The following is a 121,396-nucleotide window of genomic DNA, read 5'->3' on the forward strand; positions in this document are numbered from 1 at the left end:
CAGCTCTGCAACGCGTGCAGTTTCGGTTTTGAAATGATTAGGAATTTCAAAGACTGCTTTAAATTTTCTGAGCAACTTGATATATTTTTTGGTATACAGATCAGAAAAATTGTGCATACAGACCAGAATGAGAAATGGTCAGCTTCAATTGCAGAAGCTAATTTACATTTTTAGCCCTTTCAGGAGGATGAAAATGGAATTGCAAGCAACCATGGTGGTCCTGGTTTTGACCATTACTTTACTCTTTTGCTAATACCACCTTGACCAATATGTTTAGACAAATCCACAAAAATTTAAAAGAGAAATATTTTTTAAATTATTTATGATTTGTTATTTTTAAATTTTATTTACATATATATCATCTTAAAAAATATATTTATGAACTAACAATCAAGTAAGAAATTATTAAAGTATAGATATTATAAAAACATGGTATTTAAGTAAAAGTTGTAAAGTGATTTTAAGAAGATAGTGTGACTTAATGGAATGTGTAAATATAATTTAAGACTTCATGTGAAGATGATATCAAAAAACAAAAAGAAAAAATAATAAAGGGAAACTTTTTATAAACTAAAATAGTTTATTGAGAAATGAAAAATAAAATAAGTTAGATAAATTATATAAAAAAGTTGTATATATGGTATTATTATAGGCAGACTAATTTTAGTTTCGGTTGAATGTCATTTTTTTTTCTTTTTTCAAAAAAGAAAAAGTTTGGCTGAATATGTACATATCCATGTTGTGGTCTTTTTGCAATTTTACACTGTGTTCATCATATTCTTGTTCCCTTTCCTTTTCACACCTTTTGTTTAAGACTTTGGACCAAGTTTTAACGTTCGAATTCCCTCTGCAAAGTGACTCGGTCTTTGAGAGTGTTTTTCTGATTCAGTCTTTGAGAGTGATTTTTTGAGGTCAAAGTCGGTGAAAATGTTCTTCTTTCCTCCAATCAAAACGGATTATAATCAGAAGCAGTTTCTTTATGTAGCTTAAATTTAAACTATTTTCTTTATGACGTTTTAGTTACATAAATTATTTTTTATTATTTTTATTATCGTTACATTAAATCATAATTACATATTGAATGGGAAACTGATTATATTGTATTTATCTCTAATAAAGTCGTGTATATTTTAATAAATTAACTGAATTAGTGTATCCGATTAAAATTAAATTAATTAATATTTTTATGAGTTTCAATAACGCATTGATACATTTTCATTTTTGTATGATTATATTAAAATAAGTTTTAAGGTTTTTTTACATGTATATTAGTGTCTTGGTTGATTTGATTTGTCTAATTAAATTTTAGTGGAATGATTAGTATTTGTGTTTATTGTTAAGGTTGAATATGAAAAATTGATTTTATTTTGTTCCAATTGTAAAATGATTTCTCTAGTTATAGATTGTTACAACAAGATGTCAATGTTATTTTTGGTGGAAAGAAAATACTTTACGTAAAAATACAACATTATCATCCTAAGGTGGTTGATGTATAGGACGGGGTTAAGAGTTCTTTAGCTAAGTGGTGGAGCTTGTGATAGAGCTTGAGATTCAGTCTTTTAGTGCAACTTGTTGTACAACATGTTGTTCAGTCATTACATGAGCCAATGGTGGATAATCATGATAATATTTGTGTTGTGAATGGATCTTCTCTTGTTAAGAATCTTAATGTTGTTGTGCTAGTGAAATATGATTCCTTGGACGGTATGCCTCCTTTGAAGAATTTCACTCTCATTGTCAATAATTTGCAAAGTTTACAACAATTATATTCAACTCATAGTACTTTAACTGCATATCCTAATCATTTGGCTTCTAAATGGGCTAATATGAGGAAAGATTCTAATACTGAAAGGGAGTAATGAGCCAATTCAAACTACAAGGAAACCTAGTAGGGTCAAGCCAAAGTAATACCAAATCATCCAAAACAAAAACTTCTAAAAATTAAAGGTCTTTTCTGAAATATGAGAGGAATGACTAATGATAAATTTTTTTAATGTGTTAAAGAATTTGTCATTTTCTATAGTATTTGGAGTTCAAAGTCTCGACTAATTTTTTTGAAGGAAATCCATGAGTCTTTTTTAATAAAATTTTCATATAATGACAATGAGGTCTATCATAAACTTATTTGAAAACTTTATCCAACTTGATTACATAATAAAGATATAATAAAAATTTTATTTATCCAATACTTTATTATAAAAAAAATATTCTATTATGTATATTATTATTATTTAATAAATATTGAACATACTATTTTGAAATACTTTTATTAATAAATTCTTATATTTAAAAAATTATTTAATTTAATGATTTACTCAAGTTCACTTAATTACAATTAATTAGTTTATTTAGAATGAGATTTTTAATAAAAATAAGAGTATATTTGATATACCTACAAGGCTACATAACCAAAGAAATGTAATTTTTTATTATAACACAAGGACCGGATACCAATATCAAAACTAGTAAGATGAGTACTCAAGACGGATTACTAACAACCGACACCCCAAAACTCTTTGCAAGTATTTAACATAGAGCATGTTAAGCATGGGCGACTAGTATAATGTATACATTCAAGGTCCCCTAAGCCATAGTAGCTATAAGACCAAGGAAAATGAAATATTAAGAAAGGTGGTGGGTATGGATGTCATTAATTAAAATAAGAAACGATAAGTTATATAGAGGTGAAGTGTATCATAGATGGTTAAAGCTCTTTGTTATGGGTTGGAGGTCTTATGTTCTACTCTTGTTGTGTGCATAATCTATATTTTATTTCTTTTATTAATTTATGTTATGTGAACGTTTGTCCAGTCAATTCCATGATGTATGATTACGTTATTTTCAAATATTATGTAGTTTGTTAAATTTGTCGTGCACATGTTGATCTTCTTCCTACAACTACTATATTGTCCAATATTCTCTTTGAAAGTGCATGATTAGTCCCACGTTGGTTTTCCTTTTGTGTTTACTATGCGATCTAAGAATTTGTATGATGTATATTAATTTCTTTTTGTTTCACGTTGATCATTCTTTATTGTTGAGTGTGTTGTTCTTTTCTTCAAAATTGGGCTATTATGGTTTGTGACAAGGTGTTCAGGTATGTGTCAAGTATTTTTCATTTGATATATGCTAATTGCTTACGAACTGTGTTGTTTAATGATTTGGTTGTGTTGTGTGCATTAAGTTGTGCTATTTTTCACTGGAAACTAAGCTATTCTTACTCAGACTACATTGATTTTTCCTTGGCCATGTTGTTTGCATTAAAATTGTGATGTTTATTTCATTGGTCATATTGTTCTATCTTTGTTGAGTTGTTTTTACATTATTCTGGATTGTCTAATTTGTTGTCATGTTGTCTTATTATTTGCCGAGTTGTTTAAATGTGTGGCCATGATGTTTCAATGCTTTGTCGAGTTGTTTTACTTGATTCTTGGTTGCTTAATATGTTGACATGTTGTTTTAAGTGCTTTGTCGAGTTATATTATATGTTGTAGAGTTGTGCTTGAATCATTGTCATGCTAGGTAAGTTGGTCGGGTTAGGGTCACTTCACGTTAGGCTAGGTTGCTTAGTGTCGAGTTGGGTTTACTTATGTTGAGTTGTGCAAGTGTGTGTTGATTTATGCTTGTTTGTGCCGAGTTGGGTTGTTTGAGTGATCTGTTTGACCGAGCTATGTGGGACCTTGGTTTCAAGGTTCTGAAACTCGGCCTGTATGTTTTGAAGGTTAGTTAGGAAGGTTTTTACCATGGTTGAGCAATTTAAGATGATTGTCGAGTTGTACATGTTGTTAGTCATGTTGTTTTGTTTTGTTGTCAAATTGTATGATTGATTGATGAGTCATGTTTGAACATGGCTACGCTGTTGGTTGAACTATTGGTGTGGTATGGTGATTGTTTGTTTAGTATGAAGTTGAAAGACACGTTTGGTTGCTTGTCTTCTTTCTATAACTTATAAAGTCAGTTTTTATTACTTTTCACTTGAGGTTGTGATGGTAGGGGAAAAGGAGAGGTTTGAGTGTTGCACCTTCTCGTTTGTGTGAAGTAGTGGGGAAGGCAAGGATGTTTCACCCATAGGTTTCTGGCTTGTTTCTTAATATAGTGCACGGTGTGTGACACATCAAACTTTTTACTCATAAGTTCTTGAGGAGCAAGGGAGACAGATCCTTGTTGTGATGACAGGATGACATGAACCACTTTGTTTTGATAAGTAGGTTTGTGTGACGCTAGGTTACATTAGAATAACATATTGTTGGTAATACTTGATGGTAATGAGTTTTTTTGTGATGTGAATGTGGTTGACTTCCTGTATTGGAATGAATGTTTTGAGCGTTGTGGCTCAGTATGGTTATTTTTTATTATCTTGTATTGTTTTCTTGTTAGTTCACCCTTACTTATTTGTATTTGTGCGATGACCATATAACTTGTGGTGTTAAGGAGCAGATGATATTACATATGATGTTGGTGATGTCTAAAGCGAGGAGACATGTGAAGAAATCTTATGGGAGTTTTCGAAATACAATTACGATAATAACTTATTTTAATTTGTAATTTTTGAACAATATTTTATGTTTTGGAATTGAAATAATGTTTGTTTTCACATCGTTTTAAATTTGATATAATAATTAATAAAGTTTTTTTGTTCACTATTTTGTGATGGTATCAAAGGTTTTATATATTAAGTTAATGAATATTTTATAAACTATATGTTGCATCCTAAAACATCATTAGTTTTTCTAAAGACGAGTTCTTATTTTTCTTTAGATGAGTTTTTTCCTTACTTGGCTCTTGTTTCTTTTTCCCTTAATGAAGCTTCTATGTTAATTTTGTCACACAAAAAAATATTTCTACTGCTCTAAAGGCTACATCACAAAATTTCTCACATTCCTTCTTATGTTTAAGCTATCTTAGTTTAAAAAAATCCTATAGCTGACACACCACCTTTGCTCTCACTTTTACATTAGCTTTTTGTTGGCTTGCACGTTTAGTTTTCTTACCCCGTTTGTAGTCTTATGTTACAATTCAGTAACTCGAGTGCCTTGTTCGAGGGCTTTAGTACCACGTTCATGGACTTTTGTTCATGTTACAATCTAGTAATTTGGATGTGCTGAGACATAATCAAAATGTCTAGCAACCTAGGTTTTGAAGCTTATCAAACAACACTCAACGAAATATTGCTTATAGAAAAAAACGTCTAAGGAAAGAACATGTTTTTCAAATACCATACCTAATGGTCCTTGCCTTGGGCCTTTTTAAAAAAAATACAAAACAAAATATAAATAATAAAAACTTATTTTTAATGTTTTAACCCCTTGCCACAATTTTTAAAAGGAGAAATCAATTCCCTAGTGTTGGACCAGTGCTCCTACCATTAGGCCAACGTACCCCAACTAAAATATAGCGCAAAATCTAATATATAATCTCTTTTTAAGTCTTTTGGTAGCTATCCCAAATCATAAACATTAACAATCACTTATATAGTTATTATATGCATTCACCTAACACCTTTAACTATAGTAAATTCATACAAATTTTATTTATAATTATTCCTAATTTTCCCAGGTCTTACACCACCGAGCTATTTGATGTTTTGATGCACCATACAAACTCTAAGGAAGTCTTATCGAGCTATCTAGCTTCTCACTAAACTATATAGATGTCTTACCAACCTGGTGATACAGTACACGTGTCTTGTTAACCTTATCGGGTTAGGGATGTGGCACACTCTTTGTCACTAAGCTATCTTGCCAACCTTGGGACATAATACAAGTGTCTTAAAATGTGGCACATTGTTTGCAACATAAAAAAAAACTAATGATGTTGGTCATAAATGACTAAATGAGTGACTTTCTAAAAGAAGAGGACACATATAGGTCAGAGTTCGGAAAAGGAATGAAAACCAGATATGCATGAAAGTTTAGGGACCAAAAACATTTAAAATATATATATATATATATATATATATATATATATATATATATATATATATATATATATATATATAGTGAGTATGTGATTATTAAATGAGTATTCCTTAGTAAATACTAGTTGTATTTTATAAGATCCACATGGATCGCTAATGTATGTTTATCATTGGAATAATACTTATCTCAAGTATAATAACATAGTAATTAATAATAAAAAAATGATACCTCATCATAAATAATAACCATAATACCAAACGACTAAGATTAATTATGATATGTAAATATTACCTTAATAAAACATAGATTTAGATTGTTCCATAATAAAGAAACTTAATAGATATAATAATATTTATATTGAATATCAAATAAGAACATAAGTAAAATAAAGACTTAATAGTCTATTTTGTCCTCAATTTTGCTGGATTGTGTCAATTAGGTTCTTTGTTTTAAAAAAATGTCCACTTGATCCTTACTTAATAAATTTTGCATCAACTCGTCCCTTCCGTTAAAAAAAACAAACGGGGTTATTTGTATACACATTTTTTTTTCTAATTTTATTTTTTAATTAATTTTTATTTAAATTTAATTATTTTTAAATTAAAATAATTATTTTATTATTATATTTTTTTAATAATTATCTATATTTATGTATGAAAGGATTTTTCTACAGAATTTTCAATTTTACATTTTATATCACCATTATTTTAAACTAAGCAATTACATTTTTTTTATTTTCGTCATTTAAATAATTGTTAATTTAAATATAATAACTTTTTAAATTAAAATAACCATGTTATATTTATTCTTTTAAATGACTATTTATTTAAATTCAATGTATTCCCACTAATTAATTTAAATTCATTTCATTTTTTAATGAAATTAATTATTAAAAAATATATCTCCTATATTTTTACTAGTGATATTCTGACTCTTTTGCAGCACGTGAAAAAAAAAAGTAAAATTTTGTCTGAGAATCTCTTCCATATTGCATAGGTGATTGATCATTTTCACATACTTTCAACTTCAAATCTTGACAAAAAAAAAAAAAAAACAACCCGTTGAAAATCGAATCAGCTTCCAAACTGAATTGAAACGTGAAATTTGGCCGAAAGTGTTGAAAAAATAGTGAAAAAGGAAAGTGACAAGAAAATGACTCAAAATAAGGATAAGAAAGAGATGATGAAAGAAGACTTGGTCCTGCCCATGTTACTAAAAGACAATTTCATCCCTACAGTTATCAAACCTATTGTTTTGGCCTGCAAGTCAAATCAGACAAATTAGTTTTTTTTTTTTTTTAATTTGTGTGATGATATTCATGTCACCAGTGAATCAAAACCGTGTTACTCTCAGAGACCCTAGGACTAAAATCAGAGATTTGTGATATTTAAAAAAATTAATTACTACAACTAAAACCTTATTTTAATATATAGAACAATCAAAGTTTTAGAAAATTAAAAGTATATATTTACTTCATTTTCTACTAGGTTCCTCCATGTCACTCGAACATTTTTTTCAATTTATACTTTTTAATATATTTTTAATTTTTACTTTTTAATTGTAGATCTCTCTTTAAGATTTTAAATAACATTTTTTTAGATTTTGTAGTGATTTATGTTCCTAGTAAGAAAAAATTTTTATTTTATTATTGTAGGGATCTTCAAGAAATTACTCTAATTAGTATAAATCTTATTTTTCCTTCAATACAAATTTATGCATATATTTTATATTTAAGATCTTTTTTGAAAATCTAGATTATTAAGAATAAAAATTTTGTAAGCGATCAAAATTTGTTCCAGACAAAGTTTTTCCATTTTCTTTTATGTTTTAGTTTTATTTATGAATATTTAACCATTTTACTGGTTAGTTGGTATTTGATTTACCAGAGATTGCTATTTGAAATATTTTGAATTGGTTTGTTGCTTGTATTTCTTTTTATATTTTGAATTTGATATTTAATTTGGATAGTCAAACTGAGTTATATTAGTTATAGGTTTCAAACTGTGTTGAAAAACTGCATTTCAAACTTACTTATGTTGATGGACTAATATATTATGTTTATATGTGTAAAAAGGTTGATAATATAAAATTTAAGATTCTTAAGTTTTTATTTGAATAATTATATGAAAATATTTTGGATTAAGCTTGTTATGCTGAACTCAATGATTTGAGTTTCAAATTGGTTCAATCTCCTAACATATATCAAATATAAGGTTTTTTTTCTAACTAACTTGGTCTCTTTTAAATTCTAAAAAACTATTTGATGTAAGTTCTAAAAATGTAGTTATTGTAAAACTATTTCTGACCGTTGAGTAATTTAAGTTCTTTTTGAATGTCTCTTCTTTCGTGATAAGTTTGGTATTGAAAGAAGTATTAAATGTAGTCCATGCAAAATGTTTTTCATCTTCTTTATGTGATTTTCTAATAGTTATATGTACTTAAGTAATGTGTCTTTTTCTTTGAATTTGTTTAAAGTGTAGAGCCATAATAAATAAACCGTTCTTCTAAACTTAATATATAATGTATGGCTTAGAAAAATATTAAAAAAATAACTTTATTTCTTTACCTAAAAGGTCTTCTTATGTGACTTACCCTTTGCTAATGGATCTTTTTGACAAATAGAAGCAATAGACATTTCTTATAACATAGAGTAAGCATTTATATGTTTACATGCAATACGAGGTTAAATAAAGCATTTGTATCTTATGATATGTTCTTAAACTAAGTTTATTGTCTTTGAGACAAAACATGATCATGTTTTATATTTGTTGGAGCTAGACTAAGTGTTATATGAAACAGATAAAATAGATTTTGAGAAAATTTTGGTCAAACTGTTGCAGATTGTTTTAGGTAAAGATTTTTTATAGGTCTAGTGAATCATTTCTTAGGTAGAGTTCTTCTTTAACACTATCTTGTTAAGTTCTTGATTATATGGTAGATTTAGAAAGGTGTCCAATAGGATTTTGCACGTTTGTGTAGACTTCTTGTAGGGTTCAAGAAGTTTGATTGTGGTATTGTCTTGTTTGTATCATAACTTTGTAATATCTTGAAATTTGGTGGAACACTTTGGTCAAGTTGCAAAGTAGGCTAGATATAACTCTTAAAAATGAACCAATATAAATCTTGTTCTTGCTATCTTTCTTTAAAGTTTAATGCAATTCAATGTTTTGTAAAATCAATCATAATTGATCTCTAATTTTATATTTAAATTATTTCACTGAAACTAAAACAAAGTGTAACATTTAACAATATAAGTAAGAATGATAACTTGATTTATATGTGATATCAGTTTAAGATTAATATATTGTTCAGTCAGATTATCAATAAGCTAAAAAGGAATTTCAAGCTGCCTTAATAAGTGATATGCTTATGTTTTATCTCATATACTTGGTCAAAATGAAATCAATAAAGATTGGTTTTGAAAAATCTTTTTAAAAACAAAATTTGGAGTGAGTTCAATTCATCCCCTCTTGAATTTAGTCAAATATCTTTTACAATTGGTATTTAGAGATAGTTCTTGTAAAATATTCAAGGATTAGTTTTTAGTATTTTTTTAAAAATGACCTAGAACAAGTTGTCTTTTAATGAATGAGCCATATTTCATAAACCTCTTATGTTTATCGGTGTTAATTATCAATTTTGGAAAGTTAGAATGTGAATCTTTATTAAGTCTATTGACTAAGGTATATGAGATGCAACTATAAATGGTCCATTTATTCCAAAAATGTGGCTAACAATGTGTAGATAAAAAGGTCTTGAAACATTTGGTCTAAAGAAGAAAAGAAGAAAGCTTAGTATGACCATGCAAAAAAAATATAAAAACTTCAATCTTAAATTTGGATGAATTTTTTAGGATATCACAATGCATATATGCTAATATGCTAAGGAGATATGGGATGCTCTTGAGGTTACTTCTGAAGGAATAAGTGATGTGAAGATGATGCTCCTCTTGAGTGGGTTTTGTTGTGGGAAATGGAGAAGAAGGTGATGATGTGCTGTTGGACCACAAGCCCAGGATGGAGGAGAGATGTAAAAATAGAATAGGTGGTGTAGCAAGCAAAGCTTAATTGGACTCTAACAGAAAGTTTAAAAAAGGAAAATAAAATAGTAAAAATGGATTGAGTTCTATATTTTTCTCTTTTGTTTATTTTTTTTGTTTTCTTGTATATTTTTTAAACAAGGTTTTCTAATTTTCTGATTAATTAATTAATTTTTTTTTATTTTATGAAGAAAAAAGAACTTTTATTTCATCCAGTTTTTATTTTCCTTTTCTATTTTAAAATTTTTGAAAATAAATTTTATCCACCAGAGGAAGTTGAGTATTGAGAGTAAACTGAAGATCTACATATAGAAGAATACCACTACACAACACCTTAGTTATCCTAAGCTGCATTCAGGTTCAGGATTAGGACCCACTCAGAAGTATGTAATATAATATAATAACAAAACATATTATAATATAATAGACAATTATCTATAGCAAGGTTCAATAAGAAATAAATATATCTACACGTAATTTATTTAAGCAAAGCAATAATGCATAAAAAAAACAAGTTAAAAAAAATAAAAGATATGAGATAAATAAATTAAAATATGAATAATTTGTATAATTAGTTGTTAGGTTTAACTCTCAAAAGCAAATCCCTGATAAATTCACCATTTGTTACAACTGGAATAGCAATGAGGTGATTAAAATAAGTCATAACTAATATCTACTAAAGAAATTGAAAAAATCATTTAAACAAAGTTAACATGCAAAAATAATTTTTAAGGCAGCAAGTTGATTTATTTAAAGAAGCTGTTAAAACCATTCAATGTCTATCATAAAGAAGGAAAAAGACTCTAACAAAAATAGTTTTTAAAGAAATAATGTGTTTTAAAATAATAAAATTTTTTTTAAACAAAATTATTTATATCAAAAAACCATTTAATATTAAATTAATAGAATATCACTATTTTTAAACTGCTATTATTTTAAAAAAAATTATTTTTTATGTCTTTACATTTATAATTAATTATTTTTATAATTAAAATTTTTTTCCACAGGTTTTCTAACTCAGTAAACCAAATATTAATTTCATTATTATGATGAGTTTTTGTACATTGCAAAAATCGAACAGATTGTATCTACTTATTATTTCAACCTATCATATTTATTTTATAGAAATATACCTTGAAATTTGTAAGAAAATTTATATCAATGCAAAAAAGTTAACATGGAACCTAAAATTTAAATGGGTTTATTTAGTCACATTATTTACTTTAAATTTCTCAAAAGAATTATAACCATTCAAAGTTTCAGAAAGGTTTGTATGGTGAATGAGAATCTTATCAAATTTTCTCCAATGAGTTATATATAGTATACAATACTCTTTTATGTGGTTCTAGCAATATAAATTTTAACACTGTCATCTAATTTTAATTTTAATGCAAAACTTTAATGACAAACATTTTAATAACTTCTTTTATTTTAATTTAAATTTTTCAAAAACTTACATAAAAAAATTTTAGTTTTGTAGATCATTTTAAATCTCGAATTTTGTATATCAACGTATTTTAATGTCGTAGAGAAGCCGAATGAAACAAAAGTTTCACGTTCGGTTTTGAATTAGAGACGTTAAATCAAAATCATGAATCAACGTCGACTATAACCCTTAGCCTTCCAAGCTAACGATGCGGGTTCGATTCCCGCTACCCGCTATTTCAATCTATCTTTTTTCTTCTAGAATGAATTTATAATTTTTAAAGAATTTGTCAATTCTTCATTTTCATTTTTTAATTTAGTTTTAGTTAGGAATTATATTCAATTAATTTATCTTTTTTCTTTTATTCTAATTATTTTATTTGATTTATTTTTATAATTTCTAGAATTCTTTGTTTATATTTGATTCTTTAATCTTTTTTAGTTAATAAGGTTTATATTTTTATAATTTTTATAATAAATGTTTTACAATAATAATATTTTAGGTAATTTGATTGAAGAAAACAGTTTTGTTTGTTGAATGAATGAATGGAAAGAGGATGTCGGCATAAACCAAATATAATTTCACTATTGTTTGGATGTCAACATGTGATGCTGCCATTATGTTTCGTGGTGCTCCTTATGTACCCATATCTACATGCACAAATAAAGGAAATGCTTTTCCAACACTGTTTTTTTTACAATATCTTTCTTTAGTCATAGTGTTCGTGATTCTGAAGACAATTTTATCTCTATCAAACAAAAGTTTTAGATATATTTTTCTGAAGATTGTAGAAGCCTTAAATATTTAAAAATTTGAATATTTTTAATTAAGTTTTTATTTAATTTTTTAATTATATCACATGTCTAAAATATTTTTTATCTTTTGTTTTAAATATTTTATCATTTGATTTTTCTATAAATGAGATTATGTGACTGTGTCTTTTTATTTTTAGCTCATCCATTAACTTGTTCATTTTTTTTTCATTTTATGGTTGATATTTTTTTAATTAAATATATTTTTATTCTTAAATTATCATGTGTTTTTTGTTTTTAATTTTCTTCTAAATTTTGTTCTATTTAGGACCTTCTTCTCTTATAAAGTTATGGATTTAGTTATTCATGACTAAAGTTATTAGTTTTTTTTTTCACGTAACAAACGACGTGCCACCTTTTAAGACATGTGTAATGTGTTCCAAGACCAGTAAGATAGCTCGGTGAAAAATGGTGTTACACATCCCTAACCCAATAAAGTCAACAAAATGAGTGTATTGTGTTTCCAGATTGACAAGACATCTAGATAGTTCAGTGGGATAAGGTGAATGGAAAACTCAGATAGGTCGATGGAAAGTTCAAATAGGCTAGTAAGGTTCATTGAGAACTTAGATAGCTCAATGAGAAATTTAGATAACTTGGTAAAGTGTATTGAGAACTTAAATAGCTCAGTGGTCAGATAGCTCAGGTAGCACAATACTAAACACTCTAAAATTTCGAACTTGGGAAAACAATACATGTGTCTTATCGACCTTACCGAGTTGGGAACGTGGCACAGTATTTGTCATTGAGTTGTCTTGCCGACCTTACCAGGCTAAGGATGTGACGCAACGTTTCTCATTGTGTAATCTTTTCAACCTAGGTCACAATACACGTATCTTAAAAGGATTCAAGATATGACACATTGTTTGCCGCATCAGAAAAAAAAAACTAATGGTGTTGATCGCGTATAACTAAATAAGTGTCTTTCTAAAACGAAAAGGACGAAAAGAGAATAAAATTTGGAAAAGAAACAAAAAAAAAAAAAGTATAATAGTTTAAGGACAAAAACACATTCAACTCTTTTTTTTAGGATTAAAGAATTCATAAATTAAAAATGATTGAAAAAAAAAAGTTAATTGATGAATTTGAGATAAAAAAAACCAAAGTAACAATTATATAATCTATTGACCGTTTGTAAAATAAAATAACAAATACTTATAAAGAAAATAAAAAAGATTAAGTATTCTAAAACCAAATTTTGTAATAGAAACTAAATTTAAAAATACTTAACTTTATTTATCATATTTTAACACTAACTCAAACCTAGAATTCTTTTTTTTAATATTTAACATAATACACTTTTTTTTCCTAAAAAGAATTATCCTTAAGATACACCTTGTACTTTTTTCTATAAATATGTCATTTAGGGCCATGGATTATTTTCTATGACAAAAGTTTCAAATGCCTACTCAATTATTTTGTTGGTCAAGAGCCAAGTGGGTATCCTTTAAGCTAAAAAGAAGAAGAGAGAAATGGTGTGTTACATATGACAACTTGATGGTTTGGTCATTTTTTATTTTTATCAAATGCATTTTCTACGATAAAATAATGTTTTCAATTTGTTCTTCAACCAATGATTATTTGACAAAAATGATGTGATCTGCTATGAGACTTTGTTTTCTTGAATTATTTTTTAAAATTATAATCAGTGTTGACTGCCGTTTTTTTTAAAATATTTCTTTTGGTCTACACATTTGAAAAATGAATTTTAGTTGTCATCCGTACTTACATATGTGGCAAATTGTGAGACGTGATTCTATAAAATATGTCTTTATAAAGTTATATCTTTTTGTTATTTTATTCTTTGAAAGGTTTCATCCCTTCTGCAACTTAAATTCTTGAAGGATAATACAGTTTACGACAAAATTTTCTTAAATATTAAATTATATAGACATGCACATTCTAAAATCCAGAATTATCCAACTCAACTTGGATAAAAATCAAATATATTAAAGGAGAGTTTCATGCATTGAGATTCATGATTCTTGACTCTCATACACCGAAAAGTTCTGAAAAATTATCATAGTTTTTGAGTAAATCCGATGTAACATTTCTCCTCTGACCTACCAAACCTCTACCAAAGAAACATTGAAATCAAATTCAACAATACGGTAACTACAAAACCATGGTTCAAGCAAAAAGCTATAAACGAAGGACATGTTTTTCCAAAACTAAATTCTTAACAGAAGTACAAACACAAATTGACATTTGAACCCATGGAGCATGGTGAAGTAGCTACAAAAACATCAACAACAGTGCAAAGAAAAAGCTTGATAATGGAAATTGAAATAAGCTAAAATAAGCCATTGGAAATGCAGGTCTCACTGTACAGTAGTACAATTACCATAAATTCTCTAGTCTGAAGAGAATGGAACTAAACATGAAAAAGCTTAAAAAGCTTTACAGTGAGAACATCATGAGGAGGCTTGTACACACATGTTACGTGTTTGGATTCAATGAGGATGAAAAATCTCAGAGCCTCAGAGTGAGATCAGGAGTTGCAGATGTTTGTGCCGGAGGTGCAGTTTCTACAAACCTAGTACTTGAATTGAAAGCATGTGCATCATGGCTCAGATTAACACCAAAACCAACCCTTCCTTCTCTCTTTCTGAAGCTGCCAGGCCAAAACAGACCAGCATCATCATCTTCCACGAAGATCGGTGTCCGAAAATAGTCTTTTTCGAATTTTGCAGCAAGTCCTATTTCAGGAACCCTCAGTGACTGCACTTGTTCTTGGTGGATTGCAGCATGAGCTTCAAGGCCAAGTGACCGAAAAGAAGAACCATGCAGAGGCAGAGATGCTAAGCTTGTGTACCTTTCAGTGAGAATCCCCATTCTCAATGCACGCTTTGCCATTGTCCTCTCCCTTTTGTGAGCATTCTGATGGCCACCTAATGCCTGCGAGCTGAAGAATTTCCTCCGGCAATAGTTACAGGAGAAAACTCTGGGAATTGCTAGTGCTGAGGGATGAGTTTCACCTCCTACTTCACAGTTGGTGTGACTTTCATCTTTGAACTCTTCATCACTGTGATTGAATTTGAGGGTCAAGTCAAGGGACAGAGAACCTGAATCAGGATCAGTCTTTGTAAGACAGGAGGAGCTGGTGTTGTCCATAAAATCTTGTGGTGTTTCTTGCAGAAATTCATTTGATCCAACTTGGCTGCAGATTTTGAAATCTTCTTCAGGTTCCAGGTTCAAGTTTGGTGTCATCATCATCATCATCATCTGGTATGAGCTAACTTCTTTCACAGTAAGCAATTGGAATGAATAGAACAGACTTTTGCTTCAGTCAGCCTACCATCTGCATTGATGATGAAGCACATTATTTGTTATGACAAAGTAAAAGCTGAGAACATACAAAACTCTGGTGTTAATGCAAGTCATACAAACAAAGAAAGCATGGCTGAGAAACTCTTTCACATATAAGAAAACATGCAACCTGCTTCAGAAAGTAAATCAGAAATCAACTTTGCAGAAAAAGCATAAAGACTTTGTGAGAATATCCTTCCATAAGATAATATTCAAAAAGCAAAAAATATAAGAACTTGACAAATGTGAGCTCCATTTCCTTTTACTGAAAGTGGAATCACAGATCAAAATCTTGAGAACAAGTCACAACTGCAAAATAAATTTCATCTAGGTGCTGGCTCATCTGATGAAATTTAAAAATAATGCATGCAGATTTTCTGATAGAGAAACTGTCTCATTTTTCTTTTCTTTAGACTGAGAAGTGATACACTGCAAAGGAGAAAAACATCAGAACAGAAAAATGGAAACAAAAAAATTTCCCTTACCTTTGCTCCCGTAATACCTAAATCTCAAAGCTGTTAAATTAATGTCTGGAAACTCTTATGTTTAAGTATTATTTAAATAACAGGTCATGCAAACACCAAAACAAATTTTCCAGTTTAGCCATGCAGGGTATAAACATGTACTAAAAGGAGGAGAGTCCAAAAGTAAAGATGAAAGAATAATAAAATATGTAAAAGAAATAGGAGAAGAATTAGAAGTAGAGAAGATAAAAAAGTAAATATAAAAACTTTTTTTTTCTCTTGTAGCTGACTCAAATCTTCTGTGACAAAGGTTTGATGTCTTGTTTGCTAGACCAGCTCTCAGCAAGTTAAAACAGTGTTCTTATAACAGATGCAGAGTGTGTCACAATGGATGATATGCATGCATGTATCATGAGCTTCCAATACGACTGTGTTCCTTTCTCCAAATGCATTTCAACATATTTTTATAAAAATACAAGAAGCAATTAAGTTTCAATCACTGAAAAGAAATTAACAGAGTTGACATCATAGAGTATGAGTGAAAACATAGACATAGATGGAAAATCTTGATTGTTGTCTTGGGTGACTAGCAAGATTTTCATCATTTTTCAGTACCCTTATGTGCCATAATTGATTTTCACCCATCAACATTAAGACACACTATTGGACACATCTGAAATACACCCACCAGCCTTAGGCATTATTACAGCCCTACCAAAAGTATACGTTACACACCATTTTGGGAAAAAGGATAAAAAGATAAAATGGAAAAAAAGTTCCACATTTCAGCCAACAAATATTGGAACCGAAAACCAAAAGCTATCTGAAGATGTCGACCAACAGATTCCCACATTACTCGTCAAATCGTTTGAAAATCTTTCTCATAAAAAACATCCTTTGCAATGGACCAAACCACCCAAGGCTTCTTCAAAACAATAAAAAGTTGAAAAATTGCACAAGCTCAATGGAACGAAGATAAATACCCCCACCCCAGCTCAATCCACCAAGTTTGTGGTTGAGTGTAGGAAAGCAAACTTTGAGAGAAACTGAAATAAATATTTCCCCTTTAGATCTAATTTTTACAGTAAAAAATAGCAGGCACAATGCATCCAAAACAGAGGTGAACACAGATTCCTGAAATGAACAGGCAAAAGTTTATACTTGCACAAGGTAGAGAGAGCCTTAACTGAACACGGCAACACCAGAGAATCAAAACCAGACCCCAGAAAAAGTGATAAAACAATGATTAAAGCGGGACAAGGCTTAAAAATGCATGTAAGAAATGGAAGAAAGGGTGAAAGGAAATGCAAGTGTTTGGGTGGAAAGAGGCACTTACATAGTACTGTACTATAAAAGAAAAGGGAGAGAATCTGTAGTGAGAAGCTACTTTGGACTTTGGAGAATATGAACTATACAAGAGGGGGGGCGCAGGTATAAATATTATACTATTGTTGGGACTACTTTTTTTAAAAATTAACCACTGTGAAGTGGTGAAGAGAGAAACCAAAAGGAGATAAGATTACAGAGAGAGAGAGAAAGTAAAAATTATGGAAAAGCTGAGGAAAGAGAAACGAGAATGATGAAGGGAAGTCAGAGAAGTCAGATAACATGCATAAACACTAGAAACCACTTCTTTTGTCCAATTTTGAAGTTGCTATTGCAGCTCCATTTTCCTGTGCTTTTAGGTCTTAATTAAGAATCAGTGATACGAAAAATATGGACAACCAGAAAGACAAGGGAAATTAATTTGGGTGCTTTGTGTGATACCCCACACAACCAACCAACACAACAAGACATGGCCATATCATATCATAATATAGTGTGCTTCTTCGGCTTCCACTAAGAACATAAAGGAACGGTCCATTATGTTCAATAATAATACTAACAACACACCATTTCAATTCCCTTAGGCCACATAATAATAATAATATACTATTAAATTTTCTATTGTTTATGTAGTTGGAACATCTTTCTTCATGTTATCATTAACCTAGCTCCCCTTGTCCTACTCAGATATCTTATACATGATGGACCCCATTACTCCTTTCACCCTTTTCCCATTTATCTCTTTTCTTTTCATCACAGTCACTCAATTAATTCATGTGCAATTCTTTTTCAATCACTAGTTTTTGGTTTATAACAATTTCAACTAATTTCTGCAGAACTGTCTGCTGTAAAAAAGTACTTGCAGTGTACAGAAACTTTTTTTTATGCAGAATATGCAGAAACTTTTTTTTCCCAATATTTGACAGAATGCAGAAGATTTTAATTCAGTGGTTAGGATGAAAACAATTTCATTCTGAATCTGTCGTAATCGGTTTTACTCAACTTATTAATTAATATATACTGTGTTTGTTTTGAAAATTTGTACTGGTTGATGTAATAATTTTACATTTTACATTAATTAACTGTTGTAGATTATCAGAGAATCTATACTAAATGAAGTGAATTTGGAGAAAGAAAGTGTGATAAGTAGAATGCATGCTGAACGTTGATGTGCACAATAAAAGAGACACGCCTGTTCTCCTGCAGAGGAGTGACACAAATTGGTGAACAGTAAACAACTTTTAGGGTTTGTCGTTTTGGTAATGTTGTTTTTTTATACGTCTAATCTAAAGTACAGATTCAATTGACTTGCACAGTTAGAAAAAACCTCAGTCGAATCAACACTAGTGATGTGTTGGGATTACAAATTGGTGAACCTATTATGTGGTTTTATTTTACTTTTTCACATGTACTACATTATTTTCTGCTTTCTGTAATTTATTTCTAATTAAGTTATTTCTTAAGATGGAATAAAACTAAAAGGATTGGAGAAGTTTGCTATAACAAAATAGGAGGGTTTGATTTGAACTCTTGAATATGAATAAATATACTTTCTATGTTGAACTTAATACACTTAATAATATTCAATAACAAATTTAATTTTAATTAAAATATTTTTAATGGACCAAATTGCCTTTGCCTCGCTTGATCCTAACTTCGTTGCTTCATTTAATATATAACATATTAGAAAGGAGAGTTGAAGGAAAAAGAATTTATGGTCGAAATATATTATAAAATTAACATAGTTAAAAAAAACGTATGTATAAATGTATTCATATGGTTTTAGCAAATTTTTTTGCTTTAATTGAAATAAGATTTTTATAGAAACTACAAATGATAAGAAGGAGTACGTTTTATTTTTTAAAGAAAAAAAAATATTTTAATCTTAAACAATTTTTAGTTTATAAAGTAAGTGGATTTTAATTTTTTGTAAAATATTTCCCTTTTCTTTTTATCATGCCAAGGTTTAAAATCACTATTTTTTATCATCTCCAAAAAAAAATAAGAATAAAAGATATGATAGAAAAGAAAGGTATGCTTTAATATAAAATATGTAACAAATGCAATACTTAAACATTTTTCTGAAAAAACAGTGTAATTTACTCAATAAATAACTACTCTACATGTTAATAAATTCTATAATCCGTATTTGAACTTGCATAAACTATTTTAATGTATATTATTTTGTATGTTACATTTTTTGTCTTTAATAATCGTGTTTTCTAAATAACCCATATTACTATACTCTCTTTCTTTTCATTAATTATATATAAACATATGGTATTCATAGAAAGAATTCATCTAAGAATAATAATACATAAGTTTAACTCACAAAATATTAAAACTAATATTTGAATTTCTAACCAAACCAAATAGATTATATCATTTTCATTCATCACACATAATCTTAATTATTTATGCATTCCAAAACATTTAAATCCTCTAATAGAAAAATACAGTCAAAAATCACCTACACTTGTGATGTATTTTTTATCACTAGTTCTTTAGTATAGAGACATTATTTGCCTTCTTTTCTCTGTTATGAAAAGAAAAGATCTGATGAAACCACTACAATCCTTTCCTTTTTCTGCACAAACTGCAATCTTAACCCTGTTGGACCACCAAACAGATACGAGGCTTTAAAAAAGCAAACAACTTTAGCACTTGTTTTCTTTTCAAGTTACAAGGATTAAGAGAGGAAAGGGACCAATTTATAAAGACAAAAAGAAGGACCACAATCTAGTTGCTGCATTTAGTTCATGTTACACATCCCCATATGTTTTTCTTACATGGTAATGGGGATTTTGATAGAGTAAATGCATAACAATTTACTTTTTGAAAAAAAAAATAATTGTTTTAATCCTTGAATAAGTAAACTGTATAAATCATGAACAGATTTCATGTGTACTTGGTATATCTCACCTTTCACACTTATTAACTACGTTTTGTAGAACTCTTTGTATGATGAGTTTGCATGTTTTGTCCTTATTGAAGGTCACTATCACTCACCAAAAGTCTTTTTCACCACTTGAATCCTTCAAACCATAACCCTTCCAAACAAAACTTGTTAAAAAAGTTCTAGTGTTGTAAAATAGCTTATGGCAAATACTTAACCACTAATCTCTAGCTCTAAACATTGATTATGATGGTTCTTGGCTAATGTATATATAATTTCATATATGGTTGTATAGAAAATTTTAAAACCCTAATCAAACAAAAAAGCATTCAAAATGGTTGTTAAACTAAACTAGTTTATTGTTTTCCTTTTTGATTTGTTTTTGCACTAATAAGTTATAAAGTGTCCTTTTTAAACACACACCTTTTTTTTTATATTTTTGATAGACAATAAACAATTTCTTGTAGCTTTTGTGATGATACTTCTTACACGTACAAATTATTATGACCATAGTGATCGAATTCTGAGAGATATTTTACTTTGGCCTTTAGTGCCTACTTGTGATCTTTGTTTCGGTTGAAAAAAGAGAAAGAATTTGTTTTATTTAACCATCTTTTTCAAGTGATGCAAAACTATATAATTAAATAAGAGAACAGAGAGTTTATTGTGTTTTTATGTGTGGCTCAAATAGTCATTTTACTATTATAAATTGAAGAATATTTTAAATGTAAAGTTTTGAGTAACATGGTTAAAAACAAATATATTGATATTGAAGAGTGAAAAGATTCTAATATACTAAATATATTGATACTAAAAACAAAAACTTTTAAGTATATAATTAAACTGAAAGAATCAGTTAAAGAATACAAGTGGTGTAACATATAGTTGAATATTAAGATAAATTTTAAATAAATAAATAAAAGAAAATTTATATATTTAAATATTTTACTTTAATTTTCTTTCTATATCATCTCTAAGATAAAAAAAAACTAAACTCTGATTGATAGTATGTTATCAAATTATCTAATTAGAAACTGAAGATATATATGTTTTTGAGTTTACATAAGTAAATCATTCTCAATCTTTTTCTTTTCTAAGAGATGATGTTTTAAAGTTTGATTTGAGATGTTGAAGTACCACAGAAGAGTTTTTCAAATTTGGAAAACTTCATTTTAGTTAAAAGAAATTAAGAAATTTTATATATCTTCTAGGTTCATTGTTAGAGATATGGGAAATATATGTGACAAGATAAGTTATGTATATAGAAGTGAAAATATACATTGCATTTATGAAATTGAAGATAGGTTAATTATATTAAACATTATTATTCTTTTTAAAGCATTATATAAAAATGAGGTTTAGAATGAGTTGGTATGTTTCTTAAATTTTTTTTCCATTGGATCAAACAACAATATGTGTAATAATTGCATGTAGTTCAGGTAGCTCAAAGTCAAGTGACATATGTATCTTCAAACTCAATGAAGTGTGTTTTTAAATGAAAAGATTAATTTATTTTCAATTTGGTCATCCTAACCCACCCTATTGTGATATAGAGAAAAAAGAAAAAAAAATACAATAACTTTCTATTACTAGATTTGTGAAAAAACTAGGATTCTATTCCTAATGGATAATGCATATTGATGAAAGTTGACTATGTCTTAATAATGTCGTGTTCAGCATGGTCCCGATCATCTATATATCATTAATCGGTCAGATATAATTTATTTGTCATTATATTAAATAGGTTGAAAATTTATATAGCCGTGGACCATGTAACAGTTAAATGGCAGTGTGTCGATATGCATGCTATCTTTGGTCATTTCTATGGAAGATACAACCATTTATAAGAAAAAGACTTCGCTTTATTTTTCGAGTATACATCTAAGATATAACTCGAGATCACTCTGGTGCCAAACAGTAAACTTTGGAAAATGTGGATATTCAAAATATTGAAACAATCATTTTCGAAAGATGATAAGAGTAAGGATTAATCGTTTTGGTGATTTAAATAAAAAAAAGTTATGAAATCCAAATATCTATGATAGATTAAGTGATGATTTGAATTGAGTATTTAATTCTCTTTCAAATTGCATTTTTTAATTAATACCTTTCAATCAGTAAAAATAAATAAATTTTAAAGACTAAGTAAAGACAGGTAAATTTTCAATTAAATAGTAATTTATTCAAAATTTAATTGAAAATATAAGAGATAAAAAAATATAATTAAAATATTGCAAGAAAATAATTATAAGTGACCACTATAAATAACAATTAACATTCAAGAAACAAAAACTAATGTTTCTCGCTGAAACAATATTGTCATATATTCTGGCTATCTCAATCTATACATTGATTTATAAATGATATAAATCTATAAATTTTTTTTATTTATCCCAAAGTTAAATAGTTGTTTTGATTTATGATAGAAGGGAACAATGCATTAGTTATTTTAAATTATACATGAAAGTTGAGTTCTCATTTAATCAGCAGCGATCTTAAAAAAGAAATCTTTTTTAATTATTATTATTAAATGATTATAATTATTCTAAAATATATGAACAAAAATGTACTACATCTGTGACATATAATGCTAATAATAATATTTATACTTAATTATAAAAACTATATAAAAATAATATTATAGTCAAAATCATTTAAGTATTACTTTTAATTCCAACCGAAACTAAAAATATTAAAGAAATAATATTTTAATCACATTAGTTTAGAATAAAAGAAATATGTGACTTACTAATAATATATGTTAGAAGAAATTAATCTTAAAGCACTTTTTTACAATTTTTTTATACAATATAATTCAATAAGAGATGTTTACAAATTGGTTTTCCAAAAACACATGTTTACGTTTTATTTTTAATATTTTAAATGAGTTTGACCTTTGCATATACGCCAATAACTCTTTATAGTTTACTCTCGTTCGTCACACGTTTCAAGAACACACAGTGAAACGTCTAGTTATCGCTTCAAGAAATTGATAATTCCCAGAGATAAAGATATAGATGAGAAGTATGAAATAAAGATGTATTAAAGTGAAAGGTGGCAGTGCTGCCGAGTGAAACAAAAATAACCTAAATGTTTGTGAAGACGATGAATGGCGCAGTTACCATTTTCTCAGTATCAGAAGAAATCCAAAGTTTGGCACAGCTTTCATGCGACTGCATGCATGAATGCTTCAACGTCACGATCGTCTCCAATTTTAAGAAATGCTCAGTGTGTTGATCAGAGAAAACAACACTCCTACATTAATTCCTATAATAATTTTTTTGGACATTTCGATAAGAGTAAATGATGAAATCGGGGAGGATAAGTAAACACTGCTACTTTTTTTCTTTTCATTTTTATTTAGTTCTATATTTCATTTCTAATGAAAAATTAACTTCTTCTTCTTTGTCTTATTGACTGACACTGTATATCCAAATTACAAATTTGGCTTGTCGGCGTGTGGTATCTGCGAGTTAGAGTGAAAGAGTTACTTATAATATTAACATAATTTTGAATGACTATTTCTTAATATATTTCTGTACTGACTTAAAAGTAGTCTACTTCTTTCATTTCAACACTATATATATATATATATATATATATATATGAAAAAACTCATTAAGTTAAAGTTATATATAAACTTGTATTTTTAAGAATAACATGATCTAAAAAATTATATATCATGAGTTTTTTATTTTTTTTATTAAGTCAAATATAATTATAGTTATATGTAATATTTCATTTTAGTAGAATATATCTACTAAAATAAAACATTACATAGATGATAATTTATCAGAAACTACATACTATCGATGAAGAAGATCTTACACTTAAAAAATAAAACTCTATCTATGTTGATGTTTCCCTCTCAACTTCATACTAAAACGACTGAAAAGACGTCCTCCCTGAACTCACATCATTTTAAAGTGATCATTGCAAAAGAGAAAACACACAAACAAACAAAGACAAAAGTAAGGGTAAGCTAGATATAAGTCATACAACATTTATAACATAGCATACATGAATCATATATATATATATATATAATATATATATATATATATATATATATATATATATAACATACATCAACCCAAACATCTTAACATGCAAGGACCTAGACTGACTATTTGGATATAGTATGAATGTCGAATTATGGTGGTTCATGCACTTGTAGTGGTCTTTACTGCTCTGTAGAACCATTGTTAATGAGTTTCACCCTACCACACTCATAAGATTAGTCCTCAAACGTCATTTTGCCAAATGAAGAAAGGCCCCTCAGGTTAAGACCTTTTGCTACTCTCCACGACATAATCATCAGTCTCTACTTGGATTTATTGAGAGCTTCAGGATAAACCTCCAATACTTAACTCCAATCATTCATACAAACAATAATACAGGGCACCACCATGTAAGCTCTCCACGAGAATCATGAAATTACGTCCATCAATATCATTCACATAATCAATCACATATATCTATCATCATCATATCCCTCTCATAATCATATATATATATATATATATATATATATATATATATATATATATATATATATATATATATATATATACATATACTTCATACCAACATTACATAATATCACATGAAACCTCAAAACCTTCATCACATAATCATAAACAATCCCATCAAGTATCATAAAATAGTTAATAAAATTGATTCTCTATTGTAAAATAAAAATTGATAATAAGATTTCTTAGGATCATAAGAGAACAATGAACTACCTAGATCATATGTGTACAAGTGAATTTAGTTTAGATTAGTCAAAATTTTACATTACTGATAGTAATAATCGATTAAATTGGTAATATAATCTATTAAGGCAAGCCAGAACTCAGATAAAGCAAAACATAACAAAACTACCTATTTTAATCTATTATGTCAGTAACATGATCGATTAGACTAAAGTGTTTGTTTTAATCGATTAAGTTAGTTCAATTAGGCTAAATTGTCTATTTTAATCGATTAAGTTAGTGTCATAATTGATTAAAACAGAAAATATGGCTAAAACAATTTTTATGACTTTGGACACTTTCCTCACAACTTTAATTTATCCATAGGACCCTCCAGAACTGAGAAACCTCAGAAAATATATACCACTATAACTCAAATTGACTATTCCAAACCCAAATTCACCTTTTTAAGCTACCTAAAACCACTTTTGCGCTTTCTAACACTCATATCAGTCAACCAATTGCATGAACAAGACTTAATACACTATATAGCACACCCCAACACCTTAAATTACTCTCAACCTTTCTATTTCAAGTTCTCACTAAACCTCAAAATTTATCTAAAAAGAATAAAAGGACTTACCCTATCATACAATTAACACTTCTACACCAGATTTTACTAATTTAAATGTCTAGACAAGTCATAATAGGTCTCATAACATACTTCTAACTTCCCAAAACAGTTTCCACCCCTTACCTCACAATCTCACTACTCAAAACTCCAATTTTACACTAAAAACACCCCCAAAACCCCAATAATGAACTACCTCTAATTCCATATCAGATTTCAATTGAATAATCACTCTAGCAAGTTTCAAATGATTATGATAATATCTTTTTGCTTTATTGATTTGCACGAATACCAAGAACAAAATATACAAGCATCGAAGTACTTTTTCGTACATGCATTAAATGTTTTGAACATTGATAAACGTTAAATAGTGTAGCGCTTTCAAAACATTTCATCATTTGTCATTTCATTCATAAATGAATTGTTTGGTTAGATATACAACATGCATAATCATCATATGGTATAAACATGTGATGCTTTTTCAAAGGTTATAGCATTTAGTGGTCATTTAGACGTTGTTTTCTTTTAGAAAGATTTGCTTTATATAACACTTGTATTAAATAAATATTTCTTTTAACTTTAATGTTATATAAGTATATAAGACGCTAACTTATTTTGTTCATATAATATATTAGATAAATTCAATGAGAGATACTTTCTTTCATACGCTGTTTATGATTTTCTAATTCATTTAAACAGTTTTGTCTAAAAACATTATTTATAATATTGGCTTCAAACGTTATATAATTTCTTCATTAGACTCTACTATTTTAAACAACTTTTCATATACAACAATATTTCGTTTAATATTTTTTGTTAAACTTCAAAACTTGGGTTTATTAGACAGTCTATTCTCTAGATGATATTTTGTCTTAATGAAGAGTGGTCTTGAGATGCATCTTGAAGAAGGTGAGGCCAACCAACAAGTCTAAACGTAAGGAGAAGTCTTAGTAGAAGACAATCCTAATGAACCTAAAAGAAGAGGTAATGCAATTTAGCATAAATTCTCTAATGTATTTTCCAAGTTGTTTTCACAAATGGTAGAGCACTCCTTTTATATGATGTAGAGTGACTCTTAAGAAGGAACTAGAGTACATGAACCTAGATACATTGAACGAAAAAAGGTTCTTGAAGCTTTTAATGTCCAAGTGCAATGAATAAGAACCTTTTCCCTTGAATCTTCTTCCAAGTACATGCATGGGAGCCTTCTCCGTCCTTCTAGAAGGTAAGCAAGCCAAAAGAGGCGTTGTTGCACTCCAAAGGCCCAAATTGACACTACAAGCGCAAGAACTAGCCCAATTCACAACATTCTGGCAATTATGACCTTTGCTAACTGTTTTACTCATAACTTTCTCTACAAAACTCTAAATGAGATGATTGTTTTTTGTTGGAAACTAAACTCATAGGGCTTTCAGCTGACTATAAACACGTATTTTTTGAACCTATAAGCTAAATGCAGTTAAATGTGCAAAATCGTCGATGTTTACTAAGCTCTCTGGATGGGTAGGTCCTTAGCCCAAATATAAGGCCTAAAGAAGACATATGTACAATTTTACAAAGCTTAAGAGAATGGTAAAACCAAGCTTGAAACACCATCTTCCACAAGATTAGAAGTCATTGAAGTCCTTCTTCTTCTTCCATTCTCTTAGCCTTGGTTTAAGCTATAACTACTTAGATGGATCTTCGTCAAGCTCCCTAGATAGCTTTTCTTCACTGCATCCCCAATTTCTACCTTCATCTATACTAAACATTTACTAATTGAAGAAATATAAACGAAAATGAAAGTACCTTTGACGATTAAAGTTGATTGTTGAGGAAGATAGTTATGGAAGAGAGGAAGATAGAAACTATGTTGGTGCAAGGGTAGGGTGGAGACAAAAGCAAGATGAAGGAGGAAGGGTTGCAACTAGGTTTAGGTTAAAAAAGGTGTAAGAGTAGAAGTGGGTGAGTGAGGTAATTAAAGGAGAGAAAAAACAAAATTTTACCTTATGAGAAGGGTAATTTAAGTATTTACAAAACTTTGGAAATGTATGAAGAAAACTTGAAAGTGCAAGAAGAAGCCTCCTAACATATCATTGTTATATCATTGTTGATAAGTACATACACAAGGGTCTTTATTAGGCTACATTTCGCCTGATCTAATATAATTGAATTTAATTTATAATTGGGTTAAACTCCACACATTCAAAATTAATCATTTTAGTAAGAATTAAATTATGAATTTAGTATGTGTGATCCAAGATTCCACCTGAAATTATTCAAATTGTGCTTTTTTTTTCTTAAATTTGTTTATATAAATTTATTATGAGTTGATTTACTATATTAATTAAAGTTTTCAATTAAATTTTGATAAATATTGTCCTATTTTTTTAATTAAGCTGATACTTAAAACATAACAATTTTTAACATAAAAGTTTTTCAAAATCTTAAATCAATCCAGTTCAACATGCTTAAGTAAGAGTAATTTGAGTTAAATTAAGTTTAATATAAAAAATGCAGAAACTACAAGGTATCCCATATTTATTTTACGGAATCAGATAATATTTTTTTTAAAAATAAAATTAGACAACCCAACCCAAGAACCCCACTGAGATAGAATTAGTGGGCCTCATATATATACACCTACTTGAAGGCTATGGAAAAGAAAATCAAATTTCAAAAGAATTTATTCCCATGCTTTACCGTTCCTTTATCTATGATAGAGTCAATTTAATCATCAATTTTATATTTAATAGAACATTTGCCAAATACAACGTTGCTCATAAATGCCTAAAATGTATATTTTCTTTTATTCTTTCATTCTTAGCTTGTCAATGTCATGTTTTCTACAATTATACAGTTCTGTTATTTGTACTTTCTTTTTATTTCAATGTAGGAAAATGATTTTTTTTTTAACGTACTTAATCACTTGACCATTCACTTTTATAGGTAAAATAATTATTAAAAAAATAAATTTTTGTATTTATAAAAAAATTAAAAAGCAAAAAATAGGATGGAAATATTTCTATGATTGTCAAAATAACAGGGTCGTTCAATGTAATCTGTGCCTCTCGTTTCGCTCTTTCATTATCAAAGTCCACTCGCGCCACCATTCAAACTCAGTTCCATCCATCACATACAAAATCTACTGTTCTCTGTTTTTTTTTTTTTTCGTTTCATTCTGCCTTCGGTCCCAACAACTTGCGGATAATGTTTACCTATTTCATTCTACATCTTATGATGTGATCATCAAATAACCAACAAAGCAGTGATTTGTTTAAAACTGATGAAGGGCACATACGTTTCACTTCTCAAAAGCTGCAAATCCATGTTCCAATTGAAGCAAATTCAGGCCCACATATTCAGTGTTGGCCTTCAACAAGATAGAGACACCCTTAACAAGCTCATGGCCTTTTCCATGGACTCATCACTAGGGGATTTTAACCATGCAAACAGAATCTTCAAATACATTCATACCCCCTCTTTGTTTATCTATAACCTCATGATCAAGGCCTTTGTGAAAAGGGGTAGTTTTAGGAGTGCCCTTTCTCTGTTTCAGCAACTTAGGGAACATGGTGTGTGGCCTGATAACTACACCTACCCTTATGTCTTGAAGGGTATTGGTTGCATTGGGGAGGTTGGGGAAGGAAAAAAGGTTCATGCTTTTGTGGTTAAGACTGGCCTTGAGTTTGACGCTTATGTGGGTAACTCGTTGATGGACATGTATGCAGAGTTGGGCCTGGTTGACGGCTTCACGCAGGTGTTTGAGGAAATGCCTGAGAGGGATACGGTTTCTTGGAACATCATGATTTCGGGTTATGTCAGGTGCAAGAAGTTCCAGGAGGCAGTGGATGTTTACCGGCGAATGCGAAAGGAGAGCAATGAAAAGCCTAATGAAGCCACGGTTGTGAGCAGTCTGTCCGCGTGTACGGTGTTGAGAAATTTGGAGCTTGGTAAGGAAATTCACTATTACATTGTGAATGAACTGGATTTTACTACTGTAATGGGGAATGCTTTGTTAGACATGTATTGTAAGTGTGGGCATGTGAGCGTGGCCCAGCAGATTTTCGATGCAATGACCGTTAAGAATGTGAATTGTTGGACCAGCATGGTAAACGGGTATGTGACCTGTGGTTTGTTGGATCGAGCTCGAGATTATTTTGAGAGGAGTCCAAGTAGGGATATTGTTCTTTGGACAGCTATGATTAATGGGTATGTGCAGTTTAATCGTTTTGAAGAGGCAATTGCATTGTTTGGGGAGATGCAGATGAGAGGTGTGAGACCGGATAACTTCATTGTGGTTACTCTTCTTACGGGTTGTGCTGAATCGGGAGCTCTAGAGCAAGGCAAGTGGATTCATAATTACATAGATGAAAACAGAATCCTAGTGGATGTTGTGGTTGGTACTGCCCTTATTGAAATGTATGCTAAATGCGGTTGCATAGATGTAGCTTTGGAGATTTTTTATGGATTGAAGGAAAAGGACACTGCCTCATGGACTGCAATTATATGTGGGCTGGCCATGAATGGTAAAACAAGTAAAGCACTTGAGTTATTTGAAGCAATGCAAGTGTGTGGGTTTAAACCTGATAATGTTACCTTCATTGCTGTTTTAAGTGCTTGTACACATGCAGGATTGGTTGAAGAAGGCAGAAAGTTATTTCATTCCATGTCAAGTGTGTATCACATTGAGCCAAATTTAGAGCACTATGGGTGTTTCATTGACCTTCTTGGTCGAGCCGGACTGTTACAAGAGGCAGAAGAGTTGGTAAGGATGTTACCAGATGAAAACAATGAAATAATAGTTCCACTCTATGGAGCTTTGCTAAGTGCCTGCAGAACTTATAGTAACATTGATATGGGTGAAAGGCTTGCTACAGCACTGGCGAAAGTTAAATCAAGCGATTCAACTCCTCACACACTTCTTGCTAGCATTTATGCCTCTGCTGACAGATGGGAAGATGTGAGAAAGGTGAGAAGTAAGATGAAAGATATGGGAATCAAAAAGGTACCAGGATATAGTGCCATTGAGGTGGATGGAATGTGGCAACAGAGGTTGAGTCATGAGTGAGGCCCTTTCCCATATCTGGACCAAAATTGGTCTTGCGAAAGTAGAGACGTAATCAACAATTGATTTACAATCTTTTAGTTTGAATCGTGATTTCTTAAAATGTAAAAGCAATATGGAAGTTTCACATTCAAATGTTTTATTTTTACCATGGAACTCTTCAGTTCAGTGAATTTTGCATACAATCGCAGAATACACAATGTTTCATGTTTATGGACTATGGAGGAAAATGAATGGCTACTATCTTTTTGGCTGGTTGGAGAACTAAAACGAATGACTTCCTGTCTTACTCGTAAGAGAATCTGATGTATAAGGCAAAAGTGGTGGGTTTGAACATCGGTTGCTATTGATTTATATGTCACTCTTCTTGCTTGGAGTAAGACTATGTCCTAATGTTAGCTTGTATACTCGGCAATACCATCCTCAGTTCCACATTGGCATTGTAACACAGGTCTCTCTTTATATGATTCAGAATTACAGTTTATTTCAACAGCGCCAAGTATCGTTTCTTCATCCTCTGTTCTCAAGAACGGCTCCAACATAAACCTCACAAATCTTTAGTTTGAACAACATTTTCTATTTTAATTTTTAACTATAACATTGTCACGAAGGTTTTAAACAGTGCACTATTGTTGCGTAGCCACAACGGAGCCCAAAGCTGCTAAATGGGCCATCATAAATAGTCTTATAATTTAAGGTAGAATCATTTTTAATATATTATGCTGTAAGGCTAGAAAGCTAGAAAGTATAATAATAACACGTAGAGAACCGAATTCCTATGATTAAGGAATATCCTCATCATATACTCTAATTATAATATGCTAAATAAGGAAACAATAAAACACAAACTTGACCGAAATAATACAGCTAATAAAACATATTCTAACATTCCTCTCGTGAGCATGTATTTTCCATTTCGCATAAAGCTAAAGAGACGAAGTTTTGATAATGTCTCAAAGTTAAGTCTTAAGTGTTCTTATTACAAGAAGATCTTCATGAAGACTTGTCTTGGATTAAAGTTTTTGTAATTTAGTAGATTTATGTATATGATGTAGTTTATCTTTGATGATTCTATGTATTCTTTGTCTTAGATTGTGTTAAAATGCGTTTTGAATTAGAAAAATTAAGCAAGTTTTTTTTTAACATTGTACATTCATTAAATGCATAATCAATTACCATAAGTGGATAATTGATTTTGACAGGTTAATTACTTGAGAACGAATTTTTGGAGGTATGCATAATCAATTACCATAAGTGGATAATTGAGTTTGACAAGTTAATTAGTTGACAACGGATTTTTGTTGGAAGTATCATTGGGTGAGATCTCTTAGATTCATACTTATTCTAAAGTACAACATACGAAATACATTTATTTCGAAATTCTTATTCTTATGTGTTACATGTGATGATTAGTGTTCTAAGGTTTGTGTAACCTTTGTGTTGTGGCGTTAAGAACTTGGCGTGTTGGCATAGAGCGAGAACTTTCACTGAGAGTGTGATTTAATGTTGTTGTTGTTGAAAGTCTATCATCCTTTGTGAAGATTCAAAGGAGGTGTTCATCTTTGGTGAAGCATTCAGAGAAGATGTTCATCCCTTGTGGGTTTTAGGGGAAGTGAGTTTCATTTCTTGGGGTAACAAGATATATATTCTAACCTTCAACTTCTTCTTTGTGATTGTAACAGTTTGTTGGTTTTCTTTGTGATTGTAACAATTTGTTGGTTGTGATCCAAACCAATATAAAAATTATCTAAACAATTTTCTCTCTTCCTTACTCTTTAAATTTGTTTAAATTATTTTAAGAAAAGTTTATATTTACAAGAAAATTATTAAAAGAATGATTGTTGATGGCTAAATTGTATTAAACTTTTAAAGCACGTGAGTTCAAAGATTTGACGTTTAGGAAAGAAATTGAATATACTAATAAGTTTAGGAAAGAAATTGAATATACTAATAATGTTACTATTAGTAGGATTAAGAACAGTAAAGTATAACCCTAATGTTTGTTTCTTCCTTAATTTTATATATGTTTTTAGGGACGTTGCATATGTTTGATAATACTAGTTAAGATATTTACTTAATTAGGATTCCAGATAATATAATGATGTTTTAACATTCTTATTCTTGATTAAACAAAACTTTTGAATTAATGGAAACTTACATAATTTTTTCTTACAGATCAAATCTAACGCTTCCAAAGCTTGCAAATCCAACCTTCAAGAGTGTTGCTCAAACTTATTTCCAAGTTGAAGAGGAGAAACCAATTTCTAGTTTCGCACATAACCTTACAATGTTTAGATAACACGAGATGTGAATTAAGCACAGCTTGATACTCAATTTCTGTACATAACATAACATTACACAATAGCAAAGTCTCTTATCTCACCAAATGAGAGAGGGCCAATGGGCAACTCTAAGGCAAACCCAAAGTAAAAATCATACAACTTCAGAGCTAATGTGCTAATTGTCTACTTTTATAGAACCATGTATAAACCAAATTATATTTGAGTAAACAAAAACAGAATATGGAAATTTCCTTTCGAAACTCATACACAGTAAAACAATAGGCACAACACTTTGCTCGTACGAACGATCAAGAATGAACTCAACCTGTACCCATGATTTTCTCCAAGATCACCATGACATCTAGCATGGTTTTGTTACTTTGCAGAACAGCTTTGGCATTTCACATACAGCATAGCAGAGTGTGGCAAAGAAGGGATACTTCAACATCGAATCTATGCCAGATTCACCTTTTATGACTAACTTTGAGAATTAGATGCACTTGCCTTTTGAAAATGGACCTTAGCTCTTCATTGGCTTCAATTCCTATTCTCCTGTAATAAACAAGCGTATATAAACAAAAGTTTCCTTACCTCAACATAATGAAAACCCAAATACCTGTTCATCTGAAGGATGCAGGGGTGAAAAAGTTAATGCAAAAAGCATACACTGCCTTACAGGAGATGGATGAGGGCATGAGGAAGGTAGATTCAGACAACAAAGTGAAATAAAATAAGACCTAAGATTAAAACGGAACAATCTACAGAAAATGGAAAATTTCCAGCATAAGACGTTTATCGCTTCTATTCCTGAGTTCAGAAAACCATCATGATTAACCAATCCAACTACACAACTTCAGCAGATGGAAAGTGCACAACTTTTTGAAAATCTCAAAGATATAGCACAAAACAAGATGGAGACACCCTTGTTTTTCGCATATATTTTGATTGAACTTAAACCAAAGCATTCCAATCATGTCATATAATATTCAAAACAGGAGAAACTGATAAAATTAATAATAGCAAACTCTGTTAAGCTACATAAAGGAAAGGCTAAAATACACGTTACCCAATTTTTGAGCCATTCTTCCCCACAATAATCTTGCGTTGGCTTAATTTGTTAGTGATGAAGTGCTGCTCGATCCTAAGAGAACCATCTCGTAACTCTTTCCAGTCAATCAATCGATGTTCAATATCATACGGAATTTCCTGAATTGATAAATTTGCTGGTCAATATATATAATATTGTTACACAATTAGCCAAATCATACCATATATTTCTCACAAATTTTAGCTACATATTACAAGAATGAATGGATTGGATTCAACAACTACCTGATGTACGTGGTCCAATAACCTTTCACGCACGACTTCTACTGCTATCATCTTCATAACTTCCTCACTCATGCTAAGGGGATCCTCTTCCCAGGGTCGTTGAACGGCCTATGCATAAGAAACAATAAAAAACCAAAATTAAGCGAGGATTATCAAGCCAAAGATATCGACAACTGCAAGAACTATAAAAAATGTAATTGCAAAATAACAAAAGAACACATTGCTATTTTTTTAGAAGAACTATTGAATTATTTGTTTACACCAACAAGACAGTAGAAATAGAAAGATCCATGCCTGCTCCATCAAGTACTGAGTCAAATCTTTTACACCAGCCCCCTTCAATCCTGATATCATGAAATGCCTAAATAATATTTTAAAAAAACAAGGTATTAGAAGCTAGCTTAAGAACTAGAGTCAATCCACACAAAAGTTGCCATCATACTGCAGACCATTCTCTATCCTAGTCTTTCCACGACAAAACCTTACCTTTCATATCCAGGAAGATCTTTGAACTCTTCAGCAACCTTCAACAAGTCTTTCTTTTTCTCTACTAAATCAATCTTATTCATACACAAAATTCGCCTTTGATTTAGAACCGATCGAGTTCCCATTCGTTTAATTAATTGTATCACTCTTTGATCAGGCCTGTATTAATCAAATTTTTAATAGGATGTGGTCACAATAACAATACAAAGAAAATGTGCCATCAAAACATAAAACTATAGTAAGGGAAAAAGATTAAGAGGCAAAAATATTGTGATAACAGGTTGCAATTGATTTGGCCTATTGCTAATCAAAATAATAATCTCAACAAAACAAGATCACACATTGCCTCTAATCCTCTCTTTCATGAGAGGACCAAAATTATTGTGGCAGATTGTTATTTTTTACAGGAAAAATTAAAATATAAAGTTATCACAACTAGATTTGTCAACTCTAGTAAACAATTGACTAAAATATTCACCAAGGATTGGTTATATACGACCTATAAGCTCAAGCTTGAGGAAGGTTGTTATAACTATTGAAATAAGGAATTGATCCACTTGAGATTGAAACTGTAAAATAATTCTAGAGGGCTTGAAAGATCCCTCTCACTCTCATTCTATATGTAAGAAAGTTCTGATACAAAATAGGTAGTTCTAATACAATAATGATAAATAGGGTAAATACTCTAACAATGATAAATAGGGTAAATACTCTAACAATAATAAATAGGGTAAATACTCTAACAATAATAAATAGGGTAAATATTCTAACACTCCCCCTTAAACTAGAGTATACAAATTGTATGTACCAAGCTTGGAACAAATAAACTCAATCCAAGCATACAAATTTCTCTCTTTCCTAGTGTTTAGCGCATAAATATTTTAAAAAATTCAAAGGTATACAGAATATCCCAAAGGATTGTCCATAGATTAAGTTAAGTAGCTATATAATCTGACTAACTGAGAGAGATAAGGTAAATACTAATATTAATTGTATAGATTATTTTTTTCTCAATATAAATAAAGCACCCATGTTTTCATTGAAATACACGGTTTCAGCTCAATGTTTCTCTCTTTCCTAGAGTTTTACGCATAAATATTTTTAAAAGTTCAAAGGTATACAGAATATCCCAAAGGTATACTGAGAGATAAGGTAAATACTAATAGAAGGGTAGACATTATTCATATCACATTTTCAGAAAACTCAAAGGCACGTCTTATAGGGAAAAACAACCAAAGCCATATATACTAGGATAAATAAAATAGAAAAATTGGGCACGTCTAAAATATGAATGAACTCTTGCTAAAGTAGTACTTAAAATAAATGAACACTTAATTAAAAGACATTTTAAACGGTGCCCCCACCATTTTATTTCAACATACACAATTTTAACATGGGTTTGTTATTTGCAATTCCTCCAAAAACCTATGGCCTCTATTTGGATAAACTTCTTCACAAAACCTTATAGGAAAAAAACAAAAAAGTAAAATGAATTGAGCTTCTCCTATAAGTTATAAAACACATATACACTTAATCTTTTTTTAAAAAAAATCTCTTTTTAAGTTCTCCAAAATCTGAGAAGATTTTAACTTGTAACTGAATTCAATACATTTTACCTAGGTATCTTCTTTTATAAACACCTATAGAAAAGGTTATCAAAACAGAGACTTAATATAGAAAGCAATAGGTAGAAACACAAGACTAAGACAACTCCATAATTTATTTAATAAACCTTGACCTGGTAATATGTCTATGAACATCAAAAATGACTATGAGCACTTCATAGAGATTGACAGAACTCCAAGCACTTTCAACACGGACTTTGACATCCCTATAAGGAAATCCAGCAATATTCAACATGAGCCCTGGTGTATCAAAAAAACACTGCAAAAAGAATATTACACCACTGAGAATATGTAGATAAGTAAAATGTATTAATAAAAATCAAATTTTAGGCCTATAAAAACAAGAATAAAATAGCAAGATCGTGGATAACTAAATCTTCAATTCAAAGTTCTTAATAAATATAATTCAGCAAATCATAAACAAATGACAAAAGGCAAGGCTTACATGTGGTAGGTTGAGAACAACATAAAGCATTGGAAGTAGTAAAGATGTAAAGGTAGAGTAGAATATATCAAAATGCTTGCACATAGTTTAGTTGGATTTTTAGTCATAAGCTGTATAACAGTTCAAGGAAATCTGCAGCAATGGGTACTTTAATTCTAAGCTAAAACCTCCTGAGAACACCTTTTCATGTCACTTGTCACCATCACAGTCAACATCCACTTTTTTCTAGGCCTCAACATGGTCTCCAAACTCATTCAAGTAAAATGGTATCGTTGAGAAACGTACAGCAAAAGCTACTATGTTTAATATAAGGAAAAGAAAATTCTTTAACTGGATTCTTCACTTCCCTCCCATGATCATTGAATTACATTTCGCAAATTGAAATACAATGTACATAAGGGTCTACTAGCGTTAGACTTGAAAAGATATCCTACCTGCTAAAGTGAAAAAATATCCTCATTTCACAATGAGATAATCTCTTCAATTTTCAGAATGAATCACATAAAGAATATCAAGGTTCATTGATTAGTGATCATGCATATACCAATAATAGAAATGGACTAGCTAGTCTATTACTGTTATTATTTGAATATAGAATATTTTACCAGATGCAACAATTCTACAGGTTAAGTATATCATTCTCAGACGAACTGACACCTGTTTAATCAAGCATTTCAAAAACCACATTTTGGAACAAATGAGAACCATATATCCATAAACAAAAGTCTCCTAATTTATTGAAGGTAATATGTTATAAATCATAATAGTACAACCACCTAGCTCCAATGGAAGAGGTCTACTCGTTCTGTCAGTGTTCCTTTTTACCCACAAAGAAGTAACACAAGCAAACCAGTCACTCACAATTTGGGTGTCTCCTTTTGTCAATACTCCCACAATTTCATGAGTTGTGGTATTTGTCTTCCGTGAAACTGCTGCTACCTTTGTCCCAACCTAAGACAAATCAGAAAATGCATACATCACATTCAGAAGAAAAAAAATGATGAGATCATCCACCACCGAAGATGCTAGGTAGGAAGCACAAATTCTGAAAATATACAGTTAGGCATCACCTACTACTTCTTAAAAGATCAATGTCACCTAAAAACTCGTTAATCGATTATTTATTCTTCCTCAATGATCAACAGAATCAAGCAATCAATGTTTTAAAAACGTTAATTTAGTCCCATAACCTCTTTGCAAAGATATGCGGAGAATATAATCAAATCACACAAGATATTAAGAAACAGTCAGCAACCGCAATTTCAGCCAGAACATAGAGGATTTTGTGATCTCCACAACCATAATCGTGGCCATATGAACCACATTTGTCCACAATGTGTCATATTTTCAAAAAAATTTATTTTGTTAAAAATGTTGGCAACCACATTTCTTCCACAACATTAAGGCTTTTGCGATCTGCACCACTGAAATTGAGGAACAATGAGCTGCATTTGTCTGCAATTCTCCATATTTATGTGCAATTTTTCATCAGAAGTGGTCGACAATTGCAACTCTGGCACAATGCTCAACTACATCTTCGCATTAAAGTTTGTAAACTTTACGTTTTATTTCAAAATTAAGTTTAACTCATGACTTGCTTATATAAACTGAGTTTCCGGACAAAAATTAACGTGCAAGCAAACCTTTTGAAGGTAACCAAACATTTCATGAAACTGAGTTTACGAGTTTACTTTCCACTACTTTGAAGCATCCTAAACTAAAAACCGAACAAGTCATGAAACTAAATATTGCTCAGCAAGTGCCATTTCGACCTCAACACCTAAGCTTTTTGGATCTCCATGACCGTAATTGAGGTTTTCAATTTTGGTTCTCCATTTTTTTTTCGTATTTTTCTAAAATTATTGTTTTTGGTCATAACAAGAAGGAACGCAACAAAAACTGCAACCGTGACAGCAATTTAGAACGTTGAAGAATACCAGGGAGATCAATAACGATACTGGAAATGAACTTGAGAATTTGCGAATGATACGATTATTACTTGGAACGAACCATAAAATTAGTTAGCGCAGACTTGCCAGCGTTGGGGGCGCCAATGATTCCCACGGACAACGATTTTTGCTCTTCCTCCTTCACCATGCCTTTCGCTCCTTCTACTTCCTCATCTTCCTCCTCGTTTTCCACCGCGGCTTCGAGCAAGGCCTTGGCTAGAATCCTTCTCCTCATCTCATCTTGCTCCTCCTTCAGCCGCAGTTTCCCCTTCGGGCCCTCTTCTCCGAACACCACCCGGTCCGCGCGGGCCCGGTACTTGTCGTCCCACGTGGGCCCGAGCTTGGGCCCGGGGTCCGTGTCGAGGGCATAGTGGGAGCTGTCGAAGACGGAGTCGGAGTCCGCGGAGGTGGTGGGGTCGTCGGGGCGAGGCTGAGGCTGCGGCTGGGCGGAGAAGAAAAGAGGGGTGGGAGCGTGAGAGGCGGGGAAATAGAGGGTCCTTCTTAGGGTTCTCAAGGCTTTCATTGTCGTGATTCGACGACCATGGAATGGGAACTCTGTTGCTTTTCGCCTTTGGGGTTTAAGGGGATGCTTGCCTCAGGGTTTTCATTCTTCGTAAAATCTCACTATTTTTCTCACCTAATTAGCCGTGTAAACATTATAATTTTAAGAAAATAAAATATAAATATTTTTTTATAAAAAAAAAATTATGTCAACACTTGTCAATTATTCCATACCAAGTATTATGTGTTCAGGGATGTCAAATTACTATCACAGGAGATAATTCTAAATCTTAAAAAATGTGTATTTAAATTAGTTTACGTATAAAATGTTTTGGGTATATGAAAAAAAATATATTATAACACTCCAAAATTTCAGTGCTACAAGCATTTACTTTTAATCATAATTCAGAAAAAAAAAATTGGATCATTTACCAAATTTACTCAAATTTTACTTATAACATGAATTACTCAGTTTACATAAAATTTTATTGTAGTAGAATATAATATACCATCTAAAAGAAAATTCTTATGTTATATTCTTTTTATTTTTCACTCTTCACAATTATGCATATTCTTTTTATTTTTCCATTCTTCACAATTATGTATTTCCACCTCAATTTGCATGATAAATCATGGTTGTCACACTTAAACATAAATACACACAAGGATGAGTTAACATAAAAATAAGATTTAATATATATTTTGGTTTTTATTTTTGTTAATTTTGTTTAAAGTTATTATCGACTTTTTAAGACGTTTAAAATCGTCTCAATTTTTGTAATTTTTTTTCAATTTGGTCTTTGCTTCTAAATCGTTAAAAGCATTGTGTCCACATGAGCTTTTATTGAATGACGTGATTCTCGCATCATCTCATCTTTTTCCTAACATCCTCGACTTCATCACCAATGCATCATCAGTCACCAAACTCTCCCTCTCCTTTATTACACCGCCACAATGCACCGCCATCTTCTTTCTCGTACCACCAACCTACAAATAAAAATCCAAATCGCGAACCTTAATCTGTGAACAGAAACAAAAATCACAAACCATAATCTGTAAACAAGAACTCAAATCGTGAATCCTAATTTGCAAAGCAAAACCCAAATCGCAAAAACCTAAATCTCCACCACAGATCTCGCACTTTCATCACCAAAAACCTACAGAAGAACCAAGAGAAGTCATCGTGCAACCGCGAGATACCCAAGTTCGTTGATCTTCGTGAATCACCTTTCATCGCACAAAGAAACGTATAACGAAATAGAACCACGACATCACGAAACAAAGAAAACCCTAAATCGCGAACCACAATCTGCAAACCAAAACCCAAATCGCAAAAGCCTAAATCTCCACCACAAATCTCACATCTTCATCACTAAAAACCCGTAGAAAAACTAAGAGAAACCTATAATAAGAAAACCCCTAAATCGCGAGCACTTCACGAGCATTTTATCTTCGCACCACTGCGAAAGTCACCACGAACTAGAAATGTGAAAACATTCCATTGTGGAGTCGAGGATGTTAGTGGCAGCCACGTAAAAAAAATTGAACATGTCATTCACTGATGGCTCACGTGGACACTACTCACGTGGGCACTATGTCGTTAACAATTTAGACGTCGTTAGGAAAAATAACCAAATTGAACAAAAATTACAAAAATTAGGACCACTTTGAAGAAAAAGTCGAGGACCACTTTGAAAAAAAAGTCGATGACCACTTTAAACAAAACTAAAAGGACCAAATTATGTATTAAACCTAAAAAAAAATCAACATGTCATATTTTCTTGCAATATTCATTTAATAGTATTATGTCACCCACATTAAACCAAATATTAGTCCCTAGAGCTCTCTATTTAGAAACATTCGTCTTCTAAACTCGACAATCTAAAAATCAAACATCAAATACCAATCCATAAAGTTCTTTATTCAGAAACATTCATATTTTAAACTCGATACTCTAAAGACACTTTACAATCAAGCAAGCCCAAACACAATTCTTAGAGATTTTTATGCATAGACATTTGTCCTCTGAACTCAATACAATGAGAACCCTCCACTCAACCAAGCTACCTACCAAGAAGGATTTGGTTAACAGCTCAAAGAGCCACTTTGAACACAGTCTAAATAACACTCAAAAGAGCCTAGTCCTAACATGCATAACTCTAATTATAACTTATACAACACTCACATGTAGACAAATATATTCATCAGGAAATTAAGCTAACCATTGCACATACAAATTTATTCGTCGATAAATTAAATATGTACGTTCGTCAATAATTATAACTTATCGACAAACATTTCTATTAACAAATCAAATAAAGTATTTGTCGGTAATTAAAATTTATCATCGAATCCTATGTCATCAATAAAATTCCGTCAATAATGTGTTTTTGCACTTTGCACAATATTATAACGTGAGTGTTAAAGATGTTAACCTTCTATTTGTTTGGGTGATATTTTGTCATTTTAGTTCTATTGTAAGGATTGTTTTGCCTTTGATCATTACGTATCATTCAGCAAGAAAATACCAATTCGTTTATACATTCATGAACCTTTCATATAGAAACTTCAATTATAATTCATTGTTTAGTATAAACACATGGAATAAATTAAGAAAAAAACAGAGAAATAGGTTATGAAAATTCGAAAATACTTTATTTTTTTATTAGTAAAATAGTTATTTGAAGGAATTTATATTTCATTTATGCATAATGCAATATAAGAAAATTATTTAATAGAAACTAAGTTTAGAGACTCAAAACAATTAGTCATTATATTTACAAAAACATCATGTTATAAACTAAAAATTATTAATATTTAAAATATAATTGATTGAGATTTAGAATTTAAATTGATCTCTATTACTAACTATCATAGTTACTTATTATTATTGATTTTGAATTAATCTTTATTTTAAACTTATCATATAACACATATCATATATTTTTTTGTCCTAATTTTTTTATTTACAATTTTTTCTGTTATATTATTATGTAGGAAATGAATTAAATTAAATACTTATAAAAATTATAAATTTTTTAGGTTTCATTGTTTTTTCTTCCACATATTATCTATAAAATGCTAATTCTTTATCTATTAATTTGTTAAGTTGCAAATTTAGTAATTTATACTAAGTTTTCGCATATATGGTAGGCCTAACAAAACGAGAATTCAAGAATTAATTTTATTTAATTTTTGTCATAAACATTATCCAATACATTATAATTCTACTCCTGACATTGACAATCTCCTTTTACACATATTCCACCCTGGTTTCCTTGTCTCATGCAACAAATATTACAAAGTTCTTCACCTATAAGGCATGTTGATGAGTTACAATTTGGTCCTAGTTCACCCTCTCTTGTTATTGGTTCTCCAATGACTGCTTCTGCAACAAATGGTCCTGTAATGGAAAAGTGTTTACAAATTTTACAAACAATTTCTTTTAATATTTTGTAACAAATAAATATACTTTCAAATAAGAATGACAACGAATCAGGTCGGACATGGATAATACTTACCCGTAACTTGACCCGCAATCTGCTCGCTACCTGCACGGGTACTCATTTAAAAAATATCCGCGAGTATTTTAAAGTCTGCAGATACCGCAAAAAATTTAAAAAAATATATTTTATACATTTTTTAAATAAAATTACAAAAAATATATATAATATAATATAAAGTAAATTAAATATAAATTAATATTTAATTTTAATTCAATTTAATCTAATAAAATATAAATTAATTTTATTTTTAATTAAATTTAATTTTAAAAAGTAAAAATTAATATTGTTTTATTATCTTTTGCGGGTAATTGGTACCTGCGGGCAGATATTATAATATCTACATCCGACCCGTTTAGAAGCGGATATTAAAATACCCGCTATCTGTTATTCGCGGATAATAAATATCTGAGAATAGTAACTATCTGTCACAGATTTTATCCGCGAATATTTGTACTCGCAAATTTTTTTTCTATCCTTACTTCCTAGATAGTGTGTGGACATAGACATACATATTACAATTGAACTATGATAGTTCTCTTTTCTCTCCTTTGTTATCTTGTTCCTATGTTATCTTAATTCTAAACATAAAATAAATACAAAATTATCAATTATTTTCACATTGCCTTCCATTAACAAAAACAAATGTAATAACATGTCTTTTCATGAGAGTTATATGTCGTAAACAAGTTAAAGTAGAGAAATGAAACATTTTACCAATTACCTTGAGGTAGAATCATAGCAACAATTACAATTCCAATGAACAAAGTTTGATAGAAATGAAAAGTCATTGGAAAAATGTTTTTAGAAGAAAGGTGCTTGACTTTGTATTTAGATAGGAATACTTTATTACAGTATTCAAATATAAGAGTATGAATGTTTAAATTCTAAGCCAAGATATGCTTTTTATAGTGGTTTTTAGATGTGAGTAAATATAATATCAATGAAATTTAACTTATTGAATGGTCTTTTAATTTATTAATGTTGACATTAAAAGTTTTAAACATATTCTAATTAAACCATTTGATTCTTAAAAGATTTTTTGCATTGTTAACTACATATATGTTTAGTTTGTTTTGGTTTTGGTTTGGTCAAAATAACATCATGTTATTGCAAAATTATTAATTATTATAATTAATTTTGAATTTAATATTATTAAAAACAATAAATAATAAATCTATATAATTAAGAAATATATTTTTCGCTATTAATCATAGTTTTTTATGGTTTTTAAATATTCTTACACTGTTATTTTTGAAAATTTGCTTTTTATCTTTCCAGAATTAAAAAGTTAATATTTTAACATGGGTATTATAAGACTCATTTGCTGTAATTTCATTTATACTTTAATATTTTATAACTTAAAAATTTAGTATAGTTATTTTAATAATATTTTAAATTATTATGTAACTTTACAAAAAAAAAAATTAATATTATAATTAAATAAAAACAACATAATATTATTATAACATATTAATATATTATAATTAAATTTTCATTTAAGATTTGTTAAGGAAAAATTTTAATTCAAAATTTTAGCTTTTTTAGATGTGAATAAATATTATATTAATGAAAATTTAACTTCATAGTTGCATTATTTAATGGTATTTTATTTTATTAATGTTTCCATTAAAAGTTTTAAAAATATTAAAATTCAACCATTTGATTCTTAAAAGGTTTTGTCAAATTTTTTACTGCATAGGTTTAGTTTGTTTTGGTTTCATCAAAATAGAATCTTGTTATTGCAAAATTATTAATTATTATAATTAAAATTGAATTTAATATTAATAAAACCATTAAGTAGTAATTTTATATAATTAAGGAATATAATTTATTTTCTATTAATCATAATTTATTAGGGTTTTTAAATAAAGTGATGTTAGGTATCAGTAGGAGCTTAACATCTTCGCTGTGCTGACATTCCAAAATTCATCAATAGTTTACCATCGAATGAAAGTTAATTAAAAATTACAAAGCATAGGGAACCACACAAAATCCACGACAATGCTGATTGGAAATAAAATGGGTCGCCGCTGAGTCTACTGTTTTGCACTACACTGTTGCTTAGCTGATGCAATTAGATTGGGCTGCTGCTGCTGCAAATGCTGGCTGGACCTTGGGCTTAAGTGAAATGCTGTTTTGGGCTGCTGCACATGGGATTGGCTGCTGCATTGGATCATTGTGGCCAACTAAAACAATTTTTGGAGCGTTACTCCCTCCACCACCACATGTTTTGCTGCCTGCACCTTCTTATTCTCATTTTCCCTTGGAGAACACTTAAATGATGGTGGTTAAAAAGATTTACTTTTTACCAACCTTCACATGCGGTCCCCACATATATATGCACCCCCACACCCCACCACGGCACCACAATTTCTTCTTCTTCTTTATGTTCAGTTTGAGAATGTGTTGGTGTGGTTGTGAGTGGAGGTGATGTGCTTCTGCTTGTGTTGTGCTTGCTTGGAAGTGGCAGAGCTTGGTGGTGGTGCAACAAGGTGGTCCGATGGTGGTGGCTACAGGTGCGGTGGAGGTCGACTTAGGTGCGCTGAATACCCTAAAACGAATGTCAATATCCGTTTAAGTCTTAAACGGATATTGAAATCTGTCGACGGATATCAACATCCATTGAAGGGTGAACGGATTTCGATATTTGTTTACTCTTCAACGGACATCGATATCCGTCGATGAATTTTTATATTCGTTTAAGACTTAAACGGATATCGACGTTCGTTTAAGGGTTTTTAATTATTTTCTTAATATATTTCGAATGTTTTATTTTAATTTTTTATTATATATTGTTTATTTAAATTGTTTATTATATATAGTTTTAGTTGAAGGCTCAACGAATTTCTCACATTCGTTCAAGCCTTCACGATTCTCTTCTTCTTCCTCTTACACAGCAAACATCAAAGCACATATTTATACACAACACATTCACAACACATTCACACCACATACAAAGCATAACACAATATATACATTCAAAATCAACAACTAATCTGGATGGGAAACCAAACCAAACACCAAACTCCACAACGCGATCTACAACACGGACAACAGCACGAACCAAGCACCAAGCACTGACAAAAGAAGAAACAAAGAGAAACAGGGAGCGGGTGGGGGTTGTCTGCGAAGAAGAGAGGAAGAGAGAAAGTGAAGGAGTAGGGATTTTTTGTGCAAAGAGAGAAAGAGAAAAAGTGAGGGAGTGGGGCGACTCACTTAGGGTTTTAAAAAAGGTAAACAAAGGTAAATGGTAAAAGTTAAAATCTTTAACCAAAGGTATTTTTTGAATTTAAAAAAAACTACGGAATTGTAGGGAGAAATTGGGGTAGTTGAGGGAGTAACTTTCTAATTTTTTATTGACTGACTCTCCATTGAGAACTAGAATTGAGTGGACTGACAGTTGGGCTGTTGATAAGCTGAAGTCCGCTTATACAAAACGCTGCATCTAAACTTAATTGATACGATGCATTTTGATGGAGAGGCCTTGGCTGCCTTGAGTTGGCTTGAGCATTTCAATTGAAGAACACCTAAAGTTAGGGTTCGAGCGAGAGAGAAAGAAAGATCCCAACACTCGAAGCTCGAGCAAGTGATCGGAGTTGACCGATGGGATAAAGATATTGAAGTTGATAAGAGGGCTTGAAAAGAAAAACAAACAAATCTGATTAGAGAAAGCTCAAAGTGTAGTGAAAAACTATAAAAGAGATTAATTGTATTTCTTAGCCATGTGATCGAATAATTATAAAAAATTATAATTATAGGTGAAAAAAAGCATCATCTTTGTTATATATATATATATATATATATATATATATATATATATATATATATATATATATATATATATATATATATATATATATATATAAAACTGTATAGTAAATTTGTATATGTAAATTATTTAATTATATTTTAGTTTTAGGGATAATTTCTTTTAAGAATGTCAAATTATGTTATTTGAACTCATTTTGATTTTGATAAAAAACATTGTACTAACTGAACAATATTTAAGTTCTTTTAAATTAGAAATGATACTGGGCTTATGTGTATATACGTGTTAATCTTCATTTATATATTTGTTTTCATACATATCTTGTTTTAAATTATTAAAATACTTTTAATTTTTTTTTAAATAATTTAAAAGTTTACATTATATTTTTATTTTCAATTTTGTAACTTACTTTTAAAATACATATTTGATCATTTTTATTTTTTCTATAACTATTTAACTTTAATCCGATTGTCATTTTATACTCTATATTTAATACCATAACTTTTTTATATTTAACATTAGAAACAAACATGTATATCATTTTGAAATATTTGATAATATAATATTTTTTATGTGATTTTTTATGTTTTAAAAATTATCTAATTAATATTTGAATCAATAAAAAGAAAAGTATAAACATCCATAGTGATACACTTGTCTTTGATGGAAATGATACAAAAATATCGTACCCAACATAACAGAATTTTTACTTTGAACATAAATGAATTTTTACTTTGAAAACATGAATAGGATAATTAGACTCATACTCCCATTTTCATTCCTAGTCTCTTCGTCTCATTTTCATTCTTTTTTCTTTTAACTCTTCATCTTCCCCTCTCATGTGTATTATTATGTTATTCATGAACTAAAAATTAATTATTGAAGATCAAAAAATCAAAACAAAACAAGTTTGTTTACGGATTATTTATAGTTCTTTTTCTCTTTCTTAATTATAATCCTACACTTTGTTATTATAATTTACATTTCTAATTTTAAAATTAATTATTAACCTGGATCTCACCATTAAGATAACTATTTAAATGAATTATTTGATTATTGAATCATGAATTGATATTTGATCTTATCTTAATTTTATAGTTTTATCTGTTTTGTGTTTTAATTTTGATTCAATTTGTATTTTGTTTTTTTCTATTCCTAGACTTCTAATTTTAATTTAAACAATACAGAAACTCAAAATTGAATACAATATACATATATCCTCTTTAATTGATGTAAATTGTATTTTATATTACAAAATTTAGAGAGAGAAAAAACTTAATATCTTTGATTTAAATGATTTAGAGAAAAACATTAAATAATAGCTGACAAAGAAAAATGTTTCCTTTGGATAAAGTTAGGAACCTTGTGCTGAAAGGATACCTTCATATTAGGCATATGGAAAAAGTAAAAACTATACAAGATGCAAAAGAAGCCAATATAGCCAAAGTAAGTTCCATAGTAATACAATTTATTTAAATCTTTTATTTAAAATTTATTTATTTAATCCTTTTAATTTAGGTAAAAATAATAATCTCATTGAATTATTCCCTTCTAAATTTTTAATACGAATTTAAAAATTTTTAAAAAAATGAGCAAACTAAAAGATTATGTTTTAAATATAAAATTTATTAAACTAAAAATAATTTTTTATTAACTATTATTTCTCATGATGAATATATAAAATAATAGTTAATTGTTTTCTATTCTACAAGTGATTTTTGAAAGCAAAGATATTATAATTTAACTTTTTCATAAATTAAAATAAAAAACTCAAGATAAAAAATACAATACTTTTCAAGAAATTAATTTGAAATTATCAAACAAAATCCATTTCATTTTTTCTTCAAATATGGCAGTAGAAATATCTGGATATATAACATTACATACAATAAAAAGAATCCATAAGCAAGTTAGCAAAAAAAAAAAGTATAATAATAAAAATAAAAATATTACTATTATCCTCTTAAAGAAGGTGAAGGCAAAAGATTGTAACAGTTGCGAGCCAACCTGATGCAGTCCAGGCGGTGGAAGATCTCGGCGTTCGGATCTCTCTCCGTCACCACGTCCGACACGGTCACCTGCACGCAACCTTTGTACCGGCTCAGTCTGCCCCTCACCCTCGCAACCGCTCCAAACTTCACCACTTCGACGAAGCGCGCGGCGAGCTCGTGGCGGCGGCGGCGCACGACGGAGGGGGAATTGGCGTTGTTAAGCCACAGCACACAGGGGACGCATCCGGTGCCATCGTCAATGGCGAAGCGGAGGAGTCTATCGGGCTTGAGGTGGAGCAGGGTGATAGTGCCAAGGGTTTCGACGCGCGAGATTGGGATTCCTCTGCGGAGAAACGACGTCGCGGCGTCGGGAGAACGGAAAGGAAATTGTGTCAAGGATAGGAGATCGAAGGCGAGAAGTTTGACGTGCGTGTTCTGAAGCGCCACTGCATTGTTGTTTCCATTTTCCATCTTCCTCAACTTTACCTCTTCCTCTTCCTTTTTCTTCTTTTATCTGTTGTATCTTGTGGCTACTGAAATTAATAAATAATTTTAAAAGAAATAAAAGTTATTTGAAATTCATATTAAACCTATAAATAAAAACGAAAACTATACTTCAAATTATAAATCAATTTAGATATAATAATAAAACAAATCCAACCTCAACCAATATGTTTTCCAAAATTATAATTTTATACACTTAACTCGAAAACTAATGGCGAAATTCTTTTTTATTTTGTAACTTTTAATAAATTTTAATTAATAATAATGTTAAAATTGTGTTAAATTAATACTCATATGATAAATTAATATTCTGAAATATATTAAAATTTAAAAAGTATAAGATAGATAATTCAAAATAAAAATAATAGCCTAATGTAGTGATGCTTAAAATAAATAAATAAGAAAAAAAAATGGTTTATTTAAAAGTATAAAAAATCGTGTTTTAGAATTAGTAATGTATTTAAAATAATGAGAATTAAATATTTTAATATTAAAAATTTAAAAATTTAAAGTATAATTAAAATATTTTAAACGAGTTTTATTATTTAAAATATATATTTTTTATAAAACTTTTCTTAGAACTTTTTTTTTTCTATAAGATATCTTACAATAGGATTCGTTTTTTTAAGATAAGAGATTGTGGGATTTTTTAGTTTGTTTCAATTAAAATTTTTAATATTGGTTTTTTTTCTTTCTTAGTTTGTTTGTTATTCTTCTACATGTGACTTTCTTTAACTCACATGTAGTGTTTGAATTCTTTTTACTAGTCTTTGTTGATCAGTGGTTCCAATTATGTGTCTGTATGTATTTGTGCTTCTTGTACGGGTGTTTTAAGGGGTTATCAAGCTATTTGGTTGCTTTCAGGTAAGGGAAGTCAGTTGCTTTAGTGTGCGTGAGTTTGATAACTATGATGTTATTGGTATGTTATTTGAATTGGATTAGTTTTCATGTTTGAATTGAATTGTGTGATTTGATGATTGAATTAGATTGTTTGCTATTTGGAGTGTTGTTACTAAGAGGACTGAAAAGTAGAGCAATTGAACAAACTGGTATAAGTTTTATTGTATAAAAATTGCATTGAACCAACTCTATGAAAAAGAATATCAATTTGAGCAATTGATCAGGTTCGATTAAATCACAATTTGGAATTTGCTGAGAACTAATGTAGCGCTTAGCAATATTGATTGGGCATTAAGCACAAGCTTTTTCGTGCAAGTTTGAGAACATTTTTGCTTTAGACTGCTAAGCACCCCTTTTCACCATTAAGTGCCCAATTTTGCAAATGTTTTGGCTTTAAGTGGTAGCATGGTATCATTGAGCATCATCTTTCACTATAGGTCTAAAGCAATTTAATTCTTGTATGTTGAGTGCTAAATGAGTGTCGCTGAACATTTTTTGCGAGAAAAATGGCGTTGAGCACTAAGACTAGCCTTAAGCGCCCCGTTTTATGAGAAGTTCAGCATTGAGAGCCACATCTAAGTGCTAGTGTATATGTTTACTTTGTTTCTTATTTTTTATCGTTTGATAATTTTCTATATATTCTTTGAGTGTGATAACTATATGTGTGGAAAATGAATATTTTGTTATGGATATATGTGGTATGTTTGTTAAGAGAATTTCAAGGATAAATTCTATGTAATGGTGATGTTTAATGTATGTCTTGACATATGAAGTTCAGAAAGAAGGTATCCTGATGTACTACCAATCATTCAACTCATATAGAGAGAAATGGGGTGTGGGAGAGAATGACAGGAGGTCCTAGCCCAAACTTTTGGTTCTAGGTGCGATGATGAGTAGTAGGGTGATAATCTCTGTGTTTATGACTCTGTAGAGCATAAATACTACTACAAGTGCACATCTATAGTGAAACCCTATGTCAAAGAATGTATTAGAATAATTGAATCTAGTATCAAATGTTTATGTGTATTTGTATGAGTTATTGTACTTTATCAATGCTGAGTTGGTATTTTAATATGATTTAACTACCTTATAATGTTCCTTTTGCACATTAGCTTACCTCATTTTTATTTTCTTTTATGTGTTGTTGTGCTTCGTGATGATCAACTCTCAATGTAGAAGACTTGCTAGTCAAGGTAGATAAATTCTATTTTCCTGTAGACTTCGTGATTATAGATATAGAGGAAGACACAAAAATGCCTTTAATACTTGGTAGACTATTCATGAAGACTGTCGAGGTAAGCATTGATGTAGATAATGGCAAGTTAAAGGTCAGAATGTAAGGTGACAATGTGAACTTTGATGTTTCTGAAGCTCTAAAATATCCAGTTGAGCGAAAAGATTGCTTTAAAATTTATGTACTGGATATGATCTGGATGGATGTTAGAAGTTCATTTTCTCTAGTAGATCCTCTACAAAAAGCATTGATAAACATCAAACTAGGAGGAGATCCTAAAGAAGATGAAGAACAAGAACAAATGATTATACAACTTGACAATAAAGTTGAGTTGCAAGAAGAAAATTCAAAGGTTATAACGAGCAATGAAGCAACATTGCATCCACAAAATCCTGAAGTGATACTAAAGTTATAAACACCAAAATTAAAACAACTATCTCCTCGTTTGAAATATATGCTTTCTTGAAGGAGTGTAGTCAACCAGTAATTATAAGCAACTCTCTTACCACTAAATAATAAGAGAGGTTGGAGAGGTTGCTTAAAGTCTTAAAGACAAAAAAAGAAAAACAATAGTATGGACCTCACTAATTTAAAAGGTATTAATCCTATATGCACAGGATTGTAATGAAAGATGACTACAAGCTAGCTTGTGGCTCAGCATAGAGGTTCCTTCCATCTCTCCTGAATTAAGCAGATTTGGAGTGCCAAATGATTTTTATTACTCAAATATCTTTAGCTTAAATCATGTTTTGTTTGGATATTTGCCTTTCACTTCAATAACATGTAATATAAAATTTGAACTTTACCTTTCACTTCAAAAATATGTAATACCAAATTTGAACTTTATTACTTTCACGTGTTGTTATCATTGCAGTATTAACAATTTCAATGGATCATTATTCTTTCTATTATTTTTTACACTTTTATTTAAATTAATCAAAATAATAATCACTATTATTCACTAATAATCAAATACATAAAATTTTCAATTTATTATTAAATTGGTATTTAATTAAATATGTCAAAAAATAATATTCACAAAAAATATTGAGCATTTTTTTTATAACAAATACATTAAGAATTTTTATTTATTATGATAAAATAATCTTTTCTTCCCTATTATCATACTCTTTTCTAAAAAAGTTAATTTTAACTAATTAAAAGTCAAATTAAATTACATTTACCACAAAGACATTTTGATAATGTCTAATTTCTATGTATTAATTATTTTATTTATCACATTGATCCAATTACTTATAAAATTTCACAAACTTCACCTCAAATCTACTTATTTTGGTTTTCAAATCTCGGAAAAAAAAAGTATCTGTAGCTCTAAATCTACTCAAATTAATATACTCATTCTTCTTTATATTCTTCCTCACACTTTAAAAATTGTCATGCATTGGAATTTATACTATTATATATATATATATATATATATATATATTAATTATGATTTAATATGTTTAATGAATTCATCTAAATAAAATACATAGTTAATTTAATGTTAAATTATTTAATATATTAAATCTTGAAGAATTAGTTATTAACATGTGCTGAAAATGGCTTGATTGGTTGGGATAGTCCAAAACATTATTAGCTGACAGCAGATAATTCGTAATTATCTAGGAAGGGTATTTATGGGATTAAACATTCAACGAAGGGCAGTTCCGGTAATCTACTTGAGAATAAAATCCCTGCCTGGTCGCCATGTCATTATCACCCAGATTTGTGAACGCCACTTCAGTTTTTTCTTTTTTGCCCTTTTTTCCCCTTTTTTTCATTTATCTCTTTTCTGTGTTGCAAACCCTCAAATTTGGACACACAAAAAGGTAAGAAAACAGAGAAAGAAAGTGATAGAGTGACCAGGTGAGACAAAAAAATGATTCATTTTAAGAATCAGAAAACCCCTTATGGTCCATACAGAAGAGTTTGCATTCTTGAGTATTAAGCAATAGGCATCAGAAAGAGAGAGACACAAAAAAAACAGTGGTTAGTTAAGGTTTTTTTTCTATCACTGGTCAACAAAGGTTTTTTTTTCGAAGCTTTTTCCACCATCCTTGGAACATGGTGTTTTTCTTTTTTCTATTCTCGGTTCCTATCCTCAGCAATGAAAACTGAGAAGGGGGAAACATAGTTGGTGTGAAGTGCATTAGTGTTAGTGCCAATAATAGAAAGACAGAAGAAAAAAACAAAAGGAAAATGAAAGTTGCAACAAGAAAGAAAAAGAGAAAAATTAGGGCTAGTAGTGATTAGAGTAGTAGACTAATGTGTTAATTAATTATTTTTGTGTTTTTTATTATTGTGAAGCTCATGGGAGACAAGAGCGTATCAAGGGAAATCCTAAAAATTCGATCTTTTCTTATCTGTTAATATAAATAAAAAAGTGTCAACAGAGAAAAGTAGCATAAAAAGGGCATAAAATAAAAAGCAGCAGTGTGTAGACTAGACTGAGAGACAGAGTTGGACCAAATAAAACTTGGTTCCTATGGTTCATTGTACAGCCACCCTTTCTTTCCTGTTACAGGTAAACAAAACGTAAGCATTATTTGTATTTCTTTCTTTCTACAAAACCCCATTACTGTTATCTATGTCTCTCTCTCTTTTATTGGTTTGTGTGTTTTGTGTTTTGGGGTCAGTGTCCCTGCTTGGAATATTATATGCAAGAGGGAGTGTGAACAAGTTTCACGCCTACATAGCATGATTATTGGTTAGAGTTCTCCTGTGTTTTTTAATGTGATCCTCAGCACTAGTGTGAGACAAGGCCAAGTGTTTGGGTGTAGGGGAGGAGAGAGATGGGGGTGAGGGAGGTGGTGGCTCTTTGGAATTTGAGCTGTTTTTCCATCTTTTGAGACCCATGCTTGTTTCTGAGCTTGGAAAGTTTTCTTCTTTTAATTCTGGGTTTTGTTTCTTTTTCCATGTTTCTTTTTGTCTTGGTGGTTTTTGAAGTGGGTTTTGCTTGTTAGGAGAGAGAAAGAGAGGCAATTGGTCAATCCTTCATCATGCTTGGTGTGTTTGTGCTTGCCCTTTCTGATGTTTTGGATCACGAAAAACAATGCTGTAATGATGCTTTTACATGGAGTTTGCTTCTGTTTCCCTTTTTCTTTTCTAGCACAGCCAGAGAAAAGTGTCTGTAATTTTGTCATAACTTTAAAGAAAGTTAACGTCCTATGTGAGCACTAACTATATAAATTTCTTTTGTTGGGGCTTCTCTAAATATAGATATGAAGGGGGCAGCAGGGGAGCAGGGGAATAACACAACATAGCAGCTCAGGAAAACTAGGCAGAGTGTGAATTTCTTGCTGATGGGTCTTAGTTTGAAGATGCAGAGCCACCATCCTGTGGCTTTGAGGTTGTATGATCAAATGGGGTCTAAAAGAAAGTACACTTTCATTCAGGCTCATAGAGCTTGGCTTCCAAAGTTCTTGCTGCTGTGGATCCTTCTAATGGCTTTGATAAGTTGGTGCATCTTTAGCAAAATGGACGATGACACTAAAGTCAGAAGGAAGGAGGTGCTGGGTAGCCTCTGTGATCAAAGGGCAAGAATGCTACAGGATCAGTTTAGTGTTAGTGTTAACCATGTCCATGCCCTTGCCATCCTCGTTTCAACCTTCCATTACTACAGATACCCTTCTGCCATTGACCAGGTTATTGCTTATTCTTCTGCTCTAATTTTTTGATACGAGGTAAGCATGATAATTTGTGTAACAGTTTGAAAGAAATGAAAGACTATTTGGGGTTTTCATACTTTTACATCTAGTTCATACTGTGTAAATAACTCCATCCATTTGCATACATCTTGACTTTCATTGTTCATTATAAAACAGGAAACCTTTGCCGAGTATACAGCCCGGACAGCATTTGAACGGCCATTACTGAGTGGTGTGGCATATGCACAAAGAGTTGTTAAATCTGAGAGAGAGAGATTTGAGAAAGAACATGGATGGGTTATAAAGACAATGGAAGAGAAGTCTTCACTTGTTAGAGATGAGTATGCCCCGGTGATATTTGCACAAGAAACTCTCTCATATCTTGAGTCTCTTGATATGATGTCTGGACAGGTAGAATACAACTCTTATGAACATTACTTTATTTTGTCCTATTCACATTTCAAAATTTGTTTTTTTGCATGGTTCAGGAGGACCGAGAAAACATTTTAAGGGCTAGAGCCACTGGGAAAGCAGTTCTGACGAGCCCTTTCAGGCTGTTGGGTTCTCACCATCTTGGTGTGGTTTTAACATTTCCTGTGTACAAGTCCAAGCTCCCTCAGAAGCCAACAGTGGAAGAACGCATCGAAGCAACTGCAGGGTGGGCTCTAGTTTCTCTTCTACTTTATTTTTCAAGTTTGCTTTTGTGATAATCTTGGCAATTCTTTGTTTCATCTGGATATAGCTCTTGTTGTTCTGCATGTGTTGTTTTCGTAGCCTAAATAATGATGAAAAAAGTGGTGACAAGTGCCAATGTACTAATTTTTTCACCACAAATCTGTAATTGTATAAAATGTTACCACATCTGAAAGCCCTCGCTGCTTCTTTTTCCATTTGATCACAAATCACGCTAATTATTAAATTGTTCCTCTAGTATGGGTATTTTAATGAACTTAATTTGAATTGAATTCAGTTCTGTATGTAACTGCCAGGGTACATGTGTGGCTTTATGTTTAATGTAAACTAGTAGTGTTCCAATTTATTGAATAAATTTCTAATGGACATCAGATATGTTGGAGGATCCTTTGATGTTGAGTCCCTTGTTGAGAATTTACTTGGACAACTTGCTGGTAACCAAGCAATTTTGGTGAATGTATATGATATCACAAACTATACTAATCCACTAATAATGTATGGAAAGCCCTATGAAGAAGGTGATATGTCTCTTGCCCATGAAAGCAAGCTTGATTTTGGAGACCCATTCAGGAAACATCAAATGATATGTAGGTAGGTGCTTCTGGCTGCTGTGCTTTTTTCTGTCAGGAGCTTCAATATTTTCACTTGTCAAGAGATAGTTATCATCAAAACTTTGAATAGGTACCATCAGAAGGCACCAACAAATTGGATTGCTGTTACCACGGCATTTCTATTCTTTGTGATTCTTATATTAGTGGGGTACATTTTATACGGTGCTGGAAATCATATTGTCAAAGTGGAAGATGATTTCCATGAAATGCAGGAACTGAAAGTTCGAGCAGAATCAGCCCACGTTGCCAAGTCCCAGGTAATTTTCCTTACATATTGTTATCATGGTTCATTATTTTAAGGATTGCTTTCTGATCACAGTAACCTAAATTATGTTTTCAATTTCAGTTTCTAGCTACGGTCTCTCATGAAATTAGAACACCCATGAATGGTATCTTAGGTAACTTCAAGAGTCTTCCTCTATCTTGTTGACAAAATGTGATATATGCTATCATAACTTGCATTTTTCCATTGAAGATGATGATGCCATTTAACTCCAAATTACTGCAGGAATGCTTGCTCTGCTTCTAGATACAGAATTGAGTTCAACCCAACGGGATTATGCTCAGACTGCTCAGGCATGTGGAAAGGCACTGATAACATTAATAAATGAGGTGCTGGACAGAGCTAAAATTGAAGCTGGCAAGTTAGAGCTGGAGGCTGTTCCATTTGATCTTCGTTCCATACTTGATGATGTTCTTTCCCTTTTCTCTGAGAAATCTAGACACAAAGGTTTAGAGGTATGCTTAATTGTTGATTATCCTACTACAAATAAGTCAAGATTGTTTTTCTCTTTCTAAGTTATAGAATTTCACCATTCTTTTGTTTTTTTTTTACTGATGAACTTCTTTTTGGGGGTGTTATGCCATTGGATGTTCATGTTCTTGATGCTCATGCTGATCCTCAACCTGTACTTTGATTGTGGAAGTAAAGCTGGCTGTGTTTGTTTCTGATAAAGTACCGGATATTGTCATGGGAGATCCTGGGAGATTCAGACAAATAATAACAAATCTTGTTGGCAATTCTGTAAAAGTAGGTGGAATTTCGAAGTTTATCTGTCTGATGTTATTTGCATTCGGAAACGTCATTTAGTTTTCTTACTTTTAGATTTAGCTTTTTCTTTTCTTCTTAGCTGGCTAGTAAGGAAGAGAGCAATGATTTTAGTTCTCAAATCCTTCATATTCATTTGCTCCATTGCATTCATTGATTTCAATCACAAGGTACTTGTTAATACTAAACAAATTTGCACGTCTTGCAGTTCACTGAACACGGACATATATTTGTCAAAGTCCATCTAGGGGACAATAGAAAGTGCATAATGAATGGAAAACATGAGACTTTTCTGAATGGAGAATCAGATGAAGTTTTCCTTATATCTGATGATTATCATTTCAAAACCTTAAGTGGACGTGAAGCAGCTGACGAACGGAACAGCTGGGATAATTTTAAGCTCCTAATTGGTGATGAAAAATGTTGCCTTGATTCTTCAAGAGAAATGGTGGCTACTTGTGAAACATCTGAACAAGTCACATTGAGGGTGTGTGTGGAAGACACAGGAATTGGAATCCCTTTTTCAGCTCAGGATAGGATATTCATGCCTTTTGTGCAGGCTGACAGCTCAACTTCACGAAATTATGGGGGCACTGGTATTGGCTTGAGTATCAGCAAATGTCTGGTTGAACTGATGGGTGGTAAGATAAACTTCATAAGCCGACCCCAGATTGGGAGCACTTTCTCGTTTACTGCAGTTTGTGGAAGATTTAAGAAAGGTCCGGTTACTGACATGAAGAAAAATTTGGAAGATCTTCCTTCAAGTTTTAGAGGGCTGAAAGTCATCGTTGTTGATGGAAAACCTGTTAGAGCTGCTGTGACTAGATACCATTTGAAGAGACTAGGTATACTAGTTAAGGTTGAAAGTAGCATCAGTAAGGCTGTTGCTTTATATGGTAAAAGTTGTTCTCTGGACTCAGGGTAAGTTCTATTTTTCCTTCTTTATTTTTTTTTTTGGATAGAATTGGTGTTAATTATGAAGAAACTGAAAGTGATAATGAACTACAGTGATGTCAACATTTTTATATTGTTCTCAACACATGCTTGTGGTTTTAAAAAAGTTTTTTAAACTGACTATGCAATTTTAAACACATTCTGCAGTTTTATCAGGGTGTTATCGTTGAAACTCTCACATGGCTTACCTTAATTACTGGGTGTGCCTTATATATATCTAGTGAGCAAATTTGTTAAATGCCAATTGGTTTTAAGATGCAATTTGTCAGTGATGCCGAGCTTTGGTGCCTCATTGTGTTCAATAATGTATTGGCATAGTCATCATGACTCAATTGGCAAGTTTCAATATGGATATTCTTTTGTACCAGTGGGGTTTTAAATTTCTATTGGTTATGTTTCAGTTGTCTTCAATTTGAAATCAAAGACATATTTCTTGTTTGTGTCTGTTACTTTTAGTTTTTCATTCTTATGGCTTTTATTATTCTTGTAAGTTATATTCTCAAATTGCTTGTGACTATTTTTTTTACTACATATTGAGAAGATGTGCTATTACAAAATTTTTTGCTCAAGTTGCATGGTTGAGTTCATTCACTAATGAAACTACTTGGATGTGGCAGAATGTTCCTGCCAGATATTATCATGGTTGAGAAGGACACGTGGATATCTGGAGAAGATGGGATTTTCAATATGTGGAAACAGAATGGTCACATGTTTAAGATACCTAAAATGATCCTTCTGGCAACCAATATTAGTAACATTGAATTTGATAAAGCGAAGGCCATGGGTTTCACTGATACTGTGATCATGAAGCCCCTGAGAGCTAGTATGGTGGCTGCTTGTCTTCAGCAAGTTTTGGGGATGGGGAAGAAGAGGCAGCTAGGGAAAGACATGCCAAATGGTTCTGCTTTTCTACACAGCCTTCTCTATGGAAAGAAAATCTTGGTGGTTGATGACAATGGGGTAAACCGAAGGGTTGCTGCAGGTGCTCTGAAAAAGTTTGGAGCTGATGTGAAGTGTGCAGAAAGTGGCAAAGCAGCACTTGAAATGCTGCAATTGCCTCACAATTTTGATGCTTGCTTCATGGACATTCAAATGCCAGAAATGGATGGGTATGCATATTTATATTGACTGTTATATCTTCTTTTCATGCTTTATTACATGTTAAAATTATTTATACTGAAGTACTTAGAAAATTGTAGATCCATATTGTTGGGAATCTGAGTATGAGTCTAAGTCTCACATTAAGTAAAAATGAACAACATATAAGGTAGAAGATCCATAAATCCATTGTCTTAAGGTTTGGAATGGAGGCGGTATCAATTCCTTATGAGTTTGAACTGGTGATTTTTAATGATGTCTCTTCTTAGGAAATCCTTTCTCAGACCTATTACATGTTTCAAATGATAAAATGCATGAAGTGTTCATGGCTACTCTTGCCCTGGAAGTTACTCAATAGCATTTAATGTTTATTACATCCTTAAGATCTCTTAGATATCAGACTTTTGTTACATATTATGTCAAAGTAAAAATCTCAATTTTGTCTATATCTTGGTTTGTTCAAACTTGTAAGCAGTCCTCAATGCAGAGGAGAAGAATATGTTCTAATTCATGGAAACAAATAACTGTTTTTACACATTCTGCAGATTTCAAGCAACTAGCCAAATTCGGATGATGGAGAGCAAGGCAAATGAGGAGATGAAGAATGGGAGTGAGTGGCATGTGCCTATATTGGCCATGACAGCTGATGTGATCCATGCTACATATGATGAGTGCTTGAAACGTGGCATGGATGGATATGTATCAAAGCCATTCGAGGAAGAGAATCTGTATCAGGAAGTTGCAAAGTTTTTCAAAACAAAGACCATCTCAGACTCATAACAATGTGCTTCTTACTTGGCAACCAACTAGAAGATTGGAGACAACACATTTTAGTTTGATTGCTACTACAACTTTCTTCACATGTTGCATGTAACTTGTTCTTGTGCTTTGATGGAGTAACACTTGTTTTCTCAACATATTTGAGTTCATTGATGAGGGATCATACTAACTGCTACAGTTTGGTATTGTTAGAGTAAATGTATACCACGCTACACCCCCCAATTGTGTACAGATTATGGGTAGGGTACGAGTGAAATTATGTAAATTCAATGTTTTTTCCCTTATATTATTACTTCCCCACCCATCATTTAGAAGGCTTTTCAAAAGCAATAGCTTTTTATGTAAAGGTATCATGTAATAGATTTGGTCACTGATATCTAAACTTGTCTGCTTATGTTTAGTGTAGAATATCTTTGGTGCATGGAAAAAAGGCCAAATGACAGTTTTGTTTGTTAAACAAATCATTATTTATTTATATCAAGTTGAAGTAATTATTCATTTACATGCAGTTTTGGTGCTGAAGAGTGTATTTTGAGAGCACAGTTGAGGAACAATACAAAAAATTCAGGACTTGCTAAAGTTTTAGTGTAAAAGAATTTGCAGATTTACATTAGTTAGTATGATTGGAATAAGAAACAGCAGGAAAAGTGATAAGTTCAGATTCAATGTGTTTTGATTACCAGTTTGAAATAATGTTAATCAAATTTGTAGAAAAGAGTAGGCTGAAAAAAATATATGAAGTGGATTTTTATAGAATTGAGTTGACCATCATATTTATGAATATATCAGGATAAAAGCTGTAATAAATATGAAATAAATATTTTTAATTGATATATATGAATAGTAAATATGAGTATTTAATTATTATTTTTGTGAATGAGCTAATATGATCATGGTATTATCCCTATATATAGAATTAAATCATTATTTGGACTTCTCTTTCCCTTGATGTTTTGCCACGTATTTGCCAAACAATTGAGTGATGCACGAATGCCATGGTTAGGTATAATAGTGTTTTCATTTTCTGTTCTCTAATTGCATGATTTTATAAGATAGTCAGTGAGAAAATTCTGGTGCAAATGCACCTGATAGAGGGGAATGGTACTAAAGTCAAATATATTAATATGTATTGAATTTTTTTCCTAATTTAACTAATTAGGTGAACATCATTTGTAAAGAAGTGTTAGAATGCAGTGAAGAAAAAAAAACAGCAATTTTACAAACAAAAGACCAAATCAAAGTTATAGAAGAAAGTTTGTTAGCAGTTATTGACCTTTGATATCAACAACTTAAAGAAGGAAAGAGAGAAAGAGAAAGTAAAGTCAATTTTCAGTTACCATTTCTGGTCCAAATGCAACTTTCTCAAGCTAATATTTTATCTTTAAACTCTTTTCTTTCAGATGAAATTTGAAGTCAAATTTTCATCCAATTTCAAGCCTTTATTTTATTTGACAAACCTTCCAATAAGTATGAGTTACAGAAAGTGAGATTAGTTAAAAAAAAACATATGGGTGCAGAAAAAAATGAAAAAAAAATGATCTTTTTCAAAGTTTGTGTCAAAAGATATGAACATTACCTAACATGACAGATTCTCCCACATTGGGACACTACCTTTTAGTTGCTTTTGGCCGGCCCTAATCAGGCTTAATTAGCAACATATCATTGACTTAAAGATGTGATCACACAATGGGAAACCAAAATGGCAAATGCACCAAATTAGGTAAATTTTCATAACATCAAAGTTAAACATGTTTGATTGATTCCAGAAGTTCTCTTCATAACACACTACTGATATTTTGGCCTTTAAATATACAGATATCATACAAGTTCTTATATGTGAGGGTTTTTCCTTTATCTTCTTAATTTTTGCTTGCTTAATTGTTTTCTCTTTGGTTCATCACCATGACTTTTGGTTGGTGCTGCTCTGTGTGTGTGATATTTGTCTTGGTGGGTTTGAGAGTAGAAGAAGCTAATGGTCAGTTTTTGAGAAAAGTTGGAAGAAAACAATTAGCTTACTGGTCAATATTGGTGGATCAATCAGGGCATGGAAACTTCACCACAATACAATCTGCCATTGATGCAGTCCCTTCTCAGAACATGTATTGGGTTTCCATCATGGTGAAGGCTGGTACCTATAGGTAAAAAAACTATAAAAAAAAATGTTATTTGACACCTAAATTTTTATATTTATTTAATATTATCTTACTTTTTACTCTCTTTTTTCTTAAAAAAATACAAAAATTTATATTTTTATAACTATTTTATTCTTACACTATTTATGTGATATTTATGTGATCTTTACGTCTTCGTGTTAAAGTTCTTGCATGATAAATCAAATTTAAATATAAAAATTGACGTAAATCTCATCCTACAATCTGTAAAGGTAAGTGATAGGCTTAATGTCTTTGCAAATTATATTTTATTGTTTGATCTGTGTATGTTATTTAATTTGGTTTTTCCAAAGTAGGATTTTAAATTATTAAATTTACTAAATGAGAAAAATATAATTAAGAAAAAGAAGAGAGACCCCACAAGATATGGTCACTCAAATTTTGTGTGTGAAGATTATTCATTAATAACATCAATAAAACATTCCATTGTGAAATTTTAAAACTTAAAATGGCATATATATATATATATATATATATATATATATATATATATATATATATATATATATATAAAGTGGCATTATCTTTTTTTTATTGGTAGATTTTCTAACAAAATAAAATGGACAAGCAGCACTATATATAAGATATAAAAAAATTAACAAATTAATGTATAATATCAGTGTTATACTGTTAGCATAATACACCGTACTATATATATATATATATATATATGTTCATCATTTCTTGCATTAGTACATGAATATTTTTGTGGTGTAATTAGGGTGTGATGATACTATAATTAATAATTTTGTTGATTGTGTGAATCCCTGGATTAATGTGAATGCTTTTATGTTGTTTTTGTTTCAGAGAAAAAGTGAAGATTCCTTATGATAAGCCTTACATCATATTGAAAGGAGAGGGAAAGAGAAGAACTTTTGTTGAGTGGGATGACCATGATAATACCTCACAGAGTCCTACGTTTGTAGCCATGGCTGACAACGTTGTTGTCAAATCCATGAGCTTTAGGGTAAGAATGTTCTATCTACTCTTTCATTTTCTCTCTTTTTAGGTTAAATTAATATTATTGCCTCTTTATTTTCCTTTTCCTTAATTAAATTATTCCCGTGCCTTTAAATTTTGATTTAGTTATTTATGATTTTTTTAATATTTTTCCTTATTTAAGCCATTATAGCCAAATATTTGGTGATAATTTGCTCAATTCATGTATATTTAAGAGAGATAAATACATATTATTAGGCATGGAATAGTCTATTAAATATTATGATATTTGCTTACTTTTACCTAGGTCAATGAATCAATGATGTTATGAATTGAAAATCCTACTTTTGTCTTTTTTTACGAAGAAAAAAAAACTAATTTCTTTTATTTATTAGAAAAGTTAATAACTAAGGGTTTGCCGATTTTTCTTTTAGAAAAAGATACATCTTTAGTTGTTATAGTGAAAATTGTAATTAAATATTGAAATTTAATTATAAAGATTAATTTTTTGTTTTCACAAAATTATATAATAATGATATTTATTTAAAAGTTGGTGAACTAGAAATGTTAACTTATCTTATTAAATTAATATTAGTGTGATATGAATTTTTCATCATCATAATGATATTTTAACAATTTTTTATAATAGATTATATATCACTATTTTATTAATTTATATATTTGAAATAGACTAATTATAAGTTATTTAAAAGGGTCGTAAAAAAAATTGTTAAAAATATATTTTCTTTTTGTTTAAGCTTTGTCTTTAATGACAGAATTCATACAACAACCCAATAAACAGTAAAGCCATTAAGCCTGCTGTGGCAGCAATGGTGAGTGGAGACAAGTCTTACTTTTTGAGAGTTGGTTTCTTCGGTTTGCAAGACACTTTATGGGACGACAGAGGAAGACATTACTACAAGCTTTGCACCATTCAAGGTGCCATTGATTTTATCTTCGGTGCAGGCCAATCATTATTTGAGGTAACAATAATATTAATAATTAAGTGTTATATATCGTAGAAAAATTGTTTGATGAATATGTTGTTGGCAGAGGTGTTCCATATCTGTGATTGGTGGAGCACTAGATCCTGGGTTACCAGGGTTCATCACAGCACAAGGGAGAACACATTCACAAGACGAAAATGGCTTTGTTTTCATTGATTCTCATGTCTTTGGAAATGGAACAACTTACTTGGGGAGGCCATGGAGAAGTCATGCTAGGGTTTTGTTTTACAAGACCAACTTCTCCAACGTTATACAACCTGCTGGTTGGGATGCATGGAAATTTGCTCCAAACGAGTATGTTTCTATTCCAAATAATGTTATTATAAGAGACTTTTACATTCATTTGATATAATATAAGATGAAAACATAACTTTTTCAAAAAAAAAAATAAATAAAAAATAATGTTAAATGAATATAAAAAATTTAAATGTGCCATAATCAATTTTCTTCTATTCTCTCACACATCTTTTATTTATATATGGCTTAAATGCTTATTTCGTCCCCATGTTAGAAGGTAAATTTATGTTTAGTATCCGGTTTTAAAAATGAAGACATTGGGTCCCTATGTTATGAAAAATATATGAATAAGGTCCACAAAGAAAGAACAAGTTCAACAAATCATAACAAAAAAAGCTGAGCAAGAGAGAAAAAAACTGAATAGCAGAAGAGAAAAGAGAAAAAGTATGGCCACATCAGCATGGACTTAACGTCGTTGCTGTCAACTTAACGGATAGGACCTTATTCATACACTTTTCATAACATAGGAACCCAATGTCTTTATTTTTAAAATTGGGTACTAAACAGAAATTCACCTTTTAACATGAGAACGAAGTAAGCATTTAAGCCTTTATATATATATATATATATATATATATATATGAACTCTGATAATATTAGTAACTTTTCATAATAATTTTTTGATAATAGACCATGTATTATTATTTTATTGATCTATTTGAATTTATTTTCAAAAAATATTCGAAATGAATTCTTCGAAATGTATTACGTAGACGTTGTAAAAAAGTTGTAAAAAAAATTGTTAAAACAACGTTTTTTCTATATATATGATGGTTTGGGTATAAAAATTTGCAGGAGTGGCATAACATTTGCAGAGTATGGGAACTTTGGGCCTGGTTCTGACACTTCTCAAAGAGTGAGTTGGACCAAGAAGTTGGATTTAGAAACAATTCAGAATATGACAAGCACCAAGTTCATTGACACTGATGGCTGGCTTCAGAAACAACCATTCTAATGCAAAAATGATTTGACCAATCTTCTTATACAAAAAACTTAATTAAATTTTTTAATTGAATAATGTATTTACCTTTTATGTATATATAGCTTTATTAGTGTGATTGGGTTTGTGTTTTATAATTTGTCTCAAATCCATGTCATATTTTTCCAATAAAATGAAAAATTTATCATTGATTAGTTCAGTTTGGCTTATTTATATATTTTTTTCTTACTTCCTAAATCAAATTAACCAGTTTTGATTTTGATTTATGTAATTTCTTTCCGAAATTGGAAATTATTATTTTCATTCATGTTATTATGTGATACTAATTACGTGTTTATGTGCTAATGAAAAAAAGAGAGTAAAGTTGTTATTTCAAAGTGGCGCTTACTAATTTGTGATGATAATGCTAACATATGATACATTTATAAACTTTTGAACTTAATTTATCTGTAAAGACTAAAAGTATATTAATTTCAAAATTTCGAGAAATAAAAATAGTTTGAAGAGACTAAAACTAAATTTCATAAGAATTAAAATATTTATTTTTATAGAAATGAAAAATATAGGAATTTTCTTATAAATATCAAAATCAAAATCATGAATTTTATAATAATTAAAACAATATTTAAGAATATTTTTTTATATAAAAAGCAAGTATATCATTTAAAAAGTTTTTTTTTAAGAATATACTTTTATATGTATATTACAAAATTAGTAATTTGATCCGTTATTAGTTTGGTTTTTATATTTATTTTTGAATTAATTAAGTTTAATAATTTTTGTTAATTAAAGTGGTCCATTCATATTGGTGTGAATTACATATTTGGATTGTGATCACAAAAAGTTTAACCATTAATTTAGTCTTAATATATTTTGTTTTTATTCAATTGAATTCTTATATTTTTTTAAACAGAGATAATGTGATTTTTTTGTTTTAAAATTAGTGTTAATATCATTAGGAGGTAGCCACCCATTTTCTCATTCTCTAATCCTTTCTTCTCCACCAACATAATTTCACCAAGATTGTTTTCTTCGTATCCAAGATCAACTTCTTTAAATTCAAGATCTTCCATGGTAGATCTTTAGTAAGTATTTTGAGAGTGTCCAAACATGTGTACAACACTTTTAGGATGCCACAGAGACAAAATATAATAAAATTAAAATAAATTATTATATATATATATATATATATATATATATATATTAAATATAATAAAAACAAGAGTAATCTATTTATAATAGAAGAAATATAGATTAACTTAAAATACAAATAAAGAATAATAACAAACTAATTAAAGATAAAAGATAAGATAAAGATAATATATTTAGCACTCACTCTCAAGCTAGTGCATAAAATTCGTATGTATCAAACTTGTTATAATATAATCAATAAAAACTTAGTGAAAATATCTATTTCTGCATTCAAGTGACACTAAATTGTTAATGATTTGTGAAGACAACATAAAAGATAAATATCAATTCAGAAGACTTCCCTAAGCAACAAAACTGGGAGATTGCTCCGTATAAATATGTTCTTGCAAATTACCATTGAGAAATACATTGTTGACATCTAATGGATAAAGATGTTATTGTTAAAGAGTCACCACGGCTATAAATAAACTAACAAAAGTCGTCTTTTCCATTGGAGAAAAAAATATATGGACGAGTCAAACGCAATAATAACAAAAGGGAGATCAGAAGAGATAGTAGTGGAAAAAGCCATTGATGAACAGGATAGAGAAACCTTACAAATCCAAGATTCTCCAATCAAAGCACCTGAAAGAGAAAAAAGAGCGACATCGATGGTTTGAATACCTGCCTGAGAGGATACGAGACATGCGACCGTGCACGACAAACTTGAAAGAGGAAAAAGAGTGATCTTGACGCTCTAAATCGCTGCTTGAGAGGAGATAACATGTGCCACCGTGCATGACGGGAAAGAGAAGCAAATTCACAACTTAAAAAAGGTGTTGAGAACGTGTAAAAACTCCAATAAAGGTAGAAAAAACAATTTGTTTTTCAATATATCTTATCATATGACTATAATACAACACTTATTTCAATATGCTCACCAGTAGAAAAAAATCGTATAACGTCACGCGTTCAACGTCGAACCACTGGATAACTAACGTTAAAAGTGAACGGTGACATTTTTGTAAATAAATGCAATTATTAAACGTCGTTTAGAATTGTAATTCGACGTAAAAAGATATAACACGTCGAATGACTTTTAAATTCGACGTCAAAAGGTTAGCGAATTCAATAAAAATTTGAGCGGGAGATTGAAAATTCATTTACTTTATCTTAGCGCGTGATATCCTGTTCTCTTCTCAAACTTTTCTCGAACGAAGTTTGACGAGCATCACATGTAATTTTTCTTTCGTTTTATACAAATGCATGTTAATTAATTACTTTAGGTATGGTTTTTGTTTGTTTTAACCGATTATTTTCGTGGTCTTATCGTTCATAGGTGCATTCTGCTTTCTCTCTCACTGTGATGAAACTTTATTCCGACGAACCCACTTTTTGAAGGTTAGTTTTCGTTTTCGTTTTGAAGAACTTATTTGTTGAACTTGTTTGTTATTTTTTTTGTTGAACTTGTTTGTTGTTGTTGTTTAGTTGAACTTGTTTATTGTTGTTGTTTGATTGAACTTGTTTATTGTTGGTTATTATTGTTTACTGTTGATACTACGCTACACGTTCATAGTTTATGCAAATTTGTTGTTTTTTTGCTTTTGAAGTCTTGTAAAGTTGTAAAAAAGGATCACAGTTAATTAAAAAACAAAAAAAACATTGATTAACGTCATATAATAACAAAATTCGACGCTAATTTAACATCGATTTTTTTAAACTCGACGTAAATTTAATGTATCTTAATAGGATATCGTTCGCGAATTCACTGTTAAAAGTCCAAAATATTCGACGTTGTAAGTGATTTTTATACGAGTGACTGTACTTATTTCAATATATTTATATGATGACTATAATACATTATATACATATTTTATTTATCTGTGTTTGTGTTTATCAATTGTATAATTTTATATTATTATATAATATTTTTTTATTTCAATAATAATTATACATAAAGAAGATTGGTTCTTTTAACCGCCTCTTTAGTGTAAACATTTCATTTCCGTTTTACACTTATCTATTACTATGTATTAAAAAATTTGTGCACAAATTTATCATTCCTATTTTACCCTTTAAAATATAATTGTTCATTAAATTTTTAAACATTAATAGTTATTTTAACATGTTTCATATAAGTTTTTTTTTCTCTATTCATTTAATGAATTTTTGTTCTTCATTAAATTTCCTCACATTTAAGTACTTTTTCTATATCATTGTCTTTCTCCAATTTTGTTAGTTGTGGATATTAAAAAAATACTAGAATAAGCATGTTATTAAAAACAGGCAAGCCAATAATGAAACCTCCAATAACATAATTATCGATAGTCATAAGCCAAGAATCGACGAGGACTACTCAACATCAAAGGAATAGCATGACAAATATACTTCACCAGTTAGAGTCATTCATCAATTTGAACCTATAATACTAAACAATCCTACAAATCAGGTAAAAAACAAAAATCGTGAAGTTATATTGAGAAATTTGAATTCATGATTATTTTCCATGAAAAAAATCAAAATTCTAGAAACAAAAATCAATGATAAATCCCCTTGTCCAGGTCTCACTGGTCCCTGATCATAGTTCTCCATCAACTTTATCACACTAATGTCAATCTATCGATGATAATTTTTGTTGGTTTAATTATTGTACTTTTAGTTTCTGACATTTTAATGTGTTAATTTGGATTTTCAAAATATTAATGTATTGAGATTTTAGTTCACAATTAGAATTGAAGGAAAAAAAAGACTACACTTTTATACTTACACTTCTTTAATTTTTTTTATGAATTGAATATTGTTTTAACATTCAATTTTTCGTAGCATTTATGTATCATAAAATTCATTGCACTTTACTAATATAAAGCATTTAACTCAAGAAAAGTATATAAAATGTTATTATAAATAATTCAAAAAATAACTTATAATAACAAAATATATACTCAAACCTGAACTACTATAAAATATTACACTAAACCAAAAACGTAACAAGGTAATTGCATTAACAAATGAAACCTGAGACCAAACATTTTACTTAACGCCTCAGTTCCACCTTTTCTTAACACTTGCTCACTAGAGATATCCTCTAAGGTCACACCATTTAGGTGATCATTGTAAAAAAAAAAAAAAAACAAAACAGTCACACTCTGAGGTTAATCCGTTAAATATTTATGGCCAAAACAATTGACCATCAGACTAAAGACCTCCTGATACTCTCCACGACATAACTATCATTCTCTATTTGAGATTTGAAAGTTATTGATAATTTTATTATTTCTTATTATCCTAAAAAGTAAGCACACCAAAACATGATAAACATGTGTTAACTGTTTTTAAAAATTTAATATTTTTCTTATTTCACCGTTTCTTTTAAACTAAACAATTTTTTTAAAGTAAAATAACTATTTAAAATAAAAAATTACTTATAAAATAAATAAAAACTTATATTTATTTTTATAATCATAACTTTTTTTATTATTATAAAAAATCATTAGTATGTTTATAATATCAATTTTATTTTATTTCCATATTCTAAAAAATATTAAAAATTATATTAATTACATTTTATTAATAATATAAGGATTAAACCCTCGGTTGGTCCTCGTATTTGTTGGTGAATCTCAAGTGGGTCATCGTTTTTTTTTTGTCTCAATTGGGTCCATATACTTGTAAAATTGATTAAGTTTTAACTAACAGTGTCTAATTGTGATGACGTGGTGCACACGTAAAATGCTGATGTAGTAGTGTTATATTAGGTGGAATTTTTTTATGCTGATGTAGCAGTGGTGCACATGTGTCTATCTTCATCTTCCATCACCTCCCATTTCAACCAGCCAGGCGCTATCGCGAGCTCAGATCGCCTCTACCACACAAAACGAGCTTCACCACGCAAAATGCACCAGAAAGGCGAGATCACCCTTCTAAAAATCTAGCGAACCAACAAAGGCGCCAATAGTCCAAATCTGAAACCGCGAGACCTCGACGGAAAATGCAGTAGCAACCACGCAAGACGACGACTCCGGCGGCGTTGAGCGGAGGGTTGGCCAATCTGGGATGGTGAATCTATTTTACAATTGATACGATCGTACATGGTTGTGCCTCTCGCCTGCACTGCTCATGGCTCTCTTCCTCACTCGCACACGCCCTTTATTCATCGCTATAAATCTCTCTTTGCAGCACCAATTTCTTGTTCCCAAACCCTATCCTCTCTCTGATTCTCCACCAACACCTCCGCCTTCACCCACCACTCAATTAGGCTCCCGGAGGATCTATCCAAAACACTGATTGTCCTCTTGTGCGAGTCTTCAGCCGAAGGCGGTGTCTGCCACGTTTACTTAGTCGGAACCTGTCATGTCTCCAAGGTATTGATTCTTGTCGTTCGGAATCAGGTTTTAGGTTTTGTTTTGCTGCACATTATCACTATGTTCAACGAGAACAAATAATGATGGATTCTTTTATTTTATTGTGTTCTGTAATTGTTTTTATTGGAATTGTTATTGTCATAAGGGTCGATGTATCTCACGCCAAATTACTTAAAAATCGTTCCTTTCCTAGTGAGAGAAGAGAGAGAACAATGCATGGTCCAAGGAACAATGTTAGGTCTGTGAGGCTGGTTCAATGCAGAGACCAAACGGTAGGGAAGGATCTAGGTCTGTTGTGGGTCGAAACCCATATGTGACAAAAACTAACCGGTCCCCGGTAAGGGTAATAACAATCACGGCGGGAAACGATTACCAGAGCAAGGAGAATGGGTTTCGTGATTGAGTAGCAACGGTGGTGGGTGGCGGCTGGAGAAGAGGCCGCTGCGACCGGTAGGGCGATTTTGGGAGGGTTTTCGGTTGTCGTAGAAGAAGTAGAACTTGTTGGGTTTGTTTAGTTGAGGAACCTGTGGAGGCATTTTCAGGATTGGTTCAGTGATTTGGGGAAGGAAAAATATAAAAATTTAACACATCCACATGGAATTGTTGATTGTACAACAGATCACCCATTCAATTTAATACACAATGCCACGCCATGTAAAAAAAAATATAGCTCAGCACAGTTAGATGCTGTCAGTGAAAACTTAACGGAGATGACTTAATTGACTCAATTTTACAAGTATATGGACTCAATTGAGACAGAAAAAAAAAACGATGACCTACTTAAGATTCACCAACAAATATGAGGACCAATAGAGAGTTTAAAATATAATATAATTCTAACAAATAAATATAACATATACAAATTAACTTTTTAACCAATAAAATTTCAGTCACCTCATATAATTAGTTATAAAATAGTACTCACACTTCTTATAATTTTATGATAATCAATGTCATTTTATGTTTATTAAGACACTCAAGTCTAGTTAACATTTTAAATCATGTTTATCTTCCTAATGATTTTAATAAATAACACTAACTTCCTTTGTATGTTTAAAAAGTAATATTTAATTTTAAATCATTAAATTATCTATACTTATATATATATATATATATATATATATATATATATATATATATATATATATATATATATATATATATATAAAGATACATGTTTTGTATACATCCTTTTCATTTATGTTTTACTCTTTATAATATAATTATTAACTGGTTTTTAAAATAAATGTAATTATTAACTGGTTTTTTAGAAGTAACTTTTATTTTAAAATATTTTATATGAAACATATACAGTTTTTTATATTATGTTTATAGTTTTTATAGTTAATATTAAGTTATTTTTATTATTTATTTTTATTTTTCTTATATTAACTTAATCAATATACATATATTATTAACTTATAATATAATAAAAACATTTAAAAACTGTATGATTACTTAGATATAAAAAAGCTTCTAATTCTAACGTTAGTAAATTTATTTAATATAACGGTAATTTTAATCCTTAAATGTTTTAAGCAAGTTTGGACGTTTAATTTTTATTTTTGTTTACTCCATTCTTATGTCAGGCAAAGTTAATTTCTTTTACTTCTCGAAACTTCTTGCTATCTCATCGCTCCATCTCCTTTCTCTGTGTAGCAAAAATAGCATATCTGTGTAGCAAAGTTTTTATTTTAAATTACATAAAATCATTAAATAATAATTAATATTAAAAATAAGAAATAATTAATTACTAAAATAAATTTATTATAAATAAAAATCATAATTAATTTGTAAATTGTAAATTTAAACTAACAATTAATAATAAGTAATTAAAATTTTAGTAATTAATGTTAAAATTTAATTTAAATTCAAATTCACAAACTAATTGTATATTTTTATTCATAATATAAACTATTTTAAATATTATTAATTTTTGTTTATAAAATAGTATCTAACTTAAATACTTACCAATTCCGTTGGTTTTTAGCTGTTATTTAATAAATTTTTATATCAAATTTTTGCTTTATAAATCGGGTATACTTACACTAAATCAGAAAAATAAAATAAAAAAGAAAGAGAGAAGGGGATAAAAATAAAAAAACTGATATTAGAAAATATAAAACAGGCTTACTTTTCTTTTAATAATATACCTAACTTTTTTTTAAACCTTTTTGTTTAAAAGATATTTAAATTACTATTAAATTATATTAACAAATCTTTGGAGCTGCTACTGTTTGTTATAGTGTAAAAATAAAGTATAAGTATTTCATACTTCCCTTCAATCTTATTATACATGTATAGAGTAACAAAAAACTATATATGGACAAAATGAAAATTGAATAAAGTTACATATGATTAAGATTACGAGATCAAAATTGCTTAAGAAATATTCAGGGAATAAAACTACATATAACTAATAATTAAGGGACTAAATGTTTTAAAAATATATAACCATAAAAATAACAGTTTTTGTAAAACAAAAGAACTATACTACAATTAAGTACAAAAACTATTTAATGTCTATCTTTTAAACATTTAACTTTTTTATTTATACATTTTTTAATCAATTTATTGAATACGTTACTTTTAAATAAAAAAATGAGTGTAATTTCATTACAAAAATAGGGGAGACATGTGTCATTTATTTAAAATATATAAATTTAAAAAATTGAATATTATTATAAAAAACTACAAAGAATATTTTATCATTTTATTAAATGTGGTAAATACGTATTTATTTTAAAAATAGAAAAGATGAATAATTTAAGATGAAGTCAGATGAAATTTAGCCTATTTATAAAAATTCTATATTTATTTTTTTATATATAATTATATTTGGGGAAATGTGGTAAAAGTGTATTTTTACTTGATTAAACAAGAATCCATGTTATTAATTAATAATAAATAATTGATAAACCTTTATAGGAAATATATACACAGAAAAAGGAATGTCCAAAAATAAAAAAGTGCAATAAAAAAAATTGACAAATTAAGATGTCAAACATATGAAAGTTAATATTTAAAGGAATTAATATATTAATAGTAATTGGAGTCTTTATTTCATTAACCACTATACCAAAATATTTGATTTTTTTCACTTAAAAAGTATAACATTGTTGAACATATAAAGTAAAACTTATCATTATCTATATATATATATATTTATAAATATATATAAAATATTCTGTTGATCTTCATGTATGATTTTTGAGAATCACAAAGTATTAAAAAAAAGTTGCCATTTCACATATTGAATATTTAATATAAAAACCCTTCATTCCCTGCTTGTCTTCACCACCATTAAAGAACTTCTCTTTAAATACTCATTTTCATTAGCAAGAGTCTCTTGAGTTTGTCCATATTCACTCAAACAAAAGACTTCAATTTCCCTCATCATGTTTCTTGCAATCTCTTCTTTTGTAACTCTCCTTCTTTTGGCTTCTAATGAACCAGTGGTAGCACATACTCACTACCATGATACTCATCATTATCATCATCATCGTCGTAACCATCATGATCAAGACCATTCTCATCACAGTCGAAAACATTTTCATGATAAGTCAGCTTCTCCTCAGAGGATAATTACTGTTGATCAATCTGGTAATGGAGACTTCTTCAAGATACAATCCGCCATTGATTCAGTCCCTTCCAACAACAAGCAGTGGATTCACATCAACGTCAATGCAGGCACATACAGGTAAAATGAATTTCCTGGTTTTAGAATAATTTCTGCAGAAGTAAATGATACGCATTGTATAACTGATAAGAGTTTTGTTATGTTGTGTTGTGTCCATTGAAAGGGAGAAGTTGAAGATCCCAGAAGACAAGCCTTATATAATGTTGAAAGGAATGGGAAAAGATAAGACTTTTGTCGAGTGGGATGACCATGATTCAAGTGCACAGAGTCCTACATTCTTAACCATGGCTAACGACATTGTGGTTAAGACCATTAGCTTCAGGGTCAGACATAAATGCCTTTTACGGTTTCTTAATAACCATTACTGTTTCTTCTGTTTTACCTTGATATTACAAACCGCTTTAATTATTTTTTTCTTGTTTTATTCCATTAATTCTTTTTCTTTCTACATTTTGTCCATACATATTCTCTCCACATTTCATTTTCTCTATCCCTTTAATGACTTATAATGAACGGTTTCATGCTACGTGTTAACAGGTCGCTATTCAAAATATTGAAAACTCTTGGTATAACCTAATTCTCTTCATCACATAGTCTGCAAGACCATGTTTGTATGCGGTCATATACTTAGAAAATATAAGGAAAATTAGAATTTATTATTGCTGATATTATCAATTTTTAAATTTTCTAATTAATGAGGTTGGCTTTTATATTGGTAATGGAGAAAATTAAATAAAATTACATAACAATTTAGAGGGGTAATTTTTTTATGATTGTAACTGTAAAGAAAGTCAACTACCTTCCTTTCTTATAATAATTTAATTTATATCTACATTAGGGTAATCGGTTGCCAAGTATTTTTCAAAAAAATAAGGAAAGTTAATTCATTATACATATTTTCTATACACATTTTAGATTGACCCCACCAAAACGTAATAATGGTCATTAATTAATAAACGATCAAGTTGAAATTATAATTAATTTTCAATTTTAACATATATATATATATATATATATATATATATATAATTTTATAGAAATTTCAATCATTCATTTTCTTAATTAATGATTGTAAATATATTTTATTTTTATGCTGGGTTTTAGTAGTTTTGTTCATCAATGAAAGAACATATAATTATATTCTTTATGATGAGAATATCTAATTTTGCTATGACAATGTTGAACAGAATTCTTTCAATGATCCAAAAAAGGGGACTCCGATGACACCTGCAGTGGCTGCAATGATAAGTGGAGACAGGTCATCTTTCTATAGTGTTGGCTTCCATAGTTTGCAAGACACTCTATGGGATGATAAAGGAAGACACTACTTTAATTCTTGCACCATAGAAGGTGCTATGGATTTCATCTTTGGTGCTGGTCAATCTTTATATGAGGTAATAATAATAATAATAATAATAATAAAAAATCCTATTTCACTGAATTAATTAATTGATATTACATGATATGATATGTATATTTTCAGAGTTGTAGCATATCAGTTCGTGAAGCGTATCCAGGTAAAGCAATCATTGGTTTCATCACAGCGCAAGGGAGAATGAATGCAGACGATGAAAATGGTTTTGTTTTCAAGAACTGCAACATCCATGGAGTTGGTAAAACATACTTGGGAAGACCATGGAGAGCTTTTGCCAGAGTTCTTTTCTACAAAACAACAATGTCTTCCATCATTCAACCACTTGGTTGGCAGCCATGGAATCCCACTGCCGATGTGTAAGCTCTTCTTCTATTTCTCTTTTTACTTTCTGCATTGTCATTGAAAAATCATATTTTTGTTAGATTCCATGTTGTCAAACTATACTCATTATGTAAATTTATGCAGAGGGGGAGTGGAATTCTCAGAGTATGATAATATGGGTCCTGGTTCGTCCTTGTCTGGGAGAGTGAGTTGGTTGAAGAAATTGGATTCGTCAACTCTCATGAAAATGACAAGTACACAATTCGTGGACCCTGAAGGTTGGCTCAAGACTCATCACATGTTATAAATTTGTTGCAGAATGCATGCATGGATATGCAATCTCAGTACACTAACGTCGTTCAAATATGAACTCTTTGATCGACTTATGTCAGAATGTTATATTCAAAACATTTGTCTGCATCAGATCAACGTCGGATCATTTACTGTAGATAGGGCTCTATATCAAATATATATGATATGTTTTTCATCTGACTTATGTGTGTATGTGGTCAATCTTTCTCAATGAAAACACAGTGTGATGATTGAAAAATAAAGTGAAACAACTATTTTATAATTTATAGTGGAATAAATTTGTGTTTCACCTAAGTGGGTGTTTTTTTGGTACAAGAATTTTTGGAATTGGACGGATTTTTTTAAAGGATTTTTTTAAAGGATTATTTTCTTTTATTTTTAAGTTATTATTGTATTTCTTAAAAAGAGTACCGAAATAGGAAAATGAGTATCAACAAGATTAAACATTAAACGTGATTTCTAGAATATATAATTCTGTAAAAGGAGTAAACTGTGGAAAAAGATTTCTAACAAAATTATAAAATAACGCTAACCAGTGTGATGCATAAAATCATTATATATAGGGATAAAAGGAATATATACAGAACTGAAATGCGACTGACGTTCTTTATGAAACGTGTAAATTAGAGTCATCAGTCATGAATAATTTGTGACTAGTTTATATACACTACAAAAATTATATAGAAGAGGTTTATTTTCTATGGTTTCGAAAAATTTAGTAATTTTCGTCAGTTTTATTAAAATCGTATTTAAGTTATGAATATTTTTTTATTTTAAAGATATTTTTGACGGTTTAAGAAAGAAACTGCTACATTTTATCTCTTCTGCACTTCGACAATTCACTTGTTTATTGTTGTTCATTCTTTATCGTTCATTGCACTGAACATTGTTGAGTTCTTGTTGTTGTCTGAATCTTTGTTGTTCGCCTGAGTCTTTGTTTCTTGTCCTGTTATTGTCACTTGAACTTCGTCTGTCATAGTTAAGTTATTTTCTTTTGCGATCCTTAACTCTCTCACCACCTAACTTTCGTCTCAATTTCCTTTTTCATCCCTCTATCCTCTTATGAAAACCCTAGAAATTAGGAAACCTGATCTCATTCAAATTTAGGATTTTTTAATATCACATAAATTACACTAGTAAAATTGGTGAATTTTGTCTTATATCACATCAATGGTTTGAGCATGTGATTTGTGGTCTTGGTCTTGAGTGAAATGCATAGATGTTTTAGATTAATAATGATTTCTGAAATGATATTTTTTCTATTCATGGGTTTATGAACTTTGAGACATAGTATATATATATATATATATATATAATTAAATTTTAAAAACTTATTTTTTATTTAAAAATAATATATATATATATATATATATATATATATATATATATATTAAAAAGTGCATATCAATACAAATAAATTTAATTGAATTACTCCAAACCAAAATATAAATTTTTAAAAAAATAATCTTTTAAAAATAACATCAATTTCATATATTCAAACAATTATTAATATTTTTTATTAATAATTTATTTTGATCACTTAATTTTTAATACTACACTTCACTTTTTTTTACAATAATAAATAATATAATAATAACAACAATTATTATTGTTATATTTATAAAACTAAATATAAATAACTTTTATAATTTTTGTTACAAATAGTTTTATCAAAAAAATGTTAATTTTTTTTAATAAAAAGATCAAATTAGAGAAAAGAAAGTTAAAGTTAAAAAAAATCAGTTAATATTGTATATTTTTTTATAGTGAATATCTTAAATATACAATGAATCAATAAATAGGTGGATGTTTAATAGAAGATTATTATTAATTTAATTGGCAACATGAATGTGCTTCTCAAGCTTGTAAAGCATGAAGCTTCATAAGATGACAAAGTTGAAGTTAAGCAATTTAATTGGCAACATGAATGTGCTTCTCAAGCTTATAAAGCATGAAACTTCATAAAATGACAAAATTGAAGTTAAGCAATTTAATTGGCAACATGAATGTGCTTGTCAAGCTTGTAAAACATGGAGTTTCATAAGATGACAAAATTGAAGTTAAATTATGTGTGTAACATAATATTAATGAGATGCTGAAGTTGGAATGTTGAAGCAAAACACTATTGGGAGTAGGTGTAAGAAATGAGGGGTAAAAAATGATACAAAGTTGTACAATGAGAGAGATCAATAAAAAAAACTTACTAAATTAAGATCTAATTGAGATTAAGATTGAAGATTCGATAAATAGAGTAGAGATGCAATAAATATTCATAGTGAAGTGATACAATATAAATGTGAGATCATATATAAAGAAAATAATTTCTCTTTCACATATGGTTGACACATATGTTGAAGGATGGCCATATTTTATTGTTTAACCCATATATATATATATATATATATATATATATATATATATATATATATATATATATATATATATATATAAATGATTTTTTAAAGGGAACAATTACAAAAGTATGGCATAAAACATATACATGAATTAGTTTAAGTTTGTCTAAAGTTAAAAATGGTAGGGTGGGATAGACACTCCTATGCTTTATTATCTGACAAAGTACCATGTTAATGTTGTTCTCAAGGAACCTACTTTCACACTCTATCTGTTTTTACAACCTTGTCATCATGATGATTCATTGAGGCAAGTATTAAACTCACATGGATCTAGTATAATGATGCACATGCAATCCTTTGTTTATGTATAAAAAGAGTTATATTGAGTGCATTAGATTAGTCACATAATTACCATACAAAGATATATCTAAGCAAAAACATATTAGTATCTAAGAAAGGGAGAAATAGACCAACTAGGCAACATACGTGAACTATATGAGTCAAATCATCCTTGTAATGCATCATGATTCAATGTAAATGAATTGGAACAGATCAGGTTCATATAAGAATAGTACAAGGAATTGGAAATATAACATGATTTGTTAATATTCAATTATAGCTTGGAAATTATGGAGAAAGGGAAAATAGATATTTGACTATGAATCCACAACCTTTTTGAATTAGAACATAATTATAGAAGAGTGTACTTGGTTTAAATTTAATAAGCAACATATACTTAAACTTAAACTATAATGCTTATGGAAAATGAGGTACACCTACACAAGAAATGCTCATACCACTGGTCTATGTTAGTTAGAATTGTAGCATACTAGATAGGCAAGTGAGTTACATGAATAAATAGTATAGAGTTTTGACAATAAAGTGTATAAGTAGTTGGATGAATAGGAAAATAACCAAATCTATAAGAGAGGGAGCAAAGGGAATGGTATATAAAATACTAAAAATACTTGTTTTTCTGTATCTAGTTTTTGTGTAAGTGTCCTAAAACTACCACCAAGGAAATTAGGGCTCTACACCCACTGTGAAGAAGTACAAAGGGATATGAAAGATGGTATTAGGAAGGATAGGTGAATTATTGTGGAAGAAAATCTTATGCATGAGTAGCTTAATATGTATTATGGATAACACAATACTATAAGTAAGAAAATGTTACATAATAAAGTGCCCCAAAATGAAAGAAAATAAGATAATATAATAGTAGTTTAATATAGGTTCTACATAAGTTTTGTCTTGTGAAATTTTGGTGCAATCTTATGAAGATATAATGCACTCTTTGTCATAGTAGAAAGATTAACTCATCTTTTGTGATATGAATTTTTATCAGCAATATTTAGGGCATGTTAGACATATGGTTTGGCTAAATAACTCATAAAGGGATTTCTATCAGAGTAACAAATTATTTGAAATATATTATGCTATGTGTAGGATTGATAAGAAAATGTAATTAAAGGACATACTATTAGAATGCTTATTATAAATGTCACATAGGATTTGAGTACCCCAGTACTCAATTTATTATTATATAACTTTCTTTGCTGATAAAAAAATATGTAAAAAAGTTATATTTTTATAAAAAGAAGAGGTCTATAAGAAACAAAATTATGAGAGAACTAAATTTAAGAAAATAATGGTTAATTAGATACATATTTTACTTTTACAATTCATTTTCTTAAAACTTAATTGTAAATATTAGTTATTTATTAGAGTAAAAGAATTTACAATGGAGAGATTTTAAAATAAAAAATACCATAAAAATGCATAAAAGGAAATACCAAAATGAGCTATTTTATATCTAGCTACCTTCTAATTAATAGGAGCTATATTTATAAAAAAGAAAAATAAGAAATATAACTTTAAATTAAGAAAAATAAAGAAGGATGGAGCTAAAGATAGATATGAAAAAGGAATAATAAAGAAGAATGAGTTAGCCTTTACCTAATTTGGAAATGAATAACAAAAGTTCTATTTGGACACTAACCAGAAATTAGACAATGAAGCATGATGAGATATAACTACACACATTTGAGTTATACTTTTCGTTATGAAACATTAATGCTTACTATAAAAACCATTATTTAAGACATTATTTGTATTGGGCAATTATTCCAAAAGAAAACATAATGGAAAAAAGCTTAAAAGTTCTCTGGGTCATTTCCATAATGATAACCCACCAATTAGCATTCTTGGTCAATGTCTCGCATTCTAGAAAGAGGATTGTGCCAGCTTTGTACGTTTTTGGTGATTCAACTGTAGACGCCGGAAATAACAACAATCTCAACACACTTGCCAAGGCAAATGCATTTCCATATGGCATTGACTTCAATAATTGTTCTACAGGAAGGTTTAGCAATGGAAAAACCTTTGCTGACCTTATTGGTAACTTTTCCACTTTTCATCTCAAACATTATCTCTCTTTATTGGTTGAGGTTCAAAGTTTCCATGCAAACATAAAAATAAAAACAATAGGTTTAATGTTTCAATAGATCACTGTTTTCGTCCAGAATTTCAAATAGGACCCTTTTTTTTTACGTTTTAATTGGGTCCTTATTTTTATAAAATTAAATAAGACATTTTCGTTAAATTGATGAAACGACGTTAAGTGTTGTATCACCTAGTATGCTGACAGTATCTGATACAACACTTAACGTGGTTTCATCAATTTAACGAAAATGTCCTATTTAATTCAATTTTACAAAAATAAGAACCCAATTGAAACGTCAAAAAAGAAAGGGTCCTATTCGAGATTATGGACGAAAATAGGGACTCATTGAAACATTAAACCAAAATAATATTACCAGAATTTTTATGCATTTATTATCCTTTTGTAGCTATTAGATTGGGTTTGCCAATGCCACCTCCATACTTGGGTGTGCCCAAGTCTAGGAGACATCAAGTAGTCACAGGAATTAACTATGCTTCAGGCTCTTGTGGAATCTTGAATTCAACTAGATCAGTAAGATTCAAAATAAATAAATATAGAATTTAATATGATTTTTGTTCTTAATTTATTTTCAAATATTTCATTTTTGCATTTTATGAAACTCATAAAATATCCTTTTAACAAACAACAACACATGAAAGTTATATTCTAATTTATTTTGGAACTCCATTTATCATATAATAAATATAGGTGAAATGTTGTTTGTTGAAAAATACGTCTTGTATAACTTTTATAAAATACATTAACAAAATAAACATATATTCAATATAGAAAAACATATAATATTTAAAAGTAACTTCAAGATTACAAAATTTGACCCATAAATAAATTTTTTTTGTTTAATTTATTTCTCATCATATTTTTATTTTGTGATAAAGGGAGATTGCTTGTCTTTAGACAAACAAGTTGAATACTTCACTTCAACCGTGGCCAATGATCTTCCAAGAAGCATACATAGCAAAACAAAACTAAGGCATTACTTAGTCAATTCCATATATCTGTTATCAATTGGATCTAATGATTACATGTTGAATTATTTCAAGTACCCAAATGGAACCAATAACAATCTAAATCCAGAAAAATATGCAGATTACCTACTTGGGCAGCTGGCTTCACATATCAAAGTAATTTTTGAATAAATATTTTGAATTATGCGTTGATTTCTCATTGTTAAATTTTAATATGTCACCTTTCAATTAAATATTTTAAAAATCATAAGTATTTAATTTTTTTCCAAAGAATGTTAAAAATGTGTTTCCTTCGTTCTTTCTTTTTCTCTAGAGAATTTATGATATTGGAGCTCGAAAGTTTGTGGTAAGTAGAATTGGTCAAATTGGATGCACACCAACATGTGTTATAAGGACACCATATTCTCAAGAATGCAATGAAGATATAAATCAAAAGATTAAATACTACTCAGACAAACTCCCTGGGAAGCTACAAGAGTTGCAAACCCAACTCTCACATTCAATCTTCATTAATTTGGATTATTACAATTTCTCTCAGAAAATAAGAAATTCTCCTGAAAACTTTGGTAAATGCCTCTCATTAATCTCTTGAAAAAACAATTAAGAAGTTCGTCTGTTTTTCGTATTATAGTATGATCATAACTGATACTTTTATTGATTACATTTTCAGGATTCAAAAATATTTTTGACTCGTGTGTCCAAGGAAAGAAACCTTGTACGAACCGGAATGAATATTATTTTTTTGACTTTGCTCACCCTACTGAAGCTACAAATCAAATATATGCAAACGAGTGCTTTAGTGGAACCCAATTATGTCTTCCTTATAATATTCAGAAATTAATTCATGCACATTAACATATTTGTACCACGCTCATGTAAAAGTATATTTCCACAACTTTTGTTTGTTATTTGTTTTCCATTTTCTCTTTATATATGATAAATTTTTAAGTTTTTGAACAATTTTTTAATAAAAATTAAAAATAACTTGTACTATATAGTAGAAGAAAAAAAAGAGAAAAATACATTAAATATAATGGAGAATGATATTTATGAAGATCAAAGATCAAGAAATTAAGTTTTAGGAGGGTGATGAATGCATATATGTAAGGTAGATAAATTAAGAAAATAATATTCTATACTTCTTATTTTGTGTAAAGCCCATCTACTTTGTGTAAAATCATACCTGTCTAGTATATATGGTTGGAAATATATTACTAGGAGAGATATTTTTATACAAAATACGATTTTTATTACATACTGTATTTTCATGAAATATTCTATTAGGATAATTATTGTATATCTTGAAAGATCCCAAATATTTTAATATATATATATATATTACCTAATAATGTTTTTTTAAAAGAATGTGAACTAAAATAGTAAGGTTTAAGTATTTGTGTGGAATTTTGCAATAGATAAAACTCCAATTTTACAAAATTTGACACACAAGAATATAAATTATTAATATTGACATCAAGTTTTAGGTGGAAGACTTGATATAGACGTGGAAAAAAGGAAGGAAGGCAAAATGGATGATGACATGTATTCACACTATGATAAGAAGTTGATTGATGAAAAATGGTCATATAAATGAAATATGTTGGAAGTCCTACATCGACTAGAGATAAGGTCAATTCATAGTTTATAAGTGGGTACAAATCTTACTTTACAAGCCGGTTTTGTGAAGTTGAGTTATGCTTAAAGTCTACTTCTAACAAAATAAAATGAAAGTAAAAGATTGAAAAATGAAAATATTTTGAATTGTAAAATTTATAAATGTGAATAATTGGCTCAATATTTCAAGACCATTTGTTTTGACAAGTTCGTCTTTCCTCATTCGTGTTTTTGTCTTCATTATAATGTTTGTTTCTATAGCATGTAGTGGTATTAGATTATTTATTCCATGTAAGATTATAATATCTTTCATCTGTCATCAACTTGACATTTCAAGTTTAGTTGTGAAAGTAATATTCACGTTATTTCACCATTAATTTATGGCGTAACAATCGAGACGACAGATTGAAAAAGAAAAAGAGTTTAAAAATAGAGTTTTGCAGAGCATCATAGTTTATTTTTAAAAATTATAAAGATAAAGGTATGTGAAACTAGATTTTGGATTTGTTAGTTAATTATATGTGGAGAAGGTATTAACATCTTACATAGTCAATTCAACTATAGTATTTTTAATTAAATACATAAAAGAAAATGTGATTTTTTAAAATATTAAAAAATAAAAATAAAAAACAAAAGAAACAATTTTTTTTAGGTATTATAAAAATATACTTTAATTCTACGTATTTTTTATGCTTTCATTTCTTTTATTGTAACCAAGCCTAATTTTAATTTAGATTGATTAAATTATTATCTAGACTCTCTGTTGAGTCTTGAGTTGTAACAAATGATCATAAATCAAGAAGAGAAACGGGTAGGTTTTTCAAAGTTTAAAGAAAAAATAAACCTAACAAAAACTAGGATCTCTTAAATTCTTTCGAAACCTTATTCTTTCGTATATAATACATTGATTATCAGATTCAACGAAAGATTAAAATACCTTATTTAAAATCCATCAAAACACTATTTTTGAACACTATATATATATATATATATATATATATATATATATATATATATATATATATATATATATATATATATATTTAATTTCTAAAAAAATGGTACAAACTTGTGTTGCATCGTTGACATGAAGAAAATCAATATAAAAAGAAGCCATTTATTTAAATTCTAAAATTTACGTATCAACACCCAAAAGCAAATTTTAGTGATTTAATTTCCAATTTGGAAACCAGAAGCCGCGTTTCCGGCGGGATTGTGGCTGGAGAAGTTTGATAGTGGCTAATGACTAGAATTAAGTCAATTAATTTAGAGAAATTAACGGGTCGTTTATTTGTATTTTTGTTCTGTTTTTAAATTTTAATTGTAAGAAAATTAAATTTTGTAATTTCTTTCTGATTTTAAATGTTTTTATAGGAAACACAAAAATGTAACAATCATATTTAATAATTTAAATTATTAAACATAAATTATGAAATTACATAATAAATAGAAAACATACAATAATAAATACACTTAGCATGAGTCATAACTATAACGATATTTTATATACTCAAAATTCCACCATAAAACATCTATCGCAAATATTAGATAAATAAAAAAAATAAAACATAAAAATCACTCTATTCATCTCCATATAAGTTGAATAACTAGTAGAATATTATAATACCCACATTCAAAATTTTCATATGTCAAACCATACCATAACAACTATCAAGACTTATAATTTCTCCTTGAAATTTTATGAATAATCAAACCACTCGTCCACATATTAAAATATCATATACACATCTACAAATCATTATAATCCTCAAAACATCAAAATAATACAAATTAATGTCAAAACATCAAAGAAATCAACCAAGAATCACGAAATTTGATGAAGCTCAACTATAAGGATGGTGTTTAATGTCATTCTTCTCGCAAAAAGACTCGCTCTGCAAGAAAGACTTAAATTGGTTCTAGACTTGTAATGGGAATTTGCCACTCAGTAATGTCCTACCACCACTCAACGCCAAACCATTCGCAAAGATTATCACTTAGTGAAAAAAAGGGCGCTTAGTGGCCTAAAGCTTAAATGCTTCTAGACCTAAATTACCAAGCCAACGCTCACCGCCACATCAGTCCCGCTCAATGTTATTAAGACAATATCGTCTATAAGATTGAACTGTCTAAACGTCCTAATATGTTTTGAATTAACAAACAACAATAAATGAAATGAGCATATGACAAGGTGTTATCATTAGAAAAGCAATAAAGCTTAAATATAAGTGATTTATGAAAAAGCTTTGTAAAATCTAAATACCTTGAGAAAAGCTTTAGTAAACACACCAATACATGAACAAAAGCACCACTAAATGGTTTTCCTATTTAATGCGTTAATGAGAGTCTTGCCGAATGCAACTATGTTAAGGGCAATATTGAAGGGTAATAAAAATCTTGGGATGATTACCTTCCCCATATTGAGTTTCCTTATAGCAGGGTGGTTCATATGGATATTGGAATCTCTCCTTTTGAGGTTGTTTATGGTTTTAATCATCTTATTCCATCACATTTAATATTATTTCCTAAGTCTTTTAAGTTTGTTTACAAGCATGTCACTGCCACATGCAAGTCACATTAAGAACATGTTCTCTCTTGGCTCCAAATTTTGAATTTCCCTATGGAGAAGCCTTGCTCTCTTTTGCTCCTATAAATAAAGGAGCACCCGCCCCGCCCCTGCCTACTCCCTCTCCCACCCTTTGTAAAGGCACTTATGAAAGATTAGTGAAACTTTACGAATTTTTCTATAAATACTTTTTGTGCTTCACCTTAGGATAGGCTCTCCCCTAATCCATCTTTTCTTCCTTAATTTATAAGCAAGCTTGAAGATGGAGTCATTTTTGTCTCACTCTCTCCACCACTATCCAAATCTTTTAATTCTTACTCATTATCAGATAATCTTATATTATTTTTGTTAGGTTAGACATTTTCATCATCCATCAATCCTCCATTCTCATCATCATGTAATTCATAGTCTTCTTCATCATTGTCTCCTCTGCCATGCTACCTTTTTTTTTTCTTTTGAGTAGAAAACTCAAATGGTCCACTAATGTCTTCTTTAATAATTATAACTTCAACTTCCACATTACCCTTCCATAAACATTGACATTAACTAATCCTTCAATATTTTCAACATTCATCTCATCCTCGTCCAAATAGTCACGCTCATCCTCGTCTTAGCCTTAGCATCCACCTCATTCCCAACCCCTCAGTCTCAACCTTTACCTCACCTTCATTGTCAACCTCATTCCTCATTCCCATTGCCAAATTAGTATTATGCTCACTATGTACAAGTTCATCACCCCTCATCATGAAATTATCCCAACAAGTTATCTACCGGTTGAGGTTTGTAAACTGTTGTACCATAAACAAGTGAACTTTACCATTTTGCTTGGTAATGCTCATCATACGAATTGAACTTGTCGCCAAACAACAACTGCAACCTTTCTTCCAACAGAAAACTCCTTTCAATAGAATATTACAACTCCTTCAACCGTATCCTTAAGTATGTCTAATACCTCAAAATAGTTCCAGGTATCTCGTCACACAACCATGTACTTATTTCCACCATTATTATTTATAAACTCCCCACCATATTGTATTACCCCTTAAAAAAAAATTCTCATATATTTCAAGTAATGTCATTAACAATGAGAACCTAATTGATTCAATTTAATAAAAAACGACTTAATTAAAAAAATTATGAGGGAAACGGAATAAAACCAACAAAAAATTATGACAAAAAAATAGTATTTTAACCTATATTATACTATTATATGTTAATTATATATATATATATATATATATATATATACTTATTTATTTATTTATATTGTATTAAAATTTGAATTTAAAAAAGTTAGATTTTCATATCTGGACGAATAATTTTTGTTAAAAACTTAACTAAAAATACAGGAAAGCATAGTTTCCTTGAAATGTTATTTTTTTAAAACATAAACTAAACATAGGAAAATGAATTTTCCTTGTAACAAGCCCTCTTAAGGAAATGAAAGAGAGTTTCACCCATACTTGTTCTTCCTTTATTCGTAGACTGGATCAAAACTTGAGCATGCCATTTTTAACAATTCAAATTCTAATTTCTATAGCATCGAAGACAGAAGCAAAATAAGAACTGAAGAAGAAAGAAGGAAAAAAAAGTGTAGTTATTACTGAATTGATGAATAACTTGTAGTTAATAATTTTAAATTTCTTACAATAAATTACTTTGAAATATCTTAAAAATATATTTTCGTACGTTGAAAGCAGTTTAACTAGTCAAAGTTAGCTTATCGGGGTTATAAATATCTTTTTTTCTCTCTCAACCTATATATATTTATATATATTAATTATAACTTAATAAATTTTTTTTTAAGAAAACTAAACATGTACATCTAAGATTTTTTTTTTCATTAAAGTGAATTTTAAATTATTTATATTCCATCAGGCACATGCTTATAGTGATATTAATCATAACTTTTTTTATTATCTTATGCATTACAATTTAAAATTAACGTTGAAATATGATCACTAAATACAAATCCAAGCTGATTTACTTGAAAAAAATTCCACTGCAATTTGACTATAATTAAGACCACAATAATAATTTCCAAAATAATAAAAATACTGCAAACAAATATCTTCTCATATTTTCTTAATCTTGTATTGAATACACATCACTCAAGAGATCCAACGAATCCCGTAACTTTAACCGTCCTTTTCCTTTAATAAGAGCCATTTAAAATTTTCCAAATAGAAAAAAAAATACACTCTCGGATTGATTTTCTTTGTATTAGTTAATAAAAGTAATTTTGATTAAAAGAGAAAGATTATATTGATAAACCATCGTAAAAGAATATAAAATTTTATTTAAAAACTGAAAACACAAATCAATATAAATTTGTTTGATAAACTAAAATGACGGTTATTAATGTAATGAACAAAACATTAGTTTTTTCTCTCCGTTTCGCAACTTCATTGAGATAAAACAAGAATAACAATAAACATGAAAGATTTTTGAAATTGTTTCCTTTAATAAATGCATTAATTTGAAGATAAATGAGGAAAAAAGAAAGATTAACGTAAAATTGTTTATAGAAAGTTAAAATTGTAACAATAGAATAAAGAATATCGGAAAGGGTAATGGAAAGAAAGAAAGAAAAGTTGGTGGCTCTAGCATATGTTTGTTGGACAAATGGGATTAAAATTAAAAACCGTAATTAAAATTCCAACTCACGAAGCACCAACCCACCAAAAAAACACGCTCTACTTAACTCATCCTTAACTATTTACTACGACCCAACGTGAAGGCGTTACCTAGAAAAACACCGATTCGAGGAAAGTGGGTCCCATACGCATGTTCGATCGTTCGTGTTCATGTTCATGGCATGTTCTGTTGTGTGTGACACACCTCAAACCCAAACCCAAACTCCTTCTCTGCTTTCTTCTTATTCGCTCTTTCTTCGCCCCTTCATTTATATTCCAATTCCCGAATCTTTCTTTCGATCTTTTTATCACATTCCGAAACAAAATTCCCTTTCTTTCCTTCTGGGGAATCCTTATCGAGTGCACAATGCTGTGTGACTGACTGATCACAAACACAACACAGACAAAAAAACAAAATTTTTCTTCTTCTTTCGCCACCCTCTTGCGCTTTCTCTCAGAGTGTGTAAGGTTTTGGAAAGCTGTCCAAGAACGTGATTCTGGGTGGGTGCAGGATCAACGTTTTTGGAGTTATCACAACCGCGGTAACATTCAGATTTTTGGAGTCGTCGAGAGCGTTTTTGTCTGCAATTTCGGTAATTGTGAGGAAACCGCATCGTGACCTTATGGGTTTTGTTTCGTGGCTTGCTGTGTTGTTGTTGTTCTGTGTGGGGTTTGAGTGTGCGTGGTGTCAAGATGATGCTGTGATGAACAAATTGAAGAAGGCCATCAATGAACCCAGTGGTCTGCAATGGAATGACCCAGATGTGTGTAACTGGAAACATGTTAAGTGCAGCGCCATGAAGAGGGTTACTGCAATTCAAATTGGGGGACAGAGTTTGCAAGGTTCTCTGCCTAAGGAACTGGCGCAGCTCTCAGAGTTGACACGATTTGAGTGCATGAGCAATGACTTCACTGGGCCATTTCCTAACATGCCAAAGTCCCTTGAGGTTCTGCTCATCCACAACAACAATTTCCAGTCCTTACCGGGTGATTTCTTCACCGGCATGACCAATTTGCAGTATGTCAGCATTGGCTACAACCCTTTTTCCCAGTGGAGGATTCCTGATAGCCTCAAGGACTGTGTGGCTCTCAGGAGTTTCTCTGCAACCAGTGCCGGTTTGGTGGGGAAAATCCCAGATTTTTTTGGTAAAGATGGTCCCTTCCCAGGTTTGGTTTCTCTTATCTTGAGTTTTAATTCTCTTGAAGGAGGATTGCCTGCAACCTTTTCTGGGAGTTCTTTGGAGACACTTTGGGTGAATGGTCAGAAAAGTGATGGTAAACTCAATGGTACCCTTGATGTGTTAAAGAGCATGACGTATTTGAAACAAATTTGGGTGCACGGTAACTCGTTCACAGGTCCTATACCGGACTTCTCGAATCATGATCAGCTATATGACGTGAGCTTGAGGGACAACCAGTTAACTGGGGTTGTTCCACCCTCTCTCACCGCTCTCCCTGCTCTTAAAGTGGTGAATTTGACCAATAACTTACTTCAAGGCTCTCCTCCCTTGTTCAAAGATGGAGTGAAGGTTGATAATGATTTAGACAAGGGGATCAATAGTTTTTGCACAGTGGAGGCTGGTAAGCCATGCAGTCCTGTAGTGGATGCTTTACTTTCTGTTGTTGAACCTTTTGGATACCCTCTGAGACTGGCTGAAAGTTGGAAGGGGAATGACCCTTGTGGTCGAAACTGGTTGGGGATTGTTTGCTCAAATGGTAACGTTTCCGTCATCAACTTGCAGAGCATGAATCTCTCTGGCAACATTTCTCCCAGTTTTGCTTCGCTTACATCTGTGACAAAGCTGCTTCTTCCCAACAATGGCCTCACTGGTACCATACCAAGTGAACTCACCAGCATGCCTGGTCTGGTAGAATTGGATGTTTCGAATAATCAATTGCACGGCAAGGTGCCATCTTTTCGTGAGGGTGTAGTTGTTAAAACTGGTGGGAATCCTGATATTGGAAAGGATAAGCCTCAAGGCCCGCCTGGCTCAAATCCTGAGGGTAAATCTGGTGGTCAGGTTAAGAAAAATAATACTGGAGCAATTATTGGCACTGTGTTGGGAGGTATCAGTTTAATTGGTTTGGGGGCTTTGATATTTCTTATGTATGGTAGAAAACGTAAGCAAGCAGGCAAAGTTCAAGGTCCTAGTGCAATAGTGGTACATCCTCGTTATTCTGGGGATGGAAATAATCTAAAGATAAGTGTTGCAGATGCTAGTGCTGGTGTTAGTGTTGGTGGTAGTGGTGTAGGAGGAATTGGTGTACTTAGTCCAGCTAGTACTGCTCAACATGTGGAAGCTGGGAATATGGTTATTTCAATCCAAGTTTTGAGACAAGTTACGAACAATTTCAGTGAGGCAAACATATTGGGGAAAGGTGGTTTTGGCACTGTATACAAAGGGGAATTGTACGATGGAACAAAAATTGCAGTGAAAAGGATGGAATGTGGAATGATGGTTGAGAAGGGGCTCACTGAGTTTGAGTCTGAAATTGCAGTACTGACTAAGGTTCGACACAGACATCTGGTTGCATTGGAAGGCCACTGCTTGGATGGAAATGAGAAGCTTCTTGTGTATGAATACATGCCTCAGGGTCCTCTCAGTAAGCATCTATTTGACTGGAAAGAGCAAGGAATACAACCATTGGAATGGAAGAGAAGGCTTTCCATTGCCTTGGATGTTGCCAGAGGTGTTGAATATCTTCACGGTTTGGCCCAGCAAATTTTTATCCATAGGGATCTAAAACCATCAAACATCTTGCTTGGGGATGATATGCGGGCCAAAGTCTCAGACTTTGGATTGGTTCGGCTGGCTCCAGAAGGACAGACCTCATTTGAAACCAGGCTTGCTGGAACTTTTGGATATTTGGCTCCAGAGTATGCAGGTACAAATTAAAATTGCTTTTGAAAACTGTGTTGCATACAGTTAATACATTTGAAAAAGTTCAGGAATGCACTATTAGTTCTGCATTTGATATGTGAAATTTTCTTATCCTGCATTGACATATAATTTAAGCAGGCTATTTAGGTAGAATGCACACGGTAGATAGAATGCATGATGAATCTGCAACATGTAGGCACTTATCGGTGCTATAGGTTTCTACTTTGGTGTCTCTCATATGAATCCCTGGAGATAATGAATAAGCTAAGGAGAAAAATATTGGTTGCAAAACTCTAACCCGAATAACTTTTTTTTCTCAAATTTTGTCCTGGAAACAACTGTATTGAGAAAACAACAATGACAGATTGTTTATTAAATGTTAGTGTTTAGATAACAAACAGACTTAAAATTCTTAGTTTTTTCTTTTCTGTGTGCCTCTTAGAAGCCATTGAAATATTTTTGTTTGATTTGATTTGCAAGCCTATACAGTCAATTTGCATCCCTTATGGTGTTGCCTCTACTTTCATCTTTGACATTTAGTTTATAGTTATCTAGAACTATGTACCATGGTTGCTTCATATTATGTATTAAAACAAATCACTACGTCATTACATTGTGGTTTTTTTCTTCAACAATGATCATTAGAATGTGATACTGGTGCATATAGAAAGGGAACATGATTTATATATGTACTTTTAATCCTTGTATAGGTTACTGTTCTTTCAAATTAGTGAATTATTCCTTAAACTATAGAAAAACATATGAATTTGGTTCTTTTTCCAACTCTGGTTATTAAGAACGTTACTAGATAGTAAATTTTAGTATCAGAAAAGACTAAATTCACTTACTTTTTAAAACTGCCACTTGAAAGTATAAGTATGACAAAAAGTACATGTTCTTCAGAACATTTTTTCCCTTTATAAATTACAATGTCTGTGCCATGCTTGATCTGCAAATGTGTACATTATTGCTTCATATTACATAGGCCAATTACATTGTGACTTTTTTGTCCAATGATCATTAGAATCTGCAGTTCATGACATTATAGCAGAGGTAGTTTTTCCTCCTTTTTGTGCAATTCCTTGCTAACTAAAATGGTATTACTGGCAGTCACTGGACGAGTTACAACAAAGGTTGATGTTTACAGCTATGGAGTGATTCTGATGGAGATGATAACAGGAAGAAAAGCAATTGACAACAGCCAACCAGAAGAGAATGTCCACCTTGTTACATGGTTCAGGAGGATGCTACTGAACAAAGACTCTTTTGAAAAGATTATTGACCCCATAATGTGTATTGATGAGGAGGCCCTACCCAGCTGTAGGACTGTGGCTGAGTTGGCTGGCCACTGTTGTGCAAGAGAGCCTTACCAGCGTCCAGACATGAGCCATGTGGTGAATGTCTTGGCACCGCTTGTTGAGATTTGGAAGCCTTCTGAGACAGATGATGAAGACATTTATGGAATTGACTTAGACATGACCTTGCCTCAAGCACTCAGAAAATGGCAGGCTGTTGAAGGAAGGAACACCTTTGATACTTCTTCATCAATGCTTACCAGTGAAGAAAATACACAATCTAGCATACCAACAAGGCCATTTGGATTTGCTAATTCTTTTAATTCCTCTGATGGAAGATGAACTTTGATTTACATTTGCAGCACTGCTTCTGTCTATTTTCTTTTACTTCTTCACCAAACTTTGGAACTCTTTTTATAGGCTTGGTTTTTACACTTTATAGTGTCTATAGTTGGAGTTATACTACTACACCTTGTACTTCTTAAACTTCCTTGAACTGTCATGGTTTTTGGTTGGCTTTTGGATTTTTAAATTTAGCAGTATATTGGATGCAAGAAGCCAGAGATGCTGAACAAGTGCTTCGACTTGTGTTTTCTTTCTTTGGACTTCATTGCAGTTAGCGTCAGAAACAGGATTTGATTATGCTATTGTATGATGTAAAGCATGTTATTACTCACTGTAAATTATAGAAGCATTCCTCTGATTAAAACTTTCAACTGTTCATTTTTAACTCAAATAATTTGGTGTTTGGAATCGTTGATCAAGAAGAATAGGGAAGGGTTTTGAATTGCTCACAATTTCGAAAATTTTGGTGAATTTTTGGCTAAATTTGACAAGTTTGGAATTTCTTTTCTTGTTTCAATGGAAATATGATTATTTGATTAATGGTTTTTGTAGAGCTCAATCTGTTCTGACCTACTTTTAGTAATCAAATGCGATAAGGGCCAAACAGAAAAGTTTGTTCTCATTTCCAGGGTTGTTACAGCCTTAACTTTTATTCCATTACCACAATACCTTATAATTTTTAAATCATAAATGCATATGAAATGGTAAAATTAATTTATCTCCTCATTATTTTGTAAATAGAAATACTTAATATATTTTTAGTATTTAATATAATGAGTTGACTTTCTATATAACTGCATATAAAAAATATTTTGCACACGTATACAATCGTATTTATTATTGACATAATCAATTAAGAGTCAAACTTACAAACTATGGAAACAAATTTACTCTTTATTTAAAACAAAGTCGATCTTTAAATAATCAACTCCCTTCAATGACTAGAAAATTGAAGAGAATTTTAAAGAAAAAAAAGGTTTTTGGACACATCAGGAGCAAGTGTTGTGAGCTATGGAGATTTTGATAATAGCAACCGTTCTAAATATCTAGTTTTGTGTTGAAGAATTTAAATTGTATTATTTTAGTATTTTAGGAAACTATTTCCTTATAAATCTGTGGACACTTTTGCAATGAAATTCGTCTAGAAGGTCGAAGATCAAATGGAAATTTATACATGAAATACTCTTTTTACGAAGATGAAATGGAAATTCATATGTAAAACTTTTTTTTTGACGTTTAGGTTAATGTAAGAGGTTTAAAATAATATAAATAATTTAGATAAAGAATCAAATGAAAATAATTAAATTTTTTTAAGGAATCATGAACTCTTTAATGATAAGATTTGACAAAGATAACGAATTCTAAATGAAGATCTACATATAAAATCCTCTTCCATCACTTATAAGTGAGTAAAATTTTTTAAAATGATATTAATATATATATATATATATATATATATATATATATATATATATAGGGGTTTGCTAACGCGCGTACGCCTGTTTTTCAGTTGGTACATTTTTAGCAATGTGTACCGGATTTTAGTAGACAAAAATACATTTATATATCATGCATTCTAAGTTTTAAGGTTAAGGGTATTTTAATAATTTTCATTCTCAAAACTTAAAAAAAAAAAAAGAAACCCCCCAAACCCTTACTCACCTCTCTAATTCCTCTCAATCCTTTCTCTTTCATCTCTCTCACTCCAACCTTTTCTCTGTCATCATCCCTACTGTAGCCCCAATTGAAAAAAACACTTGCCTTTAAACAATTTGTCTTTCTAAAGAGTTGAGTCATTCACATATTCACCTTGAGGCAAATGTTCATTCAAGATCTCTTCAATTTCACCATCTTCACTAATTTCTCTAATTTCATCATCTGCATATGTTAAATCATCATCTCTAAAAAAACCCTCCAGGCCAATTACCAATTCTTTCGGATGTCATTATGCTTGTGAAAATTAGATAAGACAAAAATTATAAAATAAAAACTCATTATAAAGTCATTTTTTGTAAGAAATTGTTTAACAACAAGTATTTCTGATTTTTTTCCAGGTCAATTACCAATTCCTTTATGCTTGTGAAAATTGAATAAAATTAGATAAGACAAAAATTATAAGATCAAAACTTATTATAAAATCATTTTTTTGTAAGATTGTTTAAATTGGGGCTACAGTAGGGTGTTTCTGATTTTTTTCAATTGGGGCTACAGTAGGGTGTTTCTGATTTTTTTCAATTGGAGCTACAGTAGGAATGACAGAGAAAAGATTGGAGTGAGAAAGATGAAAGAGAAAGGGTTTACAGGAATGAGAGAGGTGAGTAAGGGTTTGGGGGTTTCTTTTTTTTTTTTTAGTTTTGAGAATGAAAATTATTAAAATACCCTTAACCTTAGAACTTAGAATCCGTGGTATATAAGGATATTTTTGTCTACTAAAACCCGGTACACATTGCTAAAATGTACCAACTGAAAAACAGGCGTACGCGCGTTAGCAAACCCCATATATATATATATATATATATATATATATATATATATTGATGAATAAAAAATTGTATAAATATTCTCTTTAGAGTTAGTATATAAAAAATATATTTAATTACAATGTCTGTAATTAATGAATTGATCAATATTTTATACCTAATTTTAATTATAACTTTAAGATTAAAAAAAATCATTAAATACTGAATTAGTATATTCAACTTCAATATCCAATAATAGGAAAATGGAATCTCCAAATCAAGGTTGATTTGTTATTCATGTTTAAGTTTTTCAAATAAAAAAAATATTTGTATGCTTATTCATCTTTCAATTTTTATCAAACATGCCAAACAAGAAAATTGATTTACAAAACAAATTATATCTAATATTTAATCATTTTTCACGCTAGTACAAGAAATAATTGATAAGCTTTAAATGTTTTTTTTATCAAAATATAATACTCATCTTTATTTCTTTTATTTATACTGACTAATTGATCAACTTTCTAAAATATTAGATTACTTGATGATAATAAAATATATATTTTTTTCTTTTTTTATCAATAAATATTAATTGTTATTTGTTAGAAAAAAAGTCAAGTCCACGACACTCATTCTATCTTATCCATTTTTTCTACAAACTTAACTTTATCTCATTATATATATATATATATATATATATATATATATATATATATATATATATATATATATATATATATATATATATATATATATATATATATGAAGCTGCGGATAGGTAATTACTAGAATCAACTAATCAAACATCAAATTTAAACATGTCAACGATAAAGTTTAACAAAATTAGATTGTAATTAAGTGAATGATAATTAAAAATATATAAAAAAACCTATAAATACAAGTAAAAATATCATTGTTAGAATTTTTTACAACATATTTATTAGTAAACTCAATTAGTTGAAGATTGGACTGTCTAAACAGAAAAATAAAATTGAAGTGTGACAAGAATATTATTTTAAGTGAGCATTCTGATATTTTACACATGAAACACTCATATTAATAAATATTTTCCCAAAATAATAATATATTAATACTTTTCCCTTTATATCTATCTATCTATTTATATATATATATATATATATATATATATATATATATATACATATATATATATATACATATATATATATATATACATATATATATATATATATATATACATATATATATATATATATATATATAAATGATGTTTTAATATAAAAACAAGTACTGGGAAAGATATGTGGTTAACGTTAATTTTCTAAAAGAATACTGAAGTAACACACTAATAAAATGGATATTAAATTTTAAAAATCACAAGTCTTTCTGTTTAAGAATATTAAAATCCCATTAACAATTAGAATGGAAAATGAGTGTCGGCCTGCAGGCTAACCTGTCAGTTAATCAAAATTTTGATAGGTACGCTTGGAGAATTTTTCCTAATGATTTCAAAGATATCCTAATCAAGGAGAAAATGACATTTTAGTGAAAAAATTCAGAGTGAAGGCAGATAAAATTTCCCTGAAGGGTGATGTTATAAAAAAGAAAAGAAGATAATTGTGGGTATCAAATTTCTTAACATAAATCTATATACTTTTCTCTATTACATATACAGCAATTTTTACAAGGAATTCTACGTGTAAACGGAGGAAGGAACTTCTAGGGTATGAATACCTATGTCAACAGAGTAAGTAAATAAATAATTAACAACTCTTAATTGATAGGTTAAAATGGTGGTTATTAATAGTTACGATTAATATATATATATATATATATATATATATATATATATATATATATATATATATATATATATATATATATTTTATTTTTCATTTTGACATCACGAGTATTCATCTTTTATTAAATATTATTACGCAAAGTTACTAATTTAGGTTTCGAAGTGTCTTTTGCAGATACTTTCCACACAGTTTAGAAAAGGAAAAAAGAGAATACAATTTTGAATATTTTGAATAAGAGATCTCAATCTGAATCCGAAACCATATTAAATTAGGACCAAATTTAATTCCTATAAAATTTTCATTAATAGAAGCTAATTTAGATATAATTATTCTTCTAGTCATTGTACTAAGAATACTATATGTTTATACATTTCGATTAACTCCATATGTTTAAGAATTTAATTGAACCGATTAAATTAGTTATGTTTCTAGATTAATCTAATTTAATTCAAGTCAAATTAATTAAACAAAAGATGAATAACTTGAATAATGAATGTGTAATTTAAAATTCATTTATTATAAATTAAATTAAATTTGTGACACAAAATTTTCTGTTATTATTGATATTATTATATATAATTTGAAAGGAAGGATGACAGAGATTTAAAATTTAACTATTCTACTAAAAGAAATTAACATTTAATATTCTTCCATAAAAAGATATACATATATCTTTTTGTCACTTTTATTATTATCTACTTGGTATAAGTAAACTGTAACTAAATGTATTGTTTATATTATTTGTTGATTCAATGTATGAACGGAGCTGGTTTTTGGGTTGTTTATTGACCACTTTATATATAAAGTCGTTGGATGTGAAAGTGAAGTGCAATCGGACAGTCAAATTTACCCGCAGTATATATTACACGGTTTTCGAAACTGATAATAAAATTGTGCAAGTGGTAGGAGAGATATGTTTAGTTAATGTTTTCGTAAAGAATAAGGGTTAAATATGTTTAAATATGTTTTTAGTCCCTAAACTATTGGTCATTTTTGGTTTTCGTCCCTCTTCCAAAGTAAGGTACAATTTGGTCCTCATTCTTTATAAAAACGTTCGTTTTAGTCCTCAAAATTTTGTTTTTAGTCCTCGTTTTAGTCCTCAAAACGTTCGTTTTTTCGACTAAAACGAACGTTTTTTAAAGATTGAGACTAAATTGTACCTTACTTTGGAAGAGGGACGAAAACCAGAAATGATCAATAGTTTAGGGACTAAAAACATATTTAACCCTAAAGAATAATCATAATTTGATAATATTATTTTATAATATTTTAATACTATGTGATTGATCTATAGATGTTTATATATATTATTATTAATTGTAAAATAATTTTAGACTAATCATTTAATAATATATAAATGATTTTAAAATATATTAAAAAAATGTCGTGAAAGTATTATTATTTTTTCTAAACCTTGGTAGAAGAAGAGATATGCAAGTGGTAGCAGAAATAGGAAGAATTGAGGATGTTCAAATCCGAGAAGTTGCAGAAAACAAGATAGGCAATTGTAGAACCTTACAAGTCAGACAATTTACCCCACAAATGACGATAAAGCGATGACACAGTCACAGAAGGACCTTAGAACAGATCAGAGTCAAGTCAATCTTCCAAGTCTACACGCTCAAATTTCATAGCCGCCATTTATTAACACTGACCACTTTTCTCTGATTTAACCCAACCAACCACAAGTTCTTGCATTTCATTCATGGCACCATAATTGACCAAACCAACTCTCATCGAAACCATGGCTTCCTTCATACTCATCTTCTTCTTCTTCTTCTTCCTCTTCAATCTTCAACCCTCTTTCTCCCAACAGCAATTCTCATCCTTCAACATCTCAAACTCCCCATGGCAACCGTCTCAGAACAGAACCCTTATCTCTGCCAACAAAAACTTCACTGCAGGCTTCTTTCCCGTCCCAAACTCCGACCTTTTCATCTTTTCCATTTGGTATTCTAAAGTCCCTGTCGACCCTCTTGTGTGGAGTGACACCACCCGAGTGAACAGCTCTGGCTCCCTTGTCATCACCTCAAAATTTGAACTTCTCCTCGATGGTTCACCCTTTCAAGGAACTGCCGACACTAATGCTTCCCGACTTGATCTGAAGGACAATGGAGAGTTGGTTTTTGGGAACTGGAGCAGCTTCAAGAACCCCGCCAACACCGTTTTGCCCAACCAGAGCTTCACAGGGATTGAGCTTCTCTCCAACAATGGGAAATTCAGGTTCACCAAGTCTCAGTTTCTGGTCCTCAACTCCTCCTCTGATCAGTACTATAGCACCCCGAATCCCTTGCTGAGCATGGATGATGCAGGGAAAATGAGTATGCAAGGTAACTCTTTTCTCACTTCAGATTACGGAGACCCCAGGTTCAGGAAAGTGGTCCTTGATGATGATGGGAATCTCAGGATCTATAGCTTCTACCCTGACCAGAATAACCAGTGGATTGAGGTTTGGAAAGGAATATGGGAGATGTGCAAGATCAAAGGCAAATGTGGGTCTAATTCAATTTGTGTGCCTGGAGAGGATTTGAACTCTTCTACTCGTTGTGATTGCCCATCTGGGTTCACCCCAAACCAAGGCGGGGCTGAAGATGGTTGCACAAGGAAAATCTCTCTCTCCCAAAGCACCCAATTTGTGAGGCTGGACTATGTGAACTTCACCAGTGATGGTAATCTGACCGAGATTAAAGCTGACAACTTCACCATCTGTGAGTCCGGTTGCTCAAGAGATAAAACTTGTCTTGGGTTTGGGTTCAAATATGATGGATTGGGCTACTGTGTGTGGGTGACTGGGACAAATCTTCGATTTGGGTACTGGTCACCAGGCACTGAGGGTGCCTTTTTTCTCAAACTTGATAAATCTGAGTCAACACCGTCCAACTTCATTGGCCTGACTGAGGTGATGCAAACCACATGCCCAGTGAACATAAGCCTGCCACTGCCCCCAAAGGACTCAAACACAACAGCCCGAAACATTGCCATAATATGCACACTTTTTGCTGCAGAACTCATAGCTGGGGTGGCCTTTTTCTGGTCTTTCCTGAAGAGGTACATCAAGTATAGGGACATGGCCACCACACTGGGCCTGGAGCTTCTCCCTGCTGGGGGTCCCAAGAGGTTCACCTACTCAGAAATCAAGGCTGCAACCAATGACTTCTCCAATCTCATAGGCAAAGGAGGCTTTGGAGATGTCTACAAAGGTGAGTTGCCAGACCACAGGGTGGTGGCAGTGAAGTGCCTCAAGAATGTCACAGGTGGAGATGCTGAGTTCTGGGCAGAAGTAACAATCATTGCCAGAATGCACCATCTCAACTTGGTGAGGCTGTGGGGGTTCTGTGCTGAGAAGGGTCAAAGGATACTAGTCTATGAACACATCCCCTGTGGCTCATTGGACAAGTACCTCTTCAGGGTCAACAAGTCTCACAGCAATAATAACAACCATCTTAAAGACCAATCAAGTCCAAACACACCACAGCAAAAGCCGGTTTTGGATTGGAGCATGAGATACAGAATAGCCCTTGGTGTGGCAAGGGCTATTGCCTACTTGCATGAGGAATGTTTGGAGTGGGTTTTGCACTGTGACATCAAGCCTGAGAACATCTTACTAGGTGATGATTTTTGCCCCAAGATTTCAGATTTTGGGCTGGCCAAGTTGAGGAAAAAGGAGGACATGGTGACCATGTCAAGGAGGAGAGGCACACCAGGGTACATGGCACCTGAATGGATCACAGCTGACCCAATCACTTCAAAAGCTGATGTGTATAGTTTTGGCATGGTGCTTTTGGAGCTTGTGAGTGGAATTAGGAACTTTGAGATTCAAGAATCTGTGCTTAGGAGTGAGGAGTGGTACTTCCCAGGTTGGGCCTTTGACAAGATGTTTAAGGAGATGAGAGTGGAGGAGATTTTGGATGCACAGATTAGGAATGCTTATGACAGCAGAACCCACTTTGACATGGTTAATAGGATGGTGAAAACTGCCATGTGGTGTCTTCAAGATAGACCTGAGTTGAGGCCTACTATGGGCAAGGTGGCCAAGATGTTGGAAGGGACTGTGGAGATCCTTGAGCCCAAGAAGCCCACCGTTTTCTTCCTTGGAGAAGAGTAGGTTCATTTTTTTTCTTATGAAAAAAAGACATACATTTAGTTTTCAAAGAAAGAGAGTACCAACTTCTCTTTTTGTGTAATGTAATGTAATGTGGTGTGATGTGATGAGAAGTCTCTCTTTTGTTTGATTCTTTCTTCCCAAGGCTTCCTTGTGTATCTCCCTACCCTTTTGCTTCATGGTATCCTTCATGTCATTGTAAGAGCTAAAAATGATGGCCTTGAAAAAGAAATCAAAATGTATTGTATACCTTTAATTTACTTTATCAATTGTGTGTTCTATATTATCATATTAAAAATGTCGAAGTTTTTGAATTCCATCTTTTAATATCGTATATACCACAGATTTAAGGTTCCCTCAAGTATTCCTGGAATTTATGGTCAAAATTTGGAAATGTAAAAAGAATTTTAAAAAATTAGAAAGGAAAATTTTCATCAAGGGAAGACAAAATGACAATTTTCTGAAATTTACAACTTCAAAACACTCATATGACTCAAACATGAGTATAGCTGACTCATTTCTAGCGTTTTGATTATTATGTTGGAGAGTAGCACCCTCTAGAATCTTTTGTGCACTATACTTTCTCTCTAGGACTTTGGTTTTGTTAAAGCACTAAGATTTAACAATTCACATGCTTTGATGCATAAATTAGTAGCTTGAAAGTTGAGTAAAGAGCAAATCCAACATTAAACTTGGGTATGTTGTTATAGCTTGCATGTAATGGAACGAAATCAATTATGTTTATCAACCTTAGGACTTTTAACCTTCTTAACTTCTTTAGATGAAGTGTGAGATTTGAGATGCAGAATTGTTAAGCACTTTAGTCGCATAGGCTCAATCAAAAACTTAGTTTTCCCTCTTAATGTAGGAGGTAGTCGACTAAGGTGTCAAATCCAAAGAAAATGATTAGAAAAGTGATATCTGATTTTTGAATGTATCAGTAGGGAAATCTGAATCAAAGAATGAAACTAAACTTCAAGTGACAATGCTAATTATGCAAAGAAATCAAACTTAACTAACCTAACCACATTCACTACCAAAATTAACAAAATAAACGAAATCATTAAATGATAACTGAAGTTGAATTAAGCAAGGTAAATGAATATGAGAGCAGCAAAACAGAGAAATTGTAGATTAAAGAAATCCAAACCCAAAATCAGTTTTCACAAATGGATGAATGCATTTCAGCTTCACATGCTAAAGTCATTTCTGAATCTCATCGAGTTGTCGAATTACAACTCACCTAAACTATAAAGAAGAAAAATTCTCCAAAACCAAGTTACCTAGCCAACATTGTGGTTTTAGGCCCTTGAATTCCAGAGAAGACGAACCAGAGAATGGAGGAGAAGAAGAATCTCCTGAAAACTGAAAAAATTCCCAAAATCGTTTTTTTTTTTTTCTTTTCCAGCTGTCAACCTCCAGATCAGCAGGAGAATGATTTCACATCATCAAACAGCCACTGGTTCAGGGACGGCAATGGTCCTGTGGATTTTGGTTCTTGAAAGTATAAGGGGGATTGTTGTGCAATTAAATGTGAACCTTCAAATAAATGATATGAAATTAGTTTGAATTTTCTAATTTTTCAAATTACGATTTTCATTAGTTTCCAAAAGATTGTTATTAAATTTAATTTACAAGTTATAGAACTCAAATTAATTAAAGTGAACACTCAATTAATTTATTTAGAACTTTACTCATTCAATCATACATTATTAAGATTAAATTACTTTATTCATTCCATTATATATGATTAAATCACCAACTTTTTTACTTAACCTTTTATTAAGTAAATAGTATTAAAATCTAAATTGATTATGCTAACTTCTAATCAATTCAATTTTATCTTCTCATCTATGCCTACATATATAAATGAAAAAAATAAATTAAATAACACATATTTTGTTCGACCGAATATAAATTAAGTGTTTACTATTCACTCATAAAAAATTATCAATTAAACATTAATAGGAGTTCTAGCTAATTACAAAATAAGTGTTTACTATTCACTCATATAAAATATTATTAATTAAACATTAATAGGAGTTCTAGCTAATTACTGTAAATAAAATTTACTTACCAATACTATTCAAAAACAATATTAAAAATAACTAATAAAACTCAAGATAAAAAGAATAAAAATAGACTCAAATAAATAAATCAAATGAATAATCCATTACTTACTTGAAACCTTAAAATCTATTATTAAAATTAGGTTTAATGTCTCAATAGGGTCCTTATTTTTGTTCAGAATTTGAAATAGGTCCCTTTATTTTTTGGCGTCTCAATTGGGTCCTTATTTTTGTTAATTTGATGCAAATAAATCCTTTCCGTCAATTTCATCAAACGGCGTTAATGAATGTGTGACGTGGCCTGTGTAAGGCCACGTCACACATTCATTAACGCCGTTTGATGAAATTGACGGAAAGGATTTATTTGCATCAAATTAACAAAAATAAGGACCCAATTGAGACGCCAAAAAATAAAGGAACCTATTTCAAATTCTGAACAAAAATAGGGACTTATTGAGACATTAAACCTTAAAATTACAAGAAGATAATATAAATGAAGAAGAAGGAGTAAAGAAAAAGAAGAAGAAAAAAGGCTTAATTACCTACTTAGTCCCCATGTTCGGAGGTAATTTGCTGTTTAGTACCCGGTTTTAAAAATGTAGGCATTTGGTACCTATGTTTTGAAATTTGTATCAATTGAATCCTACCCACTTAACGCCGTTATAAATCTAACGTTTTTTCTGACTGTGTATGTGATTTGTGGACGAGCGGTTATGGACGAGCGTTCGCTTCGTTGGACGAGCGTCCTCTTCTGCCTGACTGGGCGTTCGCTTCGCTGGACGAACGTCCTCTTCTGCCTGACTGGGCGTTCGCTTCGCTGGACGAGCGTCCTCTTCTGCCTGACTGGGCGTTCGCTTCGCTGGACGAGCGTCCTCTTCTGCCTCGCTGGACGAGCGTCCTCTTCGCTGGACGATCGTCCTCGTCGCTCGTCCACAAACGCTCGTCCACAAATCACATACACAGTCAGAAAAACGTTAGATTTATAACGGCGTTAAGTGGGTAGGATTCAATTGATACAAATTTCAAAACATAGGTACCAAATGCCTACATTTTTAAAACCGGGTACTAAATAGCAAATTACCTCCGAACATGGGGACTAAGTAGGTAATTAAGCCAAGAAAAAACTTCAAAATTTTCCGAAAACGGTTCTATCTTAACTTTGTTAATAAAGAAATATCACTTTACAATTATGAACAACCTTATTAAATACGAAAAAAAAAATAGAAGAAAAAGTTAAAGAATCACACCAATAATTTTTACACTAATTTGATTTTTTCTAAATCTACATCTATTTAATTCAGACAACCTTAGCTAAATTTTTCACTAATTCTAGATAAAAGTCTAATTATAAGATCTTTCTATATAACAAGACTAGAAACAAATCTAACTTTTCTCTTTATACACACTTTAAAAAAGAAAATGAAAACTCAAGTTAATGAATTCAATCAATTACCTATAGAAAACACCAAACACCGGCATGAAATTCAAATCAAATTACAAAATGATTTATATTGAAATTATAAAAATTATTTATATTTATTTTATAATTATAATTTTACAGTTTTTGTTAACATGAAAAAAATGTTATCATAAAACATATTAAGTTTAATATAAAACTTTCAAACTAACCCAAATAAATATAATTAAACTAAATTAAGTTTGGTTGAATTTATTTATTTTAATTATTTAACAACTAAAAATCCTACATCATCCAATTATAACTCATTTTAGATTGAATCAATCATATGTGATAGAGTAATTTGTTTTATCACATATTATTCAATATAAAGATATGTTTCTTAGTATCTATAAGTTAAGATAAATTTGTAATAGATTCACAAATAATATTTATATGAGAAATAAATGATGAAGTTAGTTTTTATGATAAATTTATTAGAGAAATAGTATATTTGTTTTTGTTAATGAGTTGGAATGAATTAAAATAATAATAATTGAATTTAGTTTGACTAGTAGATTTTTACATTTGGCATGAGTTCCAAAATTACACAGCAGCCACTCACAATCAATCATATGAAACCGAATAACAGTCACATGATGACTCATTCATTACATTACATAACAACAAAACCAACGAACCAAACAACCAAAATTTTCATTTAAAAGTTGCCTCTTTCCGACGCTGCTTCTGACAAATACAACATTCTACCATCCCAAATGTCGGTGAGTCCCTAAATCTTTCTACAATTCCCTTTTTCCACAGATCCACTTCGTTTCAGATCCTATCTGGGTTTCTTCTTTCTTCATGCCTTCTTCTGTATTTCATTGTCTTTTCTTTGATGCAAGTGGGGACTTTGCAGTTGCTTTGATTCACATTTACATATTCAGTGATTCAATGCAACCCTTAGCTGTGGTTTAGATGTTGTAGTTATGATGAATACAAGAACTGCTAGTTTGGGATTTTGGATCTGCAATGTTTCCTAATGACCCTTTTGGATCTAGTGGAAATGGTTTTTGTATTTTTTGGCTCTCCAGAAAAGAGCAAACCTGAATGTTGAATTGATTTGTTCATGATTTGTTATCTGGGCAATGGCAGATTAGTGTGAGAAATGACATCTATATAAATCCCAACACCACTATACATGGATTGTTAGAATCAGTTGTTAGTTAGGTAGTGATCATACTTACGTCTACCTAAGCAAATGTGGATTATTTGTCTTAAATCTTGACCTTCTATATATGATTGTATGTTCCATATTATATTTCTTACAATGTTAAGAATTTTCAGTTTATATGCTTCTGTGACTAAGATTGGTGGTTGTTATTGATGTCAAGTCATCAAGTTCCTTTGCTTGGACTTGTGATGATTCATCTTCTTGGAATTTGAATTGCTTCTTTTCAAGTGGACACTATCACATTGATGTTGTCTCTTGGTATAACCTTTCCTCTTGGCTTGCTTATTGAATTGACTCTGTTGTTTTGCTTTACCTTCTAAGCTATGAGAATGGTACTCGTTAGGAACTGCACTTTCTGTTCTTGCTTTCACTTAATTCCATCGTTGCTTTATGGATTAAAATATGACTCTCTTTTTTTCATTGGATATTCTTAATTCTTTGGAAGGAAATTGAAAAATGATCACTTTCTTCTGTTTGACCTTCTTGTTTTACATTTTCTCCTTCTGCACATGTCATTGTTTCTTCCACTGCATATTCTGCAGAATGTCATCATAAAACTACCTTAAATTAACAATTTGTGTGCAGGTCACTTTGGACTATGCTGGTCAAAGAGCTGAAGCTATTCCTCAATCCACACCAATACCGAATTGGACTATTCATGTGTCAGACGTGAGGAATAAATCTTTACATAGTAACATCAGTTAGCATTATGATTGTATTATGATTGGTGAAATTTCCAAGTTCACTCTGTTTTGATTTCTCACAGATAAGAACAGTTAAGGTTAGCAACATATCACTGGTTACTTCCAAGGTGGAGATTCGAGAATTCTTTTCATTCTCAGGTGATATTCAGTATATTGAGATGCAAAGGTCAGAGAACTTGCAATGTTTTACTCATTTTTCATGATTGTTAATGTTGAAACTTTTACCCTCAATGCCTGTCTCCCTAATCTTTGGTTTTTAATTCTACAGGGAAAGTGACCGCACTCAAGTTGCTTATGTTACATTTAAGGATACACAGGGAGCAGATACAGCAGTTCTCTTAACAGTATGTTTCTGTGCAAATGATTTTTACCTTTCGTAAATGTCACATTAGATTTCCAAATAATGAGATGGGTTGCACCAATGTACATCATTAACCCTTTCATTCAATCCCTGAAACTGATAGAAATTGCATAAAATCAGATACTTTAGTTGATTTTGTTTTTAAATCCTGTGCTTAATCTTCATTTTATTAAATAGGGTTCAAAGATAGGTGATCTATATGTCACAATCGCACCTGTGGAGAAGTATCAGCTTCCCCCTGATGCTGTTCCAGTAAGTCCGGTAAGTATTAACTTTTCCAAGAGATTATGAGCTAATTTTAATTTGTAGAGAAACTTGTTTTATTTTCTCTTTATATTTGTTTCTCGTGCAAGTTCTTATAAAGAAGTTAATCTAAATAGGTTGATAGTTTAAATGTTGTGTAGTTTATTTTGCATGCAATTGTATGTGGTAAAATGTGCGAGATACATGAAGTTTTGCTGAACTAGTAGTATATTTTATTTTTCTGTCTCATTTTGTTATTACTCTTGATAGAATCCTCCTAGTTTTGGGCTTTGAAATTTATATGGTGCCTAAGATCTTTGTCTGGATATGGTAGCTAAAGATTTTGAGATTTACTATCTTCTGATGATGTCTGCAACTTATCTGGCACAATAAAAACAATTCTGGGCTGAATATTACGGTGCAAAATCAAATTACCAATTGATTATTAGCATATCAAGCTACGCTCTGCTGAAACATTTTCTTATGAGGTTAGATTAATAACTGAATTTAAAGGGCTATATTGTGGATGCTATTTAAAGCTGTGTGCTGCACAGACGTAGAGGATAGTTTTAGCTCTTCAGTTAGATCTACATGCAAAATGTCTGAACTGTATAAAATATTTCTTTCACTGTCAAATTGTAAGTATCTAATATATGTTGTACAATGGTGTTATAAGTAGAGAAACCAAAGTGGTGATGCAGTAAAGAAGGCTGAAGATGTAATGAGCACCATGCTTGCTAAGGGTTTCATTTTAGGAAAGGATGCCATCAACAAGGCAAAAGCCTTTGATGAGCGTCACCAGTTGACCTCAAATGCATCTTCCAGAGTTGCTTCCATTGATCGTAGAATGGGTTTCAGTGACAAAATAAGTATTGGAACAGCTATTGTGAATGGAAAAGTGAGAGAGATGGATGAAAAATATCAGCTTTCTGAAATGACAAAGTCTGCTCTTGCTGCTGCAGAGCAAAAGGCAAGCAGTGCTGGATCTGCTATCATGAGCAATTCTTATGTATCAACTGGAGCTTCATGGGTGTCTAGTGCCTTTAATGCTATAGCAAAGGCAGCTGGGGATGTCAGCAGCATGACAAGGGAGAAGGTTGAACAGGCAGAGGTGGAAAGGAATGAGATCATTTATAGTGAAAGGAAAGGGACTGTTGACGAATTTGGAATGAAACGCTTTCAGGATGCTTCAGACATGGGTCCTGCAATAGTTCCTGTTAATTCACATGATGACCATAAGCTAGAAATTATATAACTACTCAGAATTCTTTACATCCTCACATGCACAGTTGGATTTATTTAGTTAGAATAGTTATTGTCTGAGCTTTTATTTTAGAATGATAAGTTTTATTGATTGTTACAGCAATGTACAAGTTTGTCTGGCAGACGTGTGGTTCCTAAATACGGTCAACATTTATGTCATAAAGTTATTCTTTATTTTTTAGTCTCTTCTTCATTCAGTTCTTCTTTTATGACATGTTTTCGGAAATTTAAATTTGCAGGAGATTGTATCAACGAGAGTATGGTAAAATGTTAAATGTTTTGCTGACTTTCCCTTAAAATGAAAAGAAAGAATACGTATATTTGCTTTGTTTTTCACATATATATTTCACTGTGTTCAATGTCTTTCCTTGGATGGTTTTCCATTTGCTAGTTCTAGAGTCAAGCTTTAGTGCTATGAAATTCTCCTTAATGAGATCCCTACTTCATTTTCACTCCGCAGTATTCAGTTCAGTTTTCACTTTTTAGTTTGGTTACAGTCTGAACTGCAACATATAGTAACCTGAAGTGCTGGTTACTTCCTGTTAAGCATATATTTGTCACTCTGTAGTTGGGCTAAAGTCGGTGATTTTCTGTATTGATGTGGTCGTTAGCAAATACATTTCGCCAAAAACTAATTAATCCCTATGCTTATCTCTAGAAATTCATTCAACAGAAAATCTGGACACTTTGTACAATGGTGATTTAATGCATGTAATTAAAATTCCAAGTGACCAAACATGATCGAAGGTCGCGAGGAGGCCACAAAAGACCATGTCTGAAGAGGAAAGAAACAATCAAATACAATGTAAGATAAACCTTTGTATAAGCCTGTAATATCTTTGTAGGTCATTAACTGTTAACAGCTGAATTTCCTGTGCGTTGAAAGGTTCTCAGGGCTTCCGAAAAAATGTGTACATTTTTTCCTTCTATACCGATATACAGACAATCAATATAGTTACATGTGGAAAAAATAACATTCCCTTGCTCTTAGGGAGACGAATGAAATTTATTTTGTATTAATGACGAATAAACCAAGAATAAGAAAGTCATTTGTCTTCTGTTGGTTAGGAACAATTGCCACCATACTGAGGTGTATGGCCAATGCCTTATGCCTCCTCTCTAACTAGTGCGTTATCCTATACAGCGTAACAGCGTTTCCAGGCTCTGTTGAAATGAGTGCAAGTTTCATGTTAAACACGTGAACAAAACCGAAGATAATAGGGCAAAGTGAATGATAAAGGAAACATTTTGTTTCATTCTAGTCTTGGTGTGAGGCTTTTCTCAGTTCAAGAAATAAAAGGATTTGATTATTTTCACAAATCTTGTTGTATTCTGGCACTTTTTCATCACGACATTTTAAGTTTTTCCTTCATTCTTTTTTCTGGTTTAAACCTCAAACCAAAACCGAAGAGAAAAGTACACCGACAAATTACAATAAATTGGACTATCTTACCTCTATGCACTCGTACAAATTCTCATCTTTTGATCTAACGTGGATCTGCAAAATCATAAGATTAATTATATACATGAAATTTAATTATCAATCTTATAGTTTAAGGTCTCTAAAAAAAAGAAAGCTAGAAAGGAGAAATAAATGAATCATATTCATATATGTAGTGATTCAGAAACAAAAAAGGCACGCTCAACTCTGCAGATTTGCAGATTTATATAAGAACAATGATACACTGTATAATTAATGTTTTCACAACCTCAGTTCAAATCTACAGCATATAAATACTACTGTATTCCTATTTCGTTGATTTTATGAGCTAAAATTACAATGATGTACTAAAATATTAAGAAGCAGATCTGGCATTGCCTAACCGTGTCATATTATATTTAACCCCGACTTTGTTGACTTAAGTAGCAGATAAAGAGTAGGTTCTATAATGCAATAGTAGTTACCCCGATTACTTTGAGCGGTGAACTTTGATTGAATTCAAGACCAGCCAGGACTACAAGTGCTGCAGCAACTGTTGAAGGCCAGTAACACAGTTGCTCATGAGATGACAGTGTCAGCACTGCCAGATACTTGACCCTCTTCTCAATGACTGCATCAGCATTGGCTGCTTTTAGGTAAAAGCTGTAAAATTAAAGGGTGGAGGGTAATTTAGCTGAATCGTAAAGAAATCGGTGGGAATGACTTTACTTTCTTGCACTTTTAGAAAGGTTAAATTGCAACTTTGTTTCTCTTTGATTTCTAATAATGTGCACCTTATTTTTATTTTCTCTTATTTTATTGTCATTGTTGTCCACAGATATTCAAAATTAACTATTTTTTATTTAATTAATAATTTTTATATGTTTTATTTGTTATATTTTGGTTCAATTGAATTCTAAACTTTGACAAATTTATTAAGTATTATAAAACTATTTTAATTAATTAAATATTAAAAATAAAATAAACTATAGAATGTTAAGAATTGCACAAAAATTATGGATTTTTAAAAATTTGAAGATAAGAATAAAAGAATGAAAAAAAACATAAATAAAAAATAAAAATAAAATCCAAAACTTAACTTATCCTAAAATACGCAAAGCCTTTTCTAATTGGGGCTATGTTAAGTAACAAGTACAAAAGCTTCTTTTCATTTTTTACTGACGCACGGTATTTAAGGCAAAAAGACATTCCTTGTTAGAGACATGAAAGCAAGTTTTTGCTTAAACCATTCATTTTAAAATTGAAATGGTTTCCCCAAAAGAAACAAAAGTCTGATTGAATACCTAAAACAACGAGTATCAGCTAACATTTAATTTATGCAGAATTTCAGTCATATTCGTGCTATAAAATTAAAAAGTTAATGGTATACCACAAGAAATTGTAGATGGTAGGCCGAAAGCACTGAAACTTGAGCACCTCCTGCACCATCCATTCCATAGCTACCACCTCGCCTCTACTGTACCTATTGTTTCCTATGTTGAAATTGCTTTGCCCCACCCTGTAATACCCACAAAGGAGTTCAGTTATTCATTGGGCATAATGACTTTCATGAATTTAATTTGAATAAAGAATTGTTAAATTCTGTTAGTTATCACTTTCCCGGTTTATAGGAGAAGGAAGTATATGTAAAAAAGAAAAAAGAAAATTAAAATATTACAAGGGGCTTTTTAACTCTACTCATGGGATAGTAAAACTTACAAAAACAATTATTTATATATTCTAAATTTTAACCTAAAGAGAGCTAATGCTTTACAAAATAGAATTTATGTAAAATTGGATAATGTTGGGAACTTTAGGGACAATCGTTATTCTTTAAATTAAGAATGCATGATTAATGAGGACAAATAAACTGAAGCTCTAAAAAATGAAGTCCTGGTCTATTTTGCATTTTCCTTGTTCTCAAGGCCGTCACCAGCCGTAGACCAGTGATACACAAGATTGAAAATAACATTTTTGCCCAAATAGGAGGATGGGGAGAAATGTAAAGATTTAAAGTTGAACCTGTTGTATTGCTGATTTTCTTCGATCCTGGTTGCTAACGTGAGGCAAGCTATTCCAACAATTTGAAGGCGTTTTTGGACTTTGAAGTATCCTTTGTTTAGGAAACGGTCAAGTAGGTTGACGCCAAGAAAAATCGTCTCTTGCCGAAGCTGTTTTCGACAAGATTGCTGCCAAATTTCAAGAAATAAGGCCTTGTAAACAAATTCTACACTCGATTCAAAGTCCAACAACTTCCACAGAAGCAAAATTTAGAAATACTTGAAGCTAAGAACGTTGTTATCCAAATCTACGAAGGTTCGCATAGATAATTGTTATCATACATTAAGAATAAATAATAATCCTTACCAAACATAATTAATAACGAGAGAAATTAACTGCGTGGTGATGGATACTTCAAATATATTTGCACAGTTATATATATATATATATATATACACATGTGTGTATTTTGGCCGAGCTTAAAAGGTTTACAGGGGTTTGGTCCCTAATAATTTTTTTTTCTATATTGTATGTATTGAGATAAGTCACACAAAAAATATTATATTCATTAGTTTAATTTATGAATTATTTTTTTTGTGTGAATGTTATTTAAAACGGTCTAAAATCAAACTTGGTGGGATATATATGGTAATAATTGCACAGATATCAGAAGTACCGTTTATTTTTCCTACCAGGCCATATATAGCCATTCAATTCCTTTCCAATTACCTTAAAAATTGTCGAATGAACATTCTATCTATATGAAATTTTGAAGCATTAAAATAATGGTAGACTTGTGAGGTTAGCTAGTCTAGCAAAATTTGCTGGAAGTAATCTTTTGCAAACTAACCAGAAAGGAAATAATTTCACCTTACCTATTATATGGTTCTCTTCGTTTAGGTTCAAGTGAAAAGCAAAATAGTGGTGATACATGGACACTTCTATTTTTACTCTACACCTTCATAATACTAATAAAACTATATTTTTTTTAAATATAAAATAATTATAAAAAATTAAATAAAAGATAAAAATATTATATATTTTTAGAAAAATATTTTGGTGTTAGAACTAAAATTTTCCAAAGCAAAATGTATACCAAGTAACTACCCACATGCGCCAATCCGAGAAAAATGCGTTGCATGATTGCATGAGCACAATGCACGACAATTGAGGGATTTACAAAAGTACGCCGCGGCACTCGCCGAGACATTCTTCTTCCTATTGAATCTCGCGTGTCATGACACAATTGGATGCCACTCACACTACTCCAACAATATGTTGTACGGAGGATGACCTTTTAACGGAATCAAGTTTGGTTCTCACCCTCTCTTCGAACGTGTTGTCTCTCTCACCCAATCCAAAACACGATTATTTATACCATTTAATTATTGAAAACTAAATATTTATGGCATAATCTATAATATTTGTATAGTTTTTATTAGATAGCATTTAGTACTAGAGTCGATTATTTTTTCAATAATCAATTTGTTGGAGAGATATCACTATCTGTACCATTTTTTGTCCTACTGTCAAGAAATAATCAATGTTTATCATACAAGAATATGCGATAGTTCTATAATTATAGTAAAATTCTTAATAACATTAATTTTATTTTCTATAAAACTATATAAAATAAATTAATCAAACCACAAGTGTAAAAGCATAATGACTTGGAATTGGATATAACCTACCTCAACGATCCAGTGAACCATTTGCGCACGTTGCTCAAGCACGGTCTCTCCGAATTCAGTGGTAGAGAAATATCTTTCACCATAATTCGACACAAAACCTTGCTTCCTCTCCCTCTTCCTCAGCATCTGGTAGCTGTCTTCGTCATCAGAATCTTCGAATCTTACAAACTAAAATCCACAAAAACATACGTACACCACCAGATAAGAACTCTTAATTATATAATAACAGATAGAAAGAGCTAGGCTAAACAGATTCCTGACAGGTAGTAATATAAGTAACTTAGAATTCTGAAGTCGAAGCTAGCGAAACCTACATCAGCTTCATCTTCGTCACTTGAAGAAGAGTTCACCACTGGAGAAGCGGAAGTTAGAGTCGTGAACTCCTTGCGATACTGAAGGAACAACAAATACGTTGGTGAAGAAGTTTCTCCGTCGGATCCCTCGGAAAACTGGCTTCCAGAATCCACGAACAGCGACGGAGTGTAATCCGAAAGCTCCTGCTGCGAGCATTCACCGAAAATCTCAGAATGAAATTCAGAGAACACAGTTCCCTGACTGGAACAATATTCCGATTCGTCATCGTCGTCACAGTATGAGAAACGCAGTTCCTCAGAGCAAGTGAGGTCCACGACGTCGTAATTTTCCGATTCCTGCCTCGTCATCGATTGCACTACTAAATCCCCGCAATTCTCTTCCGCATGGAGATTTTTAGAGCCTGCAGAGTATTCACATTCCAACGCTCTGTTTTCCTTGCTGCTATTCTTTTCCTCCTCTAGCGACGCGCGAACAAAGGAACTAAACGATGCGACGTCGTTTCCGTTTGACTCCGAAGAGATTTTCATGTTTCCGTTTCCACTGGAGGACTTCAAATTGAACTGTTCCTCGCAAGTTATCTCTGATTTCCCGCACGAAACGTCGTCATTTTTTTCTACGTTCTTACTCTGGCTTCTGCTGTTCAACTTCAGAATACCAGTAATATCCGATTTTATGCAAACTTCCGAAACGTCATCTTCTCCTCTCAGATTATTATATTCTCTTCCGCTTTTGAACTTCAGAATTGACCTCCTGCTTCGATCTTGAGCAAACGAATTGGAGTCCGCGCACGAAGACTCCGACACCTCCACTTCGTTCTCATCTCGTTTCTCGAACCTCTGATTTCTCATTGAATCGATCGATGATTCATTTCTTGAGTTCCTGTTTCCCTTGCCGGCTATGGAAGCTCTGCTGGAGTTGCAAGAAGCACCGCCTGCAGCAAAGTCAGAACCGGAACTGGAATCCACGGAGAAACGAGGATTCTGGCAAGAGTCACTGACTAGAAGAACAGGAGAGAAGTTTTGCCTTCGCCGGCGAGGCAACTTCTGCCTATGCTTCTTAGTGACGATGACCGGAGGTGGCTCTAACTCGAGCTTGCGCTTCAATTTCCTCGATCTGGTTATCATTGCTGTACGGTTAACCAAAACAACGCAGAGAAAATTCCAGTGTTAAATCGTTGTTGTTGTGATGATTGAAGAAGAGAGTGTGGGAAGTGTGTTTGAACGGTTACGGGAAGTTGTGGAAAGAAATGATGAAATGAAAACGAGGGAGAAGGGTATATATATGGTACGGTCCCACGTAATGCGTTTTCCCTGCACCACATCCACGCATGATGTTCATTTCCTGGAACTAGAACTATTAAGAGCATTAAAATAGTATTTACTTTTCAAAGTTTATTATATATTTGTAATTAATTGAAATATTTTTCAAATAATCATCTCAATTTATAAAATATGATTATTGTTTTAGTAATATCTTAACCATTTTTTTAATTATATTATTATTATTTAAATATTGAAACATATCTTTATTTTCTTAAACTTTTCAGAGACTTGTCCTCAAACGTCACCTTGTTCCATTAGAAAGGTTCAGAGAATGAAATGTTTAAATGAAAACTTGTGTTAAAAAAAAAACTTTAATAAGATAAGGGAAGAGAGAATGAAAGTGTGAAAGCACACATCTATTCATTATGATTCACTTCCCAACACATGTGCATGTATATTTATTGACAATTTTGTTAAGCTTTTCAGGAATCGGTACAACACCAAAGTACATGATTGTTCACTTTCCAAGTTTTTTCAAACTCCTCTGGTTCAAATTTGTTTTGTCTATATAAGATTATGAATTTGACTTCCAAGAAAATAAATTCTGGAGTATGTTTTTGTCCATCATTTCTATAAAATAAGTTACAATTTTAACTTAGGTTTCTTTTTTTTTTTCTAAAACTAAAATTACTAATATTTTAAGTATTCAAATAAATTTATTGAACAAATTTTCTTGCTTGTCATATTGAACCTCTAAAAAAATGGTCACATCTAAAATCAGTTACACTGATGAAAATAGATAAAATCCATAAAGGAGAGAGGGTTTAAATTTGTATTTAATTTTATTTTTTGCAATTTTTTCAAATTAATATAAAAAAATATTTTCTAGATTTTGTTTTGGTAAAACTATTCTTCTTAGTTGCAGATCAATAACATGTGGTGTAACATCCCAATAAATAGTAATTTCCATTAATCAGAACTAATCACATTTACAGTAAATACAGTGCAGTCTTAATATTTATAACAGCCGTTCCAAAGGAAAACAGCACGTACAGCCAATTACAGCGTTCAGAATTCACGATCAATTCAAAACCAGTGCTGAATAATCTATTCTGCAAAACTATATACAGAACTGCTAAAAATACAGCACAAAGATCTAATATCTACTACAGAACGAGCCGCTACTGCTCAGCTTTGACTTCAACTTCTACCAAGTTGGCATCCTCCAAATTTTCTTCTTCCAGCAATGTTTCAAGGGGTGCCTCACCATCTGCTCACATCCACAACGGATGATCATTGCATTGACAAGACGGACATACAAAAACAGTAGACAACACAAGGAAAATTGCAAGGGTAAGCTTAGGTAATTTAATTCAATACAATCAACATATTTTAACATAGCAAATCAATCATACATTTCATACAACATTAGACATATATCCACTCATACAGTAACTCATTCAGATTCTCATAATTAAAGACTGTCCGGACTGTATGAAGCCATGTATCTACAGGCGTTCTTGCACCCGGGTGATGTAGTAACTGGGATGCCCTCAACAGCTGCCACCCGAGGTTAACCCTATCAGTCCAAAGTACTCAGTAGGACTAGGGTCTCCTGCCATTCCCACGCATGACCTACTCCCCTCTACTTGAGGATGAGCACTCACGGAATATCAGGATGAACAGCCATCAGCAGCTTTACCATGGTCATACTACACTACTTCTCATATTCACATCATGGAGACGTTCCTCCTTGGAACGCTCATTCACAATCCAAATCTCATAATTCCATTCAAATCACCATTCGTACATATTCACAATTTCTCTTATTCAGATTTTCATTCTGTGTTCCACTCTCTTAATTTAAATACAAGTTACTCTTTAATAGATCAAGACGACTGTATTACAGTGCACTGCAGCCTCGTTTCTGAACAAAAGAAACGAATCTTTATCCATTCACGTAAGTTAAGAACACTGAAGAATTTAATTGAGATTGATTCAAGAAGATATGAATAATACTTAGGATAATTCTAAGTATAATACTGGATATTGAATAAAAAGGATAAATATAATTTAGATATTTTTAAATAAATAACCAGAATATGATAAGATTCAGATACGAACACTGCCATTGAAAAACCGAACGTTAAATAAGAATTTGGACGAACACCATATACGTTCGCTCACGAAGCGATGATAGGACGAGCGTTCAGTTATAAAACCGAACACTGCTTAGGACGAACGCCAGTCAATGACCGAACACCAAATAGAACGAACGCGCATGGGAACGAACGCGCATGGGAACGAACGTTCAGTATCAGACCGAACGCTAACTGGAACGAACGCTCAATCTAAGATCGAGAGATCATTTGGACGAACGCTCAGTATAATACTAAGCGCCACTTATGACGAACGCTGGTAACAAAACCGAGCGTACTAATACTCTTCAATTTATTTTTAGATGGTTGGACACGCTAAGCTGAGCCGAACGCTCAAACCTAACTCTTCACACAAATAACGCTCGTTCTCGATCCGAATCCTCTCCAAATGAAAGAATTCTTACTCTAAGTTATTTTCCAGTGAAACCGAACGGTATAAGACCGTTCGATGACGAGCGTACACCATTAATCAGAGAAGATCAGATTTTCCAGATTTTCAAACACGAGAATTTCACAGTTTTTCATACAATTCATAACTTAGAATTTATCTTTAACATAATCTCATACATTACATAATTCATATTATCATTTCATAATTCCAGAGTCTTTCTTCTTTCCAGTTTCAAACATATCATCATCAACATACAGTTCAGATCATTATCATTCCAAATTATGCAGAAACCAATCACATTACAACTCATACATCTCATTCACTGCATAATTTCACACAACATTCCTGATATCCATACATTTCAATTATGCTCATTCACGAATATTCAAAATTCATATATTGCATACATTTCAGACATCCATCACAATTCATTACTGTCATACAGATCAAACAGATATCAAATTAAATTACTAAAGCTTCCCTTACCTGGTCTAGCAGTGCACTTCCAAATGCTTAAAGTTTTCTCTCGATCAATAACAGCTTTCTACCCAAATGAATCACTCCACGACTTTCACTAAATCTAAGATACCAAAAAGGACATCAGATTCAAACCTATAACCCATGCATGCAACCAGGATTTGGTTCGCATGAACTAAAACAGACCAAGTGCAGGGACGAGAACTTACCAGATCAGTTCTCAGTTCTGCTCGGATCGAAATGATGCTCACAGTGCTGAGGAGGTTTCTACGGTGTCTGAAATAGGATTGGAGGAATTGATAGTGAGTTATCTTAGAGAGAAGATGGAAGGGTTTAGAGAGAAGTCAGAGATGAAGAAAAGCTAGAGTTTCGTAAGGAAGAAGGTGATTGCATGCAGAGAATGGGAAGAGTTTTCCTGAAAATTCACTTCCTTCCTTCACAGAAACTAACTCCCATTCTCCACACACCACTTGTCTTCCACTAACATTCTCAGAGTGCTCTAACAGTGACACATGGCAGGCGCATGCAGTGTGAAGGTGAGTGGAGTTTTGACGTGGCACAGTGCAATAAATGATGATCAGAGAATGGATTTGTGTGCTAATTAAATCAGGTTCTCACATGTGGTCAATAGATAAAACTAGAAAGAGATTTTATTGGAGATGTTTTTATGAAATAAAATGTTGCAATATACAAGCATTTTTTTTTCTTTAATCCCAGTCACTTCACTGCTAAACATTAATTATTCTTTTGGCCAGACGAAAATTTGTAATAGATTTTATTCTATATTAATAGATTTAGAAAAAAAAATTATAAAATCAAATTTAAAATAAAATAAAAATTATATGAAAAACTTAATAAATAAAAAGTTACATTTCCTAATTAAAGTATATTGAAATAAATCATCAAAATTAAAAAAAAATTATTTATTATTTTAATTATTTAATATTTACTTATTTTAACATAAAAAGTATATTAATGTGTCAATTTATATGTTTTTTTAACTCTTCTTCGATAATTGATTATATGTTTGATGATAATTAATTATGGGTGGTTTTTAAAACTTTTCTTTGTACATTTGTAGATAAAGTTAAAAATAATCTTTTGTCTCGTTTTAATTATGCATTTAAGCTTTGGTAGTTGAGTTTTCTTAGCTTTTTTTACTTGTTCATATCTCTCTTGTTTGGGAATAAACAGGACATAAAGATTTTTTTTGAAGGACAACCATTTGTGTCTAAACAATTATGGTGATACCAAGAGCATGACCTAATGGTCAAAGGGTTTCATTCACTAAAATAGAGATAACGTTCTAGAACTAATAAAAAGGAAGTTCACTCTTTTATATTACTATTAAACACAAGTAATATTTTTACTCACAAACTTAGGGTTTAAAGATTGTTATAAGATTATAAAAGCATTATTATTATTATTATTATTTTAGTCCTAGTTGTTAACCATTCCTTTTTAAAAGATTTTACATAAAGATTAGAAGCAAATCCTTTAGAGTTATAATGAGATATGGAGAAGTTCTTCTTCTTGCATATGTTCAAGTTTGAAGATGTATTAAATATTTTACATTGGGTGTGTGCTCTTTACATAATTTTTTAAATAGGCTACATGACTTATGAAACTTAAGTCAAATAACTTTTTCCCAAATTGAATTAAAATATAGGACCTAAATAGATTGTAAAAGTAACTATTTTTAGATTTTTTTTTCTCTTTTTTTTGTTTTTATCACAATAATAATTATAATGATATCTTTTAAAAGAAGACATTGTAATTAAACTTATAGATATATAACAATACCACGTTATAAAACGTCTAATTCAATCTTTTGTTAATTCATACAATAGTACACAAACAATTAATGTTGTATCATCCAACAACAATGAATCCATGTGTAGACTTAATCCAAGAGGTTCAATCATCAACATTCACATGTAGCTTACCATCCAAAACTAGCTCACCTTTAAAGTTAAAACCATTATTCCTTCCTACTCCCCAAGAGTCTCTAGATAAAGCCTACTTCCCCTGCTTTTCCTTGAGTCTTACGGGCGAAATACACAGGTGTTACTTTCCATCACTCTCCCAAAAAGCTTCCCTAGCGAAGTTCACCTCTGGTACAGCTACGCCAAGCTCACCACTTCCCATTGCTTTGCAAAAGACCACAATTGGAGATTCTAAGGGTCAACTCCCAGGACCCCCTCACCTCTTGTTGAGACACACGCCTCCACTCTCTACTGCTATCCTAGAGACCACATGTAGAGTTCTCAGAGTGAGCTCTAAGAGCCCCTTCAAGGTCTCAGCTCCTATGGTCCCTTCACATTTGCCCGAGACACATGTTTTTCATCTGCACCATCACATCACATATGCAAACATTACATTCACAATAACACATATTCCATTTCATGTTATCAAACAATCACATAACTTAAACTCACATCATGCAATATACAATTAAGGTGATGTCACCGTCTCTAACTTAGCAAACAATTGTATTAACAACATTATCATGCAAATTGAACAATCA

The 121,396-nt window shown here is 30.9% G+C and overlaps 12 protein-coding genes across 13 annotated transcripts in view; 7 read left to right on the top strand and 5 right to left on the bottom strand.

Annotated features, from left to right (window-relative positions):
* The window catches only part of LOC124830361 (protein OBERON 3-like), a 4,204-nt gene extending 4,057 nt beyond the window's left edge, over nucleotides 1-147 (bottom strand). Inside the window, exon 1 of the mRNA XM_047304043.2 lies at nucleotides 1-147. This exon is cut by the window's left edge and continues 2,140 nt beyond it. The gene's annotated coding sequence lies outside the window, so the exon portion shown is untranslated.
* A 14,177-nt stretch (nucleotides 148-14,324) lies between these two features.
* LOC124830362 (zinc finger protein 7-like) lies at nucleotides 14,325-17,635 on the bottom strand. 2 transcript variants are annotated; one of them, XM_047304044.2, is made up of 2 exons: nucleotides 17,305-17,635; nucleotides 14,325-15,496 (listed from the first exon to the last, which is right to left on the bottom strand). In XM_047304044.2, the coding sequence occupies exon 2, from the start codon at nucleotides 15,418-15,420 to the stop codon at nucleotides 14,668-14,670; it is 753 nt and encodes a 250-aa protein (XP_047160000.1). In that variant the 5' UTR covers nucleotides 15,421-15,496; nucleotides 17,305-17,635; the 3' UTR covers nucleotides 14,325-14,667. The 2 variants fall into 2 exon arrangements, with proteins under 2 accessions (XP_047160000.1, XP_087964415.1); XM_088108289.1 differs by lacking the exon at nucleotides 17,305-17,635 and adding an exon at nucleotides 17,156-17,296.
* A 10,941-nt stretch (nucleotides 17,636-28,576) lies between these two features.
* LOC124830363 (Pentatricopeptide repeat (PPR-like) superfamily protein) lies at nucleotides 28,577-31,052 on the top strand. Its single transcript, XM_047304045.2, has 2 exons — nucleotides 28,577-30,613; nucleotides 30,754-31,052. Exon 1 carries the CDS (start codon nucleotides 28,781-28,783, stop codon nucleotides 30,563-30,565), a length of 1,785 nt encoding a protein of 594 aa, XP_047160001.2. The 5' UTR covers nucleotides 28,577-28,780; the 3' UTR covers nucleotides 30,566-30,613; nucleotides 30,754-31,052.
* Nucleotides 31,053-32,870: 1,818 nt separating this feature from the next.
* On the bottom strand, nucleotides 32,871-39,308 carry LOC124830364 (GTP-binding family protein). Its single transcript, XM_047304047.2, has 8 exons — nucleotides 38,743-39,308; nucleotides 37,594-37,683; nucleotides 36,401-36,546; nucleotides 34,663-34,821; nucleotides 34,471-34,537; nucleotides 34,177-34,284; nucleotides 33,911-34,050; nucleotides 32,871-33,396 (listed from the first exon to the last, which is right to left on the bottom strand). Exons 1-8 carry the CDS (start codon nucleotides 39,202-39,204, stop codon nucleotides 33,309-33,311), a joined length of 1,260 nt encoding a protein of 419 aa, XP_047160003.1. The 5' UTR covers nucleotides 39,205-39,308; the 3' UTR covers nucleotides 32,871-33,308.
* Nucleotides 39,309-48,263: 8,955 nt separating this feature from the next.
* STN1 (Nucleic acid-binding, OB-fold-like protein) lies at nucleotides 48,264-49,028 on the bottom strand. The gene has a single exon (XM_047304059.2). The coding sequence runs from the start codon at nucleotides 48,917-48,919 to the stop codon at nucleotides 48,413-48,415; it is 507 nt and encodes a 168-aa protein (XP_047160015.1). The 5' UTR covers nucleotides 48,920-49,028; the 3' UTR covers nucleotides 48,264-48,412.
* A 4,650-nt stretch (nucleotides 49,029-53,678) lies between these two features.
* On the top strand, nucleotides 53,679-60,416 carry LOC124830365 (histidine kinase CRE1-like). The gene is made up of 12 exons (XM_047304048.2): nucleotides 53,679-54,146; nucleotides 54,309-54,733; nucleotides 54,914-55,147; nucleotides 55,225-55,394; nucleotides 55,802-56,020; nucleotides 56,111-56,297; nucleotides 56,387-56,438; nucleotides 56,549-56,778; nucleotides 56,972-57,070; nucleotides 57,297-58,009; nucleotides 58,660-59,151; nucleotides 59,686-60,416. The coding sequence occupies exons 2-12, from the start codon at nucleotides 54,392-54,394 to the stop codon at nucleotides 59,918-59,920; spliced, it is 2,973 nt and encodes a 990-aa protein (XP_047160004.1). The 5' UTR covers nucleotides 53,679-54,146; nucleotides 54,309-54,391; the 3' UTR covers nucleotides 59,921-60,416.
* A 1,406-nt stretch (nucleotides 60,417-61,822) lies between these two features.
* On the top strand, nucleotides 61,823-65,289 carry LOC124830375 (putative pectinesterase 29). The gene is made up of 5 exons (XM_047304061.2): nucleotides 61,823-62,058; nucleotides 62,899-63,058; nucleotides 63,807-64,013; nucleotides 64,084-64,331; nucleotides 65,130-65,289. Exons 1-5 carry the CDS (start codon nucleotides 61,823-61,825, stop codon nucleotides 65,287-65,289), a joined length of 1,011 nt encoding a protein of 336 aa, XP_047160017.2.
* An 8,795-nt stretch (nucleotides 65,290-74,084) lies between these two features.
* Nucleotides 74,085-76,594, top strand: LOC124830377 (putative pectinesterase 55). Its single transcript, XM_047304063.2, has 5 exons — nucleotides 74,085-74,466; nucleotides 74,570-74,729; nucleotides 75,594-75,800; nucleotides 75,890-76,137; nucleotides 76,247-76,594. The coding sequence occupies exons 1-5, from the start codon at nucleotides 74,165-74,167 to the stop codon at nucleotides 76,407-76,409; spliced, it is 1,080 nt and encodes a 359-aa protein (XP_047160019.2). The 5' UTR covers nucleotides 74,085-74,164; the 3' UTR covers nucleotides 76,410-76,594.
* A 12,546-nt stretch (nucleotides 76,595-89,140) lies between these two features.
* On the top strand, nucleotides 89,141-93,906 carry LOC124830366 (receptor protein kinase TMK1-like). Its single transcript, XM_047304052.2, has 2 exons — nucleotides 89,141-91,899; nucleotides 93,006-93,906. The coding sequence occupies exons 1-2, from the start codon at nucleotides 89,637-89,639 to the stop codon at nucleotides 93,530-93,532; spliced, it is 2,790 nt and encodes a 929-aa protein (XP_047160008.1). The 5' UTR covers nucleotides 89,141-89,636; the 3' UTR covers nucleotides 93,533-93,906.
* Nucleotides 93,907-99,252: 5,346 nt separating this feature from the next.
* LOC124830367 (G-type lectin S-receptor-like serine/threonine-protein kinase At1g34300) lies at nucleotides 99,253-102,169 on the top strand. Its single transcript, XM_047304053.2, has one exon. It carries the CDS (start codon nucleotides 99,523-99,525, stop codon nucleotides 101,881-101,883), a length of 2,361 nt encoding a protein of 786 aa, XP_047160009.2. The 5' UTR covers nucleotides 99,253-99,522; the 3' UTR covers nucleotides 101,884-102,169.
* A 3,822-nt stretch (nucleotides 102,170-105,991) lies between these two features.
* Nucleotides 105,992-109,334, top strand: LOC124830368 (binding partner of ACD11 1-like). Its single transcript, XM_047304054.2, has 6 exons — nucleotides 105,992-106,130; nucleotides 107,168-107,251; nucleotides 107,349-107,452; nucleotides 107,555-107,630; nucleotides 107,825-107,908; nucleotides 108,570-109,334. The coding sequence occupies exons 1-6, from the start codon at nucleotides 106,125-106,127 to the stop codon at nucleotides 109,143-109,145; spliced, it is 930 nt and encodes a 309-aa protein (XP_047160010.1). The 5' UTR covers nucleotides 105,992-106,124; the 3' UTR covers nucleotides 109,146-109,334.
* A 487-nt stretch (nucleotides 109,335-109,821) lies between these two features.
* SDS (Cyclin family protein) lies at nucleotides 109,822-115,704 on the bottom strand. Its single transcript, XM_047304064.2, has 7 exons — nucleotides 114,580-115,704; nucleotides 114,266-114,433; nucleotides 112,596-112,762; nucleotides 111,964-112,092; nucleotides 111,059-111,236; nucleotides 110,607-110,651; nucleotides 109,822-110,317 (listed from the first exon to the last, which is right to left on the bottom strand). Exons 1-7 carry the CDS (start codon nucleotides 115,702-115,704, stop codon nucleotides 110,285-110,287), a joined length of 1,845 nt encoding a protein of 614 aa, XP_047160020.1. The 3' UTR covers nucleotides 109,822-110,284.
* Between the last annotated feature and the right edge of the window lie 5,692 nt (nucleotides 115,705-121,396).

Source organism: Vigna umbellata, chromosome 3 (genome assembly GCF_029865625.1).
Source record: "Vigna umbellata cultivar VRB3 chromosome 3, Vumbellata_1.0, whole genome shotgun sequence".
Lineage (NCBI taxonomy): Eukaryota > Viridiplantae > Streptophyta > Magnoliopsida > Fabales > Fabaceae > Vigna > Vigna umbellata.

What these genes read in the sequence shown, in the direction of transcription:
- SDS (XM_047304064.2), bottom strand. Translation starts at nt 115,704, where the DNA reads ATGATAACCAGATCGAGGAAATTGAAGCGCAAGCTCGAGTTAGAGCCA. An exon ending in TGGTTCACTGGATCGTTGAG is followed by an intron (nt 112,763 to 114,265) that starts GTAGGTTATATC and finishes GAAATTTGGCAG; the next exon opens with CAATCTTGTCGAAAACAGCT. An exon ending in ATTTGTACGAGTGCATAGAG is followed by an intron (nt 110,318 to 110,606) that starts GTAAGATAGTCC and finishes TCATTTCAACAG; the next exon opens with AGCCTGGAAACGCTGTTACG.
- LOC124830367 (XM_047304053.2), top strand. Translation starts at nt 99,523, where the DNA reads ATGGCTTCCTTCATACTCATCTTCTTCTTCTTCTTCTTCCTCTTCAAT.
- LOC124830377 (XM_047304063.2), top strand. Translation starts at nt 74,165, where the DNA reads ATGTTTCTTGCAATCTCTTCTTTTGTAACTCTCCTTCTTTTGGCTTCT. An exon ending in TTAAGACCATTAGCTTCAGG is followed by an intron (nt 74,730 to 75,593) that starts GTCAGACATAAA and finishes AATGTTGAACAG; the next exon opens with AATTCTTTCAATGATCCAAA. An exon ending in CTGGTCAATCTTTATATGAG is followed by an intron (nt 75,801 to 75,889) that starts GTAATAATAATA and finishes GTATATTTTCAG; the next exon opens with AGTTGTAGCATATCAGTTCG.
- LOC124830368 (XM_047304054.2), top strand. An exon ending in GGACTATTCATGTGTCAGAC is followed by an intron (nt 107,252 to 107,348) that starts GTGAGGAATAAA and finishes GATTTCTCACAG; the next exon opens with ATAAGAACAGTTAAGGTTAG. An exon ending in CAGTATATTGAGATGCAAAG is followed by an intron (nt 107,453 to 107,554) that starts GTCAGAGAACTT and finishes TTAATTCTACAG; the next exon opens with GGAAAGTGACCGCACTCAAG.
- LOC124830362 (XM_047304044.2), bottom strand. Translation starts at nt 15,420, where the DNA reads ATGATGATGATGATGATGACACCAAACTTGAACCTGGAACCTGAAGAA.
- STN1 (XM_047304059.2), bottom strand. Translation starts at nt 48,919, where the DNA reads ATGGAAAATGGAAACAACAATGCAGTGGCGCTTCAGAACACGCACGTC.
- LOC124830365 (XM_047304048.2), top strand. Translation starts at nt 54,392, where the DNA reads ATGGGTCTTAGTTTGAAGATGCAGAGCCACCATCCTGTGGCTTTGAGG. An exon ending in ACCCTTCTGCCATTGACCAG is followed by an intron (nt 54,734 to 54,913) that starts GTTATTGCTTAT and finishes ATTATAAAACAG; the next exon opens with GAAACCTTTGCCGAGTATAC. An exon ending in AAACATCAAATGATATGTAG is followed by an intron (nt 56,021 to 56,110) that starts GTAGGTGCTTCT and finishes AACTTTGAATAG; the next exon opens with GTACCATCAGAAGGCACCAA.
- LOC124830363 (XM_047304045.2), top strand. Translation starts at nt 28,781, where the DNA reads ATGAAGGGCACATACGTTTCACTTCTCAAAAGCTGCAAATCCATGTTC.
- LOC124830366 (XM_047304052.2), top strand. Translation starts at nt 89,637, where the DNA reads ATGGGTTTTGTTTCGTGGCTTGCTGTGTTGTTGTTGTTCTGTGTGGGG. An exon ending in TTTGGCTCCAGAGTATGCAG is followed by an intron (nt 91,900 to 93,005) that starts GTACAAATTAAA and finishes TATTACTGGCAG; the next exon opens with TCACTGGACGAGTTACAACA.
- LOC124830364 (XM_047304047.2), bottom strand. Translation starts at nt 39,204, where the DNA reads ATGAAAGCCTTGAGAACCCTAAGAAGGACCCTCTATTTCCCCGCCTCT. An exon ending in CTGCGCTAACTAATTTTATG is followed by an intron (nt 37,684 to 38,742) that starts GTTCGTTCCAAG and finishes GATTTGTCTTAG; the next exon opens with GTTGGGACAAAGGTAGCAGC. An exon ending in CTCAGTACTTGATGGAGCAG is followed by an intron (nt 34,285 to 34,470) that starts GCATGGATCTTT and finishes TCTTATGCATAG; the next exon opens with GCCGTTCAACGACCCTGGGA.
- LOC124830375 (XM_047304061.2), top strand. Translation starts at nt 61,823, where the DNA reads ATGACTTTTGGTTGGTGCTGCTCTGTGTGTGTGATATTTGTCTTGGTG. An exon ending in TCAAATCCATGAGCTTTAGG is followed by an intron (nt 63,059 to 63,806) that starts GTAAGAATGTTC and finishes CTTTAATGACAG; the next exon opens with AATTCATACAACAACCCAAT. An exon ending in CAGGCCAATCATTATTTGAG is followed by an intron (nt 64,014 to 64,083) that starts GTAACAATAATA and finishes TGTTGTTGGCAG; the next exon opens with AGGTGTTCCATATCTGTGAT.